Genomic DNA, 144,179 nt, shown 5'->3' with positions numbered 1-144,179 from the left:
GGTACCGATTGTGGACGTCTGACTAGGTAACAGCTGGGTACTCGATCAGGTTTTGTTTTAGCTATTTCGAAGCCAACGAGCTTCATTCATTCAGACCTTGAGTAAAGGCCTGCACCGCCCAGTCGTCAGAGAATGGCGGTTGCTCTATACGCTCCATCTGAAAGCAAGACACGAACTCCCATAACATCTCATTTTCCCTTTTCTTGATTTTGAAAATGTCGGACTTCCTTGTCGCTACTTTGATGGCACCGACATGTGCCTTTACGAAGGAGTCTTCTAGCATGGAGAATGAATCTATGGAGTTAGGATCCAAGTTGTGATACCACATCAGGCCCCCTTCGAGAGTGTTTCCCAGATTTTTTTCAACAATACGGACTCGATCTCGTCATTCTTTATATCATTGACCTTTATCGCACAGGTTTAGGCTGTAACGTGCTCATTATGGTCGGTGGTCCCATTGTACTTAGGGAGTTTCGGCATTCTGAACCTCTTTGGAATGGGTTTTGGGGATGCCTCCTCGGGGAACAACCTTTGTATGAACTTCTCCGAATCCATGCCCTTGAGGACCGGGGGCGCACCCGGGATCTGGTCGACCTTAGAGTTGTAGGTCTCGACCTTCCTGTCATTAGATGCTATCATTTTCTCGCCCGATTCGATCCTTTTGGTGTGATCTTCAAGCATTTTTATTATGCCCAGGTCGACTATCGACCCGTTATTGCTCGATCTCTCGAGTACCTGTTCGACTGGGGGAGCTATTTCTGGCGCTGCTGTGCTGGGAGTCTTCGGATAGCTTTGTAACTGAGCGATAGCCAACTGTTGTGCCTGCAACATTTCAAAAATAACATGAAGACTAACTTCCTATTCTTCCCGGGCTGGGGTTTTTTGGACTTCTTGTTGGTTGTCATGCCGTATGATCATGTCGGTGTGTGAGGTTTCGTTGACCTACTGTGTGTCCTGTGAATCCGGTCCACTAAAATCGGTTCGGGTGCGTTATTGGAATTATGCGGTGGCGCGCTGACAACTAGAACAGCCACACCATTTCCTAGTGTGAGGTTTCGTTGACCTGCTGTGTGTCCTGTGAATTCGGGTCCGCTAAAATCGATCCAGGCATGTTATCGGGATTCTGCTGTGGCGCACCGACAACTGGAATAGCCACACCATTTTCCCCGTGGTTTTCGAGGTTGTCGTTCTCGATTCTGTTTACTGAGCCGGACATTTTGTCCTGAAATCAAAAGATCTTGGATAAGAAAAAGTATGAAAGATAACTTGTGTTTTTGTAATGAAACCAGTAAGAAAATAATCACTATTATTTTTAGCCCCACGGTAGGCGCCAAACTGTTTACCGTGAAAATGGTAATAACAATTAATTTATAAACGGGACTCTAAATATACGTGATCTAGTTTTTAGGCTAGTTTTTAGAGCAGTTGATGCTAGGCGTACGGAGTCTAATGACGAAATACAAGTTAAAACGGGGTAGTAATCAAACCGAGGGGCTTGCTACCCGGGCTTCAGATTGATCGATAAAAGGCCTCGAGGTCGATACGCGACTCGAGCTCGAGATATCGGGTGTAATCGGGAAAGGGATAATAGTTGGGATATAATTAAAGAAGGCTCTTTATGGCCAATATCAAGCAATAAATGAAGAACAAGTATGATAGCAATAAATGAAGAAGTAGCCTCTAGCGTGTGAGTTAGAGAGAAAAAAGAGAGAAATGTTATTGATCTTCTGAAGAATAGTTGAAGTGCCCCTTAAAGAGTGTTAATGATTCCCCTTTTATAAGGGGGGGGGGGTCCAAACTTAGTACAAGATACGTTGAGTGATAAACGAAGTGGGATGGGACAGCTAACTAGCTTCATGACATATACGTAGACCAACGTTAGGCTGCCCAGGTAGACTTAATTGGCTCCGGATACATTCTTCGGAAGCCTCACTTGCTTGTCGGGGTCTCGGCTGACATTATTCCCAGGCCAGGTGTCGACAGATCTTGAGGGAAGTATTCGGATCAAGGTGTCGAGTCTCCGAGGCGATCTCCTGAAGCACTTTGTTAACGAGAAATAGGTCCCCCCGATTTTACCGTACACAAATGACTACGGTCACAAGACTCCAGCCAAACTCACGTGACTCGGGGACGCCCAACCGTCGCTATAAAATCACAGGCCTTCAAATTACTTCAAAAATACTTCAAAAAGAACCGGTTAATTAGGCTACCCTCGACATAAGTAAACGAGCTTCGATCATATCAGCTCCAAACAACAGGCTTCAAAATAATTCAGCCATCGAGCGAAACCTCCTAAGGTGCTCATTTGTTGCTACATAACGGCTCACAATCGAGGCTCTTATCGAGCCATCGAAGAGTCAAGCGAACACAAAAACATCAAAAAGTCTTTAACGAGGGAAAATAAAGCCACATTAGAGGTCGTAGCGACCCAATGTGTAAGAGCCACTGTCGCCAGCCTATATAAAGAGGTCGCACTGACCCAATGTGTAGGAGCCACTGTCGCCAACCTATATTAAGAGGTCGTGCCGACCCAATGCGAAAGAGCCACTATCGCCAGCCTATATTAAGAGGTCGTATCGACCCGACGAGTAAGAGACTAAGATCCAACTTAAAATTTTGAAAACTTAAGGATTAATGAGCTTGAGTCGAAATCTGACTCGAAGACTAAGCCCAAAGCAGTTAACTAAATGCCTAAGGGCAAATGCGTAAGAGCATACGAGCCATCCTAACAAGCCTCAAGGCCGATTTATCAACCTAAGGGTTTTACCTCGAAGTCCAATTCATGTGGCTAATCATTGACGAACGTGAAAATTTAAAACAAAGGAAAAACGAAAAAGCCTTTACATACATGTTGGAAGGTTCACAAGGAAACATTTACAAAACCTATGTCTGAAGCCCTTACAAGGGCAAAAAAGCAAATAAACCCCTAATCTACCACCGAGGCTATGCCTTTGATGGCTCTCTCGGAAATTGTGCTTTCATAATTCACCGTCCATAACCCCCGGGTTTTCAACGGCCTCTCCCCCTTGGGGATCTCGCCTCCATCTTCATCGTCTCCCGAGTCACTGTCGACTCATCTTTAGAGGAAAGTAGGGCCGCGACCTCCTCTTCTAGGATCTTCACCTTCTCGATCTCGGTGGACAAATCGATGCCCCTGCATATATATCCTCAAGAGCCCGCCTCTGAGATTCTAAATTGGCATGCTCCACATCCCGAGTCAATCACAGCTCGGCCCCCTCGGACACTTTTCTGGCCCGAGCATTTGCTGTAGCATCACCATCTTTGTACGAGGATACGAGCTCCTCGACTTCATCCCTAACCTTGGATAACGTAGCAACCAACTAAGTATGAATATCCTTGTACTTGTTACTCTCCACCCTTGCATCATCAAGTTGACGCCCGACTGAGGCCACCTCCCCCTGGAGGGTATCTCTATCAGAGACTATCTCACTCACGTGCCGTCTGAGTTCGAGAATTTCAGAATCCCTGGCTCGGACCTCCTTCTTCATTTGGACATCTTTCTTCTCAAGCTTCAAAGATCAACCTGAAGGCGTTAAAGCACTAAAGCCAGGTAGACATGTAGACAAAAAACAAGCAAGAACTATATAACCTGCCCAGTGAGATGAGTCCTATATCGGGACGCCGCCTCCAAACAATTTCGAAGGCACGAAGTTCCTCCTTCCTCTTAGTAGAGAGAGCTCTGAGCTCATCAGCTTCCAAGGTGAGTTTTTTATGCTCACTTTCGTAATGAGTCAGCTCGGTTTGAAACCTGGCAAAGGTATGATTGTAAAGCACCTTGGCTTGAAACCATGAAGGAAACGAGGTTAGCAAGACAAAAATCAGGACACCAAGATGAATTTTACAAAAAGATTGCTTGATCATAGAGCCTGTCAATCTCATTGAAAATAAGCAAGACATCAAGCTCAGACTTTTCCTCGGGTGCAACAAAAAGCCTTTCAAGCACATTCTTATCTCCAACGGGAGCCCCCACGTTGGAAGACTCTTTATTTTAGGCGTCCTGCATCTCCCTCCAAGGAAAAGCCGATCCTGAAGGGGAATCACTCATTTCAATAATCACGACTGAATCAATCGGGGCCGTCTCTTGTTTCAGGAGAGCTTCAAAACCAAGCTCCCTCGGACCGCCTAACGAATGCACCTCAGCTCGAGGAGAGTTTTTGCCAACAGGTAACTCAGGGATATCACCCGAAGCACCCTCGAAGGCCTCTTCAATCTGAGGTAGGACAACAACAGAGGAAAGTTACGATCTAGAAGCCATCGACTCTGTAGTATGTGGGACGGTAAGGCTTTCTCCCCCCGCGGGTACTTCTGAGGGATCATCTTTTTTCTCGCCTTTAGCTCGGGGACTCCCCGAAACTTCTAGAATTAAAGTTGCTGAGTCAGCCTTAGGTTCTTCCACTTTGGCTTTCTTGGATTTCGGAGAATGAGTCGGCGACCTCCTTCCCCTTTTCCTCTCTTCGGAGGATTTTGGGGTATCCGTTTTACCAAGTCGTGCTTGCCTTATCAAGGGGACCTCCCCAGACCTATACAGATGCAAAATATAAGCGAAGAGAATAAGGACGCTATCAGTAATAGTTCTTTTGTGAAATGAAATTACGACAGAATTGGAGGCTCACCGTGGTCCTTGGATTCCTATCGAGATTGGGACTGATCGCGCCACGTGCACTCGTCATATGGTCAAATCGATTCCAGCTGGTTGACCCAGCCCGAGAGGTCCTTAACCACATTGGGGTAGACTGCTACGGCTGCATCCGCGGAGAAAGTCAGTTTGTAGGGAGATGTATCCAAAAAGAAACAAGGGAACATTTAATTAACAAATCTACATACGTTTCATGTTCCACCTTTCAGGAAATAGCATCTTCTCCACTGGAATCAAGTCCGAAGTCCTAACTTAGACAAAACGGCTCATCCACCCTCCGTTCCTAACCTCGTCGGTATAAGCAAAAAGGGCTCTTGAGGCCCGATAGTGGAGCTTAATCAGGCCCTCGTGGAAGAGTCGGGGACTATATATTCTGACCAGGTGATTGAGGGTGAAGGGCATCCCCTTAATCATGTTCACATAATATCTGTTCATGGAAACAATGCGCCAGAACGAATGATGAATTTGGCTGAGGGTTACTCGACATCGTTTGCAGAAGTCGAGGATCACGTGGTCTATCGGAGGCGAGAATGGCTCCACCGGGCCAAGGGTAAATGGATAAGTATACACACTGAGAAAGATGGCCTTGTATGTCTTTATATCCTCCCCCCGGGAAGGAATCTCCACAAGCACCGCATCCCCCCAGCGGCAGTCAGTCTTCACCCTTTCGACGTCTGTTATTGAGCTAATATATTGGGACGCCGACTCACATCGTCCCGGCTTCGAAGAAGGTTTTTCGGTCTTGAAGTCGGAGGTCATTTCAAAGGCCTCTGGAATGCATTCCCCAATACGAGGGGGCATTGTTGCTTTGCTTTTAGATGAGCACGAGAAAGAAGAGGCCACATCTTCCTGAGGGACAGAGGTGGAAATTTTTGCTATTCTTAAAAGATTTCAGAGGAGAAATGAAAATTGCGTTTCAGAAGAGAGCACAAGAGAGATGTGAGAAGAACTCTTTTGAAGGCTTGGTGGTGCAGTGGAAAATAAGGAGCAAAGACGAAGTATTTATAGAGGTCTAACGTGCAGGTTGGAGCGAACCAAAAGACATCTAACCGTTGTAATTAATTCGAAGGCTTTTAAAGGCTGCGTGGACGCTACCTTTAGAAACCTCATTTTGTTATATCAATCGCTCGATAGGGTGTGACTACCGTTGTGATGGAGGTTGCGAAGGGGCAAGAATTCGAGATCATTTCTTATCGTTTTACTCTAAGAAATGCAGGGAATATCTGTATACGGATAAAATCGGAGAGCCCAATTTTACGATCATTACGTCTTTTCGTGGTTTCACCTCGAAGGCCCAGGGGTACGGTTTGAGGTGTTGACCTCGAGGTTTCTTTATGCCCTACCTCGAGGCAAATTAAATCGATGGTTATCATGGATAAACAGGAAGTTCCCTAGGCACGTGGTCAAAGCTGACTACACCTACAAGAATAGTACCAATCTGTACCAAACTGCTAAATAGTTGTACCAGCTACATTTCTTTGTAGTAAATACACATGTACTATGTTGGGATTTCTCCTCCTATATAAAGGGGACCCTTGTTATTTTTTTGTAGACATGACAAGATACTAAATACACCATTCAATACAAGAGTAAGAACATTCTCTGCTCCCTAAGTTAAACACATTCTCCCTTGATTATATTACTTACATTTATTGCTTACATTTATTGTGTTCCATTAATTGTTCTTCATTTATTGCTCTTTATTGACCATAAATAGCTTATATCAAAGCTCTTAGAACTGTTAGACCTTCATAGGTTGTCAACAGCTTAGTATCTAGCTCGACCTCGAGGCCCCGCAGGATCTGGCTCAAGGCCCCGATTCTCAACCACTCGGTTTGCTTAAACATACCATTTTCAAGTTTCTATCTCATTTTCTAGTATCACACTTAGCATCTACTGCTTAACAACTAGCATAAAAACAAATTATGTATTTTTAGAACCACAAAATCAAATCTAATTGTAATTACCATTTTCAAAGTAAACACATATAAATGTCGTGTCATGCATAGGTATAGGTGTACATAACATCATCAAGCCTCTGAGGGCATCCCATCATATCGTCTCGGCCACTATGGGAAACATCATCAACATATACCAACTAATCAGGTTGTGGTGCGTATATAATGCCGTAACCTTTTTCCATATCCCATATATATATATATACATATAAATACATGTGTATAACAACATCTGGTCATGGTTCGATGTATATGTATAAATGCATAAAAATATGTTAATAACCTCAATATTCCTTTCGGATAAACTTTATCAACTGCGTATTATTTTGAGACCCATGAACAGAAGATATAATAATATGTCACATGGGGAATCAAGAACATAGAGACCCCTAGTATTTCTATGAATAGAGTAGTTTATGAAAGCTGTGCATTTGCTCGTTTCTTTTGTATCATTTGGATCATGCCAAAAAGAAAGGAGGGATAGTCTTAACATACATGGAGTAGGGTAATTCATATGATATTCTTGGAAAAGGTCGCACCATACTCCTTTAAAATGGCAAAATTTTACGTTGCTATGGTGCTAATAATTCCTGTTGAAATTGTTTGGTTGCAAGAAGTTTTGAACTTGTAGGAATTAATAACGTTCTGTAGGAATTTTGTACGAATCAACAACTTTCAACGAAACTTATTTTCTTTAATTCGTGTACTCTTTATCCTTCATGGCACTTTCTTATCACTTGTTTTAAATAGTATAAATACGTTAACCTCAAGATAACCTCATCCCCGGGTCTACACCGATGAACTAAAGATGAAACTTTAACGTACGAAAATGCGAGATGTAACATCCTTCCCCCCTTACAAACATTCGTCCTCGAATGTTCAACTCCTTGGGATCTATATAAATTTGGTAGAGTCGCCTTTGTAACAATGCTACTACCAATTCTTCCTGTAGAAACTCAATAATTCATTGCCACATAGGACCACCATCATCCATAACGACAATGGCCTTACACGACCAATAACAATAACTATCACAAGAATCCATACACGTACCTTAAGGTTGTGATGTCTTAGTGGGACCCTTCTCTGGAGGACGAAATAAGTAGGGATATTTAGACTTCATGTCTTCCTCGGCCTCCCAAGTCATTACTTCCACATTGTTGTTTCTTTAGAGTAATTACATCGAAGCTACGTCATTAGTTCTCAATCTCTAAACCTGTCAGTCTAATATAGCAATGGGAGTTTCTTCATATGCTAGCTGCTCTGTGACCTGAACGTTGTCAACTAACACAATTCTGGAATGATCTCCGATACGTTTATGGAACATAGAAACATGAAAGACTGGATGTACAGATTCCAAGTCCGAAGGCAAGTCTAACTCATATGCTACCTGGCCTACCTTGTGTATGATCCTATATGGTCCAATGTACCAAGGGCTAAGTTTTCCTTTCTTTCAAAACCTCATAACACCTTTCATCAGTGATCCTTTAGGAATACCCAATCGTCAACCTGAAACTCTAAGTCTCGCCGTCGATTATCCGCATAAGACTTCTGATGGCTTTGAGCTGCTAATAGCCTTTCCTGTATAAGCTTAGTTTTCTCGATTGCCTCTTGTACCAATTCTGGTGTTACTAACGTAGTTTCCCCAATATTGAAGCACCCTATAGGCGACCTACACTTCCATCCGTAAAGAGCTTCGTATGAAGCCATCTGAATCCTGGAATGGTAGCTATTATTATATGCGAACTCAATAAGCGGCATATGATCATCCTAGCTACCTTTGAAGTCTATCACACAAGCTCGTAACATATCCTCAAGTGTTTGAATAGTACGCTTAACCTGTCCGTCTGTTTGGGGATGAAATATTGTACTAAGACTTACCTGAGTCCCCAATCCTTTTTTTGGAAGGACCTCCAGAAGTTAGCTGATTGATCTCCTCTATCTGAGATAATAGATACAAGGACACCATACAGTTGTACTATCTCTTTAATATAAAGTCTTGCATAATCTTTTGCAAAATATGTAGTCCTAATGGGCAGAAAATGGGTTGATTTTGTAAGCCTATCAACAATTACCCATATAGAATCAAACTTATGCTGGGGTACGAGGTAAGCCTACGATGACATCCATATTGATTACTTCCCATTTTCAAGTCGGAATCTCCATAGACTGCAATAATCTACCGAGTTTTCATGATACATCTTTGTTGCTCCTGGATGGATAGAATAATGAGAATAATGAGTTTCTCCCATAACCTACCGACGTAGCCCTGCAATATTAGGGATACATAATCATCCTCGATATATGAGGACCCCATTTTATGTGATCTCAATGGCGCCTTCTTTTTCTGAGGGGTAGTATCCTTATAATGAACTAACACCGGATCTTCGTACTGGCATTCCTTCACTTCAATTACTAAAGAGGATGTTCTCGTATCTTGAATAGTAATTCCAATATCACATAAGTCCAGTAATCAAACTCCAAGACTAGCTAGCTGATGAATCTCATGGGCTACCCCTCTTATCTAGCTGTAAATATGACAGGCTACCCATATATCTACGGCTGATGGCATCTGCTACCATGTCCTCCTTCCCCGGATGGTATGAAATATCAACGTCATAATCTTTATGTAGCTCCAACCATCTCCTTTGACGTCAATTCAATTCCTTTTGCTTGAAGATATACTGGAGGCTCTTATGATCCATATAGATATCAACATGAATGCCATACAAGTGGTGCCTCCACATCTTTAATGCATGAATCACTGCGACTAACTCTAAATCATGGGTCGGGTAATTCTTCTCGTGCTTTCTTAGTTGTCTAGAAGTATAAGCTACTACCTTACCACGATGCATCAGTACACAACCCAATCCAACCCCCAAAGCATCACAATATATAACATAACCATCGGTTCCTTTTGGAAGCGTTAGAATCGGTGTTAAAGTTAGTCTATCCTTCAATGCCTGGAACTCCGTTCACAAGCATTAGTTCACTAAAACTTAGCTCCCTTCTAAGTTAACTTACATTGGTATTCTAATCTTTTACAATTCATGAAATTCCTACTTTTGAAGGACCAAACGTCATCCTTTATCTATCAGAATTACGACCTTATTCCATTACCAGGCAACATTCCATCTCCTTTAAATGCTACTGGTCTTAGACTCCTTTGAGTTCATTCAGGCTATACTGAACTTTCTATGACTTAGAGAAACCATCAGATCTATTATTTTCATGGGCTTAATCCCAAGGACTTATCCATCTTCGTCACCTTCTCACTCACATTTTCTTATCCTTACTCCTATCTTCCTAAAACCTTGTCGCTCTACCATACTTTAGCTTGCGACCTACACATATCTATTTATACTTATTCGCAACCTTCCTTTTACTTGCGTGCACCATAGATTTCCTTATATTATTCTGGAACATTAAGCGAGACATCACATACCACTCTTATCAATGGTGCTAAAAGAGAAGAAAATCTGTTACAAGTCTCGTGTAATAATCTGCCACATCGAGAAAGTTACGAACCTTCGTCGGTGTTGTGGGTCTAGGCCAAGTCTTTACTGCCTCAATCTTTTGTGTATCCACCTGGACACCTTCACCTGAAATAATATGTCCAAGGAAAGCTCTAGAGTTTGACCAGAATTCACATTTAGAGAATTTTGCATGCAATTTCCCTCTTTGTAGAACTCTTAGCACAATATGCAAATGATCTGCATGCTCTGCCTCTGAATGAGAATACACCAATATATCATTGATAAATACAATTACGAATAAATCTAAAAAGGGCCTGAACACACGGCTCATCAAATCCATGAATACTGCTAGGGCATTGGTCAAACCGAACGACATAACACGAAACTCAAAGTGCCCGTATCTGGTCCTAAATGTTGTCCTCGAAATATCTTTCTCCTTAACCCTTACCTGATGGTACCCGAACCTCAAGTATATCTTTGGGAAACACTTGGCACCTTCCAATTGATCAAATAAATCATCAATCATCGGGAGCGGGTACTTATTCTTGATCGTCACCTTATTCAACAGTCTATAATCAATATACATCCATAAAGAACCATCTTTCTTCCTTACAAATAACACCGATACTCCCCACGGTGATGTACTAGGTCTGATAAAGCCTTTTTCAAACAAGTCCTTTAGTTGTTCCTTTAACTATTTCAGCTTCGTGGGTGCCATTCTATAGGGATGAATAGATATTGGATAAGTATCTGGTAGTAGGTCAATAGCAAACTCAATTTTTCACTTTGGCAGAAGACCCGAAAACTTATCGGAAAGGAAAAAAAACATCGGGAAACTAATGAACCATAGGGATAGATTAAACGATTGGTGACTCTACTTTCACAGTTTTTACCCGAACTAAGTGATAATCTTAACCTTTTCTGATCATCTTCCTTGCCTTAAGACAGGGAATAAATCTACCTCTCGGCGATGCCGTATTACCTTTCTACTCCAAAAACAGCTCTCCTGGAAATTAGAATCGAACCACCTTCGATCTTCAAGCAACATTAGCATAACAAGAAGCCAACCAATTCGTGCCCACTATAAGATTAAATTCTACCCAACCAAGCACCACGTACCTTATCCTTATTTGTTATCAAACTTATCACAGACCATTATGGGCCATATATATATATATATATATACGTAATAATATTAGGACTTAACTCGCAGAACACATTCGAAAAAAGAGGTTTATACGGATATTTAAGGGCCGCCAATGCCGTAGACATGCCATCCCCAAGACTATATACAGGATACTGTCGGCAAAACCTTTAAGAAAACATAACCATAATATATACAAGTCAGGACGGGGCTCTCTACGTCCTCATAAAAAAACAACCTAAAACATTCAGAACCCTAACTTGGTAATACTCTAAGAAGAGGTGGAACTCACCAACCAAAAACTGACATCTGGAGGAAGTCTACAGTAGAGGGTCCTTGCCTCGTCCTATATGAGAGCCTCGATCAGACACACTTCGAAGCGAAATCTTCATATCCTTATCAGTTACCTTCCTCTTCTTAGCCCACCTACTATCCTTTTCCTCTGTATATCCCATAACATACACAAACAAACCATGATTGATGGACTCCCAAGACTGTGGACTACCTGGAACATCAGAAGAGTTGGTGTCCGCAAATACCCTGACATAGTTTTAAGCTTGAGGGGAACTCGGTTGTGCTAATCCGTGCACCACTCCCCTCATACCCAGATCAGCAGGCTATGATAATGAAACTTACGGCCACGGTGAGGTCAGAACTCCTATCACCCCATCTGCTATCGGAGTGATCAAAATAACTCGAATGGATGACTTATGTGGATCCTCTTCAATAAAACCATGATCTCCGATGGGTCTGAATCTATAGTGTAACTTAGATATCCTTCTTATACTTTCATAGTCTTCTGACCTGTGCTAGCAGCTTGCGCCTGTCGTCTAGTAGTAATAGGCATCACTAAAAACATAAATAAGGTAATGATTAGAATTGGATACTTATGACTCAGTTCTATCGCACAATCTGGATTAGAAGGAAAAGTAACCATCCTAAATATCTTGTAGCCTCCTACTTATAAGTGTGGTGTACAACACACCCATAAACAAGACTCTACGAGACACTGTCTGTAGAAAACCCTAGGACAGAACTACTCTGATACCACTTTTGTTACGACCCAAACCGATTGGCCGCAATGGTGCCTGAATCCTACATGTCGAATATCCTTAAGCATGCATTTAAGATATAAACATAAATAACATACGTGAGGGAAACCTATCCAAAATACATATCAGTGCGGTTGCTGTCCGCCAATGAGGTCCCCTCCGCACGCTAGACTAGATTATCAGTGCCGTTTGGGAAAATCAATGTCACGAGCAATTGCAGAAGCTGAGAGAGAATTGGGTTTTGAATGATGATGATGATTTTATTGATGACTGAAATGCTGATTACAAAAGATGCGGTGTCGATGGGGAGAGACACCAGAAAAATGCTTGCTTGAAAATGTTTGATTGTTTGGTCCCCCTTCCAAAGAACATCAGGAAGGCGTTGCATAATATACATGCGAAATATAGTGGGCGAGCCGAAAAGGCTGCTATTGACAACTATATTTCCAAAACTGGAAGCCGACAAAGCCACATACTATCCAACTATACATAACTGTCTATGGACTAATAGTACAGCTATACAAAGATGGGACTGAGCCATGTTATACCCATATATGTATATAAGCATATCGTACCAAAATCAAAAGTAGCTATAGATCAAGTGGAGCACGTCAACTCTCGTTGATCAAGGATCCTGAGAAGGGGGACCGTCAGCTTGCCTACCTGCACCTGCGGGCATGAAACGTAGGCCCCGAGAAATAAGGCGTCAATACGAATAATGTACTGAGTATGTAAGGCATAAAAATCAATACATAAACGACATAGATAAAACATGGAATAAAGAAATCCACTTGCAAGTATGAATAACTTTGTAAATTCTGCAACATTTATAGTGTCATGCACATGCATATAAATATCGTGTCATGCATAGGTATAGGTGTGCATAACATCATCAAGCCTCTAAGGGCATCCCATCATATCGTCTCGGCCACTGTGGGCAACATCAACATATACCAACTTATCAGGTGGTGGTGAGTATATAATGTTGTAACGTTTTCCCATATCCCATATACATATATATACATATAAATACATGTATATAATGTCATTTAGTCATGGGTCGATGTACATGTATAACTTCATGAAGTGCATGAAAATACATTAATAATCTCAATATTCCATTCGGATAAACTTTATCAACTGCATAATATTTTGAGACCCATGAACAAAAGATATAATAATATGTCACATGGGGAATTAAGAACATAGAGACCCCTAGTAATTTCTATGTATAGTGTCGTTTATGAAAGCTGTGCATTTGCTCGTTTCTTTTGTATCATGTGGATCATGCCAAAGAGAAAGGAGGGATAGCCTAAACATACCTGGAGTAGGGAAATATCCGTACCATATTCTTGGAAAAGGTTGCACCGTACTCCTTTAGAACCGCAAAATTTTACGTTCCTATGGTGCTAATAATTCCTGTTGGAATTGTTTGGTTGCAAGAAGTTTTGAAAACTTGTAGGAATTGATAACGTTTTGTAGGAATTTTGTTTGAATTTTCGTTGCTAACTTTGCAAAGGGAAGTGTCTCATTAGAATGATGTGTTTTGGTTACTAACATTGCTAACTAAGAAAATATTAGAGGAGAGGTGTCTTGTTACCAACACATTATCTTGCCACCTAATTACAAATGACTAAGAGTCATATCTCTTAGGAAATGGCTTGTTGCCACGTGGGGGTGGGGCAGAGTTTTTAAATCTTTATCCACTAGTTTATTAATTAATCGGATAACATCCCGCTATCTGATAATTAACCAATTACCCACATAATTAAGAATTATCTCAAATTATTTAAAATTCTACTTATTTTGAATACACTTCATACACCATAATATCATGGTCATATGGTACCTTATATGGTACTAGTCCATTAATATTAGGTATTATAGCTCAGATCGTATTTTATCCCAAATTGACAATCTTCAACGAAACTTATTTTCTTTAATTCGTGTACCATTTATCCTTCATGGCACTTACTTATCTCTTATTATAAATAATATAAATACGTTAACCTCAAGATAACCTCACTCCGCATCTATGTTGATTAACTGAAGACAAAATTTTAACGTACGAAAACGCGAGATGTAACATCACTCATAAATTAAATGCCTTGGTTCCTTGCCTCCTCGTGGCTCCAATAACCATTCTGAGCTTAGTCACGTCTGTACCTGTCTTCTTAGTAACTTCCCTAATTTTGTCTACCTGTTCCTTCATCTCAACCAGTAGTAGTTTTACCTCATCTAGATAGTATGGAAATTGCTGAAGATTTTGACAGGCAGTCGACTGAGATGTTGATTGTGCAGTTTGAGCTTCAATTGGCATTGGAATGCTTTCAACTTTGGCGCGCTTAACCCATCCATCATCACCCAAAGCGTACCCTATCATTGAAAAAGCTGTCTTATCATAAGTGTTGGTTATGTGTTTGGGCGTAAAGGCTGTCAAATATACCTTCATGACTTCGAGAATGTGTGAGATGAGAAGACCATATGGTAAACAGGCAGCGAAAGAAGATATATCCCTGATACTTTCAATCATGTATTGACAAATTCACATGAACCAATCTAGTCTTTTATTGTTAACAAGACAATAAAAAACAAAAACATCTCTAGTGGACAAAGAGCTAAGGGACCCAGTTCTGGGGAAAAGAGTAGTAGCAATCATGTAGGCCAAGACACGATATCCAAACTCAAGGTTCTTGGGACCGATAACAGGAGGATTATCAGATAAGAAGGTTTTAGCTTCTTCAAAGGAAACTTCAAAATCTTTTGGCCAGAATTTTGCACAAAAACATCAAACCCACTAAACTTAGCAGAGAAAATCTTTTGAAATTGATAAGAGTCCAAAACGATTCTAGTTCCTAACACCATAGATTCCAAATCATCTTTGTCATTCACAAAGAGGTTTTCATAAAACATCCTTACTGGTTCCTCATAAACAGAGTTTCCAATGGTATCAAACAAAGAAGTAAGATGCTGAAAATCAAATATAGCAGCCACATCACAGTGTAGATTTTGCATGAGAGAGAGACTTATAGAGCGTCCATAAGCCATAGATTTTGACTTGTAATACTCAAACCTTGCATTTTCACTTGGGCCGTAAAAGATCAATTTGTCTTCAGGACCAAATTCAGTGTTCTTCACTATTTTTTTCTTGCATGCAGCCTTTTTGGGGATTTGCTCCATAGGTCTTTTGCTTGCCCTTTTTTGGCTAATTGGAGGATTTTCAGAAGATTCACTGCTCTCATTATCTGTTTTGAGGAAATCTGAGTCAATAGAGGACTCCAAGTCTACAGGTTCTTCAGGATTGAGGGGGTTTTGAAATCTTCAGTTGCGTCTGGTTGTAGGGGAATAAGAGGGGTTTCTTTTGGCCATGGTGAGAAGGTTGGCTTTGATGAGAATGGAGAGAATATCAGAGGTGGAAGGGTTTTTATCGGTAAATTTAGGAGGAACGAAGGGTCACCTTGATTAAATAAAAAGGCGGGTTCAAAAGGAAGTGATGCTTCTGAAATGACTGATCGGCGGTTCTGATGAAGAAGAAATTATTATACTTACAAGAAAATTAATTGAACCACACATACTTAAGGAAATAAAATATTTTAGAACGCTGTAAAAGATTTGTTTTACAAATTTGGCACAATGCCAATCTTTTTCCGGAGAAAATAGAATCTTTCTTCCAAAAGTGGTTTTTTAAAATATCAACAAGTTGAGAATCAATAGTAATAAATTCTAAAACAATATCACCTTTAGCGACATGATCATAGATAAAATGATCCTTGATTTCTATATGCTTTGCTTAAGAGTGATGCACCAAATTTTTTGATAAACAAATAGTTCTAGTATTATCACAAAATATAGGAGTAGAGCATAATACATAGAACTTGAGTACAACATCTGACAACGACTAATTATTCTACTTCATTAGTTGATAATGCAACACAATTTTATTTCTCGCTATGCCTAGATACTAAAGGATTTCCCAAGAGTTGACACGTGCCACTTGTGCTTTTTCTATCAATATTGTCACCTGGAAAATCTACATCCATAATCCTAGCTCACAAGTACCAATTAGATATCTAATAATTCGTTTGACAACAGTGAGATGGGATTCCATAGGAGCCGACTAAAATCTTGCACATTTGCATACACTGAACATAATTTCTGGTCGACTAGGAGTGAGATACAATAGGGATCCAATCATCCCTCTATATATGGTTTCATCAACCTTTTTTCCACTGCTGTCTTCATCGAGCACTGCTGTCTTCATTTCCATGCCAAGATTTTTGATAAGATCCTTAGTGTAATTGGTTTGGCTAATGAAAATCCCTTTTGGAGACTACTTGATTTGAAGTCTGAGAAAGAATGTCAGCTCTCCTCATGCTCATCTCGAATTCTCCTTTCATGGAAAGAGCAAATTCTTCACATAGAACAAAGTTAGGACTACAAAAAATAATGTCATGAACATAAATTTGAGTAATAATGTTACCTGAACTAGAATGCTTAATAAATAGGGTTGTATCGATATTACCTCTTTTGAACCCTTGATTTAGAATAAAAGAGCTTAACCTTTCATACCAAGCATGTGGAGATTGTTTAAGACCATAAAAAGCTTTAGTTAGCTTGTATACATGATCAGGAAAGGTGATGTCTGCAAATCCTAGCGGTTGCTTCACATATACATCTTCAGAGATATAGCCATTTAGGAATGCACTTTTAACATCCATTTGAAGTAGCTTTAATCCTTTGTGAGCAACAAAAACAAGTAATATCCGTATGGATTCGAGTTTTGCTACAGGAGCAAAGGTTTCATCAAAGTCGATTCCTTCTTGCTGAGAGTATCCTTGAGTAACCAATCTTGCTTTATTTCGAACCACTTGACCAAATTCATTCAATTTTATTAGCTTATATGAGTCCACCAAATCATAGAGTACCTGGTCCTCTACAAGTTTCTGCTAAGAGCACTTAGTAAAGTAATAAGTAAATGAGGCACACGATTTTTACGTGGAAAAATCCCGCACAAGGGGATAAAAAAACCACGACCTACACCTGTAGGCTTTTAACTTTACTAACTTGTAATCTTACCTATTACAATCCACTTTACAATACTTCTTATTGCAAAAGATTTACTCAACTAACTTGTGGTACCTTTACCACAAGCCACTTTGTGACTATCCTAGTTACAAAGGCTTTTTCTAACTTGTGGTGTATCACCACAAGCCACTTTGTAATTCTACAATTACAAAGACTTTTATTTATGACTAAATCTAGTCACAACCTAAGCTCAGCGAGTTTAAGGATTTACAATAGGATTCCTAATTAGTATGCTTCTAAGTAAGCGATTTAGGAGAAATAGTAAATACAATAACAAGGTTACAACTCAATTAGGACAGCAACAATCAATATTTTAGGAACTGGTCCACAGTGGCATTCAACCTTGTTCTTCAAGAATGAGAGGATGATTTTTCTATTTTTGCAAAAGGCTTGAATAAGAAACAGAAACCTTCCAGTGATGTCTTTGTATAAGGCTTCATACGGTACATCTTGATCACATTACTTGAAGTGATGTGAGTGCTTTGTTTGGTTAGAGAATGAGTGGGCTGGCAGTATATTGCAGTGCGGCAGAAACAGTGTCGTTAGTCACTTCAGTTGCAGCTATGTCCAAATGACTCTGTACTGCTACATAGGAACCATAGGAGCATCAGGTCCTTGTTTGGTTCTTAGCTCCTGAATCTGTAGCAGTTCATCCTTAGCTGGGATCCGTTCCAGTTTGAAGCAGCCCAAGTAGGTCAGGTTCCCTATCTGGTTCTTATTAGTAAGTTTGTTAGATCATCAAAACATAAGGTAAGATCTATCGAATTTGTTTCTGAATACCCATTTAGTTCCAATGATGGAGGAGTTTGCTGGTCTTGGAACTAATTCCCATACTTTATTTCTTGCAAATTGATCTTGTTCCTCTTTCATAGCACTTATCCAGTGAGTGTCTTTCAAAGCTTCATCCACTTTCCTTGGCTCAAGTTGAGAAATAAGAGCCACGTGAGATTTGTTCTTCTGAGATCTTCTTGTAGTGATCCCTTCATGTGGATCTCCTATTATGAATTTGTGAGGGTATCTAGGTTTGCTTTTCCATTCATTTGGAGTGTTTCAGGAAGGTTCTCTTTCTATATTAGTCGAATGGTCTGCTTGAAATGGTTCGTGAATTGCTACAAACTTTTCAGATGGTTGAGTTTGTTGATCAGCTGACTCATTTTGATGATCCTTTCCTACAATGACAGATTTAAGGACAAAAGGAATTTCCTCCTCTTCAGGAAGTTTTTCATTCCTTGTGCGAGGGTTAGTATCAACAAAAACAACATGAGTTGATTCTTCAATGCAAAGCATTCTTTTATTATAAACTCTATATGCTCTACTTGAAGGAGAGTAAGCAAAAAATATACCTTTATCACTTTTAGGATCAAACTTACCCAAATTGTCCTTTCCATTGTTGTGAATAAAACATTTGCATCCAAACGGGTGAAAATAGCTAATATTGGGTTTCTTACCATTCCACAGTTCATACGGGGTCTTTTTTAGAATTGGATAAATCAGACACCTATTGATGATATGGCATGTTGTGCTTACCGCTTCTTCCCAGAAATGGTGAGGTAGAGAGTTTTCACAATCATGGTTCTTGCCATGTCGAGTAAAGTTCTATTTTTACGTTCTACTACTCCATTTTGTTGTGAAGATCTTGGTGAAGAGAAGTTGTGAGAGATTCCTTGATTGTTGCAGAAGTTTTCAAAGGCTCTGCTTTCAAATTCTCCTCCATGATCACTTCTGCTATAAGAGATGTAGTATCCCTTTTCTCGTTGAACCTTTTTACATAAAACTTCAAATTTTTTTAGAGCATCATCTTTATGACTTAAAAAAATAACCTAGGTAAATCTAGAGAAATCATCCACAATGACAAAAGCATATTTCCTACCACCTATGCTAGTAGTTCTAGTTGGGCCAAATAAATCTATATGCAATAGTTAGAGAGGTTTGGAGGTGGAAACAAAGTTCTTGATTTTGAAAGATGAGCGAGTTTGTTTTCCTAGTTGACATGCATCACAAATATGATCCTTAGAAAAATCTAGTTTTAGAAGTCCAATAACGAAATCATGTTTAGAAAGCTTTTGAATAGTATGCATGCTGGCATGACCAAGTTTTCTATGCCAATCCCAGGGATCATAAATTATGAAAGCAAGACAAATTTGATCCCCAAGATTATCTAAATTGCTAATAGTATAAACATTTCTGTCTCTATTACCTGAAAGAATGACTTTACCTAATTCATCTTCTATAAACCAACCATGCTTCTTAAAATGAACCTCGTAGTCATTGTCACATAGTTGACTAATGCTTAGAAGATTGTAGCCGAGTTCATCAACTAGGTAAACTTCATCTACATCACATGTTGAGCTCAGAGAAACTTTTCCAACACCAATAAAATTTTCTTTGGATTTGTCTCCAAAGATAACAGTTCTTCCATCTAGTTTGGTGACTGCCTTGAACAATGGTTTGTCACCAGTCATATATCTGGAACACACACTGCCGAGATACCAATCTTCTTTTTGATTATTCTTGCGGTGTTCTTGGGTCCTGAATGGTTAGAATGCTGAGTATTAGAATGATTTAAAGATTTGGGTCGCCAAACCCATCTCCTGTTATCCTTGAACCTGCAACGATTTGAGGTGTGACCCTTTTTACCATAATAAAAATAGGATGGTCTATTATAATTTTCAGTGTCTTTTTCTGCTTTGATTCTTTTCCTGCATTGGTTAGTACTATAGCCATTTTTACCACAAAAGGAAAATGCATGAGATTTCTTCTATTTGTGATGAACAACCTCATTTGATTTTATTGAACTATGACTATTGGATTTTTGTAATCCATTCAATTGAAGTTGAAGTTCATTACCTTCTTCCTTTAGCATATCACGCTCGATTTCAAAAACTTCTAACTTCAAGGCCCAATCTTTCTTTTCTCTTTGGATATTTCTGAGTTCATTTAGAACTCAGTCAATATTTACAAGAGCAATATCAAAAAATTGTTGAAGTTCATAACAGAATTTAGAATTCAGGTGTACCTTTGGACATTGTTCCAGTTGCGAGGGACCTAACGGGTAATGTGGTATCCAAGGAGTTAGTATTATGTGCCAACAATGACAAAGAAGGTCAATTCACGAACAATTTAGCTAAGGTTGATGATGTTCGAAATCTGGGCAACCAAGCACACGGCTCAAATATTCCAACTTTACACTTTTCAAGCCTTCATGTAGAACAAATCATTAGAGAAGCCCAGAATGCTATGATGGTCAATAACATGGTTAACTATCTATTGGTTACATTGAACACATCCGTCTTTGAAGTACCATCACAATCGTTTGAGTTTTGTGGTAAACATGGTGGTGATCAAGGACAGATGGTGGTATCCACTGGAAACAACATTGAGGTTATTAAAGCAAATGTGGGGGAGAAGGCTCTTAATGCTAATTCATGGGTTGAGCAACGCGAATACGATGACGAAAAAGACTGGGGGGTAGATTTTGTGGATGACTCTTCTGTTAATGGGGAGAGATATAGTGGCGATGAAGAACTGGTATCAGTAGTGTCTCCAGCTTTTCCAAAAGCTGAACAGAAGTCAAATGGGCAGCAACATACTCCAGTTGTCCGTAAGGATAGGCAGTAACATGTTACTGGGCAGCAACAGATTTTGTCGAGCAGTCCATCTGCTAATCTCTCAAAACAGTATGCGCAGCAGCATACTCCAGTAGCTACTATAAGTGAAGATCAACAGTTCACCACTTCAAATCCTAGACAGCGGCAACAAATTGCAACAGTGCCAAATTTAGTTAATGCAACAACAAGTCCTGGGCAACAACAACAGGATCTACACAGTTCAAAGGCAGCAGTCGCAGGTTCAATTTGTGAACAACAGCAGCAGCAGAATGCAAGCATTGTAGGACATGCTGTAACACATTCAATTACTGGACAACAGCAATAGTCGAATGCAGCAGCTAAGCAGCAGTCGCATGGGTAGCAGCTGGTTGCAAACAAGTCTGGAGCAAAGTCACCCGCACAGGAGCAAAATTTTATGACCAACTCAAATGCTATTTGTATGGCTGATCAATATGCAGTAACAGTTGCAAAGCAGGAACATCAGAAGTATGAATTGGCATCGACCTCAAAGACAATAACAGGGAAGAAGAAGAAGAAGAAGGTGAAACTGAAGCAGATTGCAGCAACTACTGTGCATTGTGAGCAGTTCATTGAGGATCCCATGATCAATCAACCTTTGAGCTCTTTTTCAAATAAATTCAACTACTCAAATTTGAAAAGGGAGCAGGAATATGGTCTTAAACTAAAGTTTCAATTTGCGAGCCATCGAGTGGAAAGAGTTATCAAGGATGAACTTCAAACAGTAAAAGTTGAAAGTATTATGACTGGCAAGTTAAAGAGCAAGTTGGATGCTCCATATTTCATTCCAAGCAAGCCTTCCTATGGAACATACCTTCACCACCTAGATACCCCACCAAATACTGTGGAGGAACATATTGGAGCAAGCAAAGAAGGTGCTATCTGGATAAAAATTGCAACACGGGCAAACAAGGAAGCAATTGTTAGGCGACTTCCAATGAGAGTTGCCAAACAAAAGCAGGCTGCCCCAACTACATCAACGAGGTCAAACCGGTCAAAAAGGAAATCATGATTTTTGAATACATTTTGAACAAAGTTGTTGAAAACGACAAAGAATTACAAAGTGAAGTTTTTACAAGTTTGGAAAAGAAGGGACAAGAATCGAATTGGTACTACATTTTATTCTACCACTTTCTTAGTATTATCATATGTAATATCATCACAGAGCATGTTATAAACTCTGTGATGATCATACAATACTTGGTCCTTTCAAGTTCATATTTTTTACATGCTTGTTAGTAGGCGAGGTTTGCAAGCCTCAATAGGATTAGTAAGGTAAGGTTAGCCCGGTTTGTATTATATGGGTAACAAGACCGGTGCTATTGTCCCCCTTATTTTTACTTTTCCTAATTATTGTATTTTCTATTTTGTTATAAATAAAAACTAGCCCTAGGCGCTTGCCTAACGGATTGCCAAAAAAAAAGACTTAGGGCAAGTGGGGGGACATACCTCACTAGTTCCTTCGTCTTCCATGAGTCCAAGTTGACCTGAGTCTTCTTCATCATTTGCTCTTCTGTTTCATGAGAAACTATGCTCTCCTGATTCCTCATTGCTATAATCTTCTATGGCCATAAAACACATAGTTGCAATTTCTTCATGACTCTTTTTCATCACTCCAAGTTCCAAAAGACTTTTTCCTTTGGAGGTTCCTGCTTAGCTTCTTCATTAGTTCAGGACAATCAGCTTGAATGTGTCCGTGTTTTCCACATTCATAGCATCTTCCATCATTTTCATTGTTTGTTCTTCCCTTTCTGAAGTTTGGTTTACCTCTTCTGCTATTTCTATTTTTCTTCATCATGCTAGTTACAACTTGAGAAAGCATGGCTATATTTTTATCTTGTTCTCCTCCTCCCTCTTCCACAGTTGCTTTGAAGGCAACTATTTTTTTCTTTTCTTGTTGAATCTGTCTATCCAAGTGAGTTTTCCCAAAAGCTATTAAGTCACCTCTGAGTTCATCATAGGATATTTTGTCAAGATCTTGAAATTCTATAGCAATGACCTTTGGCTTCCAAATCATAGGTAGACTTCTAAGGATTTTTCTGACTTGTTCTCCACTTTTTATTGTTCTGCCAAAAGATTTGAGATCTCCAAGAATTTTGCTGAACTTGGAGAACATTTCTTCAGCAGATTCTCCGTCCTTCATTTGAAATTGCTCATACTCACGAACCAAAAGATTTATCCTCATTTATTTTACCTTGTTGGTTCCTTTATATGTGACTTCCAATTTGTCCCACATTTTCTTAGCAGTTTCACAGCTTGAGATCTTTTCACACTCTTCACCACTGATAGCATTGTATAGCAGATTTTTTACTTTAGCATTCACAGTTATGACAATAGATTACTCATCAGTGTAGTCATAAAAATCAAGTGGATCAGTGGATACTATTACTTGACCATTCTGATCTTTCTTTGGAGGAATAGGAAGATTTCCCTTTTTGATCACCTGCCAGACTTTGACGTCATATGTCATGGTGTATGTTTCCATATGCACTTTTCAATGAGAGAAGTGTTGTCCATTGAAGTATGGCGATCGAACTTGAGAGGTTTCCTCTTGCAATATTGCATCGACAACTATGTTTGATCCCATGATCTTTTTCTCGCTAGCTGTTAAGCAAATTTTGTGAGCCTTGCTATGATACCAATTGAAAGTACAGGGGGGTGAATTATGGTATACTAAAAAATAGTCGACTAACTATGATTTTAGTTGACTAGATTAAGAGCAGAATATAAGATAATAGTAAATGGGAAAAGAATAACACACAGTGATTTTATACTTGTTTGGTACTGGTGTGGTACTTACATCCAGTTTCCCTTAGGTCACAAGGTTCCCTTTAGATCTTGAAAGAATTACAGTACAAATGGTTTTGACTCGTTCAACACCAATGAAGTATTACACAATGAATCTTGAATAATGACACAACTCTCATTTGTGTTCTAATTCTTCCTATCTTTTAAGACACTGGTAAATAAAGGATTATAGTGTTTAGGCTAGAAGTAGAGAGACTTAGAAAACAATGTGTCTAGTTGAGCAAGTCTTCTATTTGATCTTATCAGTCTTCTTATAGGAAAGAAAGGAGCCGTTGAGCCTTGACCAAAAATAAAGGCACGAGATCTTTAAAAGAATTTGACCCAAGGGGTGCCTCTTTCAATCCTGCTCTTGGGAAGGGCCGGATTCGATCGTGACTTTACTTGTGACAGGCTTCCATTTACGAGACAATCAAGCCTTTGATTGAGCTTAATGAAGAATCAGAATATCTGCTTGTAATAGCTCCTTCATCTGATTTCCTTTGATTGAGGCTGAATGGATGTGCTAATTTTTGATTCCTTTTTCTCGTCCCTTAATAAAGCAATCACAACTTCTCATTTGTTTTCTTTCCTTTTGATGATTCTTGAAAAACAAGGTAAATGAACATTTTCATCATTGAAACTTTGGAATTTAACTTAACAATATATTATTCACGATAATCTTAGTAAAAGGAAATGTATCTAGAATTTTTTCCCTTGACTTTCTGCTAACTGGAACTTAATCCGCAACATAAGTATCCTACATACTAAAAGTGTACTATGAATATCGAAATGTAAAATTTATATTAATTACATCAAATTAAAGCTTAATTATTAGCTTAACATACAATAGAATACGTAAATGACATAGTATGATGTAGGTGAAGTGTTTGGGACATGAACCTAGGGTAGGTGCTCTACATGAATTGGAAGGGTGTTGGATTTGTATAGTAGTAAGAAGATACCTAAATGGGATATGGAGACCATAGTTAAGATCTAGGGGTCCCCCACAATACTTGCATAACACGAGGATATCGCGAGGGTAATAGAACCTGGCATACTTAGCAATTTTGCGACTGTGCAGTTGGGACAATTGTGAGGTCTAGTTTGAAGAACCTAGGACCTTGCACGATACTCATTCAGGCCTATTAAGTAAGTTAGTTAGTTAGTTAGAGATCGACATTGGACCTGTGTGAAGTGAGCAAATGCGAGAAGAAGGTATCTGAGAAGCTGGACAAAGCACAGGGGGATGGTGTAATTAGGCCTAACGCAAGCCTATTATGAGCCCCTTGAATTTAAATATGGGGGAGGTAGAAATGAAAGAAGTCACCTTCAAATTGGTACTGTTGGCCTAAGTAAAGTGTGTTTTGATGATTGACAAAGGAACTCAAGCATGAACCAGGTCCATACACATTGTATACAGACACACGCAGATTCGAGCACAAGGCATGCACGTGAAATAAATATGCTTAAGTGGTTATATATGATATATCCTGAATGAAATAGTTGTATAAGTGATAAGGAGAGGACTTCTTACTCGAAGAGAACTCTATTCTAGATAGGGGAAGAGTTAGAAGTTGAACATAACTAGAACTCTTCCACCGAGGAAGAGTATAACATTAGAACTCTAGTTATTTCCTATTCTACTAACTCTATATATTTCAGGATATTCTCATTTTACAGGTACGCACAAACGCTAAAGTTAAATGTGAGTTGAGAGAAAAATAGCAAGGCACCTTTCAAGCAATTTCTGTGTGATTCAAGTGTCCGAACCTGCAGATATATGAACCAGATAGAAGAACCAGTTCCAAGTGTCTGTCTTTTATTCTAGTTTCATTCTAGTAGGGCTTATAAGTTGTACCTTTTAGCCTTATCTAGAAGCAATTTTACTAGGCACTCTGAGTGTTGTATTCACATTAGATTTAACTTGAAGTTCTCGTAACATCTAGAGGCTGGTTTCCACAAAGGGTTAGAGGTAATCCTTAGGTTTACAAAGAGTTTTGTAAATGCTTCTTTTTGCTTAGTGATTTAGTGAAGTGTTGGAAAAAATCCTACTGGGTAGTAGGCCATGGTTTTTTTACCTTTTGAGCCAGGTGTTTTCCATGTAAAAATACTTGTGTTCTTTACTTTCTGCATTTATTATTCCTCAACAGTAGTATACGAAACACGTAGAAGAACCAGGTCCTTCTATAATATGTGAACGCTAAAAATTAGATACTACACAAATCATCCCCGCCCCCTCTTGTGTGGTATTAAAGTATAAAACATCAATTGGTTTCAGAGTAGGTTATCTTTGAAGAGGCTAACACCTTAGGAGAAGATCAAGATGAGTGCACCACCTGGAAATTGAAAAGGGTAATTCACTACTAGGCCACCACTCTTTAATGACCAGTACTACCCTTGGTAGAAAAACATAATAAGAGAGAACATTCAAAGAGAGGACTATGAGCTATGGAACATTGTCTCTGATGGTCCACTACTACCTTGAAGAAAAATACTGAAAGAGTAGATGTGCCAAAGGAAAGAGCGAATTGCACTGCTGAAGACTTGAAGAAGTGGGAGAAGAATGCTAAAGCCATGAAATAGCTTATTTTTGGACTTCGCCCAGATGTGTACAATAGCATCCAAGGTTGTGCCACTGATAAGCAAATTTGGGATACACTGCAAGTGGCTCACAAATGAACTACTCAGGTAAAGAGATCTAGAGGAACTTTACTGTACTCTCAGTATAAGAACTTTGTCATGAAGGATGGAGAAACCATTCAATAGACGTACCCAAGATTCACTACACTGACAAATGAGTTAATATCTCTTGGAAAGATTATTCTTAAGGAAGAAAGAGTCAAGAAGATACTAAATAGGGTTTTGCCAATCACTTGGGAGAGCAATATCACTGTCATCCAGAAATCAAAGAATATTTTCACTTACCCACTAGATGAATTGATTGGAAATTTTACTGCCTATGAACTTAGGAGACAAACCATGAAGATGGATGTACCTAAGAAGGAAATGAGCTTGGTACTCAGAATCTCTGTAGGTTCTGATCTGGAAAATGATGAAATGGCTATCATCACCAAAGACTTCAAGAGGTACCTGAGGAGATGAAATGGTTCTTCATGAAGTGGAAGCTACAACATGTCAAAAGCTCCTAAGAAGCAAACCAATGATGCCTGCTACAAGTGTGGAAATACTGATCATCACATCAAGAACTGCCCTTTGTGGGAAATTGAATGGAAGAAGAAAATAGCTAAACGAAGGAATAAGAAAAAGGGACAGGTTCAACCCTGTGAGGAATTATGCGTCCACCAAACTATATAGAGAACCAGGTTCTCTATGAGTGTCCACTGAAGATATTGATGAGCTGAACTATATAGTGATCTGGTCCTAAATCAGTTCCCCAGTGCTAACTACTGAACCAGTATATAAATGAGACACATAATAAGTTCCCTTTGTATAGAGAAGCAGATTCTCTATAGGTTCTCACTGTAAACAACAGACTGAAAAATCAACCAGTATAGGGAATTAGGTTCTCTAATTGTTCTCATAGTAGCTCGGCAATAAGTAAAGAACAGAGAGGATTTTTACGTGGAAAATCCCAACTCAAGGGGACAAAAACCACGACCTACATTTGTAGACTTTCAACTTCACTAACTTGTAAACCCCTATTACAAGCCACTTTGTAATAACTCTATTACAAAGAATTAAACTAACTTGTGGTACTCTTACCACAAGCCACTTTGTGACTCCCTAGTTACAAAGACTTTAACTAACTTGTGATGCTCTCACCACAAGCCACTTTGTCAATCTATAGTAACAAAGGATTTTCACTCTAACTTGTAATAACACTATTACAAGCTACTTTGTAACTCTCTAGTTACAAAGACTTTACAACTCGAATAACTCTAGCCAAGACACAAACGTAGAGGGTTTGTGATTTTTGGTTTCCTAAAAACAGTTTCTAAGAAAGGTAGATAGGAGTTACAATGAAGAACAAATAACAAAGACTCAATAAACCTAAGGACTTAAGATATCTTCAATCTTGGATATGGTCCTTGAGGTTGAAGCAGCTTTGTTCTTGAGAGAGGTTCTTCTTGCACTTGAGAGAGTATTTCCGTTTATGATTTTGCAAGTCTTGGAGAGGGAGGCCTTGTGTCTTGCACCAGATTTATATTACAAAAGACATCACCTTAGTGATGTCAATTCACAATGGTGATGTCAAATCTTGGTTAGTATATGCCCCTTCTCAATGGGAAGTGACTGATGCACTATCTGCAGAACTGTTGCGTGTACAGTTGCAGGCAGTCTCTTTCTGTAGTTACTTTCCAGCTGTACTGTTGAGTTATTATTCTGTCAGGGGAACACTAAGGTATCAGGTCCCTAATTTGGTTCTTGTGAATCTAAAGACACACTGCCCAGATTATCTTGAGTCGATTAACTTGAATGATTTTACCAAACATGCTTCAGGTCCTTCATCTGGTTGTCTCATGAAGTAAGGTGTTTTACCTTCCTTGATTGTATTTATGCATGTGTGACATCATTTACAATTATGTAATCAAGGTAGGTAAAGAGTCTTCCACAAAAAGTTAATTGTTGCGTTGTTCCTGTGCAGTAGCGTGTGCATGCAACAACTTTCCTGCTGGAGACTTAACTTCATACAATCTCCTTGGGAACTGGTAGGGACCTGTTCCCTCAGCTGTTCCTTCTACTCTTCCTCACTTGAGTCATTGCTGTCAGCTTTGATTACCAGGTTCTTTTCTTTCTTTCGTTCTCTTCTTTCACTGTCTATCTTCCTCTTCATCTCGTAGGTCTTTAGATTTCCAACCAGTTCTTCTATGGTCAGCTCCTATAGGTCCTTTGATTCAGTAATAGTATTCACCTTGCTTTCCCAAGGGCTGGATCACAACCTGGAACTTTGTGATCTTAAGGTCTTGTAGATGTGTAACAGGTTCCTTATCTGGTTCTGAATGGTAAGTTTGTTAAACATACGATAAAGTACTTGTGCCCAAGGTACCTGTAACCTATAAACCCCAAGAAAAACAACAACAAAAGATTAACCAAGGCTATGGTCGCTGCTTGGGAGAAAGATCATATTGAAAGCTCAGATGATGATAATGATGATGAATGGACACTTATGACTATTGGAGAATCTAATAAAGAAACTGAGGTAAGTGTCTTTCATTTCAAAGACAAGATTAAATTTTTGTCTAAAGAAAGGTCATCTGAGTTGCTACTAGAGCTAATTGATGAATCTAAAGATGTAAATAATAAAGAGAACATTTTTCAAAAGAATATGTGATTTTGAAAGCTAAGTACAAAAACCTGGAACTTAGGACTAGTAAAACTAAAAGCGAAAACACTGTGTTGAAGAACTAGGTTCATGCACTTGACACAACTGTCCTAGAGCGTAGATCTAAAAATTAAAAATTAAAATTAAGAATAAGAAAAAAGACAACTAGCCACACACAACTCACTTTAAAAGAAAATATTGGAAAAATTAAAGATGAGTTGTACAAGAGAGACGAACAAGTAATTTTTCGGCTAACTTTGTTCACTTTTTTGCAGGTATTTCATCGAAGCTAAAGCCTAATCTTATAGTAGAATCTCAAGTGGTGGTATTAATGCATTGCATTCAATCCACTGGGAGGACATTAAAGATGGGCTTTCGCACTTTTACAATGTATTATACATGGAAACGACTCACATCAAAGGGAAGTAATGCAATAGCATGGGAAATAAACTGAGCACGTGAAGTTATGCACATTATCAGAAGCCAAATGGTTTGGAGTGTGCACTAGCATGCAACGGTTTTGAGCAAAGGACTGAAAAAAATCAATTCAGCATGCAAGTTGGAAACACAAGATACATATGCTTTCAGACAAAAACTGGAAGCTCACTTTTTCAATAATGCAAAGGAACGAGTATTTTTTAATACAACTAACTGTGCATTGTGGCATTTATTGATTCATAAAAATCTTTTCATGTGCACACATGGTTTACTGTGGAAGGCATGGCAGACAAAACATGTTGTCGAGCAAAGGAATCACATGGAAAGGTGTAATACACATGGAAAGTTATCTGGGATACATAAAAGAATGCAATACTTTCGGATGATGGTACTATGGGATATAATTCTTATGCTTCAAATGTATGTGGAGCTCACGTGCTTCTGGATTCTACAGCACAAAGTTGTCTCTATGGATTATATAATTTGTCTGGTCAGCTCAATCAAGATTGCGAGGAATCAAAAGGATCGCAGCAATGGGGACAGAAGAGTCTCTGGATCGACATTGCATGTTTTCTGCAAATCACGCACGGCAGCAGATGCACGCATCTGGAGGATCTTGATGCACGCTTTTTCTGTTGTCCAACGTTATGCGATTAACATGTGGGAGAGACTATTGAGGAATATTGATACACGAACGGATGCTGGCAGTTTTATCCAAATCAGCTGGGGCGTGATTTTTTGGGAAGACATTGTAAATTCGAACAGGGATGGTCGGCAGTTTTTGCATGCCAAGAGTTACTACTGAAAGTAACTCGAGTGTTATGGAGAGCATGTGAGTCTACTGAAAAGGGGAGCATGGGCCAAATCGCTTGGAATTAGCACTAGCATGCTAGGGATTTTAGAGGAGCTCAGGTTTATATTTGTTTAATGATGGAGGATGAAGGGAACTCGATAAGATCTAGTCAAATAAGTGGAAACAAATTACAACATGCGTGTTGGAAACAAAAGAGAAAACAGGTGTCGACAAAAGCTGGAATTGCTACAAAAAATCGGGAATTTATAATAGAAGGCACGTTGCATTGTGTGCTGTAAAAGCCTTTCATATGCACATTTATGAAAGCCTGGAAGACAACACATGCTGTCGAACAAAAATGGAATGTTATCTTGGATGCAGACTTGTATTTTACAAAGTTTAATAGCATTAATGTGATATCAATGTTGAGTGCAACACTCAATTTTGATAATAGGCTATTTGTTAAATTCAAATTTTATTCCTTTCATTTCGTAGGATATCATGACATTGTATTTTGTCTTTTTTTTGTTATAAATAAAACTAGCCCTAGGCGCTTGCCTAGCGGATTGACTAAAAAAAGGTAAGAATCCTAAAGGAGAATCTAAGCAAGGTCAAGCATGAGCTAGACAGAACTTGTAAGTGGAATAGGTTCTCTGATGCACTTTCATTACTACAAGAACATCATAGTAGCAACAGAAGAGGACTTAGATTTAGGAACCCGGAACATAAGTGGGATCCCAAAAGCAAGTACCTCACACTTCCTGAAAACAATATTTGCACATACTGTGATAACACTAGTCACTATAAAAGTGAATGCACTGCAAAAGAAAAGTCAAGTCAAAAGAACAAAAATTTTGTTCAATGGAAAAATAAGTTGCCAAGTTGGGCTAAAAAGAATTTGATTTATCCTTTTGCCTATAGAAAGGGACCCAAACTAGTTTGTGTTCCTAAGATTAACCGCTGATTTCCTTTTGGAGGTCCAAGTGAAGGGGAGCAGCCAAATATGGTACATGGATAGTGGCTGCTCAAAGCATATGATAGGAAGTAAGAACCAGTTCCTTTCACTTGAGGACCTTCACGGAGGTAATGTATCCTTTGGAAATGGGAAGAAAGGTGAGATCATTGGGGTTAGACCGGTATGTAAGGCTGATTCTCACTCTATTAAAAATATCTACTTGATAGATGGACTGAAGTACAATCTAATAAGTGTATCACAATTGTGTGATAGAGGTAACATGTTAGCATTCACCTTTACAAAATGCTTTGTGATTAATCTTACCACTAACAAGATAGTTTTGCAGGAAAAAAGAGTGAACAACATATATGTTGTGGATCTGTCCACACTTTCAAATAATGAACTTTGCTTAAGTGTGTTGGATAACGATCCCCTCCTTTGGCACAAAAGACTTGGACATGCCAGTCTAAGCTAATTCAACAAACTAGTCTCCAAGGACATGGTGATAGGGCTACCTAACATTAGTTTCAAGGAAGATAAAATTTGTGAGACCTGTGCAAGAGGGAAGCAGGTAAGATCCTCTTTCAAAAGCAAGAAAATGGTAAGCTCTACCAAGATGATAAAACTGGTCCATATGGATCTTTGTGGACGAATGATAACATTAAGCAGAGGTGGTAAGCTATATGTCATGGTACTTGTTGATGATTACTCTAGGTTTACGTAGACATTATTTTTAACATCTAAAGGTGAAGCATTTGAGATGTTCACTTCTTTTGTTAGAAAAATTCAGAAACAACTAGGTAATCAACTTGCATCAATTAGGTATGATCATGGTACTGAATTTGAGAATGTTAAATTTGCTGAATTTTGTGATGAGCATGGCATAAATCATAATTTTTCTGCTCCTAGGACTCTACAACAAAATAGAGTAGTTGAAATGAAGAATAGGACATTGTAAGAAATGGCTAGGACTATGTTTCTTTCTAGTAAACTGCCCTATAGCTTCTGGGCAGAAACTGTGAACACTGCATGTTATATCATAAATAGGTTCATGACTAGACCTTTTATTGAGAAGACTCCCTATGAGTTACTTAAAGGGAGAAAGCCAAATATATCCTATCTTAGGGAATTTGGATGCAAGTGATTTATGCACAATAATTGTAAAGACTCCCTAGGTATGTTTGATCCTAGAAGTGATGATGGAGTATTCTTGGGATATTCTTCATATAGTAAGGCATATAAGATTTATAACAAAAAGAACTATGTGTGCAGAATAAAGTATATATGCGGTTTTTGACAAAACTAACATTCTTTTTGAGAGGCAGGAACATGACGATGAAGCAATTGGGATGATAAGAAACTCAAATGGAACCACAGCCCAGACTAATGTCGCACCCGAGGAAAGAACATGTGATGGAATAGGTCCTTCCACCTAGGGCAACCTGACAGGGGGAATTGAACAAAGAGGAAATGATCCTCATACCTCGAGGGAACCTGACAATGAACATGTTCCTCAACAACAAAACATTGAAGGAACATCTAGGGGAAAACAGCTGGTTATGAAACCTTACAAGTATCAAAGTTCTCATCCCATTGAGAGTATAATTACTGATCCAACCTCTGGAATTAAAACCAAAACTTTTTTGAAGAACCTTTATGCATTTGATATTTTTTTATCTCTTATTTAACCTAAAAATATTGTTGAAGTTTTGTAGGATGCAGACTGAGTGAATGCAATGCAAGATGAACTCAACAATTTGAGAGAAGTCAAGTTTCGCATTTATTACCAAAAACCAAGGACGGATCAGTAATTAGCACAAAATGGTTCTTCAGAAACAAACATGACGAAGATGGAATAGTTACAAGGAACAAGGAAAGATTGGTGGTTCAAGGATATAGTCAAGAGGATGGCATAGACTATGATGAGACATTTGCTCTAGTTGCAAGATTAGAATCATTTAGACTTCTTATAGCCTTTGCTGCTTACATGGAATTCACTCTCCATCAGATAGATGTCAAGAGTGCCTTCCTTAATGGCTATCTAAAGGAAGAAGTGTTTGTCAAGCAACCTCCAGGATTTGAAAGCAAGGAATGCCCCGATCATGTGTACAAGATTGACAAGGCACTTTATGGGCTGAAGCAAGCTCTAAGAGCATAGTATAAAATATTGTAAAAATTCTTGCTTGAGCATGGCTACAGGAGAGGTAAAATTGGACAATACTTTTTACTTGAAAGAAAAAAGGTAAAGATCTCTTGGTAGTTTAGATATATGTTGATGATATAATCTTTGGAGAAACTACTGATAAGTTAAGTAAAGAATTTTCTAAACTAATGGGGAGTGAATTTGAAATGAGTATAACGGGTGAGATTAATTCCTTTTAGGCTTACAAATAAAATAAAATTCAAATGGAACTATGATTCATCAACAAAAGTATGTGAAAGAGTTGCTTAAAAGTTTTAAAACGGAAGACTCCAAAGAAATTGACACACCTATAGCAACAACCACAAAATTGGATATAGATGAACTTGGTTTATCTATTGATCAAAAGTTGTATAGGGGAAAGATTGGCTCTTTGTTATATCTCACTGCTAGTAGACCTAACATTGTTTTCGGTGTAGGCCTTTATGCTAGATTTCAGGCCAATCCAAAGGCGTCTCACTTGACTATTGTTAAGAGTATCTTGAGATATCTAAAAGGCACCACTGACCTCTATCTATGATATCCAAAAGGTAGTAATTTTAGCTTAGTGTGATATGCTAATGTTGATTATGTAGGTTTTCTTGTTGATAGAAAGAGCACCTCAAGTATGGCATACTTTTTTGGCTCATGTCTTGTGTCTCGGGCCACCATAAAATAAAATTCTATGGCATTGTCTACTGTTGAAGTTGAGTATGTTTTCGCTGCCTTATGTTGTGCTCAATTATTGTGAATCAAACAGCAATTAGTGGATTTTGGAATTGATGTAGGTTGTATCCCTATCTTCAGTGATAACACCAATGCAATAAGTATGACCAATAAACTGGTTTATCACAAAAGAATTAAGCCTATAGATGTTAGGCATCACTTTTTGAGGGACAACTATGAAAAGGGTTTGATCACTGAGAAATTTTGTGCTACTCACAAGCAAACATCTTCACAAAAGCTCTAAGCAGAGATCACTTTGAAAGAAACATGTTAGAATTAGGGATGGTTAAAATCACCTAAAAGAACCAGTTGTAACTCAAAAATTGGCTAGATAATTTATGAATTTTGGACATAATTAGATTAGATTTTTCTCAGTCTCATACTTTCACTAGTATTCTCTTCTGCCATGTGCTAAAATTTCTCATTACTCTAATGATATTATCTTTATTTTCTTGGAAAATCTAGACTTACACCAGAGATTTCTCAGTGAAGAACCTAGTTCATCAAGATTACATGGTATGCACTCTCCACTCTACATATTTTGATATTATTATATTTGGATTATGATCAAAAGAAGAGTCCCATTTAATCCTAACCTTCCACGAGCTTATCTATTACAAAAAGAACCAGTTTCACCCAAGGAGTGTCCTAAACGCAATAAGTGCCTAGATTCTAGGGAGAGTCCTCAACGTCTTTTCGATCTAACTCCTAGTTTGGTTAGACATCCGAGCTTTTGGAAAAGCTGTCTTTATCCAATTAAACTCTCCCTCTTTAAATTTGATTTGGACTTACCCATTTCCCCACTCCTAAACTACCCTGCCAACAAATAACTTTCCCCATCTTCTTTCATCTCTTCTACACACATCCAAACACATCAATGGCTAACCTTTTGAAAATACCTCACCACCACCCAAGGTATCAACACCCATACATTCAACCACACCCTCAACCACACCTATCTCTAAGAAAGGAAGGTTAAAGAGGCTTGCTCACAAGAATATAGCTAATAGTGAACAAATCAAGAAAATAAATGATAAATTGAAAGCAAGCCAGGAAGATGAACCCCAAAAATTTGAAGTATCCTTTAAGTCTGCCTCTGAGGGGGAAGAAACTATTTCATCTGAAACAGAGCATGTAACTTATGGTTCTAGAATTACGTCTGAAATAATTTCTGGAGTTGTTGAGAATTGGGAGAACAAATTTGTTTTGGTGGGTACTATGGCTGGGGTTGAAATCATTGAATCTGGGAACATTGGTAGTAAAGATAAGAAGAAAAAATAAAAGGAGAGTGAGGGTGCTCAAGGTATTGTGAGGGGAATGGGAGGAGTGACTGAATCTTCACCCACTCCTGTTGGTTTGGCAGAAGAAACATGAGCTATTGTATTGTAGAGTAGGGAATCAGCTGGAGAGGAAGAGAGTTTGAGAGAAAAAGGGGTAGTGGGTCTAAAGATGCTAGTGCTGCATAGGGGTTGTTAAGGTTGAGTAAGAGGTTCCAAGAACCTGTTCCATCTGTGCAGGAACCCCTCGATGACCTATTGAAACGAGTTTCTAACAGTTACAATCCAAAAAGGAAGAGGAGTTGAGGAGTTAAAATTCATGGAACTGCTAGGGCAAACAAGAAGAGAATGGATGCCTCTTCGATCCCTGTAGAGACTCCTCCTACAAGAGGAAGAGATACAATGAGTCAGAAGAAGAAGAGTGAGGCCGAACTGGAAAAAGCACTAGAAGTAAGTAAAAGAAAAGTTGTTGCAAAGGGAAAGAAGAAAGTGATTGAGTCTGTTGAGGCTGTTGAAATTGAGGAATTGACTTGGTTCTTCGTGATAAAGACATGGCATAGGAGGTAGAGCTTGCGACTCCAAAGACAAAGAAAATAAAGACTTCCAAAAAGAAGTCTCCTTCAAAGACAAAGTTTGTAGAGCCTTTTACCGAAGCGAAAAGAACCAGGTCGGCCGTGAAATCTAAAAAAGTGAAAGTAGTGGAGGAAAAAGAGAGTGAAAAAGAAGAAGAAACCAATGATGAACAAGACAAGAAGGAGACATTTGGTAAAAGAACCATCTTGAAGAGTAGAATCCTCATAGACTTGGAGGATGAAGGCATGGTCATGTTGTTATAATTACAACTGCAGGATTGGAAGGACATGGTCCTTTAGATGGATGGAAGGCTTGCCAGAGCTGGGATTGTAGAGTTTATGACAAATTATGAGATCAAAAATGGCATAGTCACCAATGTGGTGAAGGGAGTGACTGTGAGCTTCGATGACAAGGAATTTGGAGATATTCTGGGTGTACCTACTGAAGGGTACAATGATTACAAAAGGCTTAAATGGACAAGCCTAGAGAACCTCCCTACCTCCCTTGCCATTACAACAAAGTTTGCTGACAATGAGTTAGAGTTAAAGGACAAAGCTATATATAAAGTGAGATGAAGCCACCCTACAATGTGACTATTCGAATTTGACAACAAGGTCGTGTTGCCCAAGCAGGAAAGAAATTGCCATATTCATAGACCTGGTCCTTATGGAATGCCTGGATAGTAGGAGACAAATTAATTGGCATGGGTTTATTATCCAGCTCCTTTATATGGTTCTAAATGGCACCAAAACGCCATATCCCATGGTTTCATTTTCACCATCATATGGATCACTTCAAGGTTCCCTTAAAGAAATAGGATGTTGGTTCAATCAAGGATCACTTTAGGGCAAACACCTTGACTGCATGTGACTTTGAAGTCCACACTACTCCCAAAGAACATGGTTCATCCAAGAATGTACCTATAAATAGCAAAGTGCGAGCCTTGGTACAAGAGAATGGGGCTAAGGATGCTGAGATTGAGAGGCTGAAGAAAAGGCTAGCAGAAGTAGAAACTGATAAGGTGTTCTCAAGGTTGAGCTTGCAAAGGAGAAGGAGAAGAATGAATGAATTCTTCATGATATGTTAAAGCTACTTTAGGCTAGAAACCAAGAACCTGGTCCTTCTCGGCCTTGAAACCTTCCTAGCCTAATTAGACAAACCAGTTACCTGGATGGGATTTTTTTGTTGTTCTTTTTGCTCATGATCTAATATCTTTATTTTTCTCTATGCTTTGTGGATGACTAGTAAAAATGATAATCAACTATTATTGCGCCCTAACTGTTTGTTGATGCTTCTTAGATGACAAATATCATTAGATTTATAAATGATGCTTGACTCCAGATTGCATTTGAAGTATCCCTAGGGTCCATGAGTGATGTCTATTAAAATCTGGTTATCTAACATAATTATGAAAATTTTCGATGTTGCCAAAAGAAGGAAGATAGGTTGTGCTTTTTACTTTAGATTGTCATATTTATAACTTAATGAACTTGGTCCTTGATGATTTGTGACTTTAAAATGGAAAGTGTTCTAACATTGTATTGATATTGAGCTAAGTTGAAATAGGGCTTATGTCTATCAAAAGCACAAAGTTTGTAAGAATCAAAAAGGGGAAATTTGTTGACCTAAGTAAAGTTTGTTTTGATGATTGACAAAGGAACTCAAGCATGAACCAGGTCTATACATAGTGTATAGAGACACGGTCAGATTTGAGCACAAGGCATACACGTGAAGGAGATATGCTTAAGTGGATATATCCGATATCTCTTGAACGAAAAGGTTGCATAAGTGATAAGGAGATGGACTTCTTACTTTAAGAGAACTCTATCCTAGATAAGGGAAGAGTTAGAAGTTGAATATAACTAGAACTCTTCCATCAAGGAAGAGTATAGCATTAGAACTCTAGTTATTTCCTATTCTACTAACTCTATATACTTCAGGATGTTCTCATTTTGTAGGTACACACAAACGTTAAACGTGAGTTGAGAGCAAAATAGCAAGGCATTTTGCAAGCAATTCATGTATGATTCAAGTGTGCAAACATGAAGCTAAATGAATCAGATAGAAGTACCAATTCCAATTGTCTATCTTTTATTCTAGTTTCATTGTAGTAGGGATTTTAAGTTGTATCTTTTAGATTTATCTAGAAGCAATTATACTAGGTACTATGAGTGTTGTATTCAAGTTAGAGTTAACTTGAAGTTGTCGCAACAACTAGAGGCTGGTTGCCACAAAGGGTTAGAGGTAATCCTTAGGATTACAAAGAGTTTTGTAAATGCTGCTTTTGGCTCAGTGATTTAATGAAGTGTTGGGAAAAATCCTACTGGGAGTAGGTTGTGACTTTTTTACCTTTTGAGCCGGGTGTTTTCCACATAAAAAATACTTGTGTTCTTTACTTTCTGCATTTATTATTCCACAACAGTAGTATAAGGAACACATAAAAGAACTTGGTCCTTCTATAATCTGTGCATGTGAAAAATTAGACACCACACAAATCACCCCCCCTATTGTGTGGCATTGAAGTATAAAACATCCAGTACTCTTTTCATTAGTACATTTTATCTTTTTATCTTTGACTCTAAGCATAATTTTGTGTTGGAAAACTAATTCAAAGTTGTAGTAGGAAACCTTAGTTATTTAGAATTTGGTTTATTTAATTTATGTCTAAATATGATTTGCAGTTAGAATAAATATAGGAATAGACTTTCCTATTTCTAGTTGAAATAGGTTTCATACTATTATAAGTAGGGTATTTGATGGCTTTTCAATGTCTTTTCCTTGTGATTCTTATGTTTTGATGATCTAACAAACTTATTGTTAAGAACCAGATAGAGAACCCGACTCACTTGGTACACATCTCAAATGAACAAAGTCCAGTCTGATCTCCACCAAATGAACTACTTCAAAGAGGAACACAATAGGGACCTGATCCCTGGGTGTTCTCTAATAGAAGTACAAGTCAACAACAGCTAGAATGCAAATACATAATGTGACTGTATATAGAAAGTGACTGTCTGCATACTGTACACGCGACAGTGCAGCAGATAGTGCGATAGTCACTTCTCATTGGGAAGAAGCGTGTATCAAGAATTGACATCACCATTGTGATGTCTTTTGAAGTATAACATCCTGGTGCAAGGCATAAGATTTTTGACTGGAGCATTTAGTGATATTCTCTCAAGCAGAAAAGTGTTCATCCAACATTGAAGTCACAAGTGTGTCAAGAACAAGAAGACAACTCCACTAAAGGATTAGTTTCACAATGAGTCTGTGTGTATCCGTGGTTGAGTTGTAATCATGTTATTTGTTATTCAGTAACTCCTATCTTGCTTTCTTAGAAGCTGTGTTTTAGGAAACCCAAAAAATCCATAAACTCTCTTAGTTTATGTTGTGACTAGGTTTAGTCATAAGTTAAAGTCTTTGTAACTAGAGAGTGATAAAGTGGCTTGTGGTAAGAGTATCACAAGTTAGTTAAGTTGAAGTCTTTGTAATAGAGTCATTGCAAAGTGGATTGTAATAGTGAGATTACAAGTTAGTGAAGTTGAAAGCCTACAAGTGTAGTTCGTGGTTTTTGTCCCCGTGAGTGGGATTTTTCCATGTAAAAATCCCGTGTCTCTTTTACTTACTGCTTCATAAGTATTCTCATCAGAAACTCATAGAGGATCAGGTGCTCTATAGTTTGGTGGACTGATATAAGCTATCAGTATTGATAGCTTATTTTATGTGTGGAGGAAATAAAGAATTGTAGAGAGCTTTAAGAGATTAATAGTAAGATATTTTCCTTCATATTGGTATTAGAGATTCTACGATCTTGGGAGAGAATCAAATAGTTTCCGTTGCTGGTGGGTTGTGCTAATCAAAGTGTGTTTCCCGTCTGGCCAAAAATATGTTGGCAAAATAATAGATAGTTGTCAACAAAATAAGATTATTTGAGGAAAAGTTTCAAGACAAATTCAAGAAAAAAACAAGTTTAAAGAGGAGCAAACAAATATGGTGTCGCAACCTCTTTTTCCTTCCGCGAAATCGAGTTCATGACATTTTGGTTGGGGACAACTCTTTCCTTTTGGGAAAGGGGTTTGCATTTTGGAGTGCCGCCACCTAATAATTTTTAAGGTGCGTTAGGGCACCTATATGGTTCATTTACAACTACGTTTGGTAACCAGAAATAGGGTAAGGGCTTGAAATTATCCCAAGGGGAGGTGTTAGGCACCCCTCAGGACCCACTAGTGTGGTTCCCGGCCAGACAGTTTTTTGTGAATTTGTGTAAGTAGCAAATAGACAAGTAGGCCTAACATAATAGGAGATTTAAGTTTTGATACACAGGTGTTTGAGAAACAATTAATGAAAAGCAAGACTTTTTGAAAAGAATTACAATCTAAGCATAAAAAGGGAAGGGGGTCCTACGTTTGTTTATAATATGGATCAAATCAATGCAATACCCGGCATGACACTCCTCAAAGAGGGGATACACGTGGCATTAATGTACCGGTCATCATTTCCATATCTACACTTTCCCGCCCCGTGAAGTTAACTAAAGTGAGGGTTGGTCTCGACCCCTATTGCATGTTGTTACCCGTCCCTTCCTATCAATCCCGGAGGAATTTAGGACTCCTATCTTACAAAAAGGAGGTTCTAGGCAGACCCTCAAGTTTAAAGGCAAAACACTAAGGCAACATATAATTAACAAGTAGGACTTCAATTAAAGGGAGCATGGAAGACAAACGAAAGGCTCAAATATTCCTCCAAATATAGTGCACATGAACAGCATGACTCATACACAGATAAGGTCTGAATTCAGAATTCTAAAACATGGTATCTAAGTGATAATAGCAGAACCAGATTTATTGCATGACTCAGAAAAGAAGTCTGAATCAGGCTTTTCTACTAATTTTAATAGGTTGACAGTTAAACAAAGGCAGTTCTGTTTTTATTTAAGTTATTACCTAAGGCTTGCCTAGGCGTAAATCAATATGCAGCAGTTATTCCGAGTTATTAAAATATTTTGGGGATTGTTTTAACATAAAACATGTTGTTCTAATTGATACGAATGCAGAGATTGTTACCAATTTTATCCAAAAAATATCACAATATGAAACTATTATTACCTTATTACCTTTTCATGAATCGGTAATTAACTAGGCATTTTAAACACAATGCAAACAGGATCCTAGAATATGATATCTAATATGCATATGCAAATGGCAGGATTGTCAAAAAAATAGAATCCCTAAGGCATGATTTCTAAATGCGCACAAGAGTTGCAGAATTATTGAAATAGGACTTCTGAAAGTACAAGAGTAACAACTTTTATGCCAATGTTGTTATTGTCCTAGGAGCAGAATTTCTAAGTGATAGACATAAAACATGGATTAGAGATGGATGAGATGCTGAAACAAGAAACATGGGACCTAAGAGCATGATTTCTAATACATGTATGAGTCCTAAGCATGGTTTCTATTGCACAATTAGGAATATAACCCTAATAACATATTTTCTACCCTTAACAACTATAGCATGCATATTTACCCATCCATTTTCACTAGCCACCCCAATACTTGTTTACAACAGGTTATTACAGACCAACATTGAAATGAATTATATAAGTAGAAATGAAAAAAAAATAAGAAGTTACCCTATAGGAAGCCTGATTAGGACTTCCTCTCTGAGTTATGTAATAAGCCACCTCAAGTGCCAATATTGTTCCACAGCCTTTCTCATATCTAGGTGTGTTAGAGTTTCCTAAAGACCTCAAGGGGTCTCGGGCAGTGCTCACATGTAGATTGCATAACCAAGATGGAGTAAGTGCAGTGTGGGAAGGCCAGCTTTTACGTGTCCAAGTTCATAGGGAGCTTACAGGTCCCAAGGCAAGGCTCACACAAAATGGGCAGAACCTAGTGGTGTAAGAGTATATGTGAGAGTGCTTGACATAGATTTTAAAGAGTTGAGTTGGAAAACAGTTTTGAAACAACATGTTTGAAACAAGTTTGCAAAATATCAGAAGAGTTGCTTAGGGAAAAACAGTTTGGAAAGGAAGAGAGAATATGAGCAACAACAACTTGGAACAAGCCAACACACAAAGGACAAGTTCAAAGAATAGGAACATTCACAAGCAGGGGAGTAAGGGGTTGGGGACACAGAGAGACAAAATCAGAAACACATAAACGTGGATGAGAAGAGAAGCATATTGACCAGCAATCACAAAGAACAAGTAGGGACCGATTGGCCTTTAGAACACAAACAATTACTTCAAAGTGTTAACAAGGGAATCATGCTTGAAATTAGATTAGTGATAAGACATTGGAACATGGTATGGGAGTAATCATGCAGTGGTCTACACACACTTAGTCATGACTTAGTGTTAGTTAAATACATTAGGAGATATACTAGTTGAGGGACATAAAAATGAACTCAAGTATACATACTGATTACATTTTAACAAAAGAGGGCAGAACTTAAGCATGTTGAATAAAGCAGTAAATCCGACAGATAATTAAACACATGAGTCATTGAGTTAGTGCAGAAATAGACAGGGATTGACAAACAATGGAGCACATAGAGTTGAGTTTTAGAATTGAACTAGGGACATACCAGTTAAGGAATCAAAGTGCAGAAAAGTAAAGCAAGTAGAGTTCCACAGTATAGCCTTGGCTTTCGGCCGGCTAGACTAGCAGTAACACAAGTAGTAGTGAAGGAAGAGAGAGTTTGAGTGTGTGTTCTGAACTGTGTTCGTGTGTTGAGAGGTAAAACAAGAGTGTATCTATAGCACTTTAGAAGTAGAACTAATAAGGTAAAGAGAATCAGAGTTCAATCAATTAAGGATCAATCAACCAATCACAAAATCAAATTCTATATAGATGTCTGGGAAAAACCCCTTCAATTGGGGAATAGTCAATTAACAGCCATAACAAGGTTCAATTAAGGTAATAAATCAAAAACCATACCATATAGGGAGTCAGTAAAATCCTCAAGCTACTGATAACTAATTAAGGAAAGTATAACCAATCAAGATCACAAATAAGGAAACAAGTAAAGTCCCAGCACACACTAATTTTAACAGGACAATCATTTAAATCAGTAAAAAAAATTTTAGAGAATACTGATTTTTAATAAGAAAGATTGCTCAAAATCCTAATAGAAATAATCACGCAAGGATCCCGAAGAATACTGATTTTTAATAGGGAAGATTGCTCAAACCCCAAATAGAATCAGTTGATACATTGGGTTGACAGAAAAAATAAACAAATAACGGAGAACAGATGAAAGACAATCAGTGCAACAGATAGAAACATCCAGAATTCACGCATATATAAGAGAATCATTCAAGATAGTGAAGAATACTTAGTTTAAACATCAAAAAGTTAGAAAAACTTTGAAGAAAAGTCTGACATGAACCCTAATTTCAAAAAGAGTAAACGAAGTCGAAACAACTAATCAAAACAAGAGATTTTAAAAGGAAAACACCCAATGATACTCGAATAACTATAGATCTATAAAGATCTGAAAAGATTCAAACAACAGTGAAACTAGGGTTTTCAGAAAATTGTAGAGATGAAGAAAAAATCGGTTAAAAACTCATGGATATACCTAGATCTAAGACAGATCTAAAGAAAAGTGGAAAATCTTAAGAGTTAGGATTTTTGAGAATCCAAAGAAGATGAGAGAACCTTAGAACGTTACCGGTTTTAGCCGGAGACGTCATGAATCTGACTCGAACAGCCACGGATGGCCGGAAAATGGCATGAAAGACCATAGAGAGGCTCTTGGAGGGTTTTGAACAAGATCTAGACTGGATCTCTTCGAGATCCCTCCATGAAATCACATAAAAAGCAACCAGGAGACAAGTATATGTCTCGAACAACCATGGGAATCCATGGATCGAGTGAGGATCGAAGGGATTAGGGCTAGTTTTGGGTGGCGGCGACTAGGGTTAGGACTAGGTCTCAGAGAGACGGAGAGGATTTGGGGATTCTAGGGCGGCTGTTTGGTAAGAATGAATTAGGTTAGGGGGTCGTTCAGGTTAAAAATGGTAAGAAGTAATGTGGACCGTTGATCTAGGAGATCAACGATCGAGATTAGAAAGGGTAGGTGGGGTTCCGGGTTTGGGTATGGGTTAAAAGGGTGTGGGTCGGGTTTTAATTGTAAAATTTGGCTGCGATTGGGGTTTGATTTAGGCTACAATTGAAAGCCAATCTGGCTAGATTTTAAATAGCCACTTTTTCCCTATTTGATTTATAAAAATAGTAAGTAGTTTCTGAAAAATAATTTAAAGTGCTAAAATAATTTATATACATAATTAACAATTAAAAAATACACGATCGAATTTTATGCGAATAAAACATAATTAAATCTTAAAATGGCTAATATTACAATTATGTGCAATTTAGCTTTAAAAATATTAAAATTAATTATAAAAATATATAAAAATTACCTTAGCCATATTTTGGCATAAATATAGAAATTAAATAGATGAATTATCAAAACAATAATTCAGAAATAATTATTGGGGATTTTATGGATAAAAATGGAGAAAATAAATCAATTTAAACCTATAAAATTATGGAAAAAATAATAAAACCCTTGGACATGCTTATATATGCATATATATATACTATTTTGAAGGTATTTTGCATATTGAAAATATATAGGGAAAAATTGGGTATCAACAGCTGCCCCTCTTTACCTGAGAAGAATGAAAGAGTTTTCAGGTAAACAAATAATGGCCAATTTTGACCGAGCGAAACGGTTTGAAGAGGTTAGGCCGCACCCTGGCATTTTGAGCTTCCTATATATCCCTGGTTTCATAGGAACCAGGCCGTATGTAGTTCATGATTCACCCGCGTAGTATGTAGATGAAGACATTTCAAGAACGGACGCAATATCCAAGGCCGAGTGAGTGAAAGGTTTACGGGAATGGTTAGGTTTGATATGGTTACGGGAACTATAGCAGGATCGCTCCTGCCGAGGTGGTCGTTGCTTGTCGGTTTACCTGCAATTAGAAACAGTACAAGCTTATACTGTGCATAAATTTAAACATGATGCAAATTCCCGTTAGACCATGAATGTTGTCTTTGGACAGTTAGGAATGGCGTCCTCAGACCATGATGTCCTGGGCCATGAAGTGTATGATAAGGGATTCGCATGCCATGAAATAATGGTCTTGGGCTATTAGGATGGTGTCTCCGAACCATGACGCCTTTAAATAATGATATCCAAAAGATTGAAAGAGATCATCAAGCCATGACATGGTGTTCTCGAGCTATGAAGATGGTTCCTCCGAACGATGACGCCTTTGGATGAGTTGGCAATATTTCAGCCCATGAAGGATGCAATAGTATGATGTGGACAAGACAGAGCATAGTCTTGAAAATTGAAGGGCAGAGCTTAGCCCATAAGAAAAGCGAGATAAATAGTGCTTGGGATAATGCTTAGTTTCAAAGAAAATTGGAGGCAGAGCTTAGCCTCGGAAGGAAGAATGATAGCCTTATGCAAAAATGTGAATGCAGATGGAGGAAGAGCTTAACCTCAGAAGGAAGAATGGTAGCCTTATGTAGATTGGAAGGCAGAATAGTAGCCTTATGCAATGCAGATGCAGATGGAGACATCGTTTAGTCTCGGAAGGCAAAATAGTAGCCTTATGCAATGCAGATGTAGGTGGAGATAGCGTTTAGTCTCGGAAGGCAGAATAGTAGCCTTATGCAATGCAGATGCAGGTGGAGGTAGAGCTTAACCTCGGAAGGCAGACTGGTAGCCTTATACAAGAATGCAGATGGAGACAACATTTAGTATCGGAAGGCAGAATAGTAGCCTTATGCAATGCAGATGCAGATGGAGACAGTGTTTAGTGTCGGAAGGCAGAATAATAGCCTTATGCAATGCAGATGCAGGTGGAGGTAGAGCTTAACCTCGGAAGGTAGAATAGTAGCCTTATGCAATGTAGATGTATGTGGAGGTAGAGCTTAACCTAGGAAGGCAGAATGGTAGCCTTCTGAAAGAATTCAGATGGAGACAGCGTTTAGTCTCAGAAGGCAGAATAATAGCCTTATGCAAGAAATAAAATAACGAATGACAATAGAGTTTTCTTAGCTGATAGCAGATTGCAGCATTGTGATTACTGGGAGCATTGTGACATATTGGGCATCACTAGTTTGTGCGGATAGCAAATGTTGGCAAGTGCAATAATTCGTAAAGTCGTATTCTTGACAATGTTTGTTCCATGGGCGTACGGTATATTTATTGATTTCGCAATCCTAGTGCCTGCATTCAAAAAAATCGTGAGTTTTGCAAGGGGGAAGGTTAGTTCGTATCTGCGCTGGCTTTTCTTGACTCGTTCGGCTTTGATCTGGTGATACCGTCTGTATCATTGGGGCAGCATTGCTAAACAAAGCAGTTTCAATAATAATCATGATTTTGTAAAAGTATGACATAAATGTATAATTAAAAATAACTTTTAGATGAACTGTCGACTGTGACGTGGCTTTGGACATTGCAACCCCTCCTACTGCGGAATTTTGAGGGTCCTCCTCAAAATTCTGCCCCAGTTTGATGGGTTGACGTTTCTGACTGTTTTTTGTGCGGCGATCGGCTGAAATTACTTTTTCCAATTGGGGGAAAAAATGAAATTTTTATTGAATTGTGACCGAACCCATAGGGCTACCTATGTATCCCCTCTTAAATGGGAATCAGGTAAGGCATAGTTTAATTTACATCATATAAGGAAAGCATAAAGATTACACATAGTAATGTTTGACTGCATCTGAATTGATCGACTTTGGCTAGACTTCTCCGTCCCTCTCTGCAAGTAGGAGGGCTCTTCCTGTCAAAACCCGGTGAACCATGTATGGACCCTGCCAGTTGGGAGAAAACTTCTCTTTGGCTTCATCTTGATGTGGAAAATTTTTCTTTAACACCAGCTGCCCCGGTGTGAACTGTCTTGGCTTGACTCTTTTGTTGAAGGCTCTGGACATTCTATTCTGGTAGAGTTGACCATGGTAGACTTCATTTATTCTCTTTTCATCTATAAGGGCTAGTTGCTCATAACGACTTTTAACCCACTCTGTGTCATCGAGCTCAGCTTCTTGTATGATCCTTAGGGAAGGAATTTCTACCTCAGCAGGAATGACAGCCACTGTACCGTAAACCATCATATAGGGGGTTGCCCCAATTGATGTATAGATTGTGGTACGATATCCCAAAAGAGCAAATAATAACTTCTCTTGCCACTATTTATGTTTCTCTATCATTTTCCTCAATATCTTCTTGATATTCTTGTTGGCGGCTTCTATAGCTCCATTCATCTGAGGTCTGTAGGCTGTGGAATTCTTGTGTTTGATCTTAAAAGTTTCGCACATAGCTTTCATCAAGTCGATGTTATGGTTGGAGCCATTATCAGTAATGATTGATTCTGGGATTCCGAATCGACAAATAATGCGGTCGCGGACAAAGTCTGCCACGACTTTCTTAGTCACTGCTTTGTAAGATGCTGCTTTGACCCATTTGGTGAAATAGTCAATGGCTACCAGGATAAACCTGTGTCCATTGGAAGCGGCAGGCTCAATTGGTCCAATTAATCATGTTTGCATGTATCTGACAGCGGTGGTATTTGAGCCTGTGTCCATTGGAAGCGGCAGGCTCAATCATTGGTTACTTTTAGTCATGTATGCATGTATGTGACAGCAGTGGCATTTTCGGACATACTGGATGCAGTCTGTTTCCATAGTCATCCAAAAGTAACCAGCCCGGAGTACCTTCTTTGCTAAGACACCTTATCATGTTCCTTCGGTTTGGTTACCTTATCATGAGCCCGGAGTACCTCCAAGGAATATCTAAACCCATAAAACTCAAGAAACATGGCACTACCTTCGGTTTGGGATATGAATACCCTAGGAAGAATTCAATAACTGGTCGCCACCATGGCGCAGTCCTTATTACCAACTAGAGCAACCAATACCGCATCTGGAGCAGACTTTCTAATAGGCTGCATTATTTATGGTTCAGATGAATAAGAGGCACTTGCAGCAGTGAAAAACCTGTTTCTAGAGGACAATGATATGGACTGTTGCATTATTCTCGAGGAGGAGGGGGAGAAAGGCCCTTCCATACAGGCTGTGAGCAGAGGGGCACATATGAAGAATTGGACCATCAGGACAACCAAAGCCCGACGAGCCTCGGGGTAGAAAGGCTAAAACAAGCATTATTCACTGTTTTATTTAGTGAAATAGTCAATGGCTACCAGGATAAACCTATGTCCATTGGAAGCGGCAGGCTCAATTGGTCCAATTTATCATGTTTGCATGTATCTAACAGTGGTGGCATTTGAGCCTGTGTCCATTGGAAGCAACAGGCTCAATTGGTCCAATAACCTGTGTCCATTGGAAGTGGCAGGCTCAATCATTGGTTACTTTTAGTCATGTTTGCATGTATCTGACAGCGGTGGAATTTTCGGACATAATAGATGTAGTCTGTTTCCATAGTCATCCAAAATAACCAGCCTGGAGTACCTTCTTTGCTAAGAAAAAGCCATTCATATGTGGGTCGCAGGTCCTATCATGAATTTCCTCTAGTAGCCTAGATGCTTCCTTTGCGTCGACACATCTTAACAATCCTAAATTGGGAGTCCTCCTATACAGGATTCCTCCACTGTGAAAGAAGTTGTTGGACAATCTCGTGTGCGTTTCTGAGTAGGATTAGCAAGCTCCGGGTATTCTCCTTTTGCCAAATATTCCTTGATATCATGAAACCAAGGCTTTCCGTGTGCTTCCTCTTCAATATGGGCACAGTAAGCTGGCTGATTGTGGACTTTCACTGAAATGGGATTAATGAAATTCTTGTTGGGATGTTGTATCATAGATGATAGGGTAGCCAATGTATCGACGAACTCATTTTGGATTTTGGGGACATGCTGGAATTCCGTCTTCGTTAACCTCTTTCTCAATTCCTGTACATGATGCAGATATGGGAGTATCTTGGAGTTCTTGGTTGTCTATTCTCCTCGTACCTGATGTATAAGTAAGTCTGAATCTCCAATTACTAGAAGCTCTTGAACGTTCATGTCAATGGCCATTTTGATCCCCAAGATGCAGGTTTCATATTCGGTCATATTATTGGTGCAGGGGAACCTCAGTTTGGCAGACACCGGTTAATGTTGACCGGTTTCTGATATTAGGACTGCTCCTATGCCAACTCCTTTGAAGTTTGCTGCTCCATCGAAGAACATTCTCCAACCGTCATAGGATTCTGCAATATCTTCTCCTATGAATGATACCTCTTCATCAGGAAAATATGTTTTCAGGGGTTCGTATCCTGCATCCACGGGGTTTTCAGCAAGGTGGTCTGCCAGTGCCTGTCCTTGACCACTTTCTGAGTTACGTAAACAATGTTGAACTCACTCAACAGGATTTTCCACTTGTCTATCTTGCCAGTAGGCATGGGCTTCTGAAAGATTTACTTCAAAGGATCCATCCTTTATATGAGATATGTAGTATAGGCGCAGAAGTAATGTCTCAGCTTCTATGCTACCCAAGTCAAAGCATAACAGGTGCGCTCCAATAAAGAATACCGGGCGTCATACGTGGTGAACTTATTACTGAGATAATAAATGGCTTTCCCCTTCCTCCCCATTTCATCGTGCTACACAAAATGCAATCGAAAGCTCCATCTAACACTGCAAGGTAGAGTAATAAGGGTCTACTTGGCTCAGGCGAGATTAAGACTGGTGGTGGTGACAAGTACTCCTTGATTTTGTCGAAGGCCTTTTAGCAATCATCAGTCCATTTGGTGGCGGCATCCTTCTTCAACATCTTGAAGATTGGCTCACAGATAATTGTAGACTGTGCTATGAATTGGCTGATCTAGTTAAGCCTTCCCAAGAAACTCATCACATCCTTCTTGTTCTTTGGTGGTGGTAGCTCTTGAATGGATTTGACTTTCAATGGATCCAGTTCTATTCCTCAGCGGCTCACAATAAATCCCACCAATTTCCCAACAGGAACCCCAAATGCGCACTTTGTGGGGTTTAGTTTCAGGTTGTACCTCCGCAGTCTGTTGAAGAACTTCCTCAGATTTTCTACGTGGTTAGTGTCCTTCTTGGATTTGATAATAACATCATCCACATGTACCTCTATCTCTTTGTGTATCATATCATGGAAGATGGTAGTCATGGCCCTCATGTAGGTGGCCCCTACATTCTTTAGGCCGAATGACATCATCTTGTAATAGTACACTCTCCACGGCGCACTGAAAGCCGCTTTCTCAGCATCTTCCTCATCCATACAGATCTGATGATAACCAGCAAAGCAATCTACGAATGACTGTAGCTCATGCTTGGCACAGTTGTCAATCAGGATGTGTATATTTTGGTAAAGGGAAGTCATCTTTCGGACTAGACTGGTTGAGATCCTGGTAGTTGACGCAGACTCTAACCTTCCCATCCTTCTTTGGTACTAGCACAATGTTGGCTAACCATGTCGGGTACTTTTCTACCCTGAGAACCTTGGCTTTAATCTGCTTGGTGACTTCTTCCTTGATTTTCAAACTCATATCATGCTTGAACTTTCTGAGCTTTTTCTTTACTGGTGGACATGTTGGATTGGTTGGCAGTTTGTGAGCCACAATAGACATAGTCAGACTAGTCATGTCATCATACGACCAGGTGAACATGTCCTCACACTTCTTTAGAAATTCGGTGTATTCCTTCTTCTCTGATAGCGATAGGTGAATGCTGATTCGTATTTCCTTGACGTTTTCTGCATATCCCAAGTTGACAATTTCGGTCTCGTCTAGGTTGGACTTAGGTCTGTTCTCAAAGTTCTCAACTCCTTTGACAATCTCGGCAGGTATGTCATCTTCCTCTGAATCAATGTCCGTTTGTTGTGTTGTCTCATTGCATGTACAGTCATTGGTTCATCAAAATAAGTAATAGTAATAGTGTATTGGTAAAGTAAGGAGGAAAATTATAGCAATAAATATTGATTCATAAGAAAAGTCAAAATGCTTTTGATAAATTGAATAACTGCTTTGAACATCGAAGATCTTAGTGCGGGAATTGAAAAATGTGAAAAGAAAATCATTTAGTAAATAAAACAGTGAATAATGCTTGTTTTAGACTTGCTACCCCGAGGCTCGTCGGGCTTTGGTTGTCCTGATAGTCCAATTCTTGGGATGTGCCGCTCTGCTCATAGCCTGTATGGAAGGGCCTTCCTCCCCCTCCTCCTCGAGAATAATGCAACAGTCTATATCATTGTCCTCTAGAAACAAGTTTTTCACTGCTGCAAGTGCCTCTTCTTCATCTGACCCATAAATAATGTTAGCCTATTAGAAAGTCTACTCCAGATGCGGTATTGGCTGCTCTACTTGGTAGTAAGGACCGCGCCATGGTGGCAACCAGTTATTGAATTCTTCCCAGGTGTATTCATATCCCAAACCGAAGGTAGTGCCATGTTTCTTGAGTTTTATGGGTTTAGAGATTCCTTGGAGGTTCTTTCCGAGCCTTTTCCTAGGTTCGTACCTACTCCAACTCAGTATACTCTCGATTTTGTTATCCCACCATTTGTTTTTGTCGATAGCATTGACCCGCTCAATGTGGTGGTAAGTTTCTCCACCCAACTTCCTTCTTCCTTCGATTGCTGGAATGGTCTGGCGACTGTATATAGGGTTTCTACTGTCGCCATGAATGACCACTTCCTGGTGATTCCATTCGAACTTTACTGCCTGATGCAGCATTGATGCTACGACGCTAGCAGCATGAATCCACGACCGTCTTAGCAGCAAGTTTTAAGACGCTGGTACATCTATCACTTGGAAATCGACCTCGAACCAGGTTGGTCCCATCTACAAGCATAGACAAATCTCACCAATGGTGGACCTCTGAGAATCATTGAAGGCTTTCACACTGATTGTTCCATCCTTTATCTCATGCAGCCCTTTACCCAACTTCTTGAGTGTTATCAGCGGACAAATGTTAAAACTAGAACCTCCATTGATTAGGATTCTAGTAATGAAATAATCTTCACATTGCACGGTGATGTGCAGTGCCTTGTTGTGGCCCAACCCTTCAGGTGGTAGCTCGTCTTCATGAAAGGTGATTTTATGGCTGTCCAGCACTTGTCCTACCATATTAGCCATTTCCCCGCTAGTGATGTTGCTTAGCACGTATGCTTCATTTAACACTTTTAACAAAGCATTCTTGTGCGTCTCAGAATTTTGCAGTAAGGAGAGAATGGATATTTGTGTTGGTGTCTTGTTCAACTAGTCGATGACCGAATATTCCTTGGCTTTTATTTTCCTCCGTAGGTCGTCCGGACCTATCTCAATGAGGGGCGGATGATTGGAGGCCTTCTTACTTGACTCAGACAGATGTTCAGGAGTATAGACTCTACCAGTTCTTGTCATACCCTGTGCTGCGACAGCTTCTTCAACCCTGACCTTACCCTTCCTTCTCCCCTCGGTTGTATAGTCCTAGGGTACAATATTTGTATAGAATGGTGACATGGTAATTGTTGGTTTCTTTGGGTCATCACCTTCTGCGATCAAACCGATTGATCCCTCGGGATCCCAGTCATCTTCTATTTCAATCATGTGGATACTTCCACCCTTATGGTTTGGCAGAGGGTTGTTGCGGACATTCGGAGCGAGTTCCTTTTCCACAATGATATTGTTATCAATCAAGGGTTGTATCTTATCTTTCAAGGAGCGGCATTCATCGATGGTGTGACTTTTCATGCCGGAGTGGTATGCACAGGACTTGTTTGGGTTAACTCACTGAGAAAGATTCTCCGGGGTTGCAACAAGGATAGGGGTGGCATAACCAGCAGCTTTGAGCTTCTCATACAGCTGGTTGATGGGTTCAGCGATGGCGGTATATTGTTTTGGAGGGCTGCGATCAAAATTAGGTTGGGGTCTGGGGAAACTTTGGCGTGCAGGGGGTGATTGATAATGGGATAGTTGAGCATTATAAGTTTGGTAGATATGAGCGGGTTGGGAGTATCTGGGTGAGGTAGGTTGGTATGTAGGAGGTGGAGGCGACTGATAAGTTGGTAGCGGAGCTTGGTACGAGGGTGAGGGTGCTCGGTAATTTGGGTTGGCTGGTATGTGAGTGGAGGTTTTGGGTAAGCTTGGTATTTGAGGGGAGACTGGTCCTTTGTGCAACCATCATGGCCCCTTTACGTCCCTATTCTTGGACACACCACCGGACTGTAAAGCCTTATTCATAGTTTGCAAGGCCTCGAAATTTGTAACCATACAACTTTTAATACCTTCTTCAATTCTTTCACCCAACTTGATAATGTCGGAGAACTTGTAGTTCTCAATCATCATCAGCTGTTCATAATACTGCGGGTCCTAAGCCCGGACAAAGAACTTGTTCATTTTCTCCTCTTCTAAGGCGGGTCTGACCTTAGCAGCTTCAGACCTCCAGTGAGTATCATACTCGCGAAATGTCTCTGTGGGCTTCTTATTCAAATTCTGGTTATAGAACACGTCTGGTGTATTCTCTGTATTAAACCTGAATCTATCCATAAAGTCAGACGCCATACCTACCCAGCCTGACCACTTCTTGGGATCCTAGCTGATGTACCAAGAAAATGCATCTCTTTTCAAACTCCTCATGAACAGCTTCATGCAGATCCTTTCATCCTTCCCTACTCCAAGCAGTTTGTCGCAATATGTTCTTAGATGGACCCTTGGATAACCCATACCATCAAACATTTCAAACTTAGGAGATGTGTACCCCTCAGGCAGTTCGACATCAGGTTGTATGCAAAGATCCTCATAATTCAACCCCTCGATTCCTTTGCTTTCTTCAACGCCCTGAATCTGGCTGGTCAGTTTCTTAAGTTCCTCGGCCAAGTTCCTGATAAGCACATCTTTTTCATCAGACTCAGGTGTGCATGAGATAGGTTAGGTGGAGCGTGGTATGGCCTCTACGTAGATAGGAGTGTTATGGTGGACTGGTGTATGGGTGTGGAAATGGTCATTTGTGGAGCTCTGAGGTTCTGGGATGAGTAGTGGAGTATTGTTTGGGGTATGGCAGGTGTTACATTGGTTCTTTAGTGGAGCAGTGTGATGGTGAGGTGTGGGATGATTCTGCTATTTTGGGATATTTTGAGGAGGTGTAGGATTTTGAGTGTTAGGGAAGTTTATATCTGGGGCGCTGAGGGAAAATGACAGGTTTGCCAGATTCCAGACCTGATCAAGCTCTTCCTGAAATTTCAACAGTTTCTGTTCAAGTTGTGACACATTCTCGTTAGGAACCCGAATACCCTGGCCATCAGTGGCCTCTACCCGTTCAGTTGTGTTCTCCTTCCTGATGTTGTTTAAATCTTCCATTTTGCCTTTGTTCTTGCCTTTAATGGGACTAAGAGGAGGAGTGAGTGGAGGGCCCCTGGATCTTGTTAAGTAAGATGATGATGCCGGAGTGCACGAACTAACCTTTCGGGAGGGGAATAATAAAAACAAAAATAAAAATAAAAGGTAACCAAGTCAGTAAGGATTATAAAAAGTATTGCAATATTAAAACATATAGTGCGGGAATGTAAAGCGTGTCCTAATTTGGGAACCTCTTTGTGCCCGAGGTAGGCCTAGCGAAAAATTATTTTGGAGAACTTAGAACACTAAATGTCTCATTTTATTAATAGAAATTGACGAATCCCTAAACAACACTAAATAAACAAGAAATAAAAGTCACTAATGGCCATTGGCCTTATTAAATTTGGAAAGCGAGTAAACCTAATCTATTTGGCCTCAGAAGGACCTTTCTCAGGTTGAATGCTCTCGTTGGTCAAATCATCCAATTCAAGTTCACCAGTAAAAGTGCCTTTGCCAAATGTTCTTTTTCCTTTCCCTCAGTGTTCTGGCAGTCGGCGACTCTCTTCCTCACTTTTCCTTCCAATTCCAGCAGACTGTATTCCAGATATTCCAGCTTTTTGCTAGCTTTGGCGGCCCTCTCTTTCCACTCATTGATTTGGCAATTTGATGGAAGACTCCTCCACTAGTCTAGCAAGAGTGGGGGTGTGCTAACCATACCCAAACTGGGGACCTCATGCCTCATTTTTTGCAAGACAAACAAGGTTAGGCCCTTACCCCCACCAGACTTGACTATTTAATATCAACAATTAGAATGAAGCACTTAGTTCTCCAAATAAATGCACAGAAAGTGATGACGTCTGTTTGGGTTTAGGGAAACCCAGTGGACTTTTGGACAAGGCTATCTTAAAGGACCATTATGTTGATAACATAACTGACCCGACTAGGTTTGACCATGATGCATGCAAAATTCAAACAGAGTAAGGTTTCTATGGGGTTTTAGACTGTACCCTTGAGCGGGCAACTCAAGGTGGGAAGGCATGGAACTGTCGACTGCACCGCTGATCGACTAGTTTTACCGCAAATACGCCTTTCCGAATTTAGGGGGTAATGATATAGGAAGAGCGCAACCACTCATCAAGCATTGCTATAGTATTTGTTTGGCACGAGTGGAGTATGATGTTGAGAATGATTATGCAATAATTAAAAGCATGTTGGCATGTATTTGCACGTTAAGAAAGCGATAAATACAGCAGTTTCATAATTTAAAGCAGTTATAAAGGAAATAAACAAGAAAGATATGTCAGATTTGCTTTTGAAAAAGAAATTAAACACTTAAAGGAATTAAACAAATAATTGCACATAGGGGGGCTATAAATTCACAAAAAATGGTATGAAATGGTAAAAGCCTAAATATCCCGAGCACAGTCACTATGCTGTCGTGCCCCCTTTTTCCTTCCCCGGAATCAGGTTCATGACATTTTGGTTGGGGACAACTCTTTCCTTTTGGGAAAGGGGATTGCATTTTGGAGAGTTCCCACCTAATGATTTTTAAGGTGCATGAGCGCACCTATAGGGTTCATTTACAACTACGTTTGGTAACCAGAGATAGGGTAAGGGATTGAAATTATCCCAAGGGGAAGGTGTTAGGCACCCCTCAGGATCCACTAGTGTGGTTCCCGGCCAGACAGTTTTTTTGTGAATTTGTGGAAGTAGCAAATAGACAAGTAGGGCTCACATAATAGGGGATTTATGTTTTGATACACAGGTGTTTGAGAAACAATTAATGAAAAGCAAGACTTTTTGAAAAGAATTACAATCTAAGCATAAAAAGGGAAGGGGGTCCTAGGTTTGTTTATAATATGGATCACATCAATGCAATACCCGGTATGACACTCCTCAAAGAGGGGTTGCACGTGGCATTAATGCACTGGTCATCATATCCATATCTCCCATTTCCCGCCCCGTGAAGGTAACTAAAGTAAGGGTTGGTCTCGACCCCTATTGCATGTTGTTACCCGTCCCTTCCTATCAGTCCCGGAGGAATTTAGGACTCCTATCTTACAAAAGGAAGTTCTAGACAGACCCTCAAGTTTAAAGGTAAAACACTAAGGTGACATATAATTAACAAGTAGGACTTCAATTAAAGGGAGCATGGAAGACAAACGAAAGGCTCAAATATACCTCCAAATACAGTGCACATGAACAGCATGACTCATATACAGGTAAGGTCTGAATTCAGAATTCTGAAGCATGGTATCTAAGTAATAACAGAAGAACCAGATTTATTGCATGACTCAGAAAAGAAGTCTGAATCAGGCTTCCTACTAATTTTAACAGGTTGACGGTTAAACAAAGGCAGTTCTGGTTTTATTTAAGTTATTACCTCACGCTTGCCTAGGCATAAAGCAATATGTAACAGTTATTCCTAGTTATAAAAATAATTTGCCCATATTGTGCATTAGGCGGCACCACATGATGATTTGGGGATGAAGTTCCTCATACCGCTGCAAGTTCCGAGGTGGTACCCAACCTCGAGGACCTCCATCAAAAAGAAGTTAGGCTCCAAGAAGCCAACGGCATCGTCGCAAGTCCCGAGGTGGTACCCAACCCTGAGGACCTCCATCAAAAGGAAGTTAGGTTCCAAGAAGCCAACGACATCATTACAAGTCTCGAGGTGGTACCCGACCTTGAGGACTTTCATCAAAAAGGAGTTAGGCTCCAAGGAAATAAGCATTTAAACTCCACTCATATGGGCTTGGTCTCAGGGTGCCATCTAAATTCGGGTAGACCCTCGTCCGGGATCTATCTACAACGCCTTAAGGCTATCTATGCTAAGTTCGAAGCAAGTTTCCAGGTGGTCCGATTTTTAACGAACCCCCACTCGGGGACTGCTCTCAAAAGCTTAAAGGCAGTCTCCATTCTAGAGCTTCCGAGCGAATTCCCCCTCGAAGATTATCGCAGGGTCTAAAGGCTAAGTCTCGATTTAGGGGCTCGAAGCCATACTCTCATTCGACAAGAAGTCAGGGTCCCGACGACCCGAGTTTATCAGTCCAACCCGGGCTCGACATTTGCACCAACCGACGGGGTCATGCACTTAGATTCTACACAAGCATAAATAAAGGGAAAATAGTATGCATCAGAGACAAATTAAAGGAATATTTTTCATTCATAAACATTCGATTACAAAAGCCCATGAGAGGTCCTAACATATGATTACAAAAGCCCACGAGGGGTCCTCACACATAAACAAAGAAGCAAAAAGGTACACATATAGTAAAAGACAATAGCCTAATCTATTCTCGAGGGTCATCCCCAGCGGCAGCATCTTCGAGCACCTCTCTCGGGCATATATCCTCGGCGGAAATATCTTCGATCGCCACCTCCTATGGGGTCTCATCTCGGTCCTCCATAATAATATCCCCGAGGGCGAAGATGAAGAAGAGAAAAGTGGGAAGATGGAGAAGAGAAAAATGACGCAAAAGAAGCAGAAAAAAGAGACATAGCCCGCCGAGGCCAGAAATAAAGGATTCGGCAAGCGCCAACCCTACTTGCACAACTACTTCAAATCCGCCTTCTGGGACATTGTGTCGTGCAAGTTTAGCGGCTGGTTGTGCCATTTCATCCCTTAGGAAGCTAAGGGGATGAAGTGTCACATCAGGCCAGGGTAGGAGAGTGAGCAGCATTATATAGTCCGAACACTCTCCCGAGCAGCGGTGTAGAGTCCAAACATCCTCCTAAGCCGGAAGAAGTTGACCCCTCTATCTCATCACCTCGAGCCAACAACGACAGCAGTAACAACCATAATAACAACAATAACGACAAGAAAGTATAATCTCGCTCGGCAAGGGAAAGCCCAGACAAAAGTCCATGGCGTGGCTGATGAGAACGCCGCCATGTAACCTTAAGGTCGTGGGCCCCAAACATGGTGGGTATAAATGGAGGAAGATGGTGAGAAGAAAGGGATGGAAAGATGTTGAAAGGCACGTGGATAAAAAGATAGTACTAGAAAGCCCCCATTTATAGGGGGTGATAGTATGACCGACAACGCCATTAATACCTTTGAAAGACGGATCGGCAGGCGCAATCAATGTGTTATTGAAAACTGAATCGACAGCGGTATTGTCGCTTTAAGAATGGGAATCGGCAGCGGATTGAATGATGATGAAAAGACAAGTCCATGGGACGCCCCGGTTATCGCGAAGGGTTACGTTATAAGCGTGATATCATCAATGTGACATCATCACGGGAAGTCTGAATAGTTGGATGTCAAAATCGTTTCTTATCGCTCCTCTCCAAGAAATGCGGGGACTATCTGTATACGGTGAAATCGGAGGGTCCAATTCCTCGTCATCAAGGCACCGCAGAAGATCATCTCGAAGGCTCGATACTACAAGGCTACGGTCAAATTTTCTCCTTCAAGGTTTGTCGACGTCCAACCTTGGGACAGCATTGACCACGGCTATGGTGAGAGTGGGAAGTTCCCTAGGCACGCAACTGAGGCCGACAAAGCCGATGAGTCTAGTCCTGGCCCGTATTTGGGCATCAGGTGGCTATACCTGCCCCGTATCTTTGTAATTAATGCTTTTGTACTACATAGGGATCTCATCTCCTATACAAAGGGGATCCTTGTCATTTTGTAAAGGGTTGGCTGCTCCATACTAAATACACAAGAACATTCTCTCTACTCTCTAACACATTCTCTTGATATTATTGTTTCCATTTATTATCTTCATTATTGTTCATCATTTATTGCTTATCATTGGCCATAAAGAGCCTTCGTTGATTTTATTATAACTGTTAGCCATTCTTCGACTGCCTTCGATAGCTCCCAGTCGAGCATCGGAATTGACCTCGAGGCCCCGATTGTTAGTCTATCGGTTTGGTTATTGCCTTATTCCTAACTCTTATTTCGTTTCTAAGTCTTTCACATAGCATCAACTGCTTAACAACCGGCATAAAAATAGATCACGTATTTTTAGAGTCCCTTAATCAAATTTAATTGTTGTTATCATTTTTACGGTAAACAAATAAGGAAATAAATCATTCGATCGCGAAGTTGGACGTGTAAATTATTTGTGTTTTCTTCATTGTTGTCTTCCTAGTATATTTTGAATAAACATAGTGACATGACACAGTTAAATTAAAGGAAGCGTCCAAAAGAGAGCTCCAAAAAAAGCTACGGAGACGGAGCAGTACGTAGGTACTGGGATCAGCACATATATAGTGACGAGTCATCGGGTCTATTCTCTTAGTTCCCCTTGGATAGGTGTGGCCGCCAAGCTGCAAAATTAAAGGAAAAAGAGAAAACCTTGAATATTCTCCGCCACAAAAGCTATATATACTTGGTCCCCAGGGTTAATTAATTTGCAGCCGAGTGACTAAATAGGCACATGTCTATATACTTCCTTCAACGTGTCTCGGACAAATAGGATGGACCCTACAAAAACATGTCCAGCTAGCTCATTATATAATTATCGGCAGCAGTCATCTTGGAGTTTTTGCCTTGCCAAAAAAAAAAAAAAAAAAAATTGCCTCCCACTCTATCCACATTTATAGGCACTATATAGGAAGAAGGCTATGAGCAACAACTGTGGGAGAGAAAAAGAAAAGCTGATCATGTATCAAGCTTTTGACAAAATGCAAAGACATTTCCCCATGAGTGCTGGTGATGGTGCCTACAGCTACTCCAGAAACTCCCAATTGCAGGTATAAAGTTTCTTGCACCACCATATACCATTCCAAATCTTAGCTTAACTGCATGTTCTGAGATACATTGAAGGCAAAATATCTGGAATCCAGTGTTTAAAACAAATTAAACTAGCTTGTCACTAATAAGAAATTTTTGTCATGCGATGTGAATGTATTCTGTTTCACAGTTAGACAACTACCTATGCAATTTTACTGTTCTGTTATTAAAGGAAAGTTTGGTTGTTTCTGTATATTTATAAGCTTGAATTTGAGATTTACTTGGGGCTCGAATAACCTTTGAGTTGAAACCTATAGGAGTAGTTACAATAACAATAACTACCCAGTAAAATCCCACATAGTGGGGTTTGGGGAGGGTAATATGTACGCACCCTGATAGGGCAGAGAGGCTGTTTCCGATAGACCCTCGGCTCAGAAAGACAGAAATTGAAAAAACAAGATAAGAGAATTTATTAGTAACTCCAGTAGAAACCGTAATAGTAACAGAAGCATAGGAACCAAAAGATAAATGACATCCAATAACAGTAACCAGAGTCTAAGGCCCGGGACTAAGATAAACATCAAGAATAGTGTGGGTTCATCATAAACTGCAAGCCATTTAAGATCAACCCTAATCCAACCCCGCCTCACCCCCGGTATGAAGTAAGGAAAGCTCAACTACCCTTATCCTACAACCCTAATGTTTGACCTTCATGTCTTCCTATCAAGGGTCATGTCCTCAAAAATCTGCAGACGTACCATGTCCTGCCTGATCACCTATCCGCAACACTTCTTAGGTCTCCCTCTACCTCTTCTCGTACCTACCACGGCCAACCGCTCACATCTCCTCACCGGTTCATCAAGGCTTCTCCTCTGTACGTGCCCGAACCATCTGAGTCTCTCTTTCAGCATCTTGTCATCCACAGGGGCGACACCTACCTTCTTCCGAGTATCTTCATTCCTAATCTTGTATATCCTAGTGTGCCCGCACATCTACCTCAGCATCCGCATCTCTGTTACTTTCATCCTCTGGATATGGGAGTTCTTAACAGGCCAACACGCTGCCCCATACAACATGGCCGGTCTAACCATAGCTCTATAAAACTTACCTTTGAGTATCGGTGGCACTTTCTTGTCACACAAGACTCCGATTGCAAGCCTCCATTTCATCCAGCCCGCCCCTATGCGGTGAGTGACGTCCTCGTCGATCTCTCCATCCCCCTGAATCATCAACCCAAGGTACTTGAAGCTATCTCTCTTGGGGATGACCTGTGACCCAAGCCTCATGTCCCCGCCTACTTCCCTTGACTCAGCGCTAAACTTGCACTCCATCTACTCTATCTTAGACTTGCTCAACTTGAAACTCTTAGACTCGAGAGTCTATCTCCAAACCTCCAATCTCTCGTTAACACCGGCTCTCGTCTTGTCAATTAGAACTATATCATCAGCAAATAACATACACCATGGCACCTCTCCTTGAATATGGTGTGTCAAAGTATCCATCACCAAGGCAAATAAGAACGGGCTAAGCGTAGAGCCTTGGTGTAAACCCATAACAACCGGAAAAAGCTTCGAGTCGCCTCCCACAGTCCTAACCTTAGTCTTAGCTCCATCATATATGTCCTTGATCGCTCTTATGTAGGCTACCGGCACGCCCTTCGCCTCAAGACATCTCCAGAGCACCTCCTTAGGAACCTTGTCATGCGCTTTCTCCAAGTCAATAAACACCATGTGCAGATCCTTCTTCTTAACCTTGTACTGTTCCACCAACCTCCTTATAAGGTGGATAGCTTCCGTAGTGGAGCGGCCCGACATGAACTCAAACTGATTATCGGATATAAATGTCGTCTTCCTCACCCTCACCTCCACCACCCTCTCCCACACTTTCATGGTATGGCTAAGTAACTTGATTCCCCTATAATTGTTACAAAACTGGATATCACCTTTGTTCTTATACAACGGTACCACTGTACTCGACCTCTATTCCTCCGGCATCCTCTTCGTCCTAAAAATTATATTGAACAACTCAGTCAGTCATTCTAATCTTGCTCTACCCACACACTTTCAAAACTCAACCGGAATTTCATCTGGCCCAATCACTCTACCCTTACTCATTTTACGCAAAGCCCCCACGACCTCCTTCACCTTAATGCGCCTGCAATACCTAAAATCTCGGAGACTCTCCGAATGCCCCAAGTCCCCTAGCGCTATATCCCGATCCCCCTCCTCATTTAGAAGACCATAAAAGTACGTCTGACATCTCTGATTAATCTGGGACTCTCCCATCAATACTCTATCATCCTCGTCTTTGATGCACCTTACTTGGTCCAGATCCCGGGTCTTCCTCTCCCTCGTTCAAGGCAGCCGAAGCAATTTTTTGTCCCCACCTTTCTCCCCTAATTCCTCGTATAGACGGCTAAACACTGCATTCTTAGCCTCCGTGACCGCCAGCTTTGCCTCCTTCCTAGCCACTTTGTGCCTCTCTCTATTCGCTCTCCTCTCCTCCTCGCTTGTGTTCCCTGCCATAGGAGTAGTTAATTTATTCTAATTAAAAGTTGTCAATGGTGTCTATTGGTGGTTAATTTAAGATCTTGATCAGGTTCTTGAAATTCGACTATTTACTATTTACCAAGGAAAACATAAAACAAACTGATCACATGAGTTTTAGACGATTTTGACAGTTACGCTAGATTAGATATTAAAGAATGATGAATGATAAAGCTGCAAATTATTGGTCAGCCTATATATGTATAATTTTCAACTGCAGAGAGAAGTGTTAGATGGTGCAAAGGAGATGGTAAGAGACGCAATTATTGAAAAGCTTGACATCAAAAGCCTGTTATCAGCTTCAATAAACACATTCCGTATTATAGACTTGGGATGTTCAATTGGACCAAACACTTTCTCAGCTATGCAACATATTATAGAAGCTGTAAAGGACAAGTGCCATTATCAATTCAGTGCAGATTCCTCTAATATTATTCCTGAATTCCAAGTATTCTTCAATGATCATGTCAACAATGATTTCAATACCCTATTTCGATCTCTACCGGTCGATAGGTCCTACTTTGCAGTAGGAGTTCCAGGGTCTTTCCACGGCAGGTTATTTCCCTCTGGTTCGATCCATTTTGCACATTCATCTTGTGCTATCCATTGGTTATCTAAGTTGCCAGAAATGTTGTTAGATGAGAAATCCCCTGCGTGGAATAAGGGATTGATTCACTATGTAGATGCCGCAAATACTGCAGTAGTTAATGCTTATGTTGCGCAGTTCGACAAAGACATGGAAATATTCTTAAGTGCAAGAGCTGAGGAGATTGTTCCTGGAGGAATGATGGTCCTAGTTTCGCCATTTTCAGGTTATCGTTACCTCAAATTTTTCGGTTCAAGTCTTATGGATCTGGTTAATGAGGTAATTAAGTTCAATGGTTTCGTCAACGTCTATTTTAATACTCCCGTCATTCCATTTTATGCAACATACTTTCCTATTTATGTATTAATTAAAAGGATTGTTACATTTTTACATTTGAAAACTATCTAATGTCATTCCTCTTTAGGGTGTGTTTGGTATGAAGGAAAATATTTTTCATGGAGAATATTTTATTATCCTAGAAAATATTTTCATGAAATATTTTATTTTCCTAGAAAATATTTTCATGGAAAATTACTGATTTTATCACGTATTACTTTTCTGGTAAAAAAGAGAAGATAGTATTCCTGATTATTCTAACCTTAATCGAATCATATGTGTGAAAAGTTGTTTTGGATATAAGCAATTCCTAAAAAAAAGTGTTTGATTGGTGATTGAAAAAAAAAATCGGAAAATATTTTCTACCGATTGATTAAAGAGTACAATATAATTTTTTTATTCTACTTTCCTCTCCCTCTTCACCCAAGTCCCCATTTTTCTTGTGCTCCGCTCCCTCTCCCTGCCCCCTCCTTCCCCCCCCCCCAAATACCCAACGTTTTCAGAATTTTATTTCCTTCAAGAATTTAATTATTCTTCAATCACATAAACACAAAGTAACTAATGTGTTGTTTTACTTTTTACGTAAAAACAACATTGAAATTTGTACACCATAACTAAAAAAAAGTACTCTTTTTTGGTTGAAAAAGAAAGTACTCTTTTTATAACATGAAAATAAAGTACTCATTTTGTTGAAATGAAATAAAATACTTTTTCTTTATCATGAAAAGAAAAATACTCATTTTGTTGAAATGAAAGAAAATATTTTTTCTAAATCATGAAAACAAACTACATCATTTTGTTGAAACGAAAGCAAATACTTTTTACTACATCATTATGTTAAAATGAAAGAAAATATTTTTTTACATCACGAAAATAAAGTACTTTTTTTTGTTAAAGTGCAAAAAAAATATTTTTTTATAACATGAAGGGGAAATACTCATTTGTTGAAATGCAAAAAAGGGAATTCTATCGATAACATGAAAAGAAAGTTAGTAAATATAATATGTCTATTTAGGGTGGCGAGGGGGTGGAGGCTAAGGGAGGGGTGGGGTGGGTAGGTGGGGTGTGGAGGTGTGTTGGTAGGGGTTAATGGGGATGGGGAATATAGTGGGGAAGGTTAAAAAAGAGTTTTGAAAAATATTTTCCCTTCTCTTAATAGGGAAAACATTTTGGAGGAAAATGAGTTAATAAAGAAAATAATTTCCAAAATATTTAAACCAACCAAACATGGGACAATTGAAAAATATTTTCCGTTATACCAAATACGCCCTTAATGACATGACTTTTCCAGACCTATTTCATAATAATATTCACTTTTTTATGATGAGAGAGAAATGTGAATGCATATGTGAAACTCTTTTATTATTGGTAGTAAGGAGAATTTGGTAGTCCGGACCTGATCAAGTTCTTCCTGGAATTTCAACAGTTTCTGCTCGAGTTGGGACGCACTTTCTTTGGAGACCTGAGTACCATGAGTGACCTATATCTGTTCAGTTGACTTTTCATTTCTGATGTTGTTTGAATCTTCCATCTTCCCTTTGTTCTTGTTTCTGATAGGACTAAGAGGAGGAGTGGGTGAAGGGCCCTTGGATCTTGTAGAATAGGATGATGATGCTAGAGTGCACGAACTAACCTTTGAGGAGGGGAATAAAACAAAAATAAAACAAAAAGGTAACAAGTTAGCGAGGATTATAAGAAACAATGTTGCAATATTTAAACACATAGTGCAAGAATGTAAATCGTGTCCTAATTTGGGGAACTCATTATGCCCGAAGTAGGCCTAGCGACAAATTGATTTGGAGAACTTAGAATGCTAAATGCCTCATTTTATAGATAAATAGTAGGCGAATCCCAAATCGACACTAAATAACCGGAAATAAAAGTCACTAATGGCCATAGGCCTTATTATATTTCTCGAAGCAAAAAGGAAAAACTCCTATATATTTGGTCCCAAAAAGACCTTCCCCAGACTCGGCATCTTTGGCTCTATCGAACAGCTTCACCAGCTCGCGAAGTCCCAGCAACAGGTAGGCTCTGGCCAGGTGTCCGCCCTTATTTCCTTTAGCATTCTGGCAATCCTCGATTCTTCTAAGCAACTTCCTTTCCAGCTCTACTAAACCCTGCTCCAAGTATCCCAGTCGCTTGTTAGCACTAACAACCATGTCTTTCCACTCTTCAATCAGCTTTTGGTGGGCTTCTTGTATCTCACGGTGCTCGCTTTCGCATTCCCGAATCCTCTTGCGCAGTTGATTGTATTTTGACCTGTGCTTCAGCCTTTTCATCGATGATTCTGTGACCTCGAACAAACCCAGGTTGACCTAGACCATTATGATTATCCTCCAGCCAGCCTGAATAGTATGGAGTACAACCAGCATGGTATTTGTCTAGCTCGATGGTATCCCTTCCCATGATGATTTTGCAGTGCCACATATGCTGAACTTGGCACTTGTAAGGGCTATCATAATCCTGAAATTCAGCCCGAAAGTGACTCATCTTGTCGACCCTTGGTATAACCTGCTTCCTACCAGCCTGTCTCATAACTCGGAGAGGGACGTAAGGGTAGGTTCCTCTAAAATTGATCAGTATCAGAAACGGTGCATCCCTGGATCGGACGATGAGTAGGGAACCACTCGAACATCCATTGTACTTGGTCCTCCGTTAGATTTTCAAACAGCTCTAACCACCCCTTGGCGTCTTTCGGCTGGGCAAACATGTTGTGCATGTAGTTCATTCATCTTGGGAGATGGAAGGCTTTGTGATCATCCTAATCCCTTTGCTGAATCTCTTGCCGATATTCACTACTTTGGAGATACTCCATGAGCCAGAGCTGGAGTAGCAAATTGCAACCCTCGAAGTGTTTGGCTCCTTGTTGACACTTCTTCAAGGCTCGGTATATCTTTGCAATGATCATGGGCACTATGCTAAATGGTTGCCCACAAATTCCCTTCATTAAAGTTTTGGTGACCATAGCTAGCCTGGTATGGATACTTGCTTTCTTCATTGGAAACACTATCATCCCCAAGAAGCAGAACATGAAGACAAAGACCCTTCGATGAATATGCCCCAATGATGTAAGGGCGAACTCATCAGGATAAGTACGGTAGGATTTGGTATGACCGTAACTCTCAGACAAATAATCTAATGGAATATACAACTCTTTCAAGCGTGTCAAGTCCGGATTCTTCTTTAGACCCATCATTTTGAGGAAACCTCTACACTTGCGATTTTTCGGCATTAACAAACCCGGAGTTTCCCATGGTATACCAGCCATTCCTCCTATTTCCTCTAGCAGTGGTGTCATTTCGATGTCCCCGAAGCGGAACACAGACCTATCACCATCCCAGAACAAAGTAGCAGCTTCTATGATCTTGTTGTTGGGTTGGATAAGGTAGATTTCCTAGGTATTTCCGAACAAGAGTCTGATCACTAGAATGAAGATCCTCCCACCAGCTTAGCAGTTTTGGGTGGATGTTGGTCACCATGCCGAATTTGGGAACTTTGTGTCTCATATTTATGCAAGACAAAAGGGTTAGAACCTTACCCCCACCAGACTCGACTATTTAATATCAATAATTGGCATAAAAGCATTTAGTTCCCCAAATAAATGCATAAAACGTGGTAGTGTCCATTTGGGTCTTAGGGAAACCCAGTGGACTTTGGATAAGGCTATCTTAAAGAGTCATTATGCGGACAACATAACTGACTCGGCTAAGTTTGACCATGATGCATGCACAATTAAACAGAGTAAGGTTTCTATGAGGTCTTAGACTGGTATGCTTGAGCGGACAACTCAAGAGGGAAAGGCGCAGAACCGTCGACTACACCGTTGATCGACTGGTTTTACCACAAATATGCCTTTGCCGGATTTAGGGGTGATAATATTGGAAGAGCGCAACCACTCATTATAAGCGTTTCTATGGTATTTTGTTTGGCACGAGTGGAATATGATGTTAAAAACATGCTTATGCAATAATTAAAACAAGTTGTCACATATTTGCACATTATAAAAGTAATAATTACAACAATTATTCATAATTTAAAACAGTAATAAAGGAAATCAGTAAAGGAAAACAATAAAAGAAATAAGGGAAAGAAACAAAAAGACAAGTTAGTTTTGTAGTAGAAGAGAGAATTAAATACTTAAAGGCATTAAGCAAATAAAGACATATAAAGAAGCGTAAAGTCACAAGAATAGCCTGAAATGGTAAATGCCTAAAAGAAATCCCCAGCAGAGTCGTCATGTTGTCGCGCTCCCTTTTTCTCGCGAAATTGGGTTTATGATATTTTGGGAGGACAACTCATTCCCTTTTGGGAATTTGGGTTTGAATTGAAGAGTCACCACCTAATTATTTAAGTGCATTAGGACACTAAGAAGGGTTTGATTTGAGTAACCAGAGATTGGGTAAGGGCTTGAAATTATCCCAAGGGGATGGTGTTAGGCACCCCTCAGGATCCACTAGTATGGTTCTCGACCAGACTATTGTTGTGAATTTAAGCGCAAACAACACGTAGGCAAATAAAACTTCAAATAAGAGGGGATTTTCACATAATGGTTACAAATAAACAAAGTTGGAAAGAACTAAAAGAAAGCTGATTTTTCTTAAAGAAATAGTTTGAAATTTGAGAAGAAACAAAGAAACAAAGGAAAGGGGGTCCTAGGTTTATAAATAATATGGATCACCTCACACAACATCCGGTAATCACTCCTCAGTGAGGGGCTACACGAGATGTTATCGCATGGTCATCATATCCATATCTACACTTTCCCACTCCGTTAAGGTATTAAAGCGCGGAATGGTCTCGTTTACTTATTGCATGCTATTACCCGTCCCAATCCTATCGGTCCCGGAGGCATTTAGGACTACTAATCCTAAGGGGTAGGGATAATAGGCTTATTTGTAGTTTCAAAGGCAAAATTCTAAGGCGACATACAAAAACATGTATAGCAAGTTGGAGAAAAGCACATAACAAGTAAAAAGGCTCAGATATACCTCATTTAATCAAAGAAGCACATAGTTAGCACGTCTTACACATACTGTTTAGGATCTAATTAAGAAATTAAAGGTTGAGGCAGACTTATTTATTACATAATTTAGATAAGAAGCTCGAATCAGGCCTATCTGCTGGTTGTAGTTAATAAAACATATTCAATTTATAATTTTTACCCTAAGGCTTGCCTAAGTGTTGGACAAGGATCCTATAGGCATGGTATCTACTGAATTTTAGAAAGAAATGAAGTAAACTGAATACGTACTGGTTAAGAAAGGTTGTCAGATTATTAAAGAAAGACAGGTTTTTTACGAAGGTTATAAGTTCTGCGAATGATGACAAATCGTTATTACTGGTTTTAGCTTTATACGCGATTCAGATTAGATTAATAGTTCCTATAGACATGCTTTCTATGCGTTGTTGATTTTAAACCTTTTATAGACATGGTAAAAATGCATAAGCCTTATAGACATGATATCTAGATGCCGAATTTTGTTTAAGACCTATGAACATGATATCTTATTGCAGTTGATTGCTTAAGACCTATGAACATGATTGCTAGATAAAGAATGGATATACAAGATTCAGAAGGACCTATAGGAATATTTTCTATATGCATATGCAGAAATCAGATTTCCAAATACTTATGGACATGATTTCTATATGAGAGAATGTAGAATTCAGAAATACCTATGGACATGGTATCTATGTGAGAAATGCAGAATTCAGAAATACCTATGGACATGGTAACTATGTGAGAAATGCAGAATTTAGAAATACCTATAGACATGGTATCTATGTGAGAAATGCAGAATTCAGAAATACCTATAGGCATGATATCTACCCTTTGCATACATAGTTACCTGCCCTTTTTCACTAGACATCCCCAAGAGTTTATTACAAATTATTACAGCATAGAATAAAGTAAAATACATCAAAAAAATGAAAGTACAACTAAGGAGAGCCTGATTCAGACTTCATGTCTGAAATATGAGGTAAACCAACTCCATGAGATCATGATCCAAAGCCTTTCTCCCATTTGGATGTGTCAAAGTTCCCTAAGAGCCTCAAAGCGGATTCCGGGCAATGCTCACACCGAAATACATTATCAGATTTGGACAAGTGCAGTGTGGAAGGGCCAGCCCTCAAGTGTCCAAGTTCAGAGGGAGCTCAAGGGTCTTAAGGCAAGGCTCACAAGAGGGGGGCAGGACTTAAAGACTAAGCGAGTGTCCAAGTGCAGAAACAGAATTCTAAAAAGGGGAAGAGGAGAGGGAAATAACTACAGATAAGTACACATAAGGGGTTCATGGTGAATAGGGAAATTGAAAGAGGCAAGGTAGACTGTGGGCATACCCAGCAATGGAGAATGCTAGCATACCCATAGGCCTGTTAGAATACACTATTAAAGGCTAGGATCCCAAGGGATTAAATTTAATTCATGGACAATAATTTTCATATTGTCATGCCTTAAACCATAGCTCACACACATAGGGGGTAGGGTTTTGGGGATTCATAATAGAACATGCATAAGGAAATCAGTATGCTAATTTAAGTGTGGAACTATACAGAAACAGTAAGTAGATATAGATACAAAAGTAGTAAATAAACACATTGTTGTGGTGCTAAATCTTAAATCAAGACATACCAGTTTCAAAGAAACAAATAGAGAAAAGCAGTAGGTCTTGTAAAAAGGCCACAGTGCAGACAAGAATAGAGAACACTATTGCGTCTAAGTATAAGTTCAGAAAGACTAAGAATGAGTGATTGTATGTTTGTGTCAATGAAAGAGTCGTGCATTTATAGCGTGAAAAAACAGGCAGAAATAAGGTAAGAAAATAGTTAAGGAACTGAATATTCATTAAGAATTAATTAACGTAAGACTTCCTTTAATTAAGGAATTCAGATTCAAATGGTAAAAGTTATTTAAGGAAAGAAATCAAACAAGCATTTTGTGCAAAGTAGGCAATTAGGGGTAGATACATAGAAGTTTATTTTAGGGGCAGAGCTTTGAAATACACGGTTGCATAAATAAGGTATGAGAAATCAATTAGTAGCTAGTAAATCTAGGATCAAAAATTTTGTAATCACTGGTCCATGAATGAACCAAGTCAGAAAAGTTAAGGAAAGTCAAGTAACTTAAATCGAGTCATAGGGAAATCAGCAAATAAGGAAAGAAATCAATCAAACCTATACAGAAGGAAGTCTGAAACTAATCAAGATCTGAAAGCCATTTTAGAGGGGGGAAGTCCAGCACATATAAAGAGTACACAAGTATTAGGCATGCGATAAGGGATCAAGTGAAAGGTCTTATAGAGTTTGGCAAAAGTCAGAATCATATGAAGAAACAAAATTGAAACAATGATTTGAAACTTAATGAAGTAGTAGATGAAACAATTCCAGGAACTCAAATAGGTCCAAAAATTAGGGTTTTTGAAATTAGGCAATTCCAGAGATGAAGAGCCAGCAAATCACATAGCCAAGGGTCTCAAAACTCGGAAGAACCCCCAAATTTAGGGTTCTTGCCATTAACTGAGTGCAGGGACGAAAGTGCAAGTGATTAGGGTAAAAAATACTACTTGAAATAGGTTCAGAGGTCTCAGAAAGGAACTGAGACCCTTAACATGTCTTTTAGTAGCAGAAACTCATGAACAACATAGTAAAAGAACAGCATGTGAAACACAGTAGAGGAACTCAAAGGAACATAGTAGAAGAACTGATAAGAAAGATAATGGAAAAAATTAATAAGAACAGTCGGAGAAGCATATTAAGAAGCATATTAGAAGAAACTTAACTAGAACACAGTAGAGGAAACTTAATAAGAAACACATAAGAACACAATAGAAGAAACACACAAGAACACAGTAGAGGAAAATACAGTTGAAGAAACACACAAGAACACAGTAGAGGAAAATACAGTAGAAGAAACAAACAAAAGAAAGAGAAAATCAGAGAAACATCTAAATATCTCAGAAAAACTCTAGATCGGAAAAGAAATGGTTTTGAAAGTATAGTTTGTTTGAAAGAAAATCAAGAAAATCGTTTAAAAGCTTAGGGAAAGCATAGATCTGGAACAGATCTAAAGAGATCAGAAAAACCTCAAAAGCTAGGGTTTTCAGAGGAACCCAAACGATGAGAAAGGCTTGGATCTAAGAAGGAAGGGTCGAGGCCAGGCTCGAAACAGTCATGGCTTGCCGGAGCAGGGCCGGAGATGGCCGTAAAGCTTGAATCAATAGAGTTTTGGACCCAACTCTTCGTGATCAAGTCATGAAACTTCAATAACCAAGCGTGAGGAGCCATAAGGGGTTGGTGGGTGGTAAAACCACCATGGATTCAGGCCAAGAGGTGTCCGGAGAAGATGAAAGGAACTCATCGAAGAGAAGGGGAGGGGGAAGGTTCTAGAGAGAACCAGAGATAGAGAGATAGAGACGAGTGAGGAAAATGAGAGGGGTATTTGGGGGGGTCGTCTGGTCAAAAAAGGTAAGCGCGGATCTAGACCGTTGATCAAAATTGATCAATGGCCAAGATTTGATTCGGGTTGGGTCAAGTAATTTTAGGATTGGGCTTGGGGTCTTGGGTCAGTTTAATTTGGGTTGGGGATTGGGTTTAATTAGGCCAGATTTTAGGCTAAAATTGAAACGAATTGGGCTATTATTTAAATATCCATTTTTTCCCTTTTAAAATTATAAAAAATAGTAAATTAATTGTAAGCCCCTAATATCATCTCATGAAAAATCTCGATCCTTGGTCGAATGCAAAATTTGGGAATCCACCAATATTACATGTACATGCCTCCAGCCCAAACTGATATAAGTCTGACTCTGCAATATGAATGCCACTATTGGACTCCTCCACTTGGCGCAAAGCCATAGGAAACAATGTCTTATAATCCACAAAACTACTCTTCACAGCTCGCACAACACAAATCACCAGGTACTCCAACACCACCAACTACTCTCAATCAACACCCACCTCGTGACCTTGCCAAAAATTGCGACGACTAGTCAACTAATTAAACCCTCCCAGCTCGTACTCATCAACCAGATATCGGAAACTGTTGCGCCTCCATACGAACAACTGAATAGTCTCTCAATACCTCTGGGTCTTCAGTCTAAACAACATGTTGAGACAATGTTTGAGCATCCGTGAATCCTTCGTAGTCCGTTTGTAGCATCACGAACATAAGTTATGTACTTCGAGCTGAATCAATATCGCACGATAAGGAATGAAAGAAGGAGAATTTCCTAACAGTTCTGTAGCTTCTCGAAGATAAGTACAGACGTCTCCGTACCGATCCGCAAGACTCTACTAAACCTATTTGTGACTCGTAGCACCCATGAACCTAGAGCTCGGATACCAACTTGTCATGACCCAAAAATCCCTCCGAAGGAGTCGTGATGGCACCCAGTCTCTAAACTAGGTAAACCTAACATAAACTGAAGTAATATTGATGCTTACCAACTTTAAATTAACCAACTCTGAATAATTCAAAATTCCCAAAATCGGTGGTATAAGTCACAAGCCTACCTAAGAGTAGTTACACAAAATAATACATCACTGCCCCGAAACAAAGGAGCAAATGGAAATAAATACAAATGAAGGTGACTCCGAGACCTGCGAACGCTGTAGCAGGTTTACCTTGAGTCTCCACCGCGACAACCCGCACAGCTACTATTAATCCACCTGGATCTATACACAAAAATGTATAGAAGTATAGTATGAGCACACTACGGCGGTGCCCAATAAGTATCAAGACTAACTTCGGTGGGGTAGTGACGAGGAATAGTCAGGACACCTACTGGTCAAATAAAATTAACAGGATATGATAATAAAACATCAAGATAAAGATAACAAAGTAATATCAACTGCGGAGAGAAAATCCAAGTACAAGCAGTATAAACAATAAAGGGAGAACAGGGATAGTAACGAACAAAAACCAAATAAATCAGATAACCCAAGCAATTCAACACTAACATAATGGAAGAAGGAGACAAGTAAGAATGTATTCAATTAAAGAAAACAATGTCAACTCAATCAATCACATCATGTTTAATATACCATCCCGATCATTTCAATCCTCGATTTCTCATATCATTATCTCAACTTTCGAACTTTCAGCACATATGGCACCTTGTGCCCACATTTTTTCCATCTCACTTTTAACAATAAAATCCACATGATATACAATACAAAATGTCCTTACAAATGTACTTAAGATGTTCAGGAAGTCATATTTACATAATACAAATTAAATTACAATTTCTGAATAAATTTGGAAAAATTGGCGTGAAAAGATGAAATTGTTTTTAGAAATGATTCGAGTAAGAAAGTACCCCTTTTCAAATTTAAAATACAACCTCGGAAGAATTATTACCTTTAATAAGGGAGTTCATAATTTAAAACTTAATAGAAATTCCTTTTTAAGAAAAATACAACCTCAGACGGTTTAAGAAAATTATGAAACAATTATTGAAATTTGAGGTAGTGAAAAATATGTAAATAAATACAGCAAAGTATTGAAAAATATGATGGCTTCCTTCACAAAGGATCACGGCGGTAAAGGAATCTGAGCAGTTAGAACACTTGAATTGGTAACAGCTACTAAACATAGCAAACCAAAAGTGCACGACACTAAAATCCAATTAAAGAACAAGGATAAGGAAAACAAACATAGAATTTCACTTTCATTTCATATCTTGTTGCAGGCATGCAACCCGATCCCATTTCACATGTCTCGCTGCAGGCGTGCAACTCGCTCCCATTTCATATATCTCATTGCAGGCGTGCAACCTGCTCCCATTTCATATATCTCGTTGCAGGCGTGTAACCCGATCCCATTTTAGATATCTCGTTGCAGGTGTGCAACCCGCTCCCATTTCACATATCTTGTTGCAAGCGTGCAACCCGCTCCCATTGACAAATCATCATCAATCATAAAAAAATCCCGGCAAGGGAACAAGAATATAACAACATCATCCCGGCAAGGGAGACACTATCATAAACAATAACATCCCGACAAGGGAACAATAGCATAACAACAACATCCCGTCAAGGAAAGAAATATGTACATAATAAGAGTCACGAAAAAACCAAGAAGCACGATAACATCAACAAACAACAAGACATAACAAGCACGTGATAATTACACCGGTAACCACAACAATTGGACACGTAACATATTTGCACGAAGTCATAGAGGAACTCACAATCAAGAAGTATCAAACAATAAGGAAGGCAATAACTTCAATTAAGGCAATTAAGGTCTATGTAACACGTAAGAATTAAAGGAGAGCTAACAACGTCATATGGAGCATATAGAGGCAATTTAAGCAATTAGGAAACTCAATCATAACGAGATGCTTTCCACATAAGGACCTAAGAACCCTAGAGGCAAATTTGTCCATAAATAAGTTCGAGCACACACTCGTCACACATGCATGGACTACATTTAGCATAGAAGACTAAATTCCTAAAGGGGAAGTCCCCACACATATTTAGGCAAGATACGTACCTCAAGGACGACAAACCGATACTCTAAAATGCACTTCTCAGGTGAAAAGACCTCCGGACGGCTCAAATCTAACCAAATTGACTTCAAAGCACAAATAAATCATATAAGAAATTATTCTGGATCATAAAGTTTCAATCTTTAACAAAATCCAAAAATTGATCCAAAAAATGACCCCCAGGCCCGCGCCTCGGAACCCAACAAATTTTACAAAATCGTAATATCCATTCCAATATGAGTTCAACCATACAATGGAGCGGTAGATTAGGGCACACGCAGAGAGAAATATTCAAAATGTATAATGACAGCCTTTTATAGACTGATACAGGCTGTATCCTCACGTGCACGACATGTGCAACTAACCACCTCTAATAGTACTAACTAGCTCTAACAGTTATTAGGCAAGCTAACTAATCATTTATTATTTCAATAAGTGTTAGTCGTATATTTGGAATTGAGTTTTCTTTCTTTCTCACATATATTCAGGGAATGCTAGATGAATCTCTAGTTGACGCATTCAATGTGCCAGTGTATTTTCCCTCTCCTGAAGACATGACTAAAGTGGTGGAGAAAAATGGCTGTTTTAGCATCGAGAGAATAGAGTTGACATATCCCCAATCAAAGCTTGTAGATGAGGCTGATGCAAAGAGTTTAATGACAAACCTAAGGGCTGTTTTGGAAGGAGTTTTTATCAATCACTTTGGAAGTAAAATCGCAGATGAAGCTTTTTCGAGGACTATTCTCAAAAGTGAAGACATCTCTGCATGGATGAAAGCTAACTACGAGAAACCATGCCAATTATTTGTCGTTTTGAAGCGTAAATGAATTTCTGTGGAGGATTCTGATTACGAAAAGGTTGAGCATAAAATGTCATTTAATTTTTAATAGTTTTATCATTCTCTCGAGAATTGCTACTACTAAAACCATGTTCAAGTTAATTTACTCATCTAAGATATATGCATGGCTATAGCAGATTTGATGAATTGGGGATAAGAGCTTATATAATTCAAGCAATTATTGAATGCATAAGTCAAGAAGCTGTTGGTCATCACTCTTTTGTTATATTTAGAGGTTTCACGGTCTATCTCGAGGCCAAAAACTCCACTCTTCCTTACTCTCTTATAAAAAGAACTTTACATATATATAAAGACAGTTAAAAATTAGGCTAGCTGCTAGATTCCCACATTAAGACACATAAGAAATAAAATGATTTAAATTAAATCTTGTCATTACCAGATTTTTATCTAGTTACTCTTTGGTAATCATCACTCAAGAACAAGTTAGGAAATTAATCGATAAGAAGAATTTCTACCATTTTCAAATATAAAAAAAGAAAAGAAAAACTAAAAAGTTCTAGGTGGACGAACATACACATATATATTGCATGCTAGCTTGCCTCTCTATTCCAAGTCCAAATATACGCTACAGGAAAAGAGGTCTTTAACGATCACTTCTTTATGAAAGGAAATTAATTCAGTCGTTATATGTATGCTTATAGCAGCCAATATTTATTCCGGCCGTTAAAGTTATCTTTTACTGTATTTTTTACGAGGGAATAATTTTCGGTCTTTCAAATTGTGTCCCCTCGTTATTGCATCTGAATAAAATGAAAATTTATGTGCTAATTATTCCCTCCTTTTTTTCCTCAACAACTGTCCGCCCATATCCCCCAAATTAATCAAAAAAACCCTAAAATCTCCCGCTCTAATGTTATCCCAAAACATGTACACCAAATTCAGCAAAGAGGATGCAAAGAATCACGAACAAATATGCCCTCACTTCAACTGCCCGCTACTCCATCGGCAAGTTCTCAAGCGATTAACACTATATATATATATACAGAGCAAAACTCAACAAAAAATCACAAAACGATTTGGTCTTCTTGCTGTACGCAGCTTATAATTTGTGTGTTTTGTGATGAATCTGTGTTAACGCTAATAGATGGGTTTTGTTACTTGATGTGCTAATACTTGCTTTGTGGGTTCTGTCACCGCAGCTTATACGATTTGGTCTTCTTGTTGTGTTTTCTTGTCAAGGTAAACTCAAGTCGCTAAATTTGTAGTTGTAATTATTGTGAAATTGGGTCTTTTTGTTATCTCTCTACTTTTCAAATTTATATAATCATTGTTCTATTTCCAGTATATTTCTTGCAATTTTTCAATGCACAGAACTAACTGCTTTCCATCAAAGTTGTTGTTTTCCTCATCTTCTGCTTTCTCTACCATTTTATGCTTCTTATTATAATGCACGATAAGTAAATTTTTCGGATTCTTAATCTGTTATAATTTGCGAGAGAGGTCCTATACGTGTTGCAGCTAGAAATTCTTATAAGGGGATTAAGAATTTACACCTAATTCAAACTTTTATATATGTACAAAAATTTATCTCCTATTTGCACATTATAATTTTTCGGCGTAGCGAATTCAATTGAATCATTTGATTACATGTGGCTTTGCATTGTGATGATAGGCTATAATTACGTATTTTAGTCGATTATTACACTCTAATTTACTGGACTTTAGTCGAGTTGGCACTTTAATCGCTAGTGTATTGCACTAATTGTGTATTTTATGCCTTGTAAGAGTGATTCCGAGCTATGTAGATATTATGGAATGAATTCAAGTGATTTGGAGCTTTGAAGTTTGAGTAAAAGCCCAAAGAATTAAGCCGGGATCGTGTTCGGGGATCAACAGATAATAGTTAGAACGAACGAAGAATCGAGTGGGCATATTGGGTACTATCTAGTAAAATGGACATAACCTTTTACTCAGAACTCCATCTGGGCTCCACAATATATAGTTGGAAAGCTAACTCAAATGGCTACAACTTGCATGTTTTACAGTTTTCCAAATTTCTAGCAGAACAGGGTGAAAAGTGCGCATCAAGAGCACAGTCGCGCTCAGGCCGTGCTCAGGCCGTGCTCAGGCTGCGCTCGTCAGGCAGAATCAAAGTGGATATGCGCGGTCCACGCGCGGCCGCGCATGTCTTATCCGGAAAATGTGTCCTTTTTCGCATAGGAGGAGGTGTAATTGTCTGGGCCCAACTCTACTTGGTATATATACATGGAAAAACAGTATTTTGAGGAGGTTGGACAGACTTTTGACACAGATTCGACCTAAGGAGGCAGAGACACAAAAGGAGCAAGGCGGGGAATTCTTCTACGAGTTTTTCCTTCCTCTTACTATTTTTCATTGTTGGTTATGACTTTTTTTATTGTAGTTTTACATACTATTATGAATAGCTAATTTGTTATCTAGGGTTTTGATGGAACCTGTTGTAGGATAAATTCTTGTTATGTTTTTATATAATTGAGCCGTAGTATTTTCTCTATTTGTTCAACTATATTATTCTTGTGGTTGATTGAAGGACCCACAATTAGTTGTGCATATTTAGTATGTATTACTCGGGAGAGAGTGCATATTTAGGCAGTTGTTGAACAACATTACTTCTGACGTATGTGAGGAATCAATATCCAAGGGTTTAAAGGTAGGATTAGGGATAACGAAACTGTCACAACCCCGGTTCGCCCTCCGTGAACTATTGTGACGGCACCTAGTCTCTACGACTAGGTAAGCCTAACAATGCGGAAAAGGGAGAGAGGGAGACCACTGAATCAGTTGGCTCAGCTCTGAAAACTGAGTGACGAGAATCTGTCTTCACAAACAAATAAACAAAAATTGCGGAAGAAATAATTAAAACCGAAATAGTAAAATAAGATAGTTTTTAAGATGTTGCTCGGCATATACAATAACAACTCTCGAAGCTAACAACATTTTCCAAAATCCGGAATCTCATGAAACACAAGCTTTTGAATATCTAAAGTGTCTAACTCCAGAATATCTAACAATGAAAAGAAATACAGAAGGGTTAATACTTAAAGGGAGGATAGAAAGGGATTCTTCGGTCTGCGGACGCGGTAGATATACCTCGGAGTCTCTACAAGCGCCTTGTCTCAAACATGATAAATCTGAGTGGAAGTACCTAAATCAGCACATGAAAAACATGCGCAGAAAGGACATGAGTACACCACAGCGGTACTCAGTAAGTGCCAAGCCTAACCTCGATCGGGTAGTGACGAGGAAGGTCAGGGCCCTACTGAGGTTAAATAAAATACAAGGTATAAAAGTATAGAATAAGACAGTATAATTAAGTGTAACAGTATAAATAACACATGATAGAAAGAACAATCATCAATTATAATAGAGACAAGATAATCACGGAAATAACAACCGGGGATCTCTTGGTATCCCAATCATGGAAATAACAACCGGGGATCTCTTGGTATCCTTAATATATGTTAGGGATCTCTTGGTATCCCGAGGATCTATTGGTATCCTAAATATATGCGAGGCTTACCTCCCAACGTTCACGATCAGCTACCATCTCATCTAAATCAGAAAATCGACCACCAAACCAAACCTTTTGTGCATATGACTCCCTTGGAGGTTCCTCTCCTTTGAATTCCCACACGAACGGGCGCATGTCCTCAATCGGGGGCCTCTTTTGCTCTCTCCCTAACTAGTGCATGACGCGTAGAGGCGCATAGGGTTGGAAACCCATGAGTATGAAGAATGGGAGATACGTCGACATATGCATGACCCTAGCAGAAGGGAACCAATAATAGTTCCAAGTTATTCTATCAGCATTCAATGAACCAAGTAATTTCTGCCAGGCCCTCACCCCCTCTAGAAGATTACAACTTGCGACCCTGTCTGGGTAGCATCCAATGTAATTCAACCAGTTTTCATTGAAATTTATTACTATTGGATGATGATAAAGGTGCTTTATGAACCACATCTGCAACAGAATGTTGCATCCCTCGAAGTAATCTTCACCCTCTTGGCAGCGGGTCAAAGCTCGAAAAATATCTCCCAAAATCATGGGAAGAATGGTATGATCCTCGCTACTTTGCAAATATGAGACCACCGCAACCAATCGAATTCTGATGCGCCTACCACGCTCTGGAAAGACCATGACCCCTAGAAATGATATCATGAACGCGAAGATTCTCAACTCCCTCCAAGCGTCGTAACTCAACTGGTTGACGAATTCTATGCCCGAGAAATTTTTGAACCCTTTCTCGTCCCCAAACCTGTCATAGAGATATTCCAACGGAACCCAACCTTCGTTTAAGCAAACCATTGGAATTCGACGGAGACATAATTTCTTTAAAAAGTTGCTCACACCAACATTTCTCGGAGCAGCAGGCTTTTTCCCACGAAGGTCTCTCCCCAATCCGGTGAGCCCACCTAACTCTTCCAATGTGGGCGTCATTTCGCAATCTTTGAACCTAAAGACATTGTTCGCGGGGTCCCAATAACCCACTAGAGCCTCGATTAAATTTCTATTAGTCTTAATTCCCATTATGTTTGTAAGGAACTTGAGGTGCTTAAATACTTGATTTTGTTCCCATGTAGCAAAACTAGCCCACCAATTACAGAGAATACTCGAGGTATTATCTCTGATCAAGAACATAGGAGGTGTCTCGTCCCTTACCCTTTTCTGACTGCTTCTTTGTGGAGAACTCATGGTGATCCTAAGAGTAAAATAAAAAGGGTTAGGACTTACCTAAACTATATGCAAATTATGATCATTCATTATTTTATTTTATTTTTTGGCCAATTTAGGACTCGATCTATATTTTTTAATTACAATATATATTTTGAAATTACCGGACACAAAAGTTGAGATGATAAAAGCAGAAAAATGGTTATTATTACAAAATGGCCCTTTAATACTTCCATAGAAGGCATAAAGGATGTCTCAGCAAAAAACAGCCAAATATAGGAACAAAATGATAAAAATAGACAAAATAAAAAATAAAAAATAATTATTTTTACGAAAATAACCCTTTGCTACTCCTATAGGGGTTAAAAAGTTGTCTCAGCAAATATAACCAGACAAAGCTAGATAAAAATGGCTACTTTTTGCAAAAACAGTTTTTCGGTACTTCTGGAAAGGTTTAAAGTTGCTTCGACAAAAATGGCCAGTCATAAAGGCAAATGGTAAAAGGTGAACAAATATGGATAAAGTAACTACTTTTACAAAAATGGCCCTTCGGCACTTCCCAGGAAGATTTTAAGGTTGTCTTGGCAAAACAGCTGAAGCATAAGGGCAAGACAGTAAAAGCTGACAAAAATAGGATTTTTTTTTTTTGAAACATGTGGGCTGAACCCGATGGAGGTTGTCTACGTATTTCACATCCGGTGAGAATCAAACTCGCGTAGTTTAGTGAAACTGGGTACTTTTCTCTTTTGATTTTTATGAAAATTAATCTTTACACCTCGTGCCAAACTACTAAATTTTTTTTTTAAAAGGTTATTTGCGCTAAACTATGAGAAAGACTCTTTTTTTTTCTTTTTTCTTTTTTTTTAATGATTCCGCTTCGCCAATTTTCTAAAGCCGGTCGACAATGCAAGTAAGCCTTCCAAATGATGTATCAAGTAGCACATACGTTAACATGATGGTCTCAAATAGGATACCTGTCTTATACGGACCCGGCCCCTGTGCCGAGTTTTGCTAAGTCAAATGCATGTGATGCACATAGAGCGAACCTACTAGGGAAATCCGGTACGAGGTTTGTTCTTCTAGGTTTAAATCCTGGTGGAGAAGGTATCTAGACTGGCTTACTCGAGCGGACAACTCGAACCGAGGAGGGTCAGTGTACCGGTAGCATTGCTTTCCGGCTTAACTGGTGGTGCTCCCCGCCTAAAACATGTGTGACTAAAATCCTTCACCGGGTGACAAGCACCTCGGCTATCTCAAAGAAAGCGGGCTATGTCAAGCAAATGCCCAATTTTTAATTTCAAGAAGACTCAGAGGGGGTGCGTGAGAAGACAGTTTATATGTACAGTTCAACAATATCGAAGCAGTAAAAACTGAACAGGCAGCACATTAGGCACAGATAAATCACAATATATACAAAATTAATAAAGCTAAATAAAAAGTCAACATGTATAAGCTCGAATTCTTAAAAGGTCCCCAGCAGAGTCGTCAGAGCTGTCACACCCATTTACTACCCCTCCAAAAGATAATGTGTGTTATGGATTGTGGGTTAAAGAGTTTTTTTCAATTAAAGTGACAAATTTGAAATAGGGATTATTTTGTTATTCAGAGTCGCCACTTGCAATTGATTTTTGGGTGTTCCAAGTCACCTTTTATTTGATCCCTATTCAAAGGAAAGTTTGACTCTTTTATTATTGATCTGCGAAAACAAAGTCCGGGTAAGGAATTTTGTTGACCGGGGAAAAGGTGTAAGGCATTCCCCGAGTCTCGTGGTTCTAGCACGGTCGCTTTATTGACTATATTTGGCTTATACTATTTTTTGGATAACTTGTGTTTTATTGGTTCTCATCTTTTACCTATGTCCGCTTTATCTCTTGATTAAAATTATGAAAAACAAATTATCTTGAAATAAGTTACGCGTTCTAATACTTATTTTGTTACATATCACAATTATGCCACGGAGACCATACACATAGCCATGATATTTAATTATTTAAAGCGCACCTAAATAAACTAGCGCACTTGAAGTATTTTCCTAAACTAATTTAAGATTATTGTAAGGCCAAAAGTTATGGAATTGTTTGTGGAAAAAGTGTATGATTTTAGATATTTGAATAAATAAATTATCATATACCAATACCCTACATCCCAACAATTGAAGCCTAAACTTATCAGTGTCCAAATCTTCCAAATTTTTAACAAGTTTAAATACTATATTTTCAGAAACATGATTAAACATATAACATTTAAGGATTGATTTACATTATTATTTATAAAATTTAAAGATAAATAAATAAAATTACATAAAATAAGATTAAAAAAAAAGGAAGAATAAATCTTTTAATGCAAGATTTCCAATTAAATGAGTCTCCAAGAATATGTACAATAAATCAGACAAACGCCAAACAAGCATAAGCAAAGATGATCATCAAAGCCGGTGAACAGAGCTCCAACGGAATCCTCGACCTCGACTGTTAACACCACTCTTTGGCGTGTAAAAGGGGATGTTTTGAAGTATTTTTGTTGGGTTTTGGAGTGTTGAATTGCTGGAAATTTTCGAAAGAAAGAGGAAGAAAGATTAACACGAGTAGAAATTGTCGTAGCGTAGGAGAAGAAAAAATGTGTTTCTCTCAATTCTCCCCTCTCTTTTCTCTCCTTTCTCCCTTTTCTTCTCAGATTTTCTCTTCTATTTATAGCAAAATTTTCGAAATTTTTCAGAATTATTTTTATTTTTTTAAAAATATTTTATTATCTTTTAATTAAAAGAAATCTCACTTACAATTTGCTTTTCTTTTTTATAAAAAGAAATCCCACCTTTATTTACTTTTATTTTTTAAATTCTAACTTTAATTACTTTTATCTTATTTAAAATCTCACTTTTTTTTTACTTTTAAAAGAGGATTCCACTTATTTTACTTTTCTTAAAAAAACAATCCACTTTCTTTTGCTTTTCTTATAAAAATTCTACTTTATTTTACTTTAATTTTTTTTAATTTTCAGCTACCTTTATATTTATTTTTTAATTCCAACTTTCTTTACTTTTTATTTTTAAAAAATTTTCACAAAACTTTACTTTTAATTTTTCACTTTCTTTAACTTTTCAAAAGAGAATTCCACCCACTTTTACTTTTATTTATTTTTTATTCCATATTGCCCTTTTTCTTATTTTTTATATCTCACCCAAAAATTAAAAAAAAAATTAATATTTTTCGAATTTTTTATTATTTTAAAAATAAAAATAAAAAATAAAATAATAGTAATAGTAATAATTCACCTTTTAAAATTTTGTATTTTTACCCTATAATAAAAAGTGTAACAAAGCTAAAAATTGTAGGTTAAAACCCCTAAAATATTTACATAGAAGAAGTGACAAAAAATTAAATATTGTCAAAAATTAGGTGCTCACAGCGTGAACTAGTACGCGAACACGAAGAGTAGAATTGCATAGCTAAAACGCGTGAGGGGGACACGAACGCGATGAGGGATGAAGCAGAGCTTCGCGAACGCGAGGAGTGTTGCGCAGACGCAAAGAAGAATTTCCACGTGGTCAGCAGCAAAGCTTCGCGAACGCGAAAGGCTGCTCGCGATCGCGAAAGAGGATACCAGAAGCAGAAAACAGCAGTTCAAAAACAAGAGAAAATGACTCGTACCCCATCCGAAACACACTCGAGGCCCCCGGAACCCCATCCAAACACAGAACAAGTCATATAACCTAACACGGACTATCTCTAAGTCTCAAATCACATAAAACAACACCGAAACATCGAATCACACCAAGAATCGAACTTAGGAACTTTTCAAACCTTCTAACTTCCAAAACTCGTGCCAAAGACTATCAATTCAACCCGGAATGACGCCAATTTTTGCAGACAAGTCCAAAATGACATAGTGGAGCTGTTCCACCTCTCGGGATCACATTCCGACCTCGATATCACAAAAGTCAACTATGGGTCAAACCTCCCCATTTTCCAAACTTTGACTTTTCCAACTTTCGCCGAAACACCTCAAATTACCCTACGAACCTCCAAATCCTAATCCGGACGCGTTCCTAAGTCCAAAATCACCATACGATGCTATTGAAATCACCCACGACTCATTCCATGGCCGTTTATTCAAAAGTCCAATTCAGGTCAAATTTTCACTATTTAAACTTCCAAAACTAGGTTCTTTCTTCCAGTTCAACTCTGATTCATCCGGAAACTGAATCCAACCATGCACACAAGTCGATATACATAATGTGAAGCTGCTCGAGACCTCAAACTATCGAATCAGGAGAAATTGCTCAAAACGACCAGTCGGGTCGTTACAAAAACCCAAATCCATCATTCCACAGTTATCCATACAAGTACTGAAATCAAGACTTGTATACTCATTCTATGTGGTCTACCACCTTTTTTCTCATCTGGGTCTAGAATGACATTGAAATCACCCCCAATTCACCATGTACCATTCACCTGGAGATTAGTAAACTCTAAGTTACGCCACAGTTCTCTCCTTTCTTCAGGAGTGCATTTAGCATACACTGTTGTGATATAGAGATCACTTTTAGCAGCCTTATAATGCAATTTGATGGTAAGTTGTTGATCATGATTGTTCAAAATAGTGGTCATGCTGTTGCCTGACCACATGATCCAAATATGACCATTAATATTGGAGGTATAATGTTGATAGCCAAGGAATCTCCTACACCTTTTAATTTGATTAATATGGCAAAAGGTTCTAGAATGGAAACAAGTTCCACCTTATAGATGGTAATATTTTTTTTAATCTTGGTTAAGCTTTTTTGGTATTGACTCCCCTAATGTTCCAAAACATTGTACTTAATCATGGAAACAAAAATCAAGTTAGCATGAGTTTCCTCCTTTAGGAGATATAGTATCTTTGTTTTGGTTCTTTTTTCCTTTTTTCTTCCCTTTTTCTTTACCTCCTATGACCTAAAAGGATCCTTCCTTTGAGTCTGTTTGGAGTTGGTCTTCTAGAATCATGACTGTTATCCTATTAGGGGAGGTCACTTCAATTTGTTTGCTTATAACATATTTGTCTTGTTTTGGATTGGATTCTATATTGATATCAACTACCATATCGATCCCAGGAAGATTTCTAATCTCTGAAGGAACAGTTGTTGATTCATTGACATAATCTCTCATTGTAAGAGCTTTCTTTCCTTCTTGTCTTTTCTCTTGATCTCCATTTTTATTTGGATCACTATTTTCTTGTATCGATTCCTGATAAGCTTCTTTAGCTTCACTGTTATTGGTAGACCCAGTGTGATCCTTACTGCTTGGATTTTTAATAGAGGTATCTTGGCTATTGGCAGATCTAGTGTGACCCCCCTTTCGAATGTTGCTTGACTGTTATGTTCATTCTTAACCTCTTCATGTTCACTTTTCTGATTCATATTTTGTAAAGCCATAGTGATCTCTTTGTTGTTCTTCTTACCCTTGTTTGTAACATCAGACAGATTGATCATAGGCTTGAAAATAACTTTAGACTTCTTCTTGGGCAATTTCTTGTGTTTGCGCTTCTTAACTTTTCTGCTGGTTCTATCTTTGATATTTTTTCCACTTGATTATATATCTTATTGTCACTATTTAGAGCATTATTTATAGCACTGATATTTTCGGAAACATCCTATTTGTTATCAGTTTTATTTTCTTTTGTTTCATCCCTCTGATTTGCCATAGTTTTTTGAGCTTCCAATTCTCTATTTTCATCAGCTTTCTTCTTTCTAAAGCTCTACAGTTGATCATATTGTGTCCCAGCTTTCGACAAAATTTACACTATTTTGACACATTAAATTCTATTTTTTGCACAAAACCTTTCTGAGGGGCATTATCATATGTCTGTCCCACATAAATAGAGTCTGGCTAGTCTTTAAGCATGTCGATTTCGACTCTGACTTTTTCCATGCTAGGCCTCGTTCTTCCTCTAGTAACCAAATCTATTTCAAGGGGAGTACCAATTGAACTCACCACTTGTTTTACATAATTTCGTGCGTGCATATGAAAAGGTAAAACAGGAAGGAGGACCCATACCGGAGCAATAGGCAAATCCTCTTCAGTTTTCAAATCAGAGGACCATTTTTGCAGCCACATCTGTTGTCCTTCAATTTCAATCACCCTTCTGAACCAAACTATGTTAAAGTCTTCTTCATTGGTGAAATCTAGAAAAACATTATAGTTGTCATAAACCCCAATCTTGGCAGAGCCCTTAATCGAGATTAATTCCTTAAATTTTGACCTAATTTTGTCAATTTTGGCCTTGGTTTGAGGAATCTCCCAACAATTGTGAGCTTGCATTCTTCTGCCATAACACCATAATGATTTGTTGCCTTGAAAAGAGCTGCTAGCATTCCATTATGAGTGGTGTGAGTAGCTATAACTGATTCCTGCCATGGCGATTTTGGGGAGTCGGTACATTCGAGGTGGAGATGACTTTGGTAGCATAGGACCCATTTGCATCTATAAGTTCAGTACGTTGTTTCGCCGTTGTGTTTGGAGTCGATTGACCTTCCAGACGCGCCGGAGTGGCCCGTCCGGCGGGTCCATCGGTAGCCGTGTGTAGAAGACGTCGGTTAAAATATAGCCATTGTGGGTCTGGTTTAGAGAGAGAAGAGAGAGAATTTTCTTAATGCGCTACGGTATAATGAGTTCTATACTGAAAATCTTAAAAGTTGAACTCATTAAATCTAAATTCGGAATTTATCTTTGAATAGGTACTCGGATCAGCACATAGTGAAGAGGCGTTAGCGTCTATTCTCTTAGTTCCCACTGGATAAACCTTGTGTAAGAGAAAAATACCGTCCACGGCCAATATATTTGAAGAATAAACAAGGAAAAATAAAAACCGTTGTAGAATCATGCAACATGGACCTGAGAATGACAAATGCAAAAATGTTATAAAAAGAGACATTTAATAACTTGATATGTGTGCCCTAGCTACTTTGTATGTGGTTGGGATATTATAATATTGCCAGTGAATGCAGGATAATGTTTTGCTGGGGAATTGCCACTGCAATGTGGGGTACTCTTGGTTCAGAATATTATATATTGTCATATTGATGATTAATTTTTTCGCTTCTCCACTGAAAAGGAATGAAGAAAGGTAGGTTACGTTGCTTTTCTTTCTCCATAACATAACAGAGGGAGAATTACGTCGTGGCCAGCCTTCCAACCAAAATACAGTACATATTTTGGTGGAAACTTCCCCAATTAACTTAGCATATTGAAATAATAAAATAAAATAATTATTGGCAGCAGTCATCTTAGAGTTGTTGCCTTGCAAAAAGGGAATCTGTGTCCCACTCACTCTATCCACATTTATATATATATAAGCAACAACTGTGGGGAGAAAAAGGAAAGCTTATAATGAAGAAAAAGTATCAAGCTTTAGACAAAATGCAAAGATATTATTTCCCAATGAATGCTGGTGATGGTGCCTACAGTTACTCCAGAAACTCCCAATTGCAGGTATTATATTTAATTTCTAGCTTAGCTTAACTGTTCTGAGAAACATGGAACGAAAAATATCTTGAATCCAGTGTTTAAAACATATATAGCTTTGTAACAAATAAGAATTTTCAGTCTTGCATGTGAACGTATTCTTTTTCACATATAGCTAGACAACTGCCTAAGCAATTTTACTATATAGATTCTTGTAATTCGAGTATATATTTACCAACAAAATCAACAACTACAACAACAACAACGATCAGTAAAATCTCACTAGTGAGGTCTGGGGAGGGTAGTGTGTATGCAGATCTTACCCCTACCCTGAGGGAGGAGAGAGGCTGTTTTCGAAAGACCACCGGCTCAAGAAGACGAAAAGAGACAATATCAGTACATAACATCATGAAAATGAGAAAGTAGATGCAAAAGAAAAACCGATAGAAATTACATGCACATGGCGCTATGAAAAACGAAAGAGTAGTAAGGCTCAACATTGCCACTAGCTGACTTCGATAGAAACCCTACCATACTAGCCTTACAAAGGTACGAAGTAAGGAAAGACTCAACTATCTCCTAATCTACAACCCTAGTACTGGACCTCCACAGCTTCCTATCAAGGGCCATGTTCTCGGAAATCTTAAGCATCGCCATGTCCTGCTTGATCACCTCTCCCCAAGACTTCTTAGGCCGTCCTCTACCTCTTCTCGTTCCCTCCAAAACCAGCCGCTAACACCTCCTTACAAGAACATCTAGACTTCTCCTTTGTACTTGTCCGAACCATTTGAGTCTCGCTTCCCGCATCTTGTCATCAATGGAAGCCACGCCACCTTCTCCCGAATATCTTCATTCCTAATCTTATCCATCTAGTGTGCCCGCACATCCACCTCACCAAAAATAGTACGTAACAAATTGCTCACATGAATTTTAGATATTAGATGTTGGTGAATTAGTATGCATGATAAAGCTGCAAATTCTTAGTCAAACTTATGTGTGTTTGTCAACTGCAGAAAGAAGTGCTAGATGGTGCTAAAGAGATGATAAGAGATGCAATTGCTGAAAAGCTTGACATCAAAAGCCTGTTATCAGCTTCAATAAACACATTTCGTATTGTAGACTTGGGATGTTCAGTTGGACCGAACACTTTCTCAGCTATGCAACATATTATACAAGCTATAAAGGACCAATTCAGTACAGATTCCATTAATATTGTTCCTCAATTCCAAGTATTCTTCAACGATCATATCACCAATGATTTCAATACCCTCTTTCGATCCCTACCTGCCGATAGGTCTTATTTTGCATCAGGAGTTCCAGGGTCTTTCCACCGCAGGTTATTTCCCTCAGGATCGATCCATTTTGCACATTCATCTTCTGCTATCCATTGGTTATCTAAGTTGCCAGAAGAGTTATTAGATGAGAAATCCCCTGCGTGGAATAAGGGATTGATTCACTATGTAGATGCCCCAAATATTGCAGTAGTTAACGCTTATGTTTCTCAGTTCGACAACGATATGGAAGTGTTCTTGAATGCAAGAGCTGAGGAGATTGTTCCTGGAGGAATAATGGTCCTAGTTTCGCCATTTTCAGGTTATCGTCTCCTCAAATTTTTCGGATCAAGTCTTATTGATATGGTCAATGAGGTATATTATGTACTCCATGGTTTTGCAAAGATTGATATCTGATACTCTCTCCATTCCATTTTATGCTGACACATTTTCTTTTTTATGTCTCAAAGAGTCACATTAATTTCCATATTTGAAAACTATCTACGTTTATCATTCCCATTTTAGCTAGATTTAATTATTGTGACCTATTTCAGATAAAAATTGAACTTTTTATGATGAGAGTGAAATGCGAATGGATATGTGAAACTCATGAAAAACTAGTTAGTTTTGAAGAAATTGACACAGAGATGGAGCTCCACTGCTCAATTAATGGAGCGGTAGATTAGGGCACACGCAGAGAGAAATATTCAAAATGTATAATGACAGCCTTTTATAGACTGATACAGGCTGTATCCTCACGTGCACGACATGTGCAACTAACCACCTCTAATAGTACTAACTAGCTCTAACAGTTATTAGGCAAGCTAACTAATCATTTATTATTTCAATAAGTGTTAGTCGTATATTTGGAATTGAGTTTTCTTTCTTTCTCACATATATTCAGGGAATGCTAGATGAATCTCTAGTTGACGCATTCAATGTGCCAGTGTATTTTCCCTCTCCTGAAGACATGACTAAAGTGGTGGAGAAAAATGGCTGTTTTAGCATCGAGAGAATAGAGTTGACATATCCCCAATCAAAGCTTGTAGATGAGGCTGATGCAAAGAGTTTAATGACAAACCTAAGGGCTGTTTTGGAAGGAGTTTTTATCAATCACTTTGGAAGTAAAATCGCAGATGAAGCTTTTTCGAGGACTATTCTCAAAAGTGAAGACATCTCTGCATGGATGAAAGCTAACTACGAGAAACCATGCCAATTATTTGTCGTTTTGAAGCGTAAATGAATTTCTGTGGAGGATTCTGATTACGAAAAGGTTGAGCATAAAATGTCATTTAATTTTTAATAGTTTTATCATTCTCTCGAGAATTGCTACTACTAAAACCATGTTCAAGTTAATTTACTCATCTAAGATATATGCATGGCTATAGCAGATTTGATGAATTGGGGATAAGAGCTTATATAATTCAAGCAATTATTGAATGCATAAGTCAAGAAGCTGTTGGTCATCACTCTTTTGTTATATTTAGAGGTTTCACGGTCTATCTCGAGGCCAAAAACTCCACTCTTCCTTACTCTCTTATAAAAAGAACTTTACATATATATAAAGACAGTTAAAAATTAGGCTAGCTGCTAGATTCCCACATTAAGACACATAAGAAATAAAATGATTTAAATTAAATCTTGTCATTACCAGATTTTTATCCAGTTACTCTTTGGTAATCATCACTCAAGAACAAGTTAGGAAATTAATCGATAAGAAGAATTTCTACCATTTTCAAATATAAAAAAAGAAAAAAAAAACTAAAAAGTTCTAGGTGGACGAACATACACATATATATTGCATGCTAGCTTGCCTCTCTATTCCAAGTCCAAATATACGCTACAGGAAAAGAGGTCTTTAACGATCACTTCTTTATGAAAGGAAATTAATTCAGTCGTTATATGTATGCTTATAGCAGCCAATATTTATTCCGGCCGTTAAAGTTATCTTTTACTGTATTTTTTATGAGGGAATAATTTTCGGTCTTTCAAATTGTGTCCCCTCGTTATTACATCTGAATAAAATGAAAATTTATGTGCTAATTATTCCCTCCTTTTTTTCCTCAACAACTGTCCGCCCATATCCCCCAAATTAATCAAAAAAACCCTAAAATCTCCCGCTCTAATGTTATCCCAAAACATGTACACCAAATTCAGCAAAGAGGATGCAAAGAATTACGAACAAATATGCCCTCACTGCAACTGCCCGCTACTCCATCGGCAAGTTCTCAAGCGATTAACACTATATATATATATATATATATATACAGAGCAAAACTCAACAAAAAATCACAAAACGATTTGGTCTTCTTGCTGTACGCAGCTTATAATTTGTGTGTTTTGTGATGAATCTGTGTTAACGCTAATAGATGGGTTTTGTTACTTGATGTGCTAATACTTGCTTTGTGGGTTCTGTCACCGCAGCTTATACGATTTGGTCTTCTTGTTGTGTTTTCTTGTCAAGGTAAACTCAAGTCGCTAAATTTGTGGTTGTAATTATTGTGAAATTGGGTCTTTTTGTTATCTCTCTGCTTTTCAAATTTATATGATCATTGTTCTATTTCCAGTATATTTCTTGCAATTATTCAATGCACAGAACCAACTGCTTTCCATCAAAGTTGTTGTTTTCCTCATCTTCTGCTTTCTCTACCATTTTATGCTTCTTATTATAATGCACGATAAGTAAATTTTTCGGATTCTTAATCTGTTATAGTTTGCGAGAGAGGTCCTATACGTGTTGCAGCTAGAAATTCTTATAAGGGGATTCAGAATTTACACCTAATTCAAACTTTTATATATGTACAAAAATTTATCTCCTATTTGCACATTATAATTTTTCGGCGTAGTGAATTCAATTGAATCACTTGATTACATGTGGCTTTGCATTGTGATGATAGGCTATAATTACGTATTTTAGTCGATTATTACACTCTAATTTACTACACTTTAGTCGAGTTGGTGTTTTAATCGCTAGTGTCTTGCACTAATTGTGTATTTTATGCCTTGTAGGAGTGATTCCGAGCTATGTAGATATTATGGAATGAATTCAAGTGATTTGGAGCTTTGAAGTTTGAGTAAAAGCCCAAGGAATTAAGCCGGGATCGTGTTTGGGGATCAACGGATAATAGTTAGAACGAACGAAGAATCGAGTAGGCATATTGCGCACTGTCTAGTAAAATGGACATAACCTTTTTCTCAGAACTCCATTTGGGCTCCACAATATATGGTTGGAAAGCTAACTCAAATGGCTACAACTTGCATGTTTTACGGTTTCCCAAATTTCTAGCAGAACAGGGTGAAAAGTGCGCATCGAGAGCGCAGTCGCGCTCAAGCCGTGCTCAGGCTGCGCTCGTCAGGCAGAATCAAAGTGGATATGCGCGGTCCAAGCGCGGCCGCGCATGTCCTATCCGGAAAATGTGTCCTTTTTCGCATAGGAGAAGGTGTAACTGTTTGGGCCCAACTCTACTTGGTATATATACATGGATAAATAGTATTTTAAGGAGGTTGGACAGACTTTTGACACAGATTCGACCTAAGGAGGCAGAGACACAAAAGGAGCAAGGCGGGGAATTCTTCTACGAGTTTTTCCTTCCTCTTCCTATTTTTCATTTTTGATTATGACTTTTTTTATTGTAGTTTTACATACTATTATGAATAGCTAATTTGTTATCTAGGGTTTTGATGGAACCTGTTGTAGGATAAATTCCTTGTTATGTTTTTATATAATTGAGCCGTAGTATTTTCTCTATTTGTTCAACTATATTATTCTTGTGGTTGATTGAAGGACCCTCAATTAGCTGTGCCTATTTAGTATGTATTACTCGGGAGAGAGTGCATATTTAGGTAATTGTTGAACAACATCACTTCTGACGTATGTGAGGAATCAATAACCAAGGGTTTAAAGGTGGGATTAGGGATAACGAAATTGTCACGACCCCGGTTCGCCCTCCGTGAACTATCGTGACGGCACCTAGTCTCTACGACTAGGTAAGCCTAACAATGCAGAAAATAAACAAAAATTGCGGAAGAAATAATTAAAACAGAAATAGTAAAATAAGATAGTGTTTAAGATGTCGCTCGGCATATACAATAACAACTCTCGAAGCTAACAACATTTCCCAAAACCCGGAATCTCATGAAACACAAGCTTTTGAATGTCTAAAGTGTCTAACTCCAGAATATCTAACAAAGAAAAGAAATACAGAAGATTTAATACTTAAAGGGAGGATAGAAAGGGATTCTTCGCTCTGCGGACGCGGTAGATATACCTCGGAGTCTCTACAAGCGCCTCGTCTCAAGCGTGATAAGTCTGAGTGGAAGTACCTGGATCAGCACATGAAAAACATGCGCAGAAAGGGCATGAGTACACCACAGCGGTACTCAGTAAGTGCCAAGCCTAACCTCGGTGGGGTAGTAACGAGGAAGGTCAGGGTCCTACTGAGGTTAAATAAAATAAAAGTATAGAATAAGACAGTATAAGTAAGTGTAACAGTAGGAAATAACACATGATAGAAAGAACAATCATCAATTATAATAGAGACAAGATAATCACGGTAATAACAACCGGGGATTTCTTGGTATCCCGAGGATCTCTTGGTATCCTCAATATATGTTAGGGATCTCTTGGTATCCCGAGGATCTATTGGTATCCTCAATATATGCTAGGGATTTCTTGGTGTCCCGAGGATCTCTTAGTATCCTCAATATACGTGTTGGGGATCTCTCGGTATCCCGTACTTCAGTTCTAATCAAAATACGTACAAGGGATCTCCCGGGATGTCGTCCCGTAGTCCCAAAATAAAGTACACAGCAATAACACAAAGAATACTCAATTAAACTCAACTTCATACCAAGGTAAAACAGGTAATTCTAACCTAGCATGCTTCACATAATACAATTAAGGCAGTTTAAGCAAATAAAGCAATTAAGTCAATTAGACATGCTTCTCTAAGCTAGCAGCAGGCTTAAATTTCAAGTAATGTAAGCAGGAAAGGAAAAACACAATTAAAGCTACTTTACTGAAAATAGGATTTTCAACAATTAGCACAAGTACGCACTTGTCACCTCACGTACAAGGTATTTCAATTATCACAATAGCAATCCTAAGGGGAACGTCCCCCACACAAGGTTAGGCAAGCCACTTACCTCGAACCAGCTCAAAATAAACCTGAAACTACGTTCTTGCCACGATTACTCGACTCTAAATGGCCCAAATCTATTCAATTCAATTGCATACTGTAAATATAACTTCAAGTAACTGATTCCACAAATAAATTCTAAGTTAATACGCAAAATTAGGTAAATGACCAAAATGCCCTACGGGCCCACATCTCAGAATCGGGTAAAATTTACATTTTAAGAATCCTCATACTCTCACAAGTCTAGCCATACCAAAATTATCCAAATCCAATGACAAATTCCCAATCAAAACTCGAATTCTATGTCTAAGAATTTTCTTCCAATTTTTTCCAAATTTTCGAAATTAAATGATAAACTCATGATTAGTTTAATGGGTTACAAGCAAAAAGGAGTTAAGAATCGTTACCCAATCGATATCTCTAAAAATCCCTCAAAACCTCTCTCAAATCCGAGCTCCCAAGCTTAAGTTTTGATAAAAATGGTCAAACCCTCGTTTTTGAAATGTTTAATACTGCCCAGGTAATCCTTAATCGCGATCGCGGAAGCTTCCACGTGATCGCGAAGAGAAACTTCACTGGCTCCCAAATTAACTCTACGCGAACGTGGAACCCCTCACACGAACGCGATGCTTTAGCTCCCTCAGACCTACGCGATCGCGGTTGGCTTCATGCAACCGCGTAGAGAAACACTTAATTCCATTGCCGCCTTATTTCTTCCACGTGAACGCGGCCTAGCCTACGCGTTTGCGATTCAGCACTGCCCATAACTACGTGTTCGCATTCCTCTTCATACGAACGCAATGAGAAAAATTTCCCTCTGCCTCATCTAAGCCTTCGCGATCGCGAAGAAGAAAAGTCTGCAACAAAAACCAGCAAAAATCTGATCCTTCTCCAAGTCCAAAAATGGTTCGTTGAGCATCCAAAACACACTCGAGGCCCCCGAGACCTCAATCAAACATGCCAAACAATCCTAAAACATAATTCAAACTTGTTCCAACCTTCGAAACGCTCAAAACAACATCAAAACACCAACATCGGATTCAAGCCTAAGAACTCCAAAAACTCTCAATTTACGCTTTCGATCAAAAAGTCTATCAAACCTCGTCCTAATGACCTGAAATTTTGCGCACACGTCACACTCAACACTATGGAACTACTCCAATTTCCGGAATTCCATTCTGACCCTTAGATCAAAATCTCACTATCGAACTGAAAACTCTAAAAGTTCAACTTTCTTCATTTCAAGCTTAAATTTAGCTACGGACCTCGAAAACAAAATCCAAACACACTCCTAAACCCGAAATCACTCAACTGAGCTAACGGAACCATCGGAATTCCATTTTGAGGCCGTCTGTTCCGACTACGGTCAAATTTCTAACACTTAAGCTCTCATTTAGGGACTAAGTGTCCCAAAACTCTCCGAAACTAAAAAACAAACATCCCCACAAATCAAAATAGCAAAAACAAACACGGGGAAAGCAGTTAATAGGGGATCGGAGCGTAAATTCTTAAAACAACCGGGCGGGTCATCACATCCTCCTACACTTAAACATTCGTTCGTCCTCGAACGAGCATAGACACATACCTGAAGTAGTGAAAAGATGATGGTAACGGCTGCACAACCCTGCTCGGTCTCCCAGGTCACCTCCTCGACCTGCTGACCCCGCCACTGAACCCTCACTGATGCAATGTTCTTTGACCTAAGCTTTCTAACCTGCCTATCCAATATTGCCACTGGCTCCTCAATGTAAGATAGGTCCTTGTCCAACTGGACTGAACTCAAATCCAACACATGCGACGAATCACCGTGATACCTCCGGAGCATCGAAACATGAAATACCGGATGAAGTCCTACAAATCTTGGAGGTAGGGCAAGCTCATAAGTAACCTCCCCAACACGCCTCAATATATCAAAAGGGCTAATAAACCTCGGACTCAATTTCCCTTTCCTCCCAAATCTTATAGTGCCCTTCATAGGCAAAAACCGAAGTAGAACCCGCTCTCCCACCATATAGGAAACATCACGAACCTTCCGGTCCGTGTGACTCTTCTGTCTGGACTGGGTCGTACGGAGTCTATCCTGAATCACCTTCACCTTCTCCAAAGCATCCTGAACCAAATCTGTGCCCAATAATCTAGCCTCACCCAGCTCAAACCAACCCACTGGGGATCTATACCGCCTACCATATAAAGCCTCATACGATGCCATCTGAATGTTGGACTGATAACTATTGTTGTAGGTAAACCCTTCCAATGGCAAGAACTGATCCCAAGGCTCTCCAAACTCAATCACACACGCACGGAGCATATCCTCAAGAATCTGAATAGTGCGTTTGGATTGTCCATCCGTTTGAGGGTGAAATGTTGTGCTCAACTCCACCCGAGTACCCAACTCATGTTGTACAGCCCTCCAGAACCGTGATATGAACCGAGTGCCTCTATCTGAAATGATGGAAACTGGAATACCATACAGACGAACAATCTCTTGTACATAAATCTCCGCCAGATGCTCCAAAGAATAGGTAGTACACACAGGAATGCAATGCGTAGACTTGGTCAGCCGATCCATAATCACCCAAATAGCGTCGAACTTCCTCAAAGTTCGTGGGAGCCCAACTACAAAGTCCATGGTGATCTGCTCCCACTTACACTCCGGAATATCTATCTGCAGAAGCAACATATTCGGTCTCTAGTGCTCATACTTCACATGCTAACAATTGAGGCACCGAGCTACAAACCCAATTATGTCTTTCTTCATCCGCATCCACCAATAGTATTGTCTCAAATCCTGGTACATTTTCGCGGCACTCGGATGAATGGAATATCGTGAACTATGGGCCTCCTCTAGAATCAACTCCCGAAGCCCATCAATATTCGGTACACAAATTTGACTCTGCATCCTCAATACCCCATCATCTCCAATAGTCACATCTCTGGCATCACCGTGTTGAACCTTGTCCTTGAGGACAAGCAAATGAAGGTCATCAAACTGGCGCTCCCTGATACGATCAAATAATAAAGACCGAGAAACCACGCAAGCTAGAACCCGACTAGGCTCCAAAAGATCCAATCTCACAAACTGGCTGGCTAAGGCCTGAATATCCATCGCCATGGGCCTCTCCGTTGCTGGTAAATAAAGCCAAACTCCCCAAACTCTCCACTCGGCGACTCAAAGCATCGGCCACCACATTGGCCTTGCTCGGGTGATACAAAATAGTGATATCATAGTCCTTCAGCAGCTCTAGCCATCTCCTCTGGCGCAAATTAAGGTCCTTCTACTTGAACAAATGCTGCAAACTCCGATGATCAGTATAAATCTCACAAGGCACACCGTACAAATAATGACGCCAGATCTTCAAGGCGTGAACTATAGCAGCTTACTCAAGGTCATGGACATGACAATTCTTCTCATGTACTTTCAACTGTTTGGATGCGTAGGCAATCACTCTACCGTCCTGCATTAATACCGCTCCAAGGCCAATCCTCGAGGCATCACAATAGACAATATAAGACCCCGAACCTAGGCAATATCAAAATTGGGGTTATAGTCAAAGTTTTCTTGAGCTTCTGAAAGCTCGCCTCACACTCTTCTCTCCACTAGAATGGAGTACCCTTCTGGGCCAGTCTGGTCATAGGTGTTGCAACGGATAAAAAACCCTCAATAAATCGATGGTAATACCCCGGCAAGCCAAGAAAACTACGGATCTCTGTAACTGAGGATGGTCTGGGCCAACTCTGCACTGCTTCCACTTTCTTTAGATCCACCTTTATCCCCTCACTAGAAACCACGTGACCCAAGAATGCCACAGAATCCAACCAAAACTCACATTTCGAGAACTTAGCATATAACTTCTTCTCTCTCAAAGTCTGAAGCACAGTCTTCAGGTGCTTCTCATGATCTTCCTGACTCCAGGAATACACCAGAATATCATCAAAAAAGACAATAACGAATGATTCAAGATATGGTCGGAACACACTGTGTATCAAATGTATAAAGGCTACTGGGGCATTGGTCCGCCCGAATGACATAACAAGGAACTCGTAATGACTATATCGAGTTTTGAAAGCAGTCTTCGGGATATCTGGCTCCCTAATCTTCAACTGATGGTACCCTGAATGCAAGTCAATCTTAAAAACACTCGTGCACCCTGAAGCTGGTCAAACAAATCATCAATACGAGGCAAAGGATAACGGTTCTTCACTGTAACTTTGTTCAATCAACTGGAGATAATCAATGCACATACGCATAGAACCATCATTCTTCTTTACAAACAAGACAGAAGCACCCCAAGGTGATACACTAGGCCGAATAAAACCCTTATCAAGCAATTCCTATAACTGGTCCTCCAATTCCTTCAACTTAGGAGGAGCCATACGATACAGAGGAATAGAAATGGGATGAGTTCCCGCCAAAAGATCAATGCCAAAATCAATATCTCTGTCGAGTGGCATGCGCAAAAGGTCAGCTGGAAAAAGATTAGAAAAATCCCGTACTACTGGGACTGATTCAACGGAAGGGGTATCAATACTGACATCTCTCGCATAAGCTAGATACGCGTCACACCTCTTCTCAACCATTTGCTGAGCCTTAAGGAAGGAAATAACTCTACTGGGAGTGTGATCTAAAGCACCCCTCCACTCAACATGCGGTACACCTGGCATAGCCAACGTCACGGTTTTGGCGTGACAATCAAGAATAGCATAATGGGGCAACAACCAATCCATGCCCAAGATAATATCAAAATCAATCATGCTGAGCAACAATAAATCGGCTCTGGTCTCAAAATAACTAAGAGCAACCAAACACGACTGATATATGCGGTCCACAACAAGAGAATCTCCCATAAGAGTAGAAACATAAACAGGGGAACTCAAAGAATACCGGGATACACCCAAATGAGGATCAAAATAAGAAGACACATAAGAATAAGTGGAGCCTGGATCGAATAGAACCGATGCATCTCTGTGACAAACCAGGACAATATTTGTGATGATAGAATCGGAGGCAATAGCCTCGGTACGGGCATGAAGGGCATAGTATCTGGCCTGGACTCTCCCTCTAGGGCGACCTCTACCTCCCCGACCTCCACCTCTAGCTGGCTAAGTAGGTGAGATAGCAACTGGTGCTGTGATCATAGACTGAGAACTCTGTGGAGCGCACTGTGGCTGAGAAGTCTGTGGGGACGCACTCCTCCCCAGTCTAGGGAAATCCCTCACCACATGACGTGTGTCACTACACTCAAAACAAGCTTTGGGAGAACGTGGTGGCTGTGACTGGCTCGGGCCAGGTCTACTGGACTGACCTCTGAAAGCACCCCGCGCAGGAGGCGCACTAGATACTGGAGGTGCATAATAAGGCTCCTGAGGCCTAGGAGGAGCTGGAATACCACTGGCTACTGGAAGAGCTGAATGAATAGGGCGACTCATATAACCCCTACCATGACGACCTGCAGCTGGGGCACGGACACCAGAATAATGGCCTGACTCTCGAGACCTCTTGGCCTCCCTCTCCTCTCTCTCTCTCTCTAGCATGCATACCCTCAATCCTCCTAGCAATACTGACCTCCTACTGATAAGAAATATCCATCTCCAACTCATGAGTCATGCTAGACCTGATGCTGGGAATAAGCCCCTCAATAAACCGGCGAACCCTCTCGCGAATAGTAGAAACCAAGGCTGGTGCATGTCTAGCCAAAGTAGTGTAACGGACAGCATACTCTGAGACAGTCATAGCACCCTGGCGCAAATGCTCAAACTCTGCGCGTCATGCGTCCCTAAGGCTCTGAGGAACATACTCTCTCAAGAACATGTCTGAAAATTGAGTCGAAGTCAGGGAAGCTACCTTATTCGAACTGTCTAACTCATAAGTACGCCATCACTCATAGGCAGCACCTCGACACTGGAAGGTAGTGAAGGAAACCCCGCTTGATCCTGAAATAGCCATGGTACGGAGAATACGGTGGCACTCATCTAGAAACCCAAGATCATCCTCTAATGCTAGACTACTGAATATAGGAGTCTTATACTTCTTGAACCTCTCAAGCCTCCGCTGCTCATCCTCGGAAGTCGCTGCCCGATCCTCGGGCTGATCAGGAACAACAGGTTGTACCAGAATAATCTCTGGGACCTGATCAACATGCACTCGCTACTCAGGAGTGCGGGCGGTGGGAGTTTGTGTTCCTCCCCCGACCTGAGATGTAGCTGCAGTAAGGGGAAGCAGCCCTGCCTGATCCAGAGTGGTGCATATGCTCATGAACTGTGCTAGAGTCTCCTGAAGTGCTAGAGTAGTAGTAACAGTAAGCGTATTAGATGCCTGGGCTCCGACTGGAACTGCCGATAGCTCCTTGGTGGTAGCTCGAGTGGGTGCTCTAGCTGCACCGCGTGCGCGTCCTCGGCCTCTACCGTGGCCCTGGCCTCTAACGACTGCAGTAAGGGACGCGGGTGCCTGATCATCTCGGGTTGCACGTGTCCTCACCATCTGTGAGAGAATAGAAGACAGAAGTTTAGAGTTATGATATCAAAATCACGTACGACAAGGACTCAAGTGAAGTGAAATTTTCCTAACAGTTACATAGCCTCTCGCAGATAAACACAGACGTCTCTGTACCGATCCGCGAGACTCTAATAAACCGGCTTGTGATTCATGACTCCTATGAACCTAGAGCTCTGATACCAACTTTTCACGATACCGGTTTGCCCTCCGTGAACCATCGTGACGGCACCTAATCTCTACGACTAGATAAGCCTAACAATGCGGAAAATAAACAAAAATTGCGGAAGAAATAATTAAAACCGAAATAGTAAAATAAGATAGTGTTTAATATGCCGCTCGACATATAAAATAACAACTCTCGAAGCTAACAACATTTCCCAAAATCCGGAATCTCATGAAACACAAGCTTTTGAATGTCTAAAGTATCTAACTCCAGAATTTCTAACAAAGAAAAGAAATACAGAAGGGTTAATACTTAAAGGGATGATAGAAAGGGACTCTTCGGTCTGCGGACGCGGTAGATATACCTCGGAGTCTCTACAAGAGCCTTGTCTCAAGTGTGATAAGTCTGAGTGGAAGTACCTGGATCAGCACATGAAAAACATGCGCAGAAAGGGCATGAGTACACCACAGCGGTACTCAGTAAGTGCCAAGCCTAACCTCGATCGGGTAGTGACGAGGAAGGTCAGGGCCCTACTGAGGTTAAATAAAATACAAGGTAGAACAATATAGAATAAGACAGTATAATTAAGTGCAAAAGTAGGAAATAACGCATGGTAGAAAAAACAATCATCAATTATAATAGAGACAAGATAATAATGGAAAGGAATACAGCTCACACAGAAATAACAGCCGAGGATCTCTTGGTATCCCGAGGATCTCTTAGTATCCTCAATATATGTGCTGGGTATCTCTCGGTATCCTGCACTTTAGTTCAAATCAAAATACGTACAGGGGATCTCCCGGGATACCATCCGCAGTCCCAAAATAAAACACACAGCAATAACACAAAGAATACTCAATTAAACTCAACTTCATTCCAAGGTAAAACACGTAATTCTAACCTAGCATGCTTCACATAATACAATTAAGGCAGTTTAAGCAAATAAAGCAATTAAGTCAATTATACATGCTTCTCTAAGCTAACAACAGGCTTAAATTTCAAGTAATGTAAGCAGGAAAGGAAAAACACAATTAAAGCTGCTTTAGTGAAAATAGGATTTTCAACAATTAGCACAAGTATGAACTCGTTACCTCACGTACAAGGCATTTCAATTATCACAATACCAATCCTAAGGGAAATGTCCCCCACACAAGGTTAGGCAAGTCACTTACCTTGAACCGGCTCAAAATCAACCTGAAACCACGTTCTTGCCACGATTACTCGACTCCAAATGGCCCAACTCTATTCAATTCAGTTGCATAATGAAAATATAACTTTAAGTAACTGATTCCACAAATAATTTCTAAGCTAATACGTGAAATTAGGTAAAATGACCAAAACGCCCTCCTGGCCCATGTCTCGGAATCGGGTAAAATTTATATTTTCAGAATCCTCATGCTCTCACGAGTCTAACCATACCAAAATTATCCAAATCCAATGACAAATTCTCAATCAAAACTGGAATTATAACTCTAAGAACTTTCTTCCAATTTTTTCCTAATTTCCGAAATTAAATGATGAACTCATGATTAAGTTAATGGGTTACAAGCAAAAAGGAGTTGAGAATCGTTACCCAATCGATATTTCTGAAAATCCCTCAAAACCTCGCTCAAATCCGAGCTCTCAAGCTTAAGTTTTGATAAAACTGGCCAAACCCTCATTTTTGAAATGTTTAATATTGCCCAAGTAATCCTTAATCGCGATCGCGGAAGCTTCCATGCGATCGCGAAGAGAAACTTTGCTAGATCCCAAATTAACCCTACACAAACGCAGAAACCCTCACGCGAACGCGATGCTATAGCTCCCTCAGACATACACGATTGCGGTTGGCTTCACGCGACTGCATAGAGAAACACTTAATTCCAATGTCGCCTTATTTCTTCTACGCGAACGCGGCCTAGCCCGCGCGTTCGCGATTCAGCATTGCCCATAACTACGTGTTTGTATTCCTCTTCACACGAAAGCGAAGAGAAAAATTTCCCTATGCCTCATCTAAGCCTTCGCGATCGCGAGCATGCTCGCGCGATCGCGATGAAGAAAAATCTGCAACAAAAACCAGCAAAAATCTGATCCTTCTCCAAGTCCAAAAATGGTCCGTTGAGCATCCGAAACAAACCCAAGGCCACTGGGATCTCAACCAAACATTCCAACCAATCCAAAAACATCATTCAAACTTGTTCCAACCTTCGAACGCTCAAAACAACATCAAACACCAATTTTACATCGGATTCAAGCATAAGAACTCCAAAAACTCTCAATTTGCGCTTTCGATCAAAAATGTCTATCAAACCTCGTCTGAATAACCTGAATTTTGCACACACGACACACTTAACACTATGGAGCTACTCCAACTTCTGAAATTCCATTCCGACCCTTAGATCAAAATCTCACTATCGAACTGGAACCTCCAAAAATTCAACTTTCGGCATTTCAAGCCTAAATTAGCTATGGACCTCCAAAACAAAATCCGAACATGATCCTAAACTCGAAATCACCCAACGGAGATAATGGAATCATAGGAATTTCATTTCGAGGCCGTCTTCACACTATTCCGACTACGGTCAAATTTCTAACACTTAAGCTCTCATTTAGGGACTAAGTGTCCCAAAAGTCTCCGAAATTCAAAACCAAACATCCCCACAAATAAAAAAAAAGCAGAAACAAATACGGGGAAAGCAGTTAATAGGTGATCGGGGCATAAATTCTTGAAACGACCGGCCGGGTCATCACAAAAACCTTGGGTGCGATCTAAGTGAGCTGTAACTAAAGCCAGCTAGCGTAACTCGGGAGAGTATGTCTAGTAAATTGTCATAATTACTTGGTAGAGAATTACAACATGAAGAGCGCTCATGATCGGTAGAGAATACTTAGGCAAAATTATAAAAGACATAGTAGGAAGGATTCCAACAATTGGGGAAATCATAACTCTAGACCTCCTTAATCTTTTCTCCAACCTGTAGTATCTTTAGTGTTAATTTATTAATTTAATTTGTTAGTTAGTTAGTTAAACACAAGAATCTTAATATCTATAAGTTAGGAATTGTTCAAGCTTGTATTCTTGGTGATAGTGAACAACTATAGCTAAGCCTTAGTTCTCTGTGGGATTCGACTCCGCACTTGTAAACCAGATTATATTTGCAACGATTGCTTTGTCCTTTTTATAAGGCACAGTTGGGCATGATCAAATTTTGGCGTTGCTGCCAGGGAAGTAAAGGTGTAGTTGTAGGTGTACATATTTCTAGGTTGCAAGTTGAATTATTATATTTGTTTCGTGTATTTGATATTATTTATTTTTAATTTTTTTTATTTTTGATCTGAGAGACATGGCATCTTGGAATTATGAGAGTTTTGATGTTGGTAATTCTACTTTTGATCCTTGTTATGCATATTGTGGAGGAAACCACGCACGGCAAAATTATCAAAATATTCTCGAGAGCGAGTTATGTGCACCAACTCAATCTTATTTGTGGAATGTGTGTGATATGTGTGGTGGTCAAGATGGTCACTTTCATGGTTGTGCTTACATTTCTTATCTTCCCCCAACTCCTTACTTTGATGGTTCTTCTTTTTCTTGTGAAGTTAATAGGATAAAAGAACCCAGGTATGAGGACCTGAAAGAGATCGGGGATATGCTAAAGTGCCTTATGGAACAATATGATGAGATACAACTGCGGGTACAAAGGCAGGGGGAAGCTATTCACAACTTGGAGGCTCAAGCGAATAAATTAATTGAACCTTGTAAAGTGCAATAAGTTGACATTGTGGATAGTAGCCAATATGAGTATGAATTGGCTACAGAAATTGCCATTATACTGGAGGATTTAAAAAAATACGAGGATGAGCTAGAGGAGAAGGCCAGAGTAGAACACCAACAATCAATCGAACTAGATTTTGAGGATGCCAATGTCGTAGAAGAGATACTAGAGTCAACCAAGGATATTGAGGATACATATTTAGTTGACTCTAGTGTCATTAGTGTTAAGGATGTTGACAATCCCAATGTTTGTGTAGTTGAGTGCATTGGTCCACACTCCAAGCATTTTTCCACATTGTATATGGATGATGATATGAAGATAGAGTCGTACGAGCCACTTGAGGAGTCAAGGAGTAAGGAACAAGATGCCTACATTCTGGAATTCTTCATGCCAGAAAGTCGGGAATACACATCTCATCCAAAGGCCAAGAAGTACAGAATACTATATTATTTTATTGGGCCAGTCAGATTTGGTCTACCACCCTAGGAGCATGATCACATAGCAGAATCAAAACTTGGGGTCCAATTCATAAGTTCGAAGTGGAGGCAGAAAGTGATTCATGTTGTGCCGCGACGTTAAATCAAGCGTTTGTCGGGAGGCAACCCAACTTCACTGCTTTATTTTTTTTATTATTATTATATTATTTTTGTAGTGTCGATTTTTTACTTTCTAGGAGCATGGAAAGCAAAGTTATTGGAAGGATGCAATAGCAAACCAGATAGTTGGAACAAAGTATGAGGTACTCGCACGAAGGATCATGCCTGGGAGAAGTCTGAGTAACTCATGAGATGCTAGTGCTTCGGCCTTTTTCCTACCAGGGAGTTGTTTTCCCTCTTGTATGTATGGGTGTGCATTGGGGACAATGCACAATTTTAAGTGGGGGGTGAGGAGATTGTCTGGGTGACTTTCTATGCTATTTTAGTTATGTTAGTTTAATTGAATTTATTTTTTTTGTAAATAGAAAAGATTGGACTTTTCTCGACAATGGATCTATTAGACAATTTTCTTGAGGGATTTAAGTCTAAAGAAAAAGACAAAAAAAAATTCTTTTGTTAGGTAGTGTAGAAATTCCCCCTTGATTTTTCTTTGTGTCGTGGTTCTTTTCCAAGGGTTTTGTTTAAACTGTGTATAGTTAATTTTATTTCTTTTAGGAGTTGGAGCCAGTGTGAGATGAATTTAATTGAAGCAATATCTCTTGACTTTTTTATACCTTGAGAATAGTGAGTACTTTAGTTGTGACGCTTAGGCTCAATTTTTTAGTCTTGTATAAGTACCTTAAATTGTATGATCTTAACTTTGCTTAACTGCTTTGACTAGAGTGTCTTGATGAATCCAATCCTGAGTGAGTTATGTGCCATGTGTGTTTGAGGTTTGATAGTTATTCTGTGCATTGCATTTGATGCCTAGAACTTGCCCTGTGTGTTTACAAAGCGAAATAGTAGTTTTATTCAATCTTGAAAGTGATACAGGTGTTTCTTTATTGAGCCAGATATGTATATTTTACCCGCCTAATTGTTAATTATCATAGTTAATCCCTTGAGCCTGTAATCTTGTTTTTTTGGCAACCACACTACAAGACTTACCCATTTATTGGAATTAACTATCTATTTGAACCCTCTAACCTCTCATGAGCACTTGAATTGTTATGAACTTTGTAAAAGTTCAAGTGTGGGGTGGTTGGTTTGGCTTTTGAGTGGAACTAATGAAATAAGGAGAAAGGTGTACTATTTTGAAAAAGTAAGAGCCACTTGAATTGAAAAAGAAATAAAGAGAAAATAGTTGTGTTGCTGTGAAAAAAAATATTACTTGATAAGTGGTGACTCTTGATGTAATTGTGCTTAAAGAAGTATGTGGTAATATATATTAATGTGAAGGTGGAGTTTTGGTTTGACATAAGAATGGGCTTGAATGTTAAAATATATATATTAAAGTGCTTAGGGAGGTGTAGTCACTCTTATATCCAAATGTATCCTACCCGTCGCGAAGCCTACATTACGACCAAATAAAGTTCTACTTGATCCTAGACTGAATGAGTCGATTAGTAGAGTACACTACGGGCAAGCCTATGGTGCATCTTTTGTGGCATATGAATGTTATTTCTGAGAGTGAGTGAATTCTTTCTATCTTGAGTTCCTAAGTGCTCTTAAATTTTATTATGTGGAACTACTCTCTTGTTGTGTGATGGCACTTGATTCATGAAGGAAAGGTAATGTCAGTGATCTCTATGTTAAAGTAACTGGGTGAGTTATGAATAATGCATGGTACTTGTGAGTCAAATCTTGAGGTGAAGATGTTATGCTTTTGTGCTTAGTCTATTTTAAAAAATCTTGGTGTGATGAGTTAGGAGAATTGTTCAAAAAAAGATCGTGTCTATATAAAGTGTAGTTTGATTGCTCGAGGACGAGCAATGTTTTAAGTGTGGGGTGTGTCACACCTCCTTTTTCCGCACCCGCGAGGGTGCAAGGGAGTTATCACAAAATATCACAAAAATTGCACACCAAGAAAAATTATTTTATTTTTGAATTTTTTGGGAGTAATTCTCATATAGGGCAAAAATCACGTGCTTACAGGGTGTTGATGATAGGCTATAATTACGTATTTTAGTCGATTATTACACTATAATTACTGCACTTTAGTTGAGTTGGCACTTTAATCGCTAGTGTCTTGCACTAATTGTGTGTTATATGCCTTGTAGGAGTGATTGCGAGCTATATAGATGTTATGGAATGAATTCAAGTAATTTGGACCTTTGAAGTCTGAGTAAAAGCCCAAAGAATTAAGTCGGGATCATGTTCAGGGATCAACGGATGATAGTTAGAACGAACGAAGAATCGAGTAGGCATATTGCGCACTGTCTAGTAAAATGGACATAACCTTTTTCTCAGAACTCCATTTGGGATCCACAATATATGGTTGGAAATATAACTCAAAGGGCTACAACTTACATGTTTTACGTTTTTCTAAATTTCTAGCAGAACAGGGTGAAACGTTCGCATCAAGAGCGCGTCCGCGCTTCGGCCGTGCTCAGGCCGCGCTCGTCAGGCAGAATCAAAGTGGATATGCGCGGTCTGAGCGCGGTCCAAGCGCGGCCGCGCATGTCTTGTCCGGAAAATGTGTCCTTTTTCGTGTAGGAGAAGGTGTAATTGTTTGGGCTCAACCCTACTTGGTATATATACATGGAAAAACAGTATCTTGAGGAGGCTGGACAGACTTTTGACACAAATTCGACCTAAAGAGGCAGAGACACAAGAGGAGCAAGGCGAGGAATTCCTCTACGAGTTTTTCCTTCATCTTCCTATTTTTCATTGTTGGTTATAATTTTAGTATTGTAGTTTTACATACTATTATGAATAGCTAATTTGTTATTTAGGGTTTTGATGGAACCTGTTGTAGGATAAATTCTTGTTATGCTTTTATATAATTGAGCCGTAGTATTTTCTCTATTTGTTCAACTATATTATTCTTGTGGTTGATTGAAGGGCCCTCAATTAGCTGTGCCTATTTAGTATGTATTACTCAGGAGAGAGTGCATATTTAGGTAGTTATTGAACAACATCACTCCCGACGTATGTGAGGAATCAATAACCAAGGGTTTAAGGTGGGATTAGAGATAACGAAACCTTGGGTGCGATCTAAGTGAGCTGTAATTAAAGCCTGCTAGCGTAACTCGGGAGAGTATGTCTAGTAAATTGTCATAATTACTCGGGCGAGAATTACAACACGCAAAGCGCTCATGATCGGTAGAGAATACTTAGGCGAAATTATAGAAGACATAGCGGGAAAGATTCCGACAATTGGGAAAATCATAAATCTAGACCTCCTTAATCTCTTCTCCAACCTGTAGTATCTTTAATGTTAATTTATTATTTAATTTGTTAGTTAGTTAGTTAAACACAAGAATCTTAATATCTATAAGTTAGAAATTGTTCAAGCTTGTATTTTTGGTGATAGTGAACAACTGTAGCTAAGTCTTAGTTCTCTGTGGGATGCGACTCCAGACTTGTAAACCGGATTATATTGCAACGATCGCTTTGTCTTTTTTATAAGGCATAGTTGGGCGTGGTCATATTGCCTGTATGAAAAAAAAAAAAAAGAGTAAAATCATATTTGTTCCAGACCTCTATATAATAGGTGCTAAACTTACTAATTGACAAAAAATATTGGCTTGGATAAAATGCTAAAGAAGTGCGGTAATAAAAAAAAAACGTAGTGATGCTAAAGAAATGCAACATGAATTTCGTTAGAAGATAAGAAGATATCTAGTTAGTTTATTTTTAGGTATACTTTCTTATTGGGGGCACTGCTTTGATCGATGAAACTGATGTATATTGAGTAGGTACTTTGCCCAACAGAGAATTCTTGAGGTTTGAGGTTTGTTTGTCTGCTGAATAGAAAAGACATTTCATTAAAGAGACGGGCCAAAACTTATCTTGTTTATGAAGAGTCCTCTAGAAACTGATACAGCAGGCTGGGGAAAATTTCAGCTAATAAAAATGAACATTGATCTTCCTATTGTATACAGAAACTTATAAGAAGTGCAAAGGTTGTGATGAATCAACGCCAAAATCATAGCGCATATTGCTCCAAAGTAGTATCTCTTTCACTAATTACTTGCTTTTCTTCACTTCATATAAACCAATCCAACATTCAGATAACTTGTAAAATGAGATGGTCATTATTGAACGTAGAACTTCTAAGAATGGAGGAGGAGAAGAGACTCTGAGCCTGTCAATATCTTTTATTTCCTTACTATATAGAGTTTAAAATTACTTTTTATATATTCATTGATTGAAAATAATATTTTCCATCTACAAATTATTGTGGTATTTGTTTTGTTTTTCCTTTTATTATTTCTATACATGAAGATTACTTATCAGCTTCCTAGGTACAGGTGTTAGATAACTAGCTAGTCCATGAATATTATGTAAAACATGGAAAAAGTACTATAGTTAAAAAGTTTAGGGAGGGACCCTTTGTTGAGTACATCCCATGAGAAAATTTTAATTGATGGAGTTTTATGGTGATAGTGAATGTTTGAATATGAAAGACTGATACATGTAGCTATTTCTCACATGCAAACTTGGCCCATTTGCTATAAGTGAAAACTGGGGCTTCCAATGGAAAAAATCAGAACTTGGAGAGAACCAAAGGTATATAGCTTTTTCTCAGCAGAAGCAGATGCTGTCTCTTTTAGAAAACATCACTTAATCAGGAGGAGTTTTCCTTTCTTCTACTGTTTTCCACTCTTGCATATCTCTTATGTTGTAAGAAAGATATGGAACTTTTTTTCTCTTTACTCTATTTATCAGTTTGAGTCTTGATGTTGTATATGTTTCTATCATAGGGGGGACCCCTTTTAATTTGATTTCTTTATCCTGTTCCCAGAAGTAGATAAAGTCAAGTTCCCCTAGAGGATGTATCATTAGTGTCCATACTCTCCATATTGCATCTTAATTACCATCACTAATCACAATAAATAAGTAGTAATTATATATCCTTCAAGATTGCTCACAAAAGGTAATCAGTTATCTTGGTTAATATATTCAACTTGAAATTTATCCCAGTTTAATCATTTTATTGCTTAGACATTACAAATTATCATGCTTCATTTTTAGTTTTAGTTAGAACATGTCACGACCCCGATTCGCCCTCCGTGAACCATCATGACGGCACCTAGTCTCTACGACTAGGTAAGCCTAACAATGTGGAATATAAATAATAATTGCGGAAGAAATAATTTAAAAACCGAAATAGTAAAATAAGACAGTGTTTAAGGTGCCGCTCGGCACATAAAATAACAACTCTCGAAGCTAACAAAATTCCCAAAACCCGGAATCTCACAAATCGCAAGCTAAGGGATACATAAGAAGCTCTAACTCATGAATATGTCTAAACAAAGGAAAATACTGAAAGGGCTATACTCATTACAGAAAGATAGAAAGGGACTCTTCGGTCTGCGGACGTAGCAGATATACCTCGAAGTCTCTATAGAAACGCCTCCTTCCAAGGCTGACAGAACTGAGTGGGAGTACCTGGATCTGCATAACAAAAATGTGCAGAAGAGTAGCATGAGTACACCATAGCGGTGCCCAGTAAGTATCAAGACTAACTTCGGTGGAGTAGTGACGAGGAACAGTCAAGACATCTACTGGTCTAATAAACAGTACAATTATAGGAACAACGGATCATGATATATATACAATATTATAAAGACTGCACGAAATGACCAATAATGCTACAATCTCAATAAGGGAAGAGAACAACAAGTAACAACGAAAATATTAAAAATGATGACACATAAGAACGGACAAAGACACAACCCAAATTCTAAGGCCACAATATAGTAAAGGGAAGACAAAACAATAACTCAGATTCTACGACAGCGTTCACATCGGTCTTATCCAAAAGTTCCACGAATCATCGAATCTCGGACAAATTACAACTCACGAGTCCCAGTACCTGAAATCTACTACTTGGCATCATATGCCCCCATCAGCCTCACGGTCATACTGACAACTCACTTGCTAACTAGGGCCACTCTCACATATATGATAAGTAATGAGGGCGTACATCTATGCTTAGCAAAATCAGGAGGACTTTACGTTCGATAGGGGTATTCAACTACGTGTATGCTTGTGAAAGTGCCTTAACATATTTCTACCAGCTAATAAGCGTAAGAAGAAGAAGGGGCAGCACATACGATGTTTCCTCACAACTTCCACGAGATAAAGCTCATACAGGTAAGCAACCCACAATCACAATATTTAAACAAAATAGGAATGCCTCCACAGGCCGTCACAAATCCTTGCAATCAACCCCTGACATAGCCCACCTTGTTTCATCACGTGTGCAAATAATAACATAATAAGTGACGGCACATTTCGCCACACGTGCATCATAATGTTCCCACCTTATCTCGCCACATGCGCAACCCACATATAAGCATAATAACATATCCCGCCTTGTTACGCCGCATATGCAAAAATTATCAATAGTAACAATAGCACGGCAAAGACCTCGTGCAACCCGTCAACAACAACCGCACGACAGAAACCTCGTGCATCACAATATCAACAATCGCACGGCAGAAACCTCGTGCACCACCATCACAAGTACAACAACAACAATGACAATGTATACAAGAGCACGACAAGAGAATCCACTCAAGAACTTTCATTCACCAGGGGACAGTAAAACTAACTCATAAGGAATAACCGCAACAGAGAATACTAAGCGTAATAAGAAAGATTCAACAAGGGAGCAAATAATATGAAGCAATGATTCCATAATTGTAGTTCAACAATAAGGAAGTTAACATGAATCAAATAATTTCAAATAAGGAAATGTCAACTAAACATAGGATATCTAAACCTTTTTATTAAAGTTGGGCAAGTTACGAAGGATATACAACAATTTCAATTAAGGATGAGCAGCTGGGAGATAATCGTAACCTCAAATAAGACTAAATAATTACATGAGAGATAATAATGGTTTCCAAATAAGGGCAAGCAGTTATGAAAGATAACATGACAATAGAAGGGGTAAAGATCTTCAGTTAAACAAAGTAAAAGTCAATTAGGCAATGAGAATGAACCATAAAGCAATTAATTCAAAGTAAAACATGTAGAGGAGAAACTAGTAATAGGGAATTCAATCATATCAAGAACAACTTCATATTCAGTGAATATAAGGACCTAAGAACCTAAAAAGGCCAATTTTTCCACAAATAAGTCTGAGCACGTACTCATCACCTCGCATACACGGATTACAATCAACAGAGAAGACTCAAATCCTAAGGGAAAGTCCCCCACACAAGGTTAGGTAAGATACTTACCTCGAACCGGCTCAAAATCAACTAGAAACCACGTTCTTGCCACGAGTACTCGACTCCAAATAGCCCAAATCTATTCAATTCAATTTTATAATGTAAATAACACTTCAAGTAACTGATTCTACAATTAAATTCTAAGCTAATACGCGGAATTATATAAAATGACCAAAACGCCCCTCGGGCTCATGCCTCGAAATCAGATAAAATTTATATTTTCAGAATCCTCACACTCTCACGAGTCTAACCATATCAAAATTATTCCAATCCGATGTCAAATACCCAATCAAAACCCAATCTCTAGGTCTAAAACCTTTTCTCCAATTTCTACCAAAATTTCGAAATTAAAGGATGAATGTCTAAACCAAGTAAGAATCACTTACCCAAGTCGCCCAGGTGAAAATCCCTTCAAAAATCGCCAAAAACCGAGCTCTAGAAGTCAAAATATGATAAAAATGGTGAAACCCTCGACTTTGGGATATATTCTGTCTGCCCAGGTATTTGTGCTTCGCGATCGCGGAAGAAGAGTCGCGATCGTGTAGAATAAATCTTAAGGCTGCCCAAGTTTCTCATCGCTAATGCGATGATGAGCTCGCGAACGCGGAGAAGAAAGATGCAAGGCCTTTGCGATCGCGAAGGGGGAGAACTGAACGCGAAGAAGGAAAATGCAGTGCTTCGCGAACGCGAAGGGAAAGATGCGAACGTGAAGAAGGATTTCGAGGTGGTATTCAACAATGCATCGCGATCGCAGGAGGCTGTTCGCAATCACGAAGAAGTATATCAGAAGCAGCAAACAACAGTTCCAAAATGGGGAAAAATGATCTGTAGCCCATCCGAAACACCCCCGAAGCTCCCGGGACCCCGTCTAATCACACAAACAAGTCACATAACCTAACACGGACTCGCTCGAGATTTAAAATCACACAAAACAACACCGAAACGACGAATCAAACCATAAATTGAACTTATGAACTTTCAATTCTTCAAAATTCTAAACTCTTGCCGAAACCTACCAAATCAATCCGGAATAACGAAAATTTTGCAGACAAGTCCAAAATGACATAACGGAGCTGCTCCAACTCTCGAAATCACATTCCAACCCCGATATCAAAAAAGTCAACTATGGTCAAACTTCTTCATTTTCCAACCTTCAACTTTTCCAACTTTCGCCGAAATGCCTCAATTTACCCTACGGACCCCCAAATCTGAATCCGGACGCGTGCATAAGTCCAAAATCACCATACGAAGCTGTTGATATCATCCACGACCCATTCCGGAGCCGTTTACCCAAAAGTCCAATTTTGGTCAAATTTTCACCGTTCAAACTTCCAAAACTAGATTCCTTCTTCCAATTTGACTCTAAACCATCCGTTAACTAAATTCCACCATGCATGCAAGTTGATACTCGTATTCTAAAGCTGTTCCAGACCTTACGCCGCTGAACGAAGCTTAATTTCTTAAAACGACCGGCCGGGTCGTTACAGAACACATGGCCTTTGAAGATTTAAGAGCTTTTTCGAAAAAAAATCTTGAAGAGTTAAATGTTCAGATGTATTCATAAGTTCATTCTAGAAGACACAACATGTCAGCTAACTCACAAGATTCTTTTTTTTTCTTTCTGACGGGCAAATGCGACTTGTTCTTGTTCTTTAACTAATACGGAATACTATACAAATTATTTTTAATATTTTAAAATATTATGTTTGTGGGTTGTCTCAATATTAAAAAATTAATTATTATAATCATGTCTAGTGTAAAATAAATTTTTAAAGGGTAAAAATAAAAATAATATTTTACTAAGAGGTTTTTTGTTTTAAATATAATATAAGTCTTTGATAAGTTCTCCCGTAATATAGGAGTTATTGATGATCCATAAGTTCTTTTAACATATATACATTTATATTACACATGCACCAGATCATGGCATCTAATAAGACATGGATGGAACTTGTCCATGACTGACTTAGTAATGCTTACAAGATTGGGGTGGATAGCTTTTTGGATTTTGTTTTTACAAGATTAAGTGAAGTGCGTGTAATACACTGTCCATGTATCAAATATTGTAACACATCTTCGGGAACACGTGAGATGGTTAAGTCACATTTAATAGTACATAGAATAATTTAAAATTATACTTTTTGGTATCACCACGGGGAAAAATTAGGTGAGCCACAATTAACTCCAGAAGATGTAGAAGATGATGACATTGAAGAAGTTGATGGTGAGGATGAAATACATGGGATCATAAGAGATTTATACCCTGATTTTGATGCAGACAATACGAACACTGATGGTGATAATATTTTTGAGGAGGAACCAAATCTTGAAGCAAAAAAATTCTATAAGCTTTTAAAGGATTTTGAGCAACAGTTGTACCAAAATTCAAAAGTTTCTAAACTTTCTACTATGGTCAAATTGCTTCATATCAAAAGTATTGGGCGTTGGAGTCATGAATTATTTACAATGTTGTTGAAGATGTTGAAGGAAAATCTATTGCCTGACGAATCAAACTTGCTAGATTCATATTACGAGGCAAAGAAGATAATTCGGGATCTTGAACTTTCTTACGGGAAGATTGATGTGTGTAAGAATAATTGTATGTTATATTGGAAGGATGACAAATTTCTTGAATCTTGCAAAGTTTGTGGAGCGTCTAGATGGAAAGAGGATAAACATAGTGGAGAAATCAAATTTAAGAGTGGGAAAAAGATAGCGCACAAGATTTTATGTTATTTTCCCTTAAAGCCAAGACTCCAAAGGTTGTTTATGTCCTCAAAGATATCATCTTTAATGACATGGCATCATGACAAAAGATTTGACAATGGAATAATGAGGCACCCAGGTGACTCAATGGTATGGAAAAAGTTTGATGAACTTCACCAATCTTTCGCCGATGAACCTCGTAATGTTCGACTTGGACTTGCTAGTGATGGTTTTCAACCATTTAAAAGTTCTAGAACTCCGTATAGCATTTGACCTTTTATACTTATTCCTTATAATTTATCACCTTCGCTATGTATAAAGTAAGAGAATTTTATTTTGTCGATGCTTATTCCTGGTCCTGAAAGTCCAGGAGATGCAATTGATGTTTATCTTCAGCCTTTGATGGATGAATTAAAGGAATTATGGGAAACTGGAGTGGAGACCTTTGATGCACCAACTAGATAGGATTTTATGTTGCATGCAGCTTTATTATGGACCATTAATGACTTTCCGGCTTATGAAAATTTATCTGGATGGAGTACAAAAGGAAAATTGGCTTGCCCATGTTGTAATGAAGAAACATCCTCAATTAGGTTAGAAAATGGTAAAAAGTAGTGTTATATGGGTCATAGACGCTTTCTTCCTCTTAATCACAAATGGAGGAATGATAAAGAGTCATTTGATGGCATTAAGGAGCAAAGACTACCACCCGAAAGTTTATCCGGTGAGGATATACTTGATCAAGTGGTTGATTTAGATGGTTTACCACTAACAAAGGATCCAAAGAAAAAGATTAAATATCACATGAGAGTAGGGGTAATAATTGGAATAAGAAGCGTATTTTCTTTGATCTTCCCCATTGAAAAACTCTATTGTTGCGACATAATTTGGATGTGATGCATATTGAGAAAAATGTATGTGACAATATGTTGGGGACAATTGTAACGACCCGAACCGTCGTTTCCTGTATTTTCATCCCGTATTCCCCGTTAAATGCTTATTCATGTTTCAATATGTGTACTTGGTGAATTTGAGTCAATTCGGATCAAGTTTGGTATGAAATGGGACAATTAGTCTCTTTAAGGAAGAATTAGTTTGGAAAAGTCAACCGGACGTTGACTTGTAAGTTAGAGGACTCGGAATTGAATTCCGATGATTCGGTTAGTTTCGGGGGATAATATAAGGCCTAGGAGCACAATCGGAATTAATTTTGGAGGTCCGGTGAAGAAATTAGCTCATTTTGGCGAAGTTAGTATTTTGGCGATTTCCGGTTGATAGGTGAAATTTTGATCCGACGGTCGAAATAGAATTCCAAAATTTCTGTAGCTTCTTTATGTCATTTTGGACTTGTGTGCAAAATTTGAAGTCAATCGGACGTGATTTGATAGGTTTCGGCATCGGAAATAGAAGTTGAAAATTCTAAAGTTCATAAAACTTGGATTAGAGGTTGATTCATGATTTTAGCGTTGTTTGATGTGATTTGAGTCCTCGAGCAAGTCCATAATGTATTTTGGGACTGGTTGGTATTATTGGTCGGGGTCCCGGGGGCCTCGGGTGTGTTTCGGATGCCCAACGGGTCATTTTTGGAAGATTTTTGCCGTTTTGAGCATAAATGTAATGATCTAAAGGTTCATTTTTAGTTCTAGAGATCCAAATTTGATTTTGAGACTTCCAGAATTTAAATCATGAATTATAGGACTGATCTGGAAATTTTGGTTTAATTTCATCAAGTCGCGATTGGGTTTTTGACGTGAAATGTGAGTTAATTGTTTAACGAGCAAAATGGGTATTGAACTAGGCAAACGAGCTCCGAATTGAGTTTCGATTGAAGGTTTGTGTTCGTATTATTATTTGTGACTCATAGGAACAAGAATCGTCTAATTCCGAGTTTGTATAATGGAGTTAGAGCCATTTTAGTGAAAAATAGTTGTGCTGCAAATTTCTTAAAAGCTGTTGTTTTTCTGCAGCAGTGAATAGTATCCCGCGCGTGAACAGTAGCCGCGCGGGTGAACAGTGAACAGTGCCCTCACGCGCATGAATAGTGCCCCCGCGTGAACAGTACCGCGCGGGTGAACAGTGATTCCGAAAAATCTGGGCAGTGAGTTTATATCCGCGATTTTTGGGTCATTTTCCTCCATTTTTGAGCATCTTGAGAGCTTTTTGGGAGCAAATGAAGAGGGTTTCGAAGAGGATTGATTGGAGGTAAGATCTTTGAACTTAAAACTCGATTATATTGTGAAATTGGTCTAGAAATTCATGGAAATTAAGCCTAAAATTGATGAACTAGGGCTTGAGTTTTTGATATTTCAAATTGGTATTTGATAGGTCATTTGAGCTCGGATTTGGGAGTTCTTGGTATGTATGGACTCGTGGCGAGACGAGGAATCCGGTAATGTGAGTTTTGTAATTTTTCAAGAAGCGGGCCCGGGCTCGGGTTTTGCGAATTTCGTGAATTTCGATATTTTTCGAGTCTTTTCGATTGGGTTATATTCCCTTAGCCTATTGTAATGTATTCGTTGTGGTTTTGACCAGATTCGACGTGCGAAGAGGTAAATTCGAGAGGCAAGGGCATAGCGGAGTAGACATTGAACCGTCTTGAAGTGAGTAATGATTTTAAATGATGCACTGAGGGTTTGAAACCCCGGATTGCACAACATACTGCTATGTTGAGATGAGACACGCGTTGTATGACGAGCGCGGGGTCATTTACTATTGGGGATTGTGACTTGGTCCATCCCAGTTGATATTTTTACCGCGTAATTGATAAAGATTTATTGTTTTTCACTATGATTGGGCTTATTGCCATATTTGGGCTTCGTGCCAATTATCTGAAATCTTTTGTGAATTTACATCACTATTTTCCTCACGAATTGAAATATTATTTGAACTCAGTCCAATTGAATTATATTATTTTGTGAACTCAGCTACATTTATACTCAACTCGAGATTTAATGATATTTATAATGTTGTTGAGCTGAGCACTATTGTTTTACTGATGCCCAAGAGGCTTATGATTATTTTCTGGACTGATTGAGGCCGAGGGCCATACGTGAGGATATGTTGAGTGATGTGAGGAGGCTTTCAGGCCTCGAGTGTTATATGAGGAGGCTTTCAGGCCTCGTGTGTGATGTGTGAAGGCTTTCAGGCCTATTGATATTGCGCTTGGGCTGTAGGAGCCCCTCCGGAGTCTGTACACACCCCCAGTGAGCGCAGGGTACCCAGGTGAGTTGGGAGTGGGCCCGAGAGGCCGTTGCTTGTGTGTGGTGAGTTGGGAGTGAGCCCGAGGGGCTGATGTTGTGTGCTGGTGAGTTGGGAGTGAGCCCGAGGGGCTGATACTATACTGAGATTTACATATTGAGCCCGAGGGGCAAGCTTTTGATTTATCCTTACTGTGGAAATTATTTGTCTTTACTGTTTTAAAAGAAGAATTATCTGATACTCACTATTTTACTGTATAACTGATTTTACTGCTTGGGATAGCGCTATATTGTGCCGTTATGAGATTTCATGTTTTCAGTCGTTATTTATTTTTATTACTCACTGGGTCGGAGTACTCACATTACTCCCTGCACCATGTGTGCAGATACAGGCAGAGCTGAGTTCGCTCCTGAGCGCTGATTCTTTCCAGACCAGGCGGTGACTAGGAGTAACGAGGTAGCTGTTGACGTCCGCAGCCCCGTTTTCTCCCTTATCTTTGTTATTTATGATAATTCCAGACTTTGTAAAATATTAGTAAACTCTGTAGTAGCTCATGACTTGTGACACCCCGATTTCGGGCTGAGTTGGGAGGGTTTTCCTTATTCTATCACATTTATTTCGCATTTAAGATTATATTGTCCATGGTTTAGACTTATTCCTGCTAAGTAATTATAAAGAGATGTACTGTTTTGTTGATTGGCTGGCCTTGTCCTCATGAGAGGCGCCATCACGACCGGGTTGGGATTTTGGGTCGTGATAACAATCTTAAATGTCAAAGGAAAAACTAAAGATACTATAAAAGCTCGGTTGTATTTGCAAGCAATGAACATAAGGAAAGAATTGCATCCAATTAAAAATGGGGATAAATATGAGCTACCAACAGCATATTGCACGTTATCTCCTGAAGAAAAGAACACATTTTTCAGATTCCTAAAGAACTTAAAGCTCCCAAATAGATATTCATCAAATATATCTTAGTGTGTCAACACTAAAGATTGCAAAATTTCAGGCCTAAAAAGTCATGATTGTCATATTTTTCTACAATATTTACTTCCACTTGCTATATGTGGTATGCTTTGCAAATTTATATGTGAACCTCTTATTGAGTTGTCTTTATTTTTCAACTTGCTTGGAGAAAATTTTTTAAGAATGGATTAGTTAGAACTGATAACAGCTCAAATTCCTATAACTCTGTGCAAGTTAGAAAAGGTATTCCCTCTTTTATTTTTTGATGTAATGGTGCATTTGCCGATTCATTTAGCTAATGAAGCTATGATTGTTGGACCTATTCAATATCGATGGATGTATCCAGTGGAGCGATTGTTATACTTTTTGAAATCTTTAGTTGATAATAGGGCTTGCCCAGAAGGTTCTATCGTGAAAGGATATTTGGCAACTGAATATTTGACTCTATGCTCAAGGTATTTGCATACAATGGAAACAAAGTTTAATCGCCTTGAGCGGAATTATGATGGTGGTGTTATTGAATCTGATGGAGATTTAACAATTTTTTGTCAACCTGGAAAAGAATTAAGAGCTGAAAAATTAGAAAAACTTAACCCAGATGAATTAGAGCAAGCACATATTTATATTTTGAAGAACTGTGATGAAATTCAACCATTTCTCGAGTAAGTATTGATTCGACATAATGATTCACATATTATCTATGATTTCAATTAAAATGACATTTTATTCTTTAATTTTTTGTTGAGAGTTTTCATAAATTCCAGGTGATAACTCTCAAAAACATTCAGATAGAGAGTTCATTAGTTGGCTAAAAAAAAGGTTAGTACTAGTCATATACTATTGTTATTTTTTAAAACATAATTTTTTATATAGTATTTGCGAGTTAAATTATTTAATTGAATTTGATACATTGTAGAATTGTAAAAATGTGATAATAGTAAGAAAATAGAAGATTTGCTCACTTTGCGGGACTCAAACCTGGAGAAAAGTTTGGAGTCAACTTTTATCACAATCGGGTTGTTGGGAAGCATCAAGCCTCATTTTTGTGAAATTTCAAAGCATATACGTGTCAAAATTTGTCCGGATTTTCTTTTCATATTTGAATTTATCTACGGAAAAGGGCTAAAAATACCCATGTAGTATCATAAATAGTTTACTATCGAGCTCCGTCCACCTATTCGTCCAAAGATACATTCAACGTTATCTTTGGGCTTGATATTACCCCCGCGACTAACGGAGTCATTTGTGGTCCCCCCATTTAATGTGTTGTCACAATTTCGCTGCGCCACGTGTGTCACGGCCCGAATTTTTCACCCTCGGGAGTCGTGATGGTGCCTACTCATGAAACCTAGGCAAGCCAAGTACTATAAGTTCATTACCCTTTTTCCTTAACCCTTTTAACATTTACGGATTAACATGCGATCAACAACGGAATGATTATAACAAACAGAAATGCGGAAGACGAAAACTAATAGTTTAACCAATACTAGTACAGAATCCAACATATAACTCTACCTAGAATTTGGTATCATAATGTCATGGACCATCTACGAATACTACAAACAATGGTCTGAACGAAAATACAAATCTGTCTCTAAAATACATAAAAACAGAATGGAAAGATAGAAGGGGAAGCCAAGGCCTGCGGACGCCTACAGGACTGCCTCGGTCTCTGCTACTGGACTGAAGGCAGCAACATCTCTCCTATCCAAATGCTCCAACACCGGGTCTACACACAGTACAGAGTGTAGTATCAGCACAACCGACCCCATGTGCTGGTAAGTGTCGAGCTTAACCTCGGCAAAGTAGTGACGAGGCTTGGACAAGACTACCAAATAAACATGTGCAGTTATATCATATACAGCAAATAATAATAACAAAAACTAGCAGTTAAAGATGGAAAGGGGAAACATGTTGCAGGTAATGTCATGTACAAACAGAATTTCAGTAAAGAGGCATAAGGAACACCATAAATAGATATTGAGCAAGAATAAGGAAAGACAGTAACAAGTGCACGGCATCACCCTTCGTGCTTTTACCTCACATAATCATGGCACGGAATTATCCTTCATACATTATCACTCATGTCATGGCACGACATTGTACATCGTGCGGCACGGCATCACCCTTCGATCATTAATAATCACAATATCGGCACGGCATCACCCTTCGTGCATTAACACTCACTCACAAATATCACGCACGGCATCACCCTTCATGCTTTCCACTCTACCTTACCCATGCAACAATCACAAGCAATTCGGGCAAGGGAATCAATAAAATCACAATAGAATCCCGGCAAGGAAACAATAGTATAACAATAATATCCCGATATGGGAGACAATATCATAAGCAATAACATCCCGGCAAGGGAAACAATATCATAAACCTCTCCTCATTTCACAATCACTTCACAACATAATTCTCAACTCGAGCCAATGCTCTATAATGGCTAATTACCAAGAATACTTCCATAAGCTTTGTTCCACATTGATAATCATCATATTAAGCATGAACAATACATAACGGAGTCACAACAATTATAGTCTAAGACTCACGGGCATGCTGGACACCAACATATAGATACTCATTACCACACCTATATGTCGTACTCAGCAATTAACACATAGCAAATAAGACCACAACTCCTATTCCCTCAAGCTAAGGTTAGACCAAACACTTACCTCAATGCCACGAACACAATCAAGCCTCAACTACCGCTTTACCTCTTGATTCCACCACCAACCCGCTTGTATCTAGTCACAATTTCCTAAATAACATTAATAATTGCTAAATAAACCAATTCCAATGCATGAAAATAGATTTCTCATTGATTTCCCCAAAAAGTCAAAAATTGATCCCGGTCCCGCTAGGTCCAAACCCGAAATTCGGACCAACACCCGATTACCCATTCACCTCCGAGCTTGGATATATAATTGGTTTTGGAATTCGGCCTCAATTTGAGGTCTAGTTCCCCAAATTTTGATATTCTTAAGTTCTACCCAAAATTTCCAATTTCACCATGAAAACCCTAGATTCTAGGATGAAATCTTCTAAAGAGAAGTTAGGGAGTGGAAGAAATGAGTTTAAAATCACTTACTTGTGTTTTGGGGATAAGAGTGTTTTGAAAATTGCCTCTTATGTTTTGAGATTTTGAAAAGTCAAAAATGGCTGAAAAATCTCATTTATATATACCTCTGTCAGACCCTCACCGCTAACCGCATAAAAAGGACCGCGGCCGCGGAGCTCCACTGATCACGCCCAACTATGCCTTATAAAAAGGACAATGCGGTCGTTGCAAATATAATCCGGTTTACAAGTCCGGAGTCGAATCCCACAGAGAACTAAGGCTTAGCTACAGCTATTCACTATCACCAAGAAAACAAGCTTGAACAGTTCCTAACTTATAGATATTTAGATTCTTGTGTTAACTAATTGATTAACAAATTAAAATAATAAATTAACAACTAAAGATATTAAGAGTTAGAGACAAGATTAAGGATGATTTCCCCAATTGTCGGAATTCTTCCCGCTATGTCTTCTATAATTTCGCCTAAGTATTCTCTACCGATCATGAGCACTCTTATTACCGTAAATCTCTCCCGAGTAATCACGACAATTTACTAGACGCACTCCAACGAGCTACGCTAGCTGGCTTTCGATACAGCTCACTTCAGATCGCACCCAAGGCTTCGTTATCCCTAATCCCGCCTTTAAATCCTCGGTTATTGATCCCTCATATACTCTGGGAGTGGTGTTGTTCAACAATTACCTAAATATGCACTCTCTCCCGAGTTATGCACACTAAATAGTCACAGCTAATTGAGAGCTCTTCAATTAACTACAATAAGAACGTAGTTGAACAAATAGAGATTATACTACGGCTCAATTATATAAAAACATAACAAGAATTTATCCTACAAAAGGTTTTATCAAAACTCTAGCTAACAAATTAGCTATTCATAATAGTATGTAAAACTACAATACTAAAAGTTATAACTAACAATGAAAAATAGGAAGAGGAAGGAAACAACTTGTAGAAGAATTCCCAAGCCTTGCTCCTTTTGTGTCTCTGCCTCCTTAGGTCAAATCTATGTCAAAAATATGTCCCCTCCAATTCTTGGCCGGCTTCCTTGGTTTAATATAGGGTTTAGGGCTTAAAATCCCGTATTTTGCACTTTGGTCCCTGAAATTTACGTATCCTGCCGCGGTTCCACCGCGGTCGCACCGGAACCGCGGCCAAACACCCTCTCAGATTCTTCAGTTGTCCGCGACTGCCCTCTGCCGCGGTTCTGCCGTGGTCGCGGTTTTGACCCTGTTTTTTTTTTGGAATTTGGAAAAACGTAAAACATATAAGTATCCCTTTGAGTTAGATTTCCAACCATATATTGTGATGCTCAAATGGAGTTCTGAGTAAAAAGTTATGTCTATTTTACTAGACAGTGCGCAATATGCCTCTTCGAGTTTTCGTTTTGTTGTTTTATCATCCGTTGATCCCCGAACGCGATCCCGGCTTAATTACTTGAGCTATTACTCAGACTTCAAAGCTCCAAACCACTTAAATTCATTACATAACATAAATATAGCTCGGAATCACACCTACAAGGCATAAAACACACAATTAGTGCAAAACACTAGCGGTTAAAGCGCAAACTCAACTAAAGTGCAGTAAATTAGAGTGTAATAATCGACTAAAATACGTAATTATAGTCTATCATCAACACCCCACACTTAAACCATTACTCGTCCTCGAGCAATCAAACTACACTTTTTTTATAGACACGACCTTTTTAAACAATTCTCCTAACTCATCACACCAAGAGTATTTAAAATAGACTAAGCACAAAAGCGTAACATCTTCACCTCAAGATTTGACTCATAAGTACCACGCATTATTCACAATTCACCTACTTACTCTAACATAGAGGTCACTGACATTACCTTTCCTTCATGAATCAAGTGCCCTCACACAACAAAAGAGAGTAGTTCCACACAATAAAATTTAAGAACACTTAGGAACTCAAGATAGAAAGAATTCACTCACTCTCAGAAATAACATTCATATGCCACAAAAGATGCACCATAAGCTTGCCCGTAGTGTACTACTCTACTAATGGAGCTCATTCAATCTAGGATCAATTAGGACTTTATTTGGTTGTAATGTAGGCTACGGGACGGGTAGGATACATTTAGATATAAGAGTGACTACACCTCCCTAAGCACTTTAATACATATACTTTAACATTCAAACCCCATACTTATGTCAAGCCAAACTCCACCTTCACATCAATATACATCAACTCCCAAATTATTTAAGCACAATTATATCAAGAGTCACCACTATCAAAGAATAATTTTTTTTTCACAAAAATACAACTATATTATTATTTTTTTCATTCTTTTCTTTTCAATTCAAGTGGCTCTTGCTTTTCAAATCAATGCACTCTTTCTCCTTATTTCATTAGTTCCACTCAAAAGCCAAACCAACTACCCCACACTTTAACTTTTACAAAGTTCATAAACAATTCAAGTGCTCATGAGAGGTTATAATGGTTCAAATAGATGGTTAATTCAAACAAATGGGTAAGACTTGTAATGTGGTTGCCAAAAAAAACAGGATTACAGGCTCAAAGGGGTTAACTACGATACATAACAATTAGGCGGGTAAAGTATACATATCTGGCTCAACAAAGAAATGCCTATATCACTTCCTAGACTGAATAAAACTACTATTTCGCTTCGCAAACACACAGGGCAAGTTCTAGGCATCAAATGTAATGCACAGAATATAACAACCCTCACGCACGCATGGCATATGACTGACTCACTCAAGATTGGAGCATCAAGACACTCTAGTCAAAGCAGTTAAGCAAAGTTAAGATCATACAATTTAAGATACTTTTACAAGAGTCAAAAACTGAGTCTAAGCGTCACAACCAACGTACTCACTATTCTCAAGGCATAACATAGTCAAGAGATATTGCTTCAATTCAATTCATCTCACACTGGCTCTTACTCCTAAAAAAATAACTAACTACACCCGGTTCAAACAAAACCCTTGGAAAAGAACCGTGGTTTAAAGAAAAACCAAGGGGTAACTATTACACTACCTAACAAAAGAAAATCTTTTTGTACTTTTTCTTTAGACTTAAATCCCTCAAGAAAATTGTCTAATAGATCCATCGTCGGGAAAAGTCCAATCTTTTCTATTAAAAAAATGTTCAATTAAACTAACACAACTAAAATAGCATAGAAAGTCCCCCAGACAATCTCCTCACCCCACACTTAAAATTGTGCATTGTCCCCAATGCACACCATAACTAATAAAAAGGGTAAAAGAGACTCCCTGGTAGGCCAAAGGCCGAAGCACTAACAGCTCATGGGATACTCAGACTTCTCCCAAGCTTGGTCCTTCGTGCGGGTACCTCACACTTAGTTCCAACCATTTGGTTTGTTATTGTATCCTTCCAATACCTTTGCTTTCCATGCTCCTAGAAAATAAAAAATTGACACTACAAAAATAATACAATTAAAAAAAATTAATACAAAAAATAAAAGAAAGCAGTAAAGCTGGGTTGCCTCCCAACAATCGCTTGATTTAACGTCGCGGCACGACGTGAATCACTTTCTGCCTCCACTTTGAACTTATGAATCGCACCCCAAGTTTTGCTTCAAGCTTATGATTATGCTCTTGGGGCGGTACAAATTCTTGCGAGCCAAAAATTAGATAGAGTCTTATACATTTTTGGCTCTCGACCGAGGAGTGTCACCTTGCCTAGACGGCCTTGAGAATTTCAAAATATAAGGCCCATCTACCTCTTCCTTGGACTCCTTTTTATGCTCGTAAAGATCCATTCCCATTTCACCGTCCGAACATAATGTAGAGAAGTGTTTGGAATGAGGTCCAACATGTTCCAATTCATGAACTTCAAGATTTTTGACCTCCTAAACACCCAAAACACTAGAGTCAACTAAATTTGTATCTTCAACGTCCCTGGTTGACTCTATTATTATTTCTTCAACATCGGCATCCTCAAATTCTAGATGGTTAGAGTATTGGGGTTCTACTTTGGACCCCTCCATTGGCACCTCAATTTCCGTCTCTAATGCAAACTGCTCCTGGCTACTATCCATAATATTGACATATTGAGCATTAAAAGCTTCAACTAATTGACTCACTTGAGCCTCTAAGTTGTAAATAGTTTCATCTTGCCTTTCTATCTGCAGTAGTATTTTACTTTGTTGTTCTATAAGACACTTTAACATATTTTCGATCTTCTTTAGGTCAGCTTCCCGAGGTTCTTTGTTCCTATTATCCTCGCAAGAAAACATAGAATCATCATAATAAGGGGTTGGGGAAGATAAGAAATATAAGCACAACCATGAAAGTGACCATCTTGACCACCACACATATCACACATATTCCACACATAAGATTGAGTTGGTGCACATAACTCGCTCTCGGGAATACTTTGATAATTTTGCCAAGGGTGATTTTCATCACAATATGCATAAGGAGGATTAAAAGTAGAATTACCAACATCAAAACTTTCATAATTCCATGATGCCATGTTTTTTTTTAAAATCAACAAGTAAAACAAAAAAAAAATATCAAATACAAAAAAAATAAAAATAAAAGTTCAAACTTTAAACCTAGCAATATGTACACCTACAGCTACACCGTTAGTTCCCCGGAAAAAGGGGCCAAAATTTGATCACGCCCAACTATGCCTTATAAAAAGGACAATGTGATCGTTGCAAATATAATCCGGTTTACAAGTCCGGAGTCGAATCCCACAGAGAACTAAGGCTTAGCTACAGCTATTCACTATCACCAAGAAAACAAGCTTGAACAGTTCCTAACTTATAGATATTTAGATTCTTGTGTTAACTAATTGATTAACAAATTAAAATAATAAATTAACAACTAAAGATACTAAGAGTTAGAGACAAGATTAAGGAGGTCTAGAGTTATGATTTCCCCAATTGTCGGAATCCTTCCCGCTATGTCTTCTATAATTTCGCCTAAGTATTCTCTACCGATCATGAGCACTCTTATTACCGTAAATCTCTCCCGAGTAATCACGACAATTTACTAGACGCACTCTCCCGAGCTACGCTAGCTGGCTTTTGATACAGCTCACTTCAGATCGCACCCAAGGCTTCGTTATCCCTAATCCCGCCTTTAAACCCTCGGTTATTGATCCCTCATATACTCTGGGAGTGGTGTTGTTCAACAATTACCTAAATATGCACTCTCTCCCGAGTTATGCACACTAAATAGGCACAGCTAATTGAGAGCTCTTCAATTAACTACAATAAGAACGTAGTTGAACAAATAGAGATTATACTACGGCTCAATTATATAAAAACATAACAAGAATTTATCCTACAAAAGGTTCTATCAAAACTCTAGATAACAAATTAGCTATTCATAATAGTATGTAAAACTACAATACTAAAAGTCATAACTAACAATGAAAAATAGGAAGAGGAAGGAAAAAACTTGTAGAAGAATTCCCAAGCCTTGCTCATATTGTGTCTCTGCCTCCTTAGGTCAAATCTATGTCAAAAATATGTCCCCTCCAATTCTTGGCCGGCTTCCTTGGTTTAATATAGGGTTTAGGGCTTAAAATCCCGTGTTTTGCACTTTGTTCCCTAAAATTTACGCATCCTGCCGCGGTTCCACCGCGGTCGCGCCGGAACCGCGGCCAAACACCCTCTCAGATTCTTCAGTTGTCCGCGACCGCGGTTCTGCCGCTGTCGCGGTTTTTTACCCTGTTATGTTTGGAATTTGGAAAAACGTAAAACACGAAAGTTGTAGTCCTTTGAGTTATCTTTCCAACTTTATATTGTGGAGCTCAAATGGAGTTTTGAGTAAAAGTTATGTCTATTTTACTAGACAGTGCGCAATATGCCTCTTCGAGTTTTTGTTTTGTTGTTTTATCATCCGTTGATCCCCGAACGCGATCCCGGCTTAATTCCTTGAGCTATTACTCAGACTTCAAAGCTCCAAACCACTTAAATTCATTACATAACATCTATATAGCTCGGAATCACACCTACAAGGCATAAACCACACAATTAATGCAAAACACTAGCGATTAAAGCGCAAACTCAACTAAAGTGCAGTAAATTAGAGTGTAATAATCGACTAAAATACGTAATTATAGCCTATCATCATCCACTGCGGACCGCGAAATATCGAGCGCGGCCACGAAGGCATAGCCTTGCTCACCGTTGATAGCGAAGACCCCACTGCGGTCGTGAAGATTCATCGCAGACCGCAAAGCTCATTTCAGAGACCTGCAACTTCTCTGAACCTGCAACAGTTATTTTCTAAGTCTAAATTCACTTTGTGGCCTATCCAAAACTCACCGGAGCTCTCGTGGCTCAAAACCAAACATGCATGCAAGTCCAAAAATATCATACGGACTTGCTCATATGATCAAATCCTCAAAATAACACCAACAACTATGAATTAAACCTCAAATTCATGAAATCACTCAAGAACATCAAAACTTCTATTTTCTCAACTGTACGCCCGATTTATACCAAATCAATTCTGATCTTTCCCAAATTTTATAAATTCAACCAATTTATTATATAAGACATGTACCGGGATTTAGAACTAAAATACGGACTCGATACCATCAATTTCAAACATCTTTACATTTCCAAAAACTTTTATAATTTCAGTAAATAATTTTTTTCAAAAATTTATTTCTCGGGCTTGGGACCTCGGAACTCGATTCCAGGCATACGCCCAAGTCCCATATTTTACTACGGATCCTACGAGACCGTCGGATCACGGGTATGGATTCGTTTACCAAGAATATTGACCAAAGTCAACTTTAATCAATTTTAAAAGCCAATTTCCTTATTTTATTAGATTTCACATAAAGCTTTCCGGAAGCGCGCTCGAACTGCGCACGCAAATCGATATGAGATAAAAAGAGGTTTTTAAGACCTCGAAATACAGAATTTACTTTCAAAACGAAAGGTCATCACAACGTGGCTATATGGCCCCAAGTCACTTACAACCCGCCCCAAATATCCTCCCGCCCCATTTTTCAGTACAACCCATGGTAAAACAAACATATTTCACCTACACAATTTATTTTAACCCCACTTCTTCATCAAACCCCGTCTCCTTCACCTACTCAATAATAGTGCATTAGGGTTTAATTAGGATTGCTATCTACTTCGATTTGGTGGACTAAAACTGAAGAATCTTTCATTTCTAATCTAATCTAACTGACTACTCATTGATAAAAGTAAGTATTTATTGATTGGGTTATTTTTTAGGGTTTGGGAATATTTGGGGTTCGGTAAATGTTGTCTCTTTCTTTTTGTTTAATAGGTCATATAATATTATTATAGTATCCTTTATGCATTTGTTTTAAATTTTTGTTTGGAGTGGTCCCAATCGTCTTTGTCCAAAATGAAAAGTTAGGATTTTTTTAATTTTTGTATATGTTGTTGGGGTGGGTGTTAGTCGACATAACTGTGGTTCTTTTACGTTTTTTTATTGCTTGATATCTTTTTTATTTTATTCATAATTGATGTGGGCCTCTTTTTTGTAATTTTTTTATTGCATGTGGATATGTTAGAAGAATGGTCGACAAAGCAGATTTGTATTTTAATCATGGTGGTGATTGGGAACTGGAACTCATTTTATCTTATTGTAAAAAAGATGTGCACCTACTGAGAGATTATGAAGTAGATCATTTGTCCTACATTGATTTGTGTAATGAATACACTGATGTACTAGGGTGTGTTGAGGTACATCAACTGATTTTTACTGCTCCATGTGGTAGATATTATTTGTTGGATGGAGATAAAGGAATTAGAAAGTTTCAGTCACTCATTAATTAAACTTTTAGAGTTATTAATTTATTTGCTATTGACCTCCTTGATGATACTGTTGTTGTTCCCAATATAACTCAATGTACTGATACCAATTGTGAAAATATAACTATTGGGACTGATTGTGACGGTGAGGAAGAGGGTATAGATAATGAACCTATGCAAAGTAATTATGATAGTGATGTTGTATTGGGGATATTTAAGAAGCAAAGAAAACTTGAGGTAACAGACCAACTTGATAGGTATAAAATCTTGGTGAATGGTATGACATTTACGAATCTTGCTGAAGCAAAAGAAGTTGTTGGTTTTTATTATGTTGCAAATAAGAAGGCTTTAGAGGTAGTTAAGAGTGACGGAAAAAGACTTAGATATAAGTGTGTTGTTGATTGTCCCTTTAAATGTCTTATCTCTAAGGATGGATATAACCAAAGGTGCAAGATAAAGACTTTACATGCTAAACATGAATGTGGGGAAGCATTTGAGAACAGAAGAGCTACTCCTGCTACCTTAGCTCATTATTTTAATAGAAAGGTTTAAAATAATCCCAAGTACAAGATAAAAGAAATGAAGAGTGGCCTGGAGGAGAGATTTAAGCTAAATGTGAGTCAGTCAAAGTTAAAGAGAGTGAAAAGGAATAGTGTTAGAGAAACTAAAAGGTAGCTACTTAGATAAGTACAACAAGTTGGAGGCATAAGCCCAAGAATTGAGGGAGACCAATCCTGGTTCTGATGTAGTTATCCAGATATCCAAGGATGTTGTGGAAGAAGGTAAAAGGAGATTCTTGAGGATGTATGTGTGCCTTCAAGCCCTCTAGAATGGCTTCAAAGCAGGTTTGAGGCCTTTTATAGGACTTGATGGTACCTTTTTAAAAGGAAAATGCCAAGGTATGTTGTTGGTGGTTGTGGCTCAAGATTCTGCTAAACATTTTTATCCATTAGCTTGGGTTGTGGTAGACATGGAAAACAATAGGACTTGGCACTGGTTTATGGAGAACATGAAGAGTTCTTTAGATTTGAAATGAGGTGAAGGAGTAACCTTCATGTCAGATATGCAGAAGGTATTTTAAATTTTTTCTTTTAAATTAGTTTTTTCCTTATAGTGACAACTACACTTATCCAGAATTATTTGACATGCAAGGACTCTTGGATGTTGTTAGGAAAGTATGTACAGAAACTCATCATAGATTATGTGTGAGACACATTGAAGTAAATAAGTGTAAAATGTGGCATAGTGATGAGATGAAAAAGATATTTTGGTAGTCTACTTGGAGCACATATGAAGAAGAATTTAAGGATATGTTGAGGCAATTAGGTGAAGTATCTGAGGATTGTGTGAAAGACTTGTTGAAGTATCCACCCTCTAGCTGGTATAGAGCATATTTAGACACTCAATGCAAGAACTCAATGGTGGATAATAACTTCACAGAGTCTTTCAACTCATGGATTCTTGCAGCCAGACAATAGCCCATTGTGAAGATGCTTGAAACTATCAGAGTGAAGGTGAAGTTAATTAACAGTAGATTGTTTTATTATATTGTTTCCTTCCATTTTTTTTAAAAAAACAATTTGTTTTTAATGTGATTGTTTTAATGTTACTATTTGTTATATGAAGATAATGACTTTGTTAAAGGACCATGGAAATGAAGTACGTAGCTGGAAAGATGACTACAGTCCGAATGCAATGGAGCTCTATAATAATTATAGAGAGATGGCACAAGATTGTACCTCATTTTTCAATGTAGAGAGGGGTTATGAAGTATCACAAGGTGCATACATACACAATGTTATTCTTGAGCTGCAGAAGTGCACATGTAGGATATGGGACTTGTTTGGCATTTCATATCCTCATGCTATCAGGGCCTTCAATTACAAGAAGCTTGATCCAAAGACAGGAATTCACTGGCGGTATTCAAAAGAGGCATTCCAGTTGGTGTATCAACATAAGCTCCAACCTATTAGGGGTGAGAAAATTTGGAAGGTGGAGCCACATATTGCCATGGATCCACCATCCTTAGTAAAGATGGTGGGTAGACCAAAAGTCAAAAGGAAAAGAGAAAAAGATGAGGCTATTAATAGGCAAGGCACATGGGTAGCTTCTAGGAAAGGCCTTAAAATGCATTGTAGTAACTGTGGAAAACAAAATCACAATCAAAGAAAATGTTCAATGAAGGTAAAGACATCGAACAGTAGTTATTTTATTATTTATGCTTGTTTAAAGACACCGACCAGTTAATTTAACCTTATGCAGCTACAAGGGATACCTCAGCCAAGGAAGGAACCCAGTGAACCATCTGAGTTTGTTATTATAACTAATCCTGAGTTTATAGCTCAGTCAAGAACTTAGCAGTCCACTCAAACTACTCAATCCAGTTAGCAGACAACTCAACAATACACGCAGACTACTCAGTATAGTCAACAGGCAACTCAGCAATGCACTGTGACTACTTAGTCCAGTCAGTAAGAAACTCAACAACAATGTGATGTTTCTTAGGCCAGTCAGTAAGCAACTTAGTCCAGTCAGCTTCCCACTCAGCAAGCCTGTGATGTTTCTCAACAACCAAGTCAAAAAAGAACCAAGTACACTCCAAGAAGACTAATTGATTTAGACTTTGGGACTGAACCTGACCCAGTATTGAGGCCTAAAGTTGTTTATGAGATTATGACACAGCTTTAAGTGAAGAATAAACAGCAAAATATTGGGACAAGGAAAATACACTTCACAGAAGATCACACTGATAGCTCGCAACCAACAAATCTACCATATTCCCCAACAGGGACTACTTGGAAAGGAAAACAAGAAATGACCAGAACTCTATTACTAGGTGTGAAGGAGAGAAAAATTCGAAACCTTCAAACTAGAAAGGGAAAGTAAAGTAACAAGTTATTTGGGATGACTGTAATTGATAATTTATTTTTGTGATGATTGTAATAGACAAGTAACTCATTTCTATGTTAATAGATAAGTAAATATTGTGACATTGGTGTAAGTTTTTGGCTCGCATATTTATTTGTCTAATAGCTATATTTGTTAAGTAAATATTCCAGCAACAATGTATGTTTGCATCTTTAATTAAGCTCATAGTTGAGCCTTCTTTTGTTCCAACTTTATTGTCATTTTTCTTGTTAGGATAAATGATACTATTAATAGATGGGCAATTTTGTCACGACCCCAAACCGGACCCGGTCGTGATGGCACCTCTCATGAAGACAAAGCCAGCCGACACAATTCCCAAATTCAATTCAATAATTTTAATAAGTTAATTTAATGCCTTTTCAATTAACTAGATAATGCATAATGTGAGTTTAAATGAAAACTGCGGAAATAAATACAGCCCGACATCGAGGTGTCACAAGTCACGAGCGTCTACTAGGTTTTAACTACAACTGAAAAGTCTGAAATGTACTGAGTATAGATAAATGGAATAAAGAGGGAGAAAAGCAGTGTTGCGGACGCCGGCAGCTACCTTGCTAAACTCTGATGACTCTACCTCTGATCAACCAATACCCGCTACCGGGTTTAGAAATACCTGAATCTGCACACAAGATGCAGGGAGTAAAGTGAGTACTCCAACTTAGTGAGTAATAATCATAACTAAAGTCTGAATGGTAAGAAATCACGAAAAGTGCATCAACATGCTGTATAGTAGCAGTTCAAAAACCAGTAAGAAAGCAACGAAGCTGTAAAAATCCTTAAAACATCTTAGCTCAGTTTAAACTTCTTTGAAAATGACTTTTTCAACAGTTACGCAAATGAATGTAAAATAACTAGTGCAGATAAGCACAGAAATCTGCCCCTCGGGCACAAATACACAATTAAACGAGTAAATGACAGGCAATTAAGAAAGATAAGCATATAAGGTTCGCTCATCAGGCACAATGTCAACAAATCCGCCCCTCGGGCAATATCTCAGAACAATACCAGCCCCTCGGGCAATCACGTAGAACAATACCAGCCCCTCGGGCTATATCTCACATCACAATGGATACCCGCGCTCACTGCTGGTGTACAGACTCCGAGAGGGGCCCCTTATGGCCCAAGCGCAATTTTAAGCCATCTCGTGTCATCATAAACAGGCTCTTGGCCTCATATCAATATTAAGCCACCTCGTGGCGCACAATCTCAGGCCCTCGGCCTCATTATCATAATCAGTATCTCACTGCTGCAGCGTGCAGCCCGACCCAAAAGTATCCTCACAATACAGGCCCTCGGCCTTATTCAGTCAAAAATCACATAAGCCACTCGGGCAACAGTAAAACATAACGCTACGGCCAAAATATTATTTAAAATATCATTTCAAGTGTTAAAGCAGAGTAAACATGGCTGAGTTTTGAAAACAGTGAAAAATAACATGACTGAGTTCAAGTATAAAGTCAAGACAGTGAGGAAATATCAATATAAATCCCCGAAGGGTTCAAATAGTTGGTACGAGGCCCCATATATGGCATTTAGCCCAAATAATGTTGATAGCAAATAGATTTCAGTCAAATACGCGGTAAAATAGTCAATCGGGATGGCCTAAGTCACAATTCCCAATAATGCACGACCTCACGCTCATCATCTAGCGTGTGTGTCACCTCAATATAGCACTACGATGTGCAATTCGGGGTTTCGAACCCTCAGAACATCATTTACAATCATTACTCATCTCGAACCGGCTAAATCTCTAGCTCGCGATGCCTTTGCCCCTCGAATCGAGCTCCACGCGCGTCGAATCTATCCAAAATCATAACGAGGACGTCAAAATATGCTAAGGGAACAAAGCCCAAGCGAAAACAATTAAAATACTACACAAATCCCGAAATTACCAAAACCCAACCCCCGGGCCCACTTCTCGAAACTCAGAAATTTTCACATCATTAGATTCCTTATCTCCCCACGAGTTCATACATATCAAGAGTTCTCAAATCCGACCCCAAATGGTCCTTCAAATCCCAAATCAAAAGTCCAATTTCTCAAGCCCTAACTCTTCAATTTTAGGCTTAGATTTCATGATTTTCTAGGTGGAATTCACATAATAATCGAGTTTTTAGTCCAAGAATCTTACCTCCCAATGATTCCCCTTGAATCCCTCTTCAATCTCCTTCAAAAATCTTCCAAATTGGCCAACTATGAAGGAAATAAACCCAATTCTCACGGACAAGACGAGTTTAAAACATTTCTGCCCAGGCATATATTTCCTTCATCGCGATCGCGGAACATCCCTCGCGATCGCAAAGAACAAATTCTTCAGCTACTAAAATTACTCTATGCGAACGCGATAAGGCCCACACCACCGTGATGCCCAGACAAATTAACACTACGCAATCGCGGACATATCTCCGCGTTCGCAGTGCACAAAAATCCAGCCAAGACCCGGATCCAATTAACTCTATGTGAACGCGACTACCTACCCGCGTTCGAAATGAACAACTCTCCCATTCTATGCGATCACAAGCCTTCATTCGCGAACGCAAAGAACAACTGAACGCCCTCCTCAAATCCTTCTACGCTATCGCGTGACACCCTACGCGATCGCGAAGGGCAATTTTTTGCAACACCTGAATTTGCAATTTCTTCTATCTTTCCAGCTCCAAAATGATCCGAATGACCACCTGAAACTCACCGAGGCCCCAGGAACCTCAACCAAAGGCACAAACACCTCCTAAAACCTTATTCAAACTTGTTCCAATTATCAAAACACCTCAAACAACATCAAATCACTCAAAACACATCGGATTCAAGCCTAAGTTTCCAAAATCTTCCGAAATACACTTTTGATCAAAAACCCGACCAAACCATGTCCGAATGACCTGAAATTTTGCACACACATCTCAAATGACACAGCAAAGCTACTGCAACTCTTGAAATTCCATTCCAACCCCTATATCAAAATCTCACCTATCAACCGAAAATTGCCAAAATAACAACTTCGTCAATTCAAGCCTAATTCTACTCCGAACCTCCAAAACCCATTCTGATCACACTCCTAAGTCATGAATCACCTCTCGAAGCTAACCGAACCATCGAAACTTATATCCAAGCCCTCTAACATATAAGTCAACATCCGGTTGACTTTTCTAACTTAAAATTCATTAAAAGAGACTAAGTGTCTCAAACCTTACCAAAACCACTCCGGATTCGATCTGACCAACCTGATACCACAAGACACGGATAACGAAGCATAAAGAAGCTGAAATGGGGGAAACGGAGCGGCAACTCATGAGACGACTGGCCGGGTCATCACAAATTTCCTTGTAAGAACATTTTAAGTACATTTTAACTTGAACAAAATAACTTAAATTCAATGAAAACACATGAAACTGAAACAAACATGATCATCAAAGAACCAAAAGGACCATTACATTGCTCTTGACAACAAAATTAACCAAACATCACTAACTCCTAGCCACTAAAATCAGAATAAAGACAGCCCACGAAATAACAACAAAAAGCTTCATCCTTCGTAATTTATCTTCCATCATAGACACTGCCACTAAATTGGTTGAGTTAATGCCCTCCATTTCTGCCACAATGTTCTTCAGTTTCACCTATTTTTGAGAAAAAGTCAGCCACCATCTTCTTCAAATAATTCCTTTTTACTTCTACACATTTCAATGAGTTATTCAAGTTGTTTATCACCATTGTTACATGTGGTGGAATATTTCGATTGTGACATTCCCAAAGACTACATGACGATTTTTCATCAAAATGAAGGGCATTTGTAGAATCTACGTCCAACATTTGTAGGAGTCTTAGCCACAAAATGATTAGCAATCAATCCGCAACCACATCGATGAGACGAATCAGAAGCAATTGAATTTTCAAACATGGTGGGCTTGTATTTTTCAAAAAATAATAGCTTTTATAATTAAAAGCAAGTTTAGAAGAGGAATGGAACAAAACAATTACGACCTGGAAGGAGGAATCAATTTTGAGAAGGAAGAAAAATGGGAACTGCCCTAATTTGATGAAGAAATGGGGTTAAAATGAATTGGGTAGGAAAATATATTTGTTTTACCATGGGTTGATCCGAAAATGGGGCGGGTGGATAATTGGGGCGGGTTGCAAGTGACCTGGGCCATTTGGCCACGTGGCACAATGAAATTGTGACAACGCATTAAGTGGGGGGGGGGGACCACAGATGGCTCTGTTAGTCGCGGGGGTAATATCAAGCCCGAAGATAATGTTGAATGTATTTTCAGACAAATAGGTGGATGGAGCTCGATAATAAACTATTTGTGATACTACGGATTTTTTTAGCCCTTTTCCGATTTATCGATTAGTTGAAGGAAGGGTAAGATATTTATCATAATTGATTTTACTTTTCATAAAAAAGAAATGTAGATCTCTTTCATATTTTATAGATCTCTTTATTGGACATCTCTATAAATTAAGGATTCCTCCTTCACATAACAATACAAGACAATACAATAACATCCACAATGTAATCCTTTAGAGTTGAAGAATCATGTTTAGAGGGAGAATTTTTCTCCCAATATTTTTGTAGTCTCTTTTATATAGTAGATGTTCTTCTCCTCCCATATGAACATAGTATAAGATTTTCTTACATTTATTGGTGGCCCAATAAGTTTAAGGCCCATAATTAATATTTAATTAATGAGCAAATCTCATCCGTCTGATCCGGTTACTTGATGGACGTACTGGATTAAGTGAGAACCTCTATAAATTGATCACCTACCCACACATTAGGGTTACTGCATTTTTATTTCTCTCTTCCATCACTAAAGGCGGCGGTAACATAAATTTAGGTCAAGGGGCGAGAAACCAATTTACCGATTAACGTTTCCGCTTCACGATAATAACTTCCACTTCAACTATGTTTTCTATAACGATTATATATAAGATTAGCATGTTCAAGATCCTGGTATGAATTAAAGTTTATGCTAACACATAGGTCAATTGACCAAACCATATTATAATGTTATCTTTTAATATAATTCTCTTTGTTGCCTGGTCTATCATGTTGAAAGTTTGTTTTGTTAGCTTCCGTATGATGCCTTGTTATTTTGATCCCAACAAGTGATATTAAAGCGTCAATGGTTCAGTGCGGTTGAAGATAGCTTTAAGGCGGGTTTGGACCAAGTTGTAGCAGTGATGAAGATCATGTGAAGAAGGTAGCTTTGTCAAAAAAATTTAGGCCAAATTAGGCAGAATTGGTAGGGTTTGCCCTGATTTTCTTTTTATATTGGATTTACCTATTATTTGAAGGAAGGATAAAATATTTATCATAATTGTTTTTAATTTTTCTGTAAGAAAAATATAGATCTTTTTCATATTTGACAAATCCCTTTTGGAGTAAAATATGTACCTTTATAATTGAGGATCCCTTCTTTACATAATTATACAATATAATAGCGTCCACAGTGTAGTCGATTAGAATGGAAGAGTCATGGAGAGAGAATTTTTTCTCTCAATATATCTTGCGTGCGTGGGTAATATATAATATCACCTTGAATTTTGGCTGAATTTTCAGGTACTCACTTGAACTTTGCGGGCGTTTATAACCGCTCTTCAAAATTATTCTGAAATGGAACTAATGCACCCTTTTCTGTTGAGCTTGCAAAAAGTATATCACTCTTTTAAAGTACAACATCAACAAAAACAATAACAACGATCCAATAAAATTCTATTAGTGAGGTATGGGAGAGTAGTATGTACGGAGACCTTACCCCTATTCCGAAAGGATAAAGAGGTTGTTTCCGAAAGACTTTCGGCTCAAGAAGATAATATCACTCTTTTAAAGTGCATCGGAAAAAAGGAGCAAAAACATAATTAAGTTTTTGATGGAATCAATAACTAAATTTTTTAATGGAATCACTTTTTTTAGCAATTTAATCCTGTCCTTGCTAGCTTTCCATTTTTAATCAATATATTGCTATAAATTGAATTTCATATTACACGCGAAAAAGAATATTTTAACATGTCTCATAAAACTTGCTATTTCTCTTAATATTAATAATATTCTTGTATAACTATTTCAGAAGAGGAGAAATAAAAGGAGGTGGTGAAGAATTGGAAACATATAACTATCATACTCGAACGTTAAAATCTTTCCCTAGAATTTAAAAATGGTTCTCCGTTAGTATGTACATGTCACCGTAAATTAAATTGAAATTTTTTAGACAAGTATTTTACGTCTCAATTGCGTAAGGGAACACCTTTCGTACTCATTTGTAATCCTGTAAGGAGAAACAATATAGTTTTATCAATTTCTTCATCCTTCTTTCTGCGGTAAAATTTACTTTTTTTTTGGTTTCCCATCCGGTATTCGGTATCCACGTTGGAGCCCGACTATATCCGGATTCACGTCGGGTAAGGCCCCATTCGGGGGGTAACGCTCCCTACCAAGGATTTTTCCATACTCAGGACTCGAACTCGAGACCTCTGGTTAAGGGAGGAGCTACTTTTTTTTGTTATGTCTAAAGTGAATTTTAATTTTATTTAGGGCACCATTGTTTAGAAAAATTACGTTATATGGACTTTTTAAGAATCACCATTTATATTTTGATCCCGTTGAATTTGTTTTGGTAAATTAGCCCTCCTGTCAGAATTTTGAGACACGCTACCGAAATTTTTCTTTATGAAAAATTCGGACAATTGCCATATTATATGGTGATCACCATATGAAATTTTTTAGCAATTGCAATATTTTTATAAATTCTGGTGATCACCATATAAAAATTCTGGCGCTTACCATATATTATGGTAATTCCTAATAATTACCACAAAAAAAAATTCGGCCAATTGTCATATTTTTGTAATAATTTTTTATGATCACTATATAAAAAAATCTAGAAATTAACAGAAGCACTTCCCAAAATTTGATGAAAACTATTTTTTCAAAGACCTTTTTTATTGGAGTAAAAAACGAAAATATTAATGACACCAAAGTGTTCCATTTATAGCATCCGCCCCGTTTAGAAACCTGTAGTATCACTGTCGACCCACGTTTTTTCGCAGTGAACTGCAGCACAAGGATTGGGTGCAATATCACTGTCAACTCAGGATAAAGGTTACATCAAATTATTAAATGCATATGACTTGTGTATTTCAAATAAACTTGTGGTTATACTTTTCTTTGTGGACTTCTTAAAAAGAATTTTCCCACCCACGTTTTTTCGGTGAACTAAATAATAATATATAAATACCAAAACTAGTTACATCATTGTTTGGGAGCTATGGCTCCCTATTATTTCGTTAACATTGTCTTGTCTTACAAAAGGGTTTACCTTTACATTACGTACAAATACAGTTCCTAGGATGTCTACCCACAGTGCCTTATTTACAAATACCGGATGAACTGTCAAAATTGTTGTCCTATCAAAAGCCTTTGTCCGTTCTCCTTCCTTTGTGAGGAGGTCCGCCACCTAGTTTTTTTCCCTGAAATCATGATCCAGTGCTGGATTCCCCAACTGCTCCATCAAGGACCTGTATTAAAAAATAATGGAGTTCAATTGCATATTTCCCTCCTTTATCATTCTGATAACCTGTTTTGAGTTAGAGAAGATTTGAAGTGGTGTGAGCTTGTGTTGTAGTGCTAGTGTGAGCCCTTGCCATAGGGCTTGAATTTCAGCCTCTAGGGATATGGTATGGGGTAAGTCTCTCATGTAGCCCATAACCCAGTCACACATGTTATTCCTAATTACTCCCTCAATTCCACCTACTCTTGATATTGGACATGCTGCCCCATCAATGTTGAGTTTGTATGTGCCAGCAGGGAGTAGCCTCCATTTGATATGGATTTTAGTTTTTTCAGCCCTTTCCTTATGTTGCACTGCAACATGGTAGTATTTTGTGGCTCTAGCAATGGTTTGTTTGACTGGAACAATGTTCTTTTTGTTCTCAAAAATGTTGTTGTTCCTAGTGAGCCATAGGCCCCAAAAACAGAAGGGTAGGAGTGATTTCCAGGTGATAGCATTGTTGAACTGCATGCTCTTGACTTTGTGCCAAATATCCTCCTAGTGGGTCATTGAGAATTGAAGGCGTGGGTGGGAGGATTCATCGGTACACTCCATAGTTAGGGAGTGCCAGAATGCCTTAGCTTTGGTGCATTCAAAGAAGACGTGGTTGATATCTTCCACAGCAGAGGAGCAGGAATGACATAGTGGGTTAACATTTAATCATATGTTTTTTAAGTGCATGGCAGTGGGGAGTCTATTATGTTGCATCATCCAGGTGACGAATTTAATCTTATTAGGAGCACTTAGCTTCCAGATCCAACTAAAGGTATCATCATGACTAGAATTGGTGTTGGTTTCAGAACTAATCAGGTTGTAGGATGATTTTGAACTGAAAAGACCATTACTGGTGAGGTTACAGATGAGTTGATCTTTAGAGTTGGTGGATAGGGGAATGAATGTAGATCAGATCACACGTTTGATGTCCATGGGAATGGGGTAGTGGATGGCATCAAAATTCCATTCCCCATTGCCGAGGATAGTGTTTGTCTTGATGGTCAGGTTGTGGTTCTGCCAAGGCCCCTAGAGGATTTTATTGAGGGGATGCAGATTTGGGGTCCAATTGTCAGAGAAGAGGTTGACAATATCCCCTTTGTGGACAATCCATATAATTGACCAGGATTGATATGGAAGAGGTAGATATGTAAGAGAGGATCAGGTTGGTCAGCTTAAGAGGGAAGTTAAAGAAAAAGAGGGGGTCCCTGATGAAAGACCACTCAAGTTTGTCAAAGGCTTTTTCAAGGTTAATTTTGAGGATCATATTTGTAGTTTTCCCTTTCATCTTTTGAAAATGGGTGATGTATTCCTAAACAATTATGGCATTGTCAGAAATTTTTCTGTTAGAGAGAAAGCTGGCCTGAGATGGCCCAATAATAATCTAAAGGATAGGTTTTATCCTGTTTACTATTATTTTTGTGACAAGTTTGTACTTTATGTTGCACAACCCTATATGTCTAAAGCTCTTTAGAAAAGTAGCATTATGGCATTTAGGGATCAAGCACTGAGGGTCTTGTTAACTTCAGATGGCATGGTTGAGGTGGTAAAGACTTTGTGGCAGAATTGGTTGACATGAATGGATAGGATGGACCAGTATTTTTGCTAGAAGAAAGGGTGCAGCCCGTCAGGACCAGGTGCCTTTATTGGCTTAAAGGAATTCATGGCTACTTTGATTTCAGAGATTCTAAGTGGTTGGTCTAGGGACACTCTCATGTTGTCAGTAAGTACTAGGGGAGTATTCTCACTGTGACCTCTCTTGTGAGTGGATGATGTGTGGGATGTGGTAAAGAGGTTCTTAAAAAATCTCTGGTATCCTCCTTGATGAGCTTAGGCTCGGTGATTTGATTACCCACCTCATTGGTTAAACTAAGGATCATATTCCTCCTTCTTCTATTGAGAGTGGTAGTGTGGAAGAATTTGGTATTAGCATCACCTTGACATAGCCAACTGACTCTGGATTTCAGCTTCCAAAAGTCTTCCCCATTTTGGAGGATAGCTGAGAATTTAGCTTGGAGATTGGCTTCTAAGTTTTGCAGGAAGGTGCTGAATGGGTAAGCATTAGCTTTCTGAATGCCATTCAGTCTAGCTAGGATGTGCTTCTTTTTGTGGAAGATGTTCTCAAACACTACCTTATTCCAAGTGGTCAAATTTTCCTTAAAAGTGTTGGTATCTCCCAACAGGTCATTAGAAGAGGTGAAACTGTTTTGCACAATGTTGGAAAAATCAGGGTGGCCACACCATATTGTCTCTAGACTAAATGGTCTACTATAATCACTGTGCTAGTGCCTAGTAATGCTTAAAAGAAGAGGGCAGTGGTCAGAGTGGGTCTTGGGAAGGTGGGTAACTGAGGCTTCTGGGTATGACTTAATCTAGTCCTTAGTGGCAAGGCACCTATCCAGCTTTTCAAGTATAAGGTCATGCATGTTGGTGTATCTCTTATTGGATCATGTATACTTTGAGCCTTTGAAGCCTAATCAACTAATTTGCAATGGTTCAGACAACTCCAAAAGCGGTTACTTCTGTTTGTACTAATGTTATTCCCTCCATGCTTTTCTCTGGCTTTAAGGACACATTGAAGTCACCTCCTACAAGTCATATTCCTTTATAAATACAGGCCATGTCCTCAAGGGACCGCCATAAACTAATTCTATCCTATAAGTGTGTGCTAGCATAGATAGTAGAGAAAGTCCATTTAGGGTGGTTGGGGCTTATCTTAATCATGACATGCACACCTTGGGGTGTGGTACAGACCTCTTCAAGCTTCACTAGGTCTTCCTTTCATATAACTACTATTCCTCATTATTGGCCAACAGTAGGGAATTGAAATTGAGTTGTGAATTGAAGCTCAGTAGTTAAGTGCATATGGTCAGCCATACTTGTCTCAAGGAGAACAAGAACCACCGATTTGTGCAGCTTCACCATAGAGGCGCAGTGTCTGCAGAATTTAGCAATGTTGGCTCCTCTCACATTCCATATTATGAAATTCATCAATAACTGGTTTTGAGATGGGGTTTTCCTCTTGAGTCCCTTCCTCTTTCCCACTGAGGTTGGTTTCACTCCTCCCAACACAAGTCTTATTGCAACTGCCGAGTTCCCTAAGCTTGGAGATGAAGAAGCTTGGAGATTAAGTTTGCAGCTTACTAGCTTTCTGGGGTAGAGAGCAATAAGCATTTCTCCAAACATCTCTTTGAACTCAATCACCATGGCCTCCTACATGAGGAGTACTATTATTTTTGGACTCCTAGATTTTCCAAGATGTTTTCTAGATCTGCGTTGGACTTTTTGAGATAGACTAGGGTTTGGTTCTTCTCCTTTATTAGCATGTCCATGGTTGCAGTCTGATTTGTTGGTGGGGGAGTTTGATGGTTCACTGGTGGGGGGAGTGGGTTGGTTCACCTGAGGCCATATTATCAAGGCCGGTAATGGAAGAGGGGTG

The 144,179-nt window shown here is 38.9% G+C and overlaps 6 protein-coding genes across 6 annotated transcripts; 3 read left to right on the top strand and 3 right to left on the bottom strand.

The window, feature by feature from the left end:
- The first annotated feature begins 35,785 nt into the window (after positions 1 to 35,785).
- LOC138881300 (uncharacterized) lies at positions 35,786 to 36,273 on the top strand. Its single transcript, XM_070161514.1, has 2 exons — positions 35,786 to 35,887; positions 35,998 to 36,273. Exons 1-2 carry the CDS (start codon positions 35,786 to 35,788, stop codon positions 36,271 to 36,273), a joined length of 378 nt encoding a protein of 125 aa, XP_070017615.1.
- Positions 36,274 to 48,306: 12,033 nt separating this feature from the next.
- LOC138881299 (uncharacterized) lies at positions 48,307 to 49,070 on the bottom strand. The gene is made up of 3 exons (XM_070161513.1): positions 49,005 to 49,070; positions 48,723 to 48,944; positions 48,307 to 48,369 (listed from the first exon to the last, which is right to left on the bottom strand). Exons 1-3 carry the CDS (start codon positions 49,068 to 49,070, stop codon positions 48,307 to 48,309), a joined length of 351 nt encoding a protein of 116 aa, XP_070017614.1.
- A 10,740-nt stretch (positions 49,071 to 59,810) lies between these two features.
- On the top strand, positions 59,811 to 76,006 carry LOC104219276 (loganic acid O-methyltransferase-like). Its single transcript, XM_009769929.2, has 3 exons — positions 59,811 to 60,016; positions 62,763 to 63,407; positions 75,445 to 76,006. The coding sequence occupies exons 1-3, from the start codon at positions 59,888 to 59,890 to the stop codon at positions 75,781 to 75,783; spliced, it is 1,113 nt and encodes a 370-aa protein (XP_009768231.1). The 5' UTR covers positions 59,811 to 59,887; the 3' UTR covers positions 75,784 to 76,006.
- Positions 76,007 to 87,830: 11,824 nt separating this feature from the next.
- LOC104249546 (loganic acid O-methyltransferase-like) lies at positions 87,831 to 90,642 on the top strand. The gene is made up of 3 exons (XM_009805989.2): positions 87,831 to 87,932; positions 88,919 to 89,551; positions 90,081 to 90,642. Exons 1-3 carry the CDS (start codon positions 87,831 to 87,833, stop codon positions 90,417 to 90,419), a joined length of 1,074 nt encoding a protein of 357 aa, XP_009804291.2. The 3' UTR covers positions 90,420 to 90,642.
- A 5,061-nt stretch (positions 90,643 to 95,703) lies between these two features.
- On the bottom strand, positions 95,704 to 96,325 carry LOC138881298 (uncharacterized). The gene is made up of 2 exons (XM_070161512.1): positions 95,900 to 96,325; positions 95,704 to 95,739 (listed from the first exon to the last, which is right to left on the bottom strand). Exons 1-2 carry the CDS (start codon positions 96,323 to 96,325, stop codon positions 95,704 to 95,706), a joined length of 462 nt encoding a protein of 153 aa, XP_070017613.1.
- Positions 96,326 to 97,024: 699 nt separating this feature from the next.
- Positions 97,025 to 97,426, bottom strand: LOC138881297 (uncharacterized). The gene has a single exon (XM_070161511.1). The coding sequence runs from the start codon at positions 97,424 to 97,426 to the stop codon at positions 97,025 to 97,027; it is 402 nt and encodes a 133-aa protein (XP_070017612.1).
- Between the last annotated feature and the right edge of the window lie 46,753 nt (positions 97,427 to 144,179).

This window comes from Nicotiana sylvestris, chromosome 11, assembly GCF_000393655.2.
Source record: "Nicotiana sylvestris chromosome 11, ASM39365v2, whole genome shotgun sequence".
In the NCBI taxonomy this organism is placed as follows: Eukaryota; Viridiplantae; Streptophyta; class Magnoliopsida; order Solanales; family Solanaceae; genus Nicotiana; species Nicotiana sylvestris.
The sequence above is the reverse complement of the archived record's forward strand: the minus strand, read 5'-3'. Positions and strand labels throughout refer to the sequence as shown.

Excerpts from the sequence above, each read along its gene's own strand:
- LOC138881300 (XM_070161514.1), top strand. The coding sequence starts at position 35,786 with ATGGATGCCTCTTCGATCCCTGTAGAGACTCCTCCTACAAGAGGAAGA. Across the intron at positions 35,888-35,997 it reads AACTGGAAAAAGCACTAGAA|GAGGTAGAGCTTGCGACTCC; the intron begins GTAAGTAAAAGA and ends GACATGGCATAG.
- LOC138881299 (XM_070161513.1), bottom strand. The coding sequence starts at position 49,070 with ATGGCCATTGACATGAACGTTCAAGAGCTTCTAGTAATTGGAGATTCA. Across the intron at positions 48,945-49,004 it reads CAGACTTACTTATACATCAG|GAATTGAGAAAGAGGTTAAC; the intron begins GTACGAGGAGAA and ends CATCATGTACAG. Across the intron at positions 48,370-48,722 it reads ATGATATCAAGGAATATTTG|GTTATTGGACCAATTGAGCC; the intron begins GCAAAAGGAGAA and ends CAATGGACACAG.
- LOC104219276 (XM_009769929.2), top strand. The coding sequence starts at position 59,888 with ATGAGCAACAACTGTGGGAGAGAAAAAGAAAAGCTGATCATGTATCAA. Across the intron at positions 60,017-62,762 it reads CCAGAAACTCCCAATTGCAG|AGAGAAGTGTTAGATGGTGC; the intron begins GTATAAAGTTTC and ends TTTCAACTGCAG. Across the intron at positions 63,408-75,444 it reads TTATGGATCTGGTTAATGAG|GGAATGCTAGATGAATCTCT; the intron begins GTAATTAAGTTC and ends ACATATATTCAG.
- LOC104249546 (XM_009805989.2), top strand. The coding sequence starts at position 87,831 with ATGAAGAAAAAGTATCAAGCTTTAGACAAAATGCAAAGATATTATTTC. Across the intron at positions 87,933-88,918 it reads CCAGAAACTCCCAATTGCAG|AAAGAAGTGCTAGATGGTGC; the intron begins GTATTATATTTA and ends TGTCAACTGCAG. Across the intron at positions 89,552-90,080 it reads TTATTGATATGGTCAATGAG|GGAATGCTAGATGAATCTCT; the intron begins GTATATTATGTA and ends ACATATATTCAG.
- LOC138881298 (XM_070161512.1), bottom strand. The coding sequence starts at position 96,325 with ATGGTGGGAGAGCGGGTTCTACTTCGGTTTTTGCCTATGAAGGGCACT. Across the intron at positions 95,740-95,899 it reads TCATCTTTTCACTACTTCAG|TTTCGGAGAGTTTTGGGACA; the intron begins GTATGTGTCTAT and ends TTTGTTTTTTAG.
- LOC138881297 (XM_070161511.1), bottom strand. The coding sequence starts at position 97,426 with ATGGCGATGGATATTCAGGCCTTAGCCAGCCAGTTTGTGAGATTGGAT.